At 46.5% G+C, this 116962-nt stretch overlaps 2 protein-coding genes and 1 non-coding gene across 6 annotated transcripts; all 3 read left to right on the top strand.

The window, feature by feature from the left end:
* The first annotated feature begins 3453 nt into the window (after window positions 1-3453).
* Window positions 3454-28110, top strand: AIF1L (allograft inflammatory factor 1 like). Its single transcript, XM_055400582.2, has 6 exons — window positions 3454-3693; window positions 3849-3910; window positions 17298-17364; window positions 19778-19819; window positions 21664-21826; window positions 25332-28110. Exons 1-6 carry the CDS (start codon window positions 3492-3494, stop codon window positions 25417-25419), a joined length of 624 nt encoding a protein of 207 aa, XP_055256557.2. The 5' UTR covers window positions 3454-3491; the 3' UTR covers window positions 25420-28110.
* A 1626-nt stretch (window positions 28111-29736) lies between these two features.
* NUP214 (nucleoporin 214) lies at window positions 29737-115924 on the top strand. 4 transcript variants are annotated; one of them, XM_088841085.1, is made up of 36 exons: window positions 29737-29952; window positions 32302-32497; window positions 33136-33287; window positions 34614-34812; window positions 35712-35782; window positions 36302-36365; window positions 36991-37094; window positions 38309-38415; window positions 39038-39104; window positions 41699-41825; window positions 43653-43814; window positions 48279-48465; window positions 49381-49541; window positions 52056-52150; window positions 55049-55135; window positions 55343-55492; window positions 57201-57359; window positions 58812-58915; window positions 60888-61070; window positions 62008-62093; window positions 62193-62276; window positions 64126-64386; window positions 65129-65290; window positions 67426-67525; window positions 77358-77433; window positions 78778-78856; window positions 81649-81739; window positions 83885-83946; window positions 85983-87809; window positions 89859-89929; window positions 103788-103944; window positions 108246-108398; window positions 112198-112369; window positions 114143-114282; window positions 115148-115172; window positions 115667-115924. In XM_088841085.1, exons 1-36 carry the CDS (start codon window positions 29752-29754, stop codon window positions 115698-115700), a joined length of 6156 nt encoding a protein of 2051 aa, XP_088697211.1. In that variant the 5' UTR covers window positions 29737-29751; the 3' UTR covers window positions 115701-115924. The 4 variants fall into 4 exon arrangements, with proteins under 4 accessions (XP_088697211.1, XP_055255156.2, XP_055255155.2 ...); XM_055399181.2 differs by having other exon boundaries at window positions 48006-48465; window positions 103791-103944; XM_055399180.2 differs by having other exon boundaries at window positions 48006-48465.
* Window positions 93402-93532, top strand: LOC129540138 (small nucleolar RNA SNORA48). Its single transcript, XR_008682596.2, has one exon. It is a non-coding gene; the product is annotated as a small nucleolar RNA SNORA48 (small nucleolar RNA).
* Window positions 115925-116962: the final 1038 nt, after the last annotated feature.

Genomic DNA, 116962 nt, shown 5'->3' with positions numbered 1-116962 from the left:
GCTCAGACAGTAAAAAAATCTACTTGTGATGCGAGAAAACCAGCTTCGATCCCTGGGTCAGGAAGATCCCCTGGAGAAGGGAATGGCTACCCCCTCCAGTATTCTTGCCTGGAGAATTCCACGGACAGGGGAGCCTTTCGGGCTACAGTCCATGGGGTCAGACACCGCTGAGTGACTAACACTTTCACACTTTGACAGGGGCTGGGGGAGTGTGTGGGGTGGGGTGCAGAGAGGTTCTCAGCTGACCCCTGGCTCAGGCTGGAGACACTGAGGCAGGAAAGGAACTCAACACCAGTGTCCAGCGGTGTATGTAGCAAGGCTCAGTGAGGAGAGGAGGGCTTCGGGCCAGGCCCCAAAGGGTGGGGAGACAGCAGGGAACATTCCAGGCAGGAGAGTGGGCAGGAGCCCAGCATTTGCAGGGTGGGGGCCTGGCCTGCACGGGTCACTCTGGGAAGCCAGGTTGAGGGTGGGATTCTGGTGCATGCTCAGTCAGGGCTCTTGACCACAAGGACCACCCGCCTCCTGCTCTGGTTCAAGCAGAAAAGGGGTGTTTGTGGCCAGGGGCCGGAGGCTTATCTCTCCCCCTCCTTTCTTCTCTCCCCTTATTCCCTGCCTCTGCTCTCTGCATTTACTTTTTTTCTCTCCACAAAGCAGCTTTCTTTGCTTTTCCTGTGCTTTGATGGAAGAGAATGTCCTCACTACCCCTACCGCCTCCACCCAGACCCCCTGTGGCCCCTCTGTTGACTGTCATTGGGTCAGATGCTTGGCAGAGACAGGCTAGAAACTGTCCTGATTCCAGCTTTCCATGAGAGACCAACCCAGCTCAACCAGATTCCCCTACTCCTTGTTATCAGAATAACAAGGGTCTCTCTGGGCTTCCCTGGTGGCTCAGATGGTAAAGAATCTGCCTGCAGTGCAGGAGACCCAGGTTCGATCCCTGGGATAGGAAGATCCCCTGGAGAAGGGAATGGCAACCCACTCCAGTATTCTTGCCTGGAGAATCCTGACGGGCTACAGTATCATAGGGTCTCAAGAATCGGACACAACTGAGCGACTAGCACTTTCACACTTCCTTTCTTCCTGGATCCAAGTGTCTCTCCCATCTCTGCCAACCTCTGCGGGACAGCATTCAGAGAAGAGGTGTGCTCCTCCGTGGAGAAACCAAAAACCGAGGCCAGGGCTGGTTGGGGGGGGGTGACATGGTGCACAACAGTGACCCGAGGGGTGACCAGGCAGATCTGGGTGGGGGGGCCAAAACAGGAGGGTCTTACTGTCCCGAGAGTTTGATGATTGATGTCTGTGTAAGTGGTGCCAAGGAGGTGGGGGTTCTTTGAAGACCTCTAGGGCAGGGTCTGATGCCCCCAACCCCTCTTCCTGGCTGACAGAGGCACACAGCTGCTCTGATGCCTGCTCTTGGCATTCCATCTTTATCTGCCCAAGCCACGGGGGGCTCAGCAAAGCCCTGTCCCAGCATCCCCGACGGGTGGAGAACAGGCTTCTTCTCTGTTCCGTGGTGACATACCTCGGGCCTGACATCTCATGACTCATGCAGTCCAGGCATGCTTGGTGTGGAGAGCCGTTCTCTGGCCCCAGAGGTGGGGCTGTGTCTGGGTGGAATGTAGCAGTTGCTGAACATCTGGCTAGGCATGCAGCCCAGCAGCTGAGCAGTGGAAGACAGGGCAGCCTTTGCCCCACGGAACCAACCCAGCCCAACACCCACGGCAACCGGCTGTCTCAGCCTGGATCAGGAAGTGCATGATCAGGGCCCCATTCTAAGTTTGGATGTTAACCGAAAGGTTGCTGGTTCAGGCCCACCCAGGGACGGGCCTATACTTTGGGGCTTCCCTAGTGGCTCAGTGGTAAAGAACCTGCCTGCCATGCCCGAGATGCAGGTTCGATCCCCGGGTCGGGAAGATGCCCTGAAGAAGGAAATGGCACTCCAGTATTCTTGCCTGGGAAATCCCATGGAAAGAGGAGCCTGGTGGGCTACAGTCCATGGCGTCGAAAAAGACTTGAACATGACTTAGCGACTAAAACAACAAACATTCTAAGTCCGCTCTCTTCTCTGGCGTCCAGACGAATCATCTCCTTTTAACCCAGGGTTATAACTCCCACCTGCTTAAACCACCCTCATGGTAATAAAATTTATAACAGCCCCAGCTGGGTGAGAAGCATTGTTTCCTCCATTCTGCAGACCAGGAGACTGAGGCTCAGAGAGGTCAAGTACCTTGCCCAAGGTCACACAGCTGGCCTATATCCAAACCCTAAATTAGGGGTGAATGGGCCTAGGGAGGATAACCGGCTGTGCTGAGGAGGTGGGGCCTGCTGCCCTGGCATCAATCTCCACCTTGGCTTGTCCCATCTCCACCAATCTCCACCTGTGTAGCCCTCTCCTTTGGGACAGCCTGGTCACTTCCCTCCCCAGAGGCAGCGACAGGAAAAAAAGAGAACCAGCTGGTCCCAGGACTTCAATCCTAGGGGTGAAAATGGAGGCGTTCTGCACCCAGTCCCCAGGGACCTGCCCACTCAGCGGACGTGCGGTGGGAAGTGGCAAGCAGGCATGCTGTTTGCCTAGCCCCGTCCCTGTCAGTGCCCGCGACCCATGCAAAATTAATTGTTAGGAGTGCCACTGGGGCTTCCCTGGTGTCTCCACGGTAAAGAATCTGCCTGCAATTCAGGAGACTCAGGTTCAACCCCTGGGTCAGGAAGATCCCCCGGAGAAGGGAATGGCTATTCATTCCAGTATTCTTGCCTGGAGAATTCCATGGACAGAGGAGCCTGGAGGACTACTGTTCCTGGGGTCGCAAAGAGTTGCACACGACTGAGGGACAAACCACTTTTCACTTTCTTCCAGTTCGTGAAACCGGCTGTTTCAGAAATTGGAGGCTCGGTTTATCATCCTGGTGGACCTGTACTCCAGGCTGCAACTTTCTGACTTTTCGATAACGTGGAGCCGTGGAGTTCTATTTCACAAAGTTTTGAGGATTAAATGATGTAACACATATATCCTGCGTTGATCTGGCAAAGCATGCCTGGTGCCCAGTGAGTGATCAACGAAAAGGTTTTATTAACAAAACACCGACTGGTTCTAATTGATTTCAAGTGTCGGTGATACCGGAGAGACACTTTGTCGTTACGCATTTTCTCAGCAAACTACAAGCGTGTGCATCTTTCAAGAGTTAAGAGGAAAGGTTGGGAACGTTGGGCCTGCCTTTCTGAAAGTGCTGCGCAAAAGGCGAAAGCAGAGTTCAACTCCCGGCGACTGGGACCTGCACTGGATGGATCCTCAGAGTCATTCCACGAAGTGAGTCCTAAGGTCGTCGCCGTCTGTTTAACGGGAAACCGCGGCCCGAGCGGGAACGGACTGGAGGAGGTCCCGGGACGAAGCGAGAGGGAGGCGCTGCCGGGCGGCCCCCGCGCGGTGCATTTTCCGCGTCCTCCAGCAGAGGGGCCGGCCGCCGGGCTCGGCGTCCCGCATAATAGCCGCTTTGATGCCGGCGGCGGGGCCGGAGGGGAGGGGAGGCGGGCGGGCCGGCGGGGAGAGCCGGGGGAGGGGAGCGTCCCGCCGCCACACGCCGCGCGAGCTCGGACCAGGCGCCCGCCCTTCCTCGTCCCTCGCTGGCGGCCGCGAAGCCGCGAGCCGGCGGGAGCGGCTGCTCACCATGTCGGCCGCGCTCAGCAACAGGTTCCAAGGTAGGCACCGCGCGCCCGCGCCCGGGGCCCCCGCCTCCACCTGTGCCGCGGGGCGCTCGGTGGGGTCTGCGGCGCGCGGGGAGTGGGCGCGGGCCGAGGGCGCGCGGCCCGAGACAGACCCCCCGGCTTCCCGGCCGCCTCTTTGTCTCCTCCAGGAGGGAAAGCCTTCGGTTTGCTCAAAGCCCGGCAGGAGAGGAGGCTGGCCGAGATCAACCGGGTAAGCGCGCGCCGCTGCCTTCGCTTTTCAAGCTCCACGCTGCCGCCCAGGGCAGCTTGCCAGTCGCCCCCAAATCTCCCAGCGCCCCGCGGGGTGGGTCCCACCTCCGTCTGCGAGGCTGTGCTGGCTGCAAAATCAGCCCCCCCAACCTTCTCCTGGGTTTTCCCCAATTTCCTCCCTCCAGCCCTGTCTCCGAGCCTCCAGGTAGGTCCCCCTCCAGCCCCTCCACCTCCCTCTGGTCTCGGGTTGCAAGTTGTTCCTCTCTGACTAGGGAGGTGGGGCTCTCTCTGGAGCTCTGATGCCAGCCTGGCTCACCAGCCCTGGGCCCCGCCGGAGCTAGCCTGGGATCCGCCGCAGGGACTTGGCACTGGAAGGGCCCCCCATGTCTGAGTTGTCCCCTGTTTTACAGAGGCGGAGAGAAGAGATGCTCAGAGAGGTGAGGTAGCCCCCCAAGGTAGCACAGCAAGTCTGGGTCAGGCTGCTGTTAGGACCCCAGGCTCCAGACTCACAGGCCAGTGCTCTCATCCCCCAGAAAACGTTGGCCTTCTGCCTGGTCCCCCCACTCCCACAACTCCTTCTCACTCCAGTGCTTTTAGGAAAGGTTGCCTTAGAGACTTGATGCTTTTCATCCTGATCCTGGTGGATTTCTATAAAGAAATCCTTCCGGCTCTTGCCAGACACACAATGGGACGTTTTAGACCTTTGCTTAAAGACTACATTTAAACTCTAGAAAAAAGGGAAAACTGTCAGGGCCTGCCTGGATTGGTCAGAACTCAAAGGCGGCCCCACAAGCCCTGGGCTCAGATCTGCTGTCCATCGTGTTCCAGTTCTGTGGTCCCTAGCAAGGACCTCTCCCCACAGAGCCTGGGTCCCCCGAAGGGCTCAGTAAGGGAAGGCATGTCTTGTGATTGGTCCAGAACCTGGCCCGGCAGGAGAGAAGACCTCCATGGGTGATATTTGGATGACTTCTTGAGGAGGATGTCCCAGGTTTCTAACTGGTGGCAGAGTCATGCCCACTGAAACATGGCTGGACATTCCCCCTGCTGGTTCGCTTGGGCTGCGGGGCATCCAGGATCCAAGTGCAGCTCAGAGTCCCCAAGTAGAAAGTGGTGAGGGTCAGTGGGGTCCTGGGGGGAGGCCGTGTGGAGGTGGGTCCAAGGGCTGTGGCACAAATGCAATATTAACTCTCACCCAGGGCTTGCAGTCTGATTTCCGTGGACTGTCTAGAACTAGGCAGCCTGCCTGGTTTCATTCCACTGGCTGTAGGAAACCCACGGAGGGCTCTGGAGACCCCAGGGTCCCGCCAGGTTAAACTGTGGCCCCCTCACCATCATCCTACACCTGGCCTCTGGGTGCCGTCTTGAGAGCAGCTGGATGTCCGGACCTGGACGTCTGTCTGGCTGGGACTCTCAGGGGTCCAGGCTGCTGGGCTCCCTCCCAGGTCCCTCTGCAGCTGGCCCAGCCTTGGTGTTGGCTGCTTTTGCCCTCTGGACGGGAGCCTGGAACCCTGACCTCATACAGCCCCCTGGGCCACTCAGCCGGCCGGGTTCCAAGCCAGTTGAATCCACCCACAGCCAGAGGACCCCGAGCCAGAGACAGCTGGAGATGGGAGAGAGGTGACTCTAGTTGGACTGACCATGGAGCTGAGAGTGTGTGGGACTTTCCATGCCAACCCTGCCCGTGGGGGATGGGGCGACTACGTGGGGTGGGGGTGAGGCTACAGGGCTGTTTTGGGAGGTGTGGTGACTTGGCTCAGAAAGAGGAGGGACTGTGGCTCTCAGGGGCCAGTCTGGACAGCACTGAGATTGGAGATGTTGAACAGGAGAGGTCTGTGTCTAACCACCTTGGGACCCCAACACCCAGAGAGGGCAAGCGGCCAGCCAAGGCTACACAGAAGCCAGTGGCAGAACTTCTGGTCCAGTGTCCTTTCTCTGCCTGGATGCTATTCTGAGATCCACTGTGTGAGCCCAGGCTGGGCTGCTGCGATCTAGGCTCTGGGCTCCCGAGGAAGGAGGCACCAGGGTGAAACCAAAAGCTTGAGCTGTTCCCCACCACAGCAGCAAGGCTGTCCCACCGTCGTTGAGAGTCATGGGTGGAGGGGGGTGTTCACTGGCTCTGTGACCTTGGGCAAGCCTCTGGAGATAATGGTAATGTGTTTGTTGTGATTTTTCAGCTGAGATAATCTATGTAGAGTACACAGGAGAGCTGCCTGCTGTCTTGATTGCTATCATTAGTTTGTTTGGGACATCACAGTGCAGGAGTGGAAACTGGGGGCAAGGTCTGAGATAGGTTGGCTGTTCAGCCTGAACCAGACCCCTTTGTCTGGCAGAATCTTATCTTCCCCTTCCTGAACTGGGAGCAGAGATGCCTGCTCTGTTCCAGGTCCCTACAGCAATCGTCACTAGAGATGATCAGACTGAAGCTCCTTGCAGACTCTCGGGGAGTCACTGTGTTTGAGAGTCTGAGTCAATTTCGCACATGGCCACAGCCACGGTGGAAGTTCCCTAGGGTGGATGGATTGTTATTGTTTGTTCAGTCACTCAGTTGTGTCTCTTTATGACCCCATGGACGGCAGCACGCCAAGCTTCCCTGTCCTTCACTGTCTCCCAGAGTTTTGCTCAAACTCATGTCCCTTGAGTCTATGATGCCATCGAGCAATCTCATCCTCTGTCATCCCCTTCACCTCCTGCCCTCAGTCTTTCCCCCCATCAGGGTCTTTTCCAATGAGTCAGGGACCCATATTGGCAGCCCAGATTGCTTGCCTTTGGTTGCAGCTTCATAGCTCCACCAAAGTGGGGCTTTTGGGGGACTGGGCTGAGCAGCTGCCGGGTGGCCCTTTGAAAGCTGGAAGGCACGAAGGTTGGGGCTTCATGACTCACTGTATGTGTTTGGGCATTGCTGTGCCTGCTGCCTGGGGCAGAGCCCAGCCTGGTGATGAGCTCTGGGGGCTTCTCTGGATGAACAGTTTCTCTGTGGCCTTTCTCCTCCCTGGGATGGGCCCGTTTCCAGAGGGCAGCAGGGTAGCTCAGTCTTGGCTATTGTTATTATAAGGGATTCAGGAGTCAAAAGAGGAGACTTGGGTGGACCCAGAGGTCCTGGTGGAGCTGTATGAAAATGCACTTTTGGGGGTTGCACTCTAGTTTTTGCTGTCATTTTCTGCGCACTTGGTGTGTGCTGGACAGTATGCCAGGCGTGCTTGGGACATTATCTCGTTGGATCCTCACTTCAACCCTGTGAGGGTCTGTTCCTGTATTGCACAAGGCAAGACCCAAAGGTGCTGAATATACTACCTGCGTTTAAACAGCCACACGAGGCTTCCCCGGGGGCTCAGAGGGCAAAGAATCCACCTGCAGTGTGGGAGACTAGGGTTCAGTCCCTCGGTGGGGAAGATCCCCTGGAGGAGGGAATGACAACCCACTCCAATATTCTTGCCTGGACAATCCCATGGACAGAGGAACCTGGTGGGTGACAGTCCATAGGGTCGCACAGAGTTGGACACGACTGAAGCAACTGAGCACACACACGCACACAAGTAGCCACACTTGGCCCCAGCCTTTTCTATCTCTGAGCTTGACTGGGGCTCCCTTGTGGGCACCCCCCACGCTGTGTCTGTGTGTGTATGTGTGTATATGTCTGTGTGTGTGTCTATGTCTATGTGTGTGTCTGTGTGTGTGTGTGTGTGTCTGTGTGTCTCTATGTGTGTGCTCGCGCGTGCGCATTCTCGGCACCACTGAGCTGGCAGGACCTCCTACCCCCCTACATAGCTGACATTCCCCGCACCCTGATGGCATGGCAGGTGACCCCGGGTCAGCCAGATCCAGCCTTATATGGCAACAGGACAGATTCTCTCCAGCTTCTTGCAGGAACCAAGGGAAGCTACAGGACTGGGCGGGTGCCCCTCGAAGCGTCCTTAGCCGTGGGACAGAGCAGGAGGAGCCTGGAGGGTGTTGAGAGCTGCTGCTTGCACCAGTCAGAGGCCGGGAGGCTCATTTACAAAATAACTTGCGTTGGGCTTTTGCTCCAGGCCTGGTGCTTGGCGTGCCTCATCTCACTGACTCCTCTCAGTGGAACGCCGGATTAGGTGGATGCTCAGCAAGAGTCTGTAAACATCCTCGTGAGACAAGGATTATTTGGCCACCCATTTTAGAGATGAGGAAACAGAGGCTCAGCCAAGTGAAGTCACCTGCCCAAAGTCACCCAGCCAGGAAGTGACAGAGCTGGGATTCTGTCTCCCAACGCTGCCCATGGCTCGGCCTGGCCCCGGTCCACCAGGTGGCTGTGGCCTGACTATGACACAGGCCTCTCTTGCTTACATGGATAAGGATCTCTGGCTGCCATCCTACCCTCTCAGCCCTCCGGGGTCGAATGAAGGGCACTCGGCATTCCCTCGAGCATTTTGGTGCCTGATGGTTAGTCAGAGCCCACGTGCCACCTGTGCCAGGAACTGGACACAGCAGGCCGGGTAGCTCTGCCCAGGGGGTGCTTCTTCCTGGTCTCTCCCCCAGCAGCGGGAGACCTCTGAGCCCTGACCTGGCTGCACAGGTGTGTCTCTTGTCCTGTGGACTGGCAGTGCTACCCTGTCCCCTGCCCAGGTGAATGCCCAGCTGGCATCGCCAGGCACCCGTCTCTCTTGCTCTTCCTTAATATATTATAAGGGAGATGGTGATAAGCAACCACGTGAGCCTCTGAGGATTCAGTGTCCCTGCAGGTCCTGCCCCTCTCAACCTTAGAGTGGCCATGTCACAGGAAGCCGGAGATGGAATTTCTGCAGGGTCTGCTGCTTTCGGGCAGTCGGTGGGGTGTTTTTCTCCAGCTGCCCCGTCTATTGGCGAGCACACCATGTCCAGATGAGGCCCCAGAGCCGCTGTGGGGAATGTGAGCCTGTTGTCCTCGTGGGTGCACATTACAGGTGCCTGCTATACGCCAGGCCCCAGGCCGGGCATCCGTGACCTGGCCCTGGCCCTTTAAGAGCCTGTGGGCTGCATCAGAGGCCACAGGGCCAGGCATGGTGCCACCTGTCCTTGGGGTTTTCGCCCAGGGCTTCAGCTGCTGGCCCCTTGGATGGCCTCCAAGATGGTGATATCTGCCCGCCCTAAAATTCTGCTGCAGCTAATACATAAAGACGTGCCTGGAGGGCCGGGAGCGAGCATCCAGGAGCAAGTGCTAGAGGTACCAGCCCAGAAAGGGAGTTACGTGGGGTTGGGCGGTGGTACATGCAGATGGCGAGGATCGGGAGGCCAGGACACAGCATCCTGGGGCTGCCAACCCCTGCTGGTTCAGGAAACAGCCCCTTCTGGGCATGAGCTCTCAGGGGGTGAGGGGAGACTGGTGTGCATCAGAGAGTGTAAATGACCAAGAGAGGCAGCAGTGAGCCCATGCAGCTGCGGGCACCATCCCTGGGGTCTGAGATGGCCCAGTACTACCAGCTCAGCCTGGTATCCAAGGACAAAAGCCAAGTTTGTCCTGGAGGAGGAGCGACCAGGGGTCAAGGCTTGCCAGGAGGGCTTGATGGCACAATGTGAGATAGAGCTGTGGGTGGGCCTCTTCCCTGCCCTTCCGCTATGCACAGTTGTCTCTTGGTGTGGCTTGAGTTCAGGTGATCCAAACACAAAGTGATAACTGCTGCCCCTTAGTAAATTTACTGGGCTTCCCTGGTGGCTCAGACAGTAAAGAATCTGCCTGCCGTGCAGGAGACCCAGGTTCAATCCCTGGGTCAGAAAGAACCCCTGGAGAAGGAAATGGCAACCCACTCCAGTATTCTTAACTGGAGAATCCCATGGACGGAGGAGCCTGGGGGTGGGGGGGCCACAGTCCATGAGGTTCACAAAGAATCAGACATGACTGAGTGACTAAGCACACACACAGTGAGTATACTAGAAGCGAGTATTTTTCTATACAGTTCACTCATTTAATCTTTATACCAACCCAGTGAGGAGGTTCTGTTATTATGGTTCCATTTCACAGATGAGGAAACTGAGGCCAGAGTTGTAAAGCAAGTTGCCCTGGGCCACAGAGCTACTAAGTGCTGGAACTGGGATTTGAGCCCAGGAAATCCAAGTCAAGCTCCCTTCCCCATCCCTCTGCCGAGCACGCCCTGCACTTGCTGGAGGAAAGATGGTTTGGTCAAGACCTTGCCCTCTGAGGCCTCAGTTTCCCAGCTGTTGACAAAGAGGACCAGCTGGATCTCTGAGGAGCCCCTCTGGCTTCTGGGACAGGGTGGATGTCGGAACAGCTCTGCCACCTCTGGGGGTCCGGCCCATGGGCAGTGACCTCCTAGCTCATGGCTTCTTGTTTTCAACCCCGGGCTCTTTCCAGCTTGCATCTCCTGGTTCTTTGTTAGGAACTGACCAGGCCCCCAAGGGCTCTAGACTCTCAGAGCGCAGGGGGCCCCTGAACTCCTCATACCTGGATGCTCTGACCGCAGTTTCTGCAGCCTGAAAAACTGGTCTGTGGGGACAGTGGGTTGGAGTGGGGGTGGGGGATGGGACCAGAATGAAACGTCTGCACACACGCCCCTTCTCACGCACTAGAGGGCTATAGAGTGGTTCCCTGGCCTCTGGAATAACCTCTTTCTGTAGCTACCCAAGAGGGAACACTGCCCAAATCCCAGTGTTGACCTTCTTTGCCTGGAAACCCGTGGCCAGGCCTTGTTAGGGGCAGGGAGGGAGCTGGGATGGTGAAGGCAGATAGACCATGAATTGTGAAAACACTGTGATCTTAAGTAAGCTGAGCAATCCCTCTGGACTTCCGTTGTCTTCTCTGGGAGTTGAGGACACCCGTAGAAGGGAAAGGGCAATCATAACCAGCCTGAATTGGGGGAGGGGATTTCCTTCATAATCTGTTTAATGGTCAATGATGGTCTGGATGATGAGCTGGGGGTTTTAAGTGGATTGAATGTATAGAAATGTTAAATGATGATAGTATAATAAATTGTTGTTCAGTAACTAAATCCTGCAACCCCATGAACTGCAGCATGCCAGGATAATAATAAATCGCTAACATTTATTTAACGTTTACCAAGTGCCAGGCACTGAGTTAAGCAATTTAGGTATATTTACCTACCTACTATAATACTCAGGACGAGCCTATCAGGTAACTATTTTTATCCTTCCCAGGTGGCACAGTGATAAAGAATTCGCCTGCCAAGCAGGAGACTTGGGTTTGATCCCTGGGTCGGTAGGATCCCCCGGAGAAGAGAATTGTGCCCCACTCCAGTATTCTTGTCTGGAGAATCCCGTAGACAGAGGAGCCTGGAAGGCTGCAGTCCTTGGGGTCGCAAAGAGTAAGACATGCCTGAGCGACTGAGCATGCAGAGATGAGGAAACTGAGGCCCAGACAAATGAAGTCATTTTCCCACGGCACCCGGTGCGGTCAAACCTAGACATTCTGACTCCAGCTTGCCCTCTTGTTTCTGTTTTTGGTGGTGGTGGTTTAGTCGCTAAGTCGTGTCTGACTCTTGCGACCCCGTGGACTATAGCCCTCCAGGCTCCTCTGTCCATGGAAATTCTCCAGGCAAGAATCCTGGAGTGGGTTGTCATTTCCTTCTCCAGTTTCTGTTTTTATTTTTCTTCAAACATCTAAGGTGACCTTCTAGTTCCATCTCCTCCGCCTGGGGGCCCAGAGCTAGGACAGGGGCTGCTGGGGTCTGGAGAAGGTACCCGCCCAGTGGGCATGGCTGTGCCCTGAGGCTGGGCAAGGTTGTAGGGGGAGGAAGCTGTGGGCTGTGCATGAACAGGGACCAAGAATCCAAAGCCCCGAGGTGGGGTGGGAGCTGGCAGGCCAGCCAATAGAGCACCTGTTCCTGCCTCCCGCCTTTCCGCCTCCCCGCCCCCATGCCAAAGGCATGGTCCACACAGCTGCCCCAAGCCTGAGGTCAGCATGGGCTGCCCACCCATAAACAGGTCAGCTGCCTCTCCCACCCATAGTTGCCCTGTGGCTCAAGCATTTGTTACTGTTGCCACTGAGGGAAAATGTCATTCCAACCTCAGTCCTCTCCAGCCTCTGTCATATGCATAAACATGCTTTTGCAAAGCTGCCTTTTCCATTTTGGGAGGGAGGGCGGAGAAAGTCTTCTTGGGCTGAACGCAGTCCTCCCTGTCCATTCAGTGCTCACATTTCTCAAACACCTACTATATGCTGGTAATTGCTGGGTGCTAGGCATCCATAGGGCAGAGACATAAACACATCACATCCCCTTAGGACCTGTTACCTGCCTGCTCCTAGCATCCTTCCAACACCCACTGCCACTTCCTTCCTTCTACTCCTCAGCTCTGCTCAGGGAGGGAACCCGAGCCCCTGCTGTGGAGTTTCATCCCATCTCAGCCACTTGCCAGCTGTGCCACCTTGATGTTGTTGCTCAGTTGTAAAGTCATGTCTGACTCTTTGCAACCCCACAGACTGCAGCACTCGAGGCTTCCCTGTCCTCCACCATCTCCCAGGGTTTGCTCAAACTCATGTCCATTGAGTCTGTGCCATACACCCATCTCATACTCTGTTGTCCCCTTCTCCTGCCCTCAATCTTTCCCAGCATCAGGGTCTTTTCCAATGAGTCAGCTTTTCGCATCAGGTGGCCAAAGTATTAGAGCTTCAGCATCAGCATCAGTCCTTCCAATGATTATTCAGGACTGATTTCCTTCAGGATGGACTGGTTTGATCTCCTTGCAGTCCAAGGGACTCTCAAGGGTCTTCTCCAGCACCATAGTTCGAAAGCATCAATTCTTCAGTGCTCAGCCTTCTTTATGGTCCAACTCTCATATCCATACATGACTACTGGAAAAACCACAGCTTTGACTAGACGGCCCTTTGTTGGCAAAGTGATGGCTCTGCTTTTTAATATGCTGTCTAAGTTTCTCATAGCTGTAGAAGGGAATGGCAGACCACTGCAGCATTCTTTCCTTGAGAATCTCATGAACAGGATGAAAAGGTTACCTTGATGAGCAAGTTGTTTATCCTCCCTGAGTCTCAGTTCATTGACCCTTCCTGCAAATATTGGCCAAAAAGTTCGTTTAGGTTTTATTACAGGAAAACCACTTTTTGGCCAACCCAGTATTGACTGAGCACCTACAGGGTAGAACCCAGCAGGGGCAGACAGATAGTGGACAACACCCTTCATAAACAATTACACTGTAAATTATGTTAGGAGAGAACTCACCGTGGAATGCAAGGTGTTGTCTTAAGGTGGATTGGAAGTGGGGGCGGAGTCTCCAGGAGGCATCGAGAGGGTGACAGAAGGAGGTGACATGCAGCTAGGTGCGCTCCAGGCAGGGGACACAGCTGCCATCCCACAGTGGGTGCACACCTGGCATGGGGGAAGCAGAGAAAGGAGGCAGGATAGCTGAGGCACCCACTTTGGGGGTGAGAACTGGGGAGTAGAGGGCAGAAGTGAAATAGCATGTTAGATGGTGATCAGTGCTAAGGAGGAAACTGGTTTTATCAGTGAACAGACAGTAGTCTTGGACACCTAGGGCTGCCTGCCAGGAGCTGGGCCCAGGGTCAGGTCCAGAGAGGGGTGTGGCTATTAAGCACCCCGCAGTTCAGGCTGAGCTCTTGCATTTGTGTCTGATTTGTCTCCAAGACACGGAACGGAGTCCTACCCCTTGAACACCATCTGTCTGGAATCCGTAGAGGTGAAACTTTGAAACTCAGACTGGGTCTTGAACCCCCAGTGTTTTAACTAAGATCACACCCTTGGTCTCAGGACTTAACGAAGCTCAGGTTCTCCACGTCTCATCACAGAAAGAATTCAATGAGAGACGAAGTGATAGGTAAGAAGTGGATTTACTTAGAAACACACTCCACGGACAGAGTGTGGGCCCTCTCAGAGGGCGAGAGCTGTGGCAGGAACGGGGTTGTCAGTTTTATAGAGCTGGGTAACTTCATAGGCTGATGAGTGGGAGGAGTATTTCAGCTATTTTGGGGAAGGGGTGGGGATTTCCAGGAATTGGGTCACCGCCCACTTTTTGACCTTTAAAGTTGAGGCTCAAGGTCTAGTGGAAGTCCACTTGGCCACCATCTTGGACCTCTTTGGTTCTGAAGTTTATGTTGTGTCCTCAGGCTGTGTCATTCTTTTAAAGTCATCCCTTGCCCCCTTCCCTCCTGTCTCAGAGGTGGTCAACATACATGACAGACAGGCTCCAGGTCGGTGCGGGATTTCTGGTCAACCAGAAAGAACGGGGGAGTTTGGAGGGCCCCCAGGTCACTCCCCAAAGGATCTCAGATGTTGGGTTTTGCCTGTGCTCTTGTGCTTCCCCAGGAAGGCTTTCTAGTTCCTAACACGATCAAGTGAAGGGATCGCAGGCACAGTGTGGTGAGTAGCCTAAATGGATTCCACTCAAAAATTCAGAGATTGTGAACTTCCTACTTTTACAAAATATCCTTTTCTGAACTCATGGCAACCGTCAATGGTCATTGTTTAAAGACTCGACTTGGCAAAATAAAATCTTGGACGCCCTATATTCGCACTTCCCCCTATTTTTTTTTAAATGTTTCTGCTTTACCCCAGAGGCTGGGAACCCCTGGCTGGTTTGTACCTCCACCAGACAGATGTGGCATCTGTGACCCTGGGAGGTGCCTGGTTGGCACAGGGTCACGAACAAGACTTAATTGTCCTGCTTTTGGTCAGAGAATGGGGGGCGGGGCAGGCAGCAGGGGAGAAGAGCTAGAGCTCCGAGAGGAAGCCAAGAGGAAGGGATGGACAGACAGAGCCAGCTGACAGGAAGGCAGTCTCCCAGGCTGCAGGGGAAGGTTCCAGCTCAGCGGAGCCAAGTGCGGGCAAGGCTGTGCATGGTGCATGGTAACGAGGCTCCGAGTGAGGCTACGGCTGAGCCAGCTGGACCCCATGGGCCCCGGGGCTGCCCTCCACCTACTCAGCTGCTGGAGTCACAGGCCCTGGGGTCTGATAGATGCGGGTTCCAAACCAACCCTGAGCTTCCGCCGTGCCTGGGGACCTTGGACTGTAATATATGCTGACCTCCTTGGTCCTATTCTGATCTGCAAACTCAAGTAACGGTGGCTGTGAAAACTGAATGGGATTGCATGCTGCTGCTGCTGCTAAGTCACTTGCATAGTGTCTGTCAAAAGCAAAGGAGCAATCAAAGGCCCCCTGACCCAGCGAGCGAAGCCACATTGGCAGGGCAATGGGGGCGGGGGGGGTTGCCTTCTTCTCTGTCAAAGGGTTCTGAGTTAGTGGGGAGGAACTTGAACCCTTGAAGGGATCAGATGCTGCCCCACACATAGTTGTACCTGTTGTTTACTGAGCAGGGACGTTCGAGCCTGGTGCTAACTGCCCACAGAGGGCTGTCTCCACTGAGGGGTAGGTGCCTGAGGAGGTGGGTACCTGTGTGCCCATTTTGCAGCTAGTAAGGAGGAGGCTGAGATCCAAACCCAGAGAGCTTTATCCTAACTTAGTTGCTTGTCATTCTCCCACTCTACATTCCACTTACAAAGACTGACTGGAGAGGTAGTGAGTTCCCTGTCCTAGGAGATGTGTAAGTATAGACTTGGTCATCATTTAGTGGGAAATGATGGCAGGAATTATCAGAAACAGGTTGCATGATTGACCCAGATAATTTTTTTTTTCGTTTAAAGATCACTTATTCAGCTACAAGTATATATTTACATGGGATGTTCCAAAAATTTAAATTAGAATTTTGTAAACAACTCCAAATTAACTTGTAAAATGTGTTTTTCAATAGTAGTTGGCCTAGTCGTAACAGGAAAAACATTCAAGAGAATGATAGAAACCCAAGTTCAGTATCATGATTATCTCTGGGAAGGGAGAGAAATTGGATTAGGGAAGAGCAGAGGGGAGCTTCAAATTGTGTATTAGTTAGACCTAGATAATATTTAACACTTTACTTTGTTTTAATGTTTTTGGCCACACTGCATGGCACATGTTTGAACAGGGATGGAACCCGAGGGCCCTGCAGTGGACGCCTGGAGTCTTAACCACTGGACTGCCAGGGAAGTCCTCTAACATCATGGTAAACAGGGACTTCCTGTAACTTTATGATAAGGACCTTGTCTTACCCTCTTCTTTCTCACCTGCTCCCAGGCTACCTGGAACAGAGCAGTGTACCCTGTGCTCCCTCAAAAACTGTTGAAATAATGAAAGGATGGAGTCACAGCCATGTCCACGTGGCTCAGTGAGAAAAGCAAGGTCCAGGGAAATAGAGGGGAAATTCTGCAAACTCTGGTGCCACGATGGGAGCACATCCTCTGCTTCCTCATCTGAACGCAGGTTCTAGGGCCACTTGAAGATGAGCAACAAGGGAGGTAAGACACACGAGACCTGAGTTCAATCCCCAGGTCAGGAAGACCCCCTGGAGAAGACAATGGCAACCCACTCCAGTATTCTTGTCTGGAGAAGCTCATGGACAGAGGAACCTGGTGGGCTACAGTCCATGGGGTTGTAAAGAGTCAGACATGACTGAACGACTAACATGTTCAGTTTCAAGTAAGACACCTTCCACTGTGCCCAGCGTGCTCATCGTTAGTTTTTGTTTTAAAGTCGGATGAATACCTGCTCAGTGTCCATTTTTAAGTGTTGGCATTAAAGATGCATGCTGTAACTCAGACAGAACTGAGCTGAAGCTCTGGCTCTGTGAGCCTCAGTTTCCACATCTGTAAAATGGGAATAGTGGTTATAGCTGCCTCCTGGGCCCACCAGGAGATCCGGGGTGACCGTGTGGGTAGGTGCTTCACTCTGGAACTGTCGTTTAATTCCACTGCATCTCCCCTCAACCCCATCTGGTTCTGAAAGGGCTCAGTCGAGTTTCTCAAAGCATCTGAGGGGAAGGCGGACCCTGTGAAGACACAGGTGGGAGGGTAAATGACTTCTGGAGAGAGAGTAATAATGTTAATAATATAACAGCTATTGTTTATTGAGCTGCCAAGATTCATATATATACTCTCCTTGGAAACACAGACAAGAGGAAGTTAACGATAGTTGTACCTATTTGGCAGATAAAGCAAGAGAGATTCAAAGAGGGGTCAGTTGGCTCAGGATCACTTACTTAAGAAGTTCATGCTGGAACCGTGTGACTTGACTTTGCGGCTCATGGCTTTGTGGGACTCGAAGCTGGGGTGTCCTGAGGGGAAGCCAGGTCCCTGTGCCCCTACTTCAGAGGCTGACTGAAGGTGCTTTGTCTTCCGGAGCAGAACCACTGGGCCTCACCCCCAGCTGCTAAGCAAACTTCCTACCCACGAGCTGGACCGTGCAGGTCTGCCCCTGAGGGTTGACAGGAGGCCAGGATAAACCCCGAAGCCTCCCGCCCAGTCCGGCCAAGCCCAGCCACCTGGCGGGAAGGGCGGCACTGGGCAGGGGGCCTGTGCGTTGGTGAGCTTTGCCTGCTGACTGCCTGCGCCATGCTGTCCTCTTCCTCCGTAGGAGTTCCTCTGCGACCAAAAGTACAGTGATGAAGAGAACCTGCCGGAAAAGCTCGCTGCCTTTAAAGGTGAGCTGGGGCTGGCTGCTCCCCGCCCCCAGGAGAGCTGGGTGGCCCCCTGCCCTCACGCATACCATTCCTCATCCACAGGGCCAGGCTGCACCCCGGTTTCATCCAGAACAGCCCTCTTCCAGAGGGACTGTGAGACGGGGTGCCCAGCCCCGGGGACACCCCTCGCCCGCAGGCAGGCCCCCGGCCCGCCCTGGCCCTCTCTCCCCTCCGCTGCCCAGCGTGGCCCAGGTTGGCTCCTGCCCGCCTCTGCCCAGGCCCGCCCCGCCCGCTCCCGGGGCCCCAGGACACAATCGGCTCTTTGTCGCCACGCTTGCCTCCCCTCCTCCACGGTGGAGTGTCTCGGGAGCCCCTGCGGAGAATGGACGTTTGTGTCGCCACAGTGGGGCAGGGGGCAGAGTTTCTGCCCATTGAATCCCCAGCAGCACAGGATGAAAAGAAAACAGGGCCCAGGAGCCCGTGCAGGGTGGGGGCGGCAGAAAGGTCCCTCTGTTCTGGGCCCTGGTACTTGGTTCCCAGCCAGCGGCTCTACAGGAGAGGAGCCATGCACAGAAGGAGCCGGACAGACCCACCTTTGGTGCCCGGGAGATGCACTCCGGGTGTGGGAGCCCTGGGCGCACTGGGGGACCACTCGAACTTGGCATTGTGGGCATCCTCGCTGCTCCAGGGCAGAGAGCCGGCCAGCACTCCTCGGACCGCTTACAGCTCAGCTGTCCTTAAGGCAAGACATCAACGGCTGAGCATGTGCTGAGTGCTGACCTTGTGCTCAGGGTTGCAGATCTCCCTGCCTCAGCCCAATCCAAGCCGCGAGGAGATGGTGCAGATGAAGAAACTTGGGCTCAGAGAGGTGGTGTCATTTGCCTGGGGTCACACAGCTCACTACTGGCAGGGTTGGGGCTTGAACACGTGTTGGTCTTACTCCAAAGCCTCTGCTCTTAACCGTTACACAATTGGTGCTTTTTACATCATAAAGAAAAAAGGAAGGAAGAAGAAAAGAAGTAGAAGACAGACACTCCCACCCTGGAAGGTCCTTCTGCCCCTCCCCTCCCAGTGCCAACACAGAGCAGCCGGTCTCTTTCCTTCTCCCTGAATACCAACAGGGTCACTCTTCAGAGGTGGCTCTGAGAGGAGAGATAGAGGTCCCAGGTCCACACTCCTGATCCTCACTGGGATATAAGATGGGGTCCATCCTGGGACCACAGGAAGGTACCTTGGAAGTGAAGGGAATGTGGAAGTTTTAAATCACTCACTCATTTTATCTCTGAATGAGCCCTACTAGGCACCAGGCCTTTTGGGACCTGGGGGGTACCAGGAACACTCACAGGATGGCCTCTGGCCAAAGGAGCCCGTGTCCTTTCGGGGGAGGGGTGGTGAAGAGACAACAAGGGAGTAGAAAGTGTGTCAGATGATCGTAGGTGCTTTGTGGGGGTGGCGGGGCCCAGTTAGAAAGGCTGGGGGCCCCTGAAAGCAAGAGGAATGGCCCTGAGAATTCCTGGAGGGAGGTTCCAGGCAGAGGGTTAGCAAGGCTAAAGCAGGAGCAGGTGGGAGATGGGCCAGGAGCCGCAACATGCTGCTGGGGGGTCCAGAGGGGCATAGGGGCGTCGAGGGGGAGAGGCAGGCCTGGAGTCTGGAGGGCAGACGCTTGTGAAGGTCATAGGACCTTGCAGGTCACTGGGAGGACCTTGGCTTTCTCATGCTGGCTGCTCGGTGCAGAAGAGACCCCGAAGGTTCCGCCCTCCTGTGGCAGGGGCGACCTGCCCAAGGCCACAGGACTTCCCTGCACACACTGCCCTGTCAGGAGATACCAGGCTCACTCCTCCGAGCCCTTGATCCGAAAGGTCGAACTCCAAGTCTGTAGTGAGGTTTGCGGGGAGTGTCCTGGGGCCCCTGGGCACTGTACGTGCCACGTTGTGGTCAAGGGCAGGTACATGGGCATTTGTCCCAAGAGAGCATCAGGTTCTCAGTGAGGCCCAAGCCCCCCAGAAGATCAGAACTGTGGGGACTTCTCAGCTTGGAGATTCTCGCACCCAGCTGCTCATCTGAATCACCTGAGATGCTCTGAAAACCCACCCTGCAGATCCTCCTCCCCGGGGCCGGGAATTTATTTCAGTCTCTTCACAGACGGTTGGGATGCGGCCAGCCCACACTGCTGGGGGCCTGGGGGAAAGCAGCTGCCCATCTTGGCAGAGGGTCAGAGTGGGCCCTGGGCACCTTTCTCCCCCTCGCCTGCTGTCAAAGGGTGTAGCAGGGGTGAGCCCTTTCTCCAGAGACAACAGCTAAAATGACAGGACTTGCATCGAGCCCCCCACGTGGGGTGAGGAGGCTGGTGTGGGCTCCCGAAGACCCAGCCAGTTACCCGCCAGGGGAGTCACTGGGGCCCTGCTAATGCAAGTTTTTGCTCTGTGATTTCCAGAGAAGTACATGGAGTTTGACCTGAACAATGAGGGCGAGATTGGTAAGTGAGACCCCAGGGGTGCCGGGCCGGGCGGCGGGGGGAGGCTGTTTGATGGGTCGGGGGTGGCAGGTCAGAGAGCCCTCCTGCCTCACCAGCCTGTGGTTTCCCAGTGGACCCTCCTTCCAACATTTCTCCTCCTCCTCTGTCTTCTCTTGTTTTTCTCCTTTTTGAATATCTTTATCCTGTTTTCTTTAAAAATGAAATGTGAAAGCGTTCGTCATTCAGTCATGTCCGACTCTTTGCGACCCCATAGACTGTTGCCCACCAGGCTCCTTTGTCCATGGGATTCTCCAGACAAGAATACTGGAGTGTGTTGCCATTCCCTTCTCAAGGGGATCTTCCCCACCCAGAGATTGAACCCGGGTCTCCTGCATTGCAGGCATATTCTTTACCATCTGAACTGCCAGGGAAGCCTCTTTAAAAATAGGGGGTTATTGAATGAATACATCATCACCATAAAACAGTTTGGAAATCACCGCAAATCACAGGGACGAAATACATCACCGCAACCCCACCTCCCAGAAACAGCTTCCTTCCATTCTTTGTGCTAATCACAAGCAGTTTTATACCGCTTTAGCTTTAGAACCTTTTTTAAAAAATAATATATTGTTTGTATTTTGACATATGATTCATTTTTTTGAAATATAATTAATGGCTGCATAATATTCCATTGTGGGAATGGACTGTAATTTATTCAGCTAAAACCTTAGCATCACCTTTTCAGACAATGTCTGGTTTTAAGTCTTACTGATAATCCCGTGAAGGATGTCTTTGTATGTGAATCTCTGTCCACACTGCTGATTATTTCTTTAGAGTAAATCTCAGAAATTAGGCATTCTGGATTAAAGGCTTTTGAAACATCTTGCCAAATTGCCATCCGGAAAGGTCTTGCCAATTTAGTTTGGCCCGCAGCGTGTGGGGAACGGTTCACTCCTTCCTGTAGAGCGTTGTCCAGCTTTCATTGAAATGTCCTGGATATCCTGGCACCTCAGGGTCTGACACCAGTGTGGCCCACCCTGCCTCTCCGGGGAGCTGGTCCACCGCTCCCCAAGCAGTAAAATTGATCCCCGCCCTACCCCCACTCCGCTGTTTGCTGACCCATTGTTCATGGAACAATCTGAAGGAAATTGCCTCAGATCTTGGGAGCCAGGAGGTCAGAGGCAGCAGCTCCTCGGGGTGCCTCCCTTGTTTTTCTTGAATTTGGTTCATTTGTTGGCTTTTTTGCTCTGTGGGCTGTTCTGGGCCCCCGCTGCCTTCCAGCAAGGTGGAGCCTAGGACTGTGGGGTCGGAGAGGCAGGTGGGGGAGAAGCTGGCAGCCAGCAACCGGGAAAGCGATTTCTGATTTGTGGGTCAGGCCAACTCTCTGATCCCACTTCGCTAGACTGTGATTTCCCGGGTGGCTGGAGCAGTGTACTCACAGTCACCCGAACCTCAGGCAGCAGCAGAGAAAAAATAGAATGAAGAGAAGCTGTATGTCAGGGGCGTCCTGTGCATCCTCACTCCACATGATCCCATCGACTGTTTGATCACTGATGGCAGGAGGTTCAGAGAGGTTAAGGAGTTTGGCCCACATCCCACAGCCAAGAATAGCAGAGCTGGATTCCAACCCAAGTCTGCCTGACTTTAGAAGCCCATGTCCCTAACCCCTAGTCCCTACTGCCTCTGAAGAGGGCAGGGAGGGTGTGATGGGCTTATTCTCCCGAGAGGAGAAAAGTCATTGCCTGCAGTCTCCAGGGAGGGGCCATCCTGCTGGGCTGCTTCTGGGCATGGGGTGCCGCCTGGGAGCTTCCCAACTCGGCCCGGCAGCCTGTCCCCACTTAACAGATCTGCTTCTCCTCTGGCAGATCTGATGTCTTTGAAGAGGATGATGGAGAAGCTTGGGGTCCCCAAGACCCACCTGGAAATGAAGAAGATGATCTCGGAGGTGACAGGCGGGGTCAGCGACACCATCTCCTATCGAGACTTCGTGAACATGATGCTGGGGAAACGGTCGGCGGTCCTTAAGCTGTGAGTACCTCCTGCCTCTCCTGGGGTCTCTGGAGGCAGAGTCACTGTGTGTGGAGAGGTTCCTGGCTCGGGCACCTCAGCCAGTCCCCGGCCAGGAGGTAATTCATTTCTCTGACCTACTGGGCAAGGTTCTTAACTTCTCTGAACCTGATGCCTCTCATCTATCAAATGGTCCCGTTAATAAGTACCTTGCCAGCAAAATGAGCCCATTGCAGAACCCAGCGAAATCAGTGCCAACGGTGATGACGACGATGATAAATGCACAGCTGAGACCTTCTGACCCTCAGCTTTCTCATTTGTAAAATGACTCTACTACCCCACAGATTGTTGTGAGCATAATCTAGAGCCAAAAGCCAGCTCAAAAAGTAGGTAGTGTTCAATCTTGATGCTATTTTTTTTTTTCAATTCTGCTTCTTTTTAAAAAAAGGGGTTTTTTTGGCTCTGGTGGGTCTTTGTTGCGGCACAAGAGTCCTTTGTTGCTTCTCTAGTTGTGGCATGAAGGCTTTATCGCCCCACGACCTGTGGCTCTTAGTTCCCCAACCAGGGATTGAACCTACATCCCCTATGCTGGAAGATAGATTCTTAACCACTGGACCACCAGGGAAGTTCCTCCTGATGCTACTTCTTGCTACTGAAATGACTTTGGGAATATTACTTTGGGCCCCTGAGCCTCAGTTCCTTCACCTGTAAGACAGAGATGATCACGTGTATCTTGCGTGAAGTGTCGTCCTGAGGGTTAATGAGACCCATGAGGAGTCAAGTCCAGCTCCTGGCTGATGGCAAGCGCCTAGTGTGTGGTAACCAAAATCCCAGTTTTCACATACTTCCCTACTGGAAAGCAGCAGAGAAATTCAGACTGTAAAGGACACTCACTTGGATTTTATAAGATTAAATTTTTTTTTAAATTGAAGCAGTTGATTTATAATATTGTGTAAGTTTCAGGTTTATAGCAAAGTGATTCAGTTACACATATGCGTGTGTGCATGCATGCATCCTCAGTCACTTCAGTAGTGTCACTTTGGAACCCTGTGGCCTGTAGCCCACCAGGCTCCTCTGACCATGGGATTCTCCAGGCAAGAACACTGGAGTGGGTTGCTGTGCCCTCCTCCAGGGGCTCTTCCCGACCCAAGGACTGAACCCACATCTCTTGTGTCTCCTGCATTGGCAGGCGGGTTCTTTACCACTCGTGCCATCTTGGAAGCCCAGTATGTATATATAGTTTTTCAGATTCTTTTCCATTGGGGGTTATTATGAGATATTGAATATAGTTCTCTATGCTATACAGTAAATCCTTGTTGTTTATCTCTTTTATATACAGTGGTGTGTTTGTGTAAGATTAACTTCAAATGTACCAATGTAAAATATACCTGTCTCATTTTACAAAGAGTGAAGCTGGGTGGCCTGCTCGTGAGCCCACGGGTTCAGGCTGGTCAGAGCGTTTAGTGTGGGGCGGGATGATCAGGAGGTGTGGTGGGAAGACCATACAGGCGAGATCACACCGCGCCTGAGAGGCTAGCTGGTAGCATTAGCAGTGATGATGCTACTGAAATGACACCTAAGATCCAGCGGATATTTACTCTGTATTGGGCCCCACTCTGCATGTTGACTCCTTAGCTTTGTCATTTATGAATTCAGCAAATATTTATTGAGCACCACCTCTGTGCCAGGAATTATGCTTGGTGCTGGGGACCCATGAATTGCTTACATTCTAATGACAGGAGGCAGACAAAAACAAAACAAAAACCCCAAACACCAGGTTGCAATAGTGCAGCACCCAGAAAAATAAAGTGGGCAAGAGGAATAGAAAGAGGTGGGGTAGTGGGCAGGGAGAATCTCATTGAGGTGACATTTGACCAGAGCCCTGAGTGAGAGAGATATGAAGAGAGGAGCCATGTAAAAATCTAGAGGAGAGCATTCCAGGTGGGAGAAGCTGCACATGCAAAGGCCCTGTGGCAGAGCCATGCTTTTATGCTCAAGGAGTAGCACAGAGGCCCGTGTGCCTGGAGGACCCTGGTGAAGGATGAGTCTGCAGAGATGGGCAGGGTCCAGATGATGCGGGGCCTTGTAGTCCATGGTTGATTTAGCATTATTTGTTTATTTATTTTTGGCTGTGCTCGGTCTTCATTGATGCATACAGGCTTTCTCTAGCTGCAGTGAGCGGGGGCTACTCTTCATTGCAGTGTGTGGGCTTCTCATTGCAGTGGCTTCTCTTGTTGCAGAGCACAGGCTGTAGGCACATGGGCTTCAGCAGTTGCAGCTCTTGGGCCCTGGAGCACACAGGCTTCAGTAGTTGTAGAATGCAGGCTCAGGAGTTGCAGCTTATGGGCTCTAGAGCATGGGCTCAGTAGTTGTGGAGCCCAGGCTTAGTAGCCCTGTGGCATGTGGAATCTTCCCAGACCAGGGAATGAACTCGTGTTCCCTGCATTGGCAGGCGGATTCTCATCCATTGCACCACTAGGGAAGTCCCAAGGAGCTGACTTTTAAAAGGCCTCCCCCAACCGCAGTGGAGGAAGAGTGGCAGCAGGCAGGTCGTTAGAAGGCTCGAGCACTTGTGCAAGTAAGAAATAAGGTGCTCAGCCTGGAGGGGCCGAAGTTGGAGGTGGGCAGGGGCTGTTGGGAGTGATCTTGGAGGTAGAGCTGGCAGGGTTGCTTCCAGGTTTAAAGGAAAACAAGGAGTCTGATGGTTGTAAGGTCTGAGTTCTGAGTTGACTGACTGATAAGTGATGGTGCAGTTTGCTTTGAGAGAAGAGCAGGGGGTGGGAGAGAATTGAGCTCAGTTTTGATGTATTAAATTGGAAGTGCCCCTAGACACACAAGGGGAGAGGTTGAGGAGGGAGCTGGCTGTGCAGGTCTGGTGCTCAGACAGAGGCCCTTTGTGGACAATCAAACTTTGGATGGGATTCAAAGCCAGGGGGCTGAAGGAGCCTGCCCAGGGAGTGAGTCCAGAGGGAGGAGAACACTGTCACTTGGAACAGCTTCAGGATGTAAGCGCTTTTGGCATCATCACATTTAGTTGGAAACACTGAGCATCCCTGGCTTGAGTGTCTTGTGGCACCAGTTGGGAAGGAGTAGAGCTGGGATTCCCTCCTGAGGCTATACCTTGAACCCCCACCCTCTGCTCCCCAGACTTTACTGTCAGAGCAGTGGGAGGTTTTTGAAGATCTGAAGGGGTTTTGAGCAGAACCACAATGCAGACTAGCCCTGCCTCCTCCAGGCAGTGTGGTTGGGGGAGGCACATGACCCAGAAGTCTGAGGTCTGAAATCTCATCCTGCCTGTGTGGTTCTGAGTCACATTGCCCCTTGGCACCTCAGTGTTCTCCTCTGTAAAATGGCACCATTTGCCTGCAGAGGCTTCTGGGAAAATCCCCCTGGAGAGAGGATGCAAAGGCACTCTGTGGTGGACCCTGCAGATGTGAGGGCCGGGATGATCTTTCCCTGGACGATGAAAAGAGTCCTAATCCTGTTTTGTATTGTTTTTCTTTTCTTCCTACCGCTTCTAAACCAGAGTCATGATGTTCGAAGGAAAAGCCAACGAAAGCAGCCCCAAGCCAGTCGGGCCCCCTCCAGAGAGAGACATCGCCAGCCTGCCCTGAGGACCCCTGCCTGGACCTGCTCCGCCCTCCCCACCTCTCCTCCTCCCTCCTGATCTCGCCCTTCGTGACTCATTGTGACCTCTTATTCGTTTTGTTTGGTCGTTGTGTGTCTGTTTCTTCATCAGCAGAATCAGTGATCTCTTTGTATGGCACAAATTATCTGCCTTAAAGGGGCCCTGGGCTGGGGAGTCCAGATCTCCTCCCTCTCTTTTTCCCTGCATCTCCCCTCCCTGTGCAGAAGGGCTGACATTAAACCAAAAACCAGGCGGAACAGGGCCAGAACAGGGAGACCAGAGGCTGTGATTCCCGCACTTGAAACTGGCACTCTTTATCCTTCCAGGTCTCTGAGCTAAGTCCTGGCATCCTGGCCTGGCCCTGGTGAAGACCTCAGCCCACTTTCAGAAGACCCTGGAGTTGGGATAAGGCTGTAAGGCCTCGTTAGGGTTTCCTCAGACAGGGCTCTTTGGTGTGCTAGAATGTGGTCACGCAGTGTCCCACCTCCCCGGCTGATCGCCCCCAGTCCATGCCTTGCCTTATTCTCAGTGAGGTGACAGAAGGAGACGAGGAGAGGGGCTTGGCAATGTGAGCCCTTCCAGAAGGTTCCAGAGGAATCCTCTAATCTTGCCCCCTGGCCATACCTTTACAGGCAACTCAGAAAGAGGGTGCAGCACCCCCCGACCCTTGCTGGGGCTTCAGAGGTAGAGGGGATCCTGGGGCCTTGGGGAGGGGTTCAGCTCAGTCTAGTCCCACCTTTCAGGGAGGATGTTGAGGGCAACATGATAGGAAGGCGAGGACTTCAATGCTCATGGCAAAGAGAAGCAGCTCACCACTGTTAGGCCAGGAGCTGAGAATCAGGTTGCCTAATCTGCCTAAAACCTGACTCTGCTTCCCCATTTGCTTCACACCTTCCTTACACCATTCATTCTTCAGTCATTCACTCAGCCACTCGATAGATATTTATTGACAACCTGTTATAAGCTTTAAGCCCCGTCCCCACCCCACTTTGTCCTGGCATGCGCTGTGCCCACTGTCTCTCTGATTCATCACTCTGTTTCCAAATCACTCAAAACCTTGAGCCTGGGAATTGGATCAGGGTCACCTGTGTTTTTTTATTATGGACTAGAGTTTTAGAGCCTGAGCCGCCCTGTGGGTTAGCTAGGCCAGGCCTCTCAGTTCACAGGTGACAAAACTGTGGTGACCCATGGGGATTAAGTGCCTTGTCCAAGGTCAAGGGTTTATCTGGAGATGGGGGTCTGGACTGGGGCCTGGGCGTTCAGATACCCCCTGCCCCTGCCTCATCTCTGCTCTGGGCTGGCCTCAGTCAGTGATGAAAACAAGGGAAGGGACAGGGAGGGGCAGTCTCCTAGGTCAACCCTCGGGGAGGGCCCTGGGCCAGGCTTCACCCTTCCTAGCGCCTCTGAGGCAGGATCATCAGGGCCCCCAGCCTTGACCCCCCCTGCATTCTGTAATCCCTTCCCCTGCCCACTCAGGACTTGGATGCACTCATCCATTGCACGTGTTTATAAGCATCTGTTACGGGGCCAGTAGTGAAAAGGACAGACTCATGGAATTCAGAGTCTAGTGGGGAATTCAGACCCTGGTGATGAATGTTGGGAAAGAGGAAGCTAAGAGGTGACTGCATTGCAATCCTGGGGGCCTAACTGGGCCCAAGACTGGACAACAGTCCTGCAGAAGCCTTTGAAAAACCTTAAGTGGAAAGGTCTGGGGGCTGTTGGAGGCTGGAGCCAGTGTGAGCTCCCCATGGCTCCTTTGACCCATAATCAAGGACCTGACTTGACGACAGTTTTTGAGGAAGTGAAGCAGGTAGGGGGTGGGGAAATGGCCAGGTTGGATTAATCCACTGGTCTTGACCAGTTCAGGAACAAGATTATTCGGTCATGACTAGCTGATCTTCAGTCTAAGGAGGTACTTCAAATGCATAAGCCTAGTTGAAGTTTAAACCCCAGCAAAACATTCCTCCCTGTAAATGTAAAATCTCACCCCCACATCTCCTCCCCTGCTCCCCCACCCCACCCCACCCCCAAGATCCTTAGCTGAGCAAGTGTCTGTCTCCCCCACTTCCCACTGCCTCTCCTTTCTGGGACAGACTGAGACGTTTGAGCAAGGAAATGCCTTCCTTGACCATTCATCATAGTATACATCTGTACTTCACTCAGACAGGAGGGCAGAACCATCTAGGCTTATTGCAGTGGTTACATTCTTTACAAGATTGCAGGAAGCTTCTTTAAGGGAGAGCAAGTGGGTGTGTTCTCAGCTTTTCGAAAGGACAGGGAAGCGTTCTCTCATTGGATAGGGAGTGTCCTGGGAAACCCCACCAGTTCCTTTATCATTCCTTGGAATTCAGCTCCTGAAGGGAGAGGGTCTCAAGAGTGTTTCCTGGAAAGGGAGGTCAGCATGTATTTCAGGCTGTGGTTATTAGCTATAGGACTCTTACTTCTTTGGCTAAGGGCTCAGCTTCTTAGATGTTTAGCTGCCTTCTTTCTGAAAGACCAAATCTAACTAATGTAACCAGCAACTTGGGGACTGCCAAGTATGGCTTTGTCCCTGCCATTCAAAAGGAAGGAGTGTGTCAGGCAAGTTCAGGTGGATGCAGTATGTGTGTGTGTGCATGTGAGTGTGTGTGACACTGGATATCTTCTCTACAGACTGGAAATAAAACAGACAAACTTATCAATGTCTTGACTGGTGTATTCTGGGATGGTTCTGACACTCAGGAAATTCAGAAGAGCTAGCTAATATAGTGACAAAGTGAATGAACATATCTGTGTACAAGGCTGTTAGACATTGAACTTCTTTACTGCATACAGCAACCCCATGAGTAAGGTTCTGCTGTATCAGCCTTGCTTGAAAAATGAGAAGCAGACTTGGAGGAGATAAGCAGTTCGCTGAAAACCAAATAGTAAGTGGCAGAATTTTTGGAGAAGGAAATTCCTGGAGAAGGAAATGGCAAACCACTCCAGTGTTCTTGCCTGGAGAATCCCAGGGACGGGGGAGCCTGGTGGGCTACCGTCTATGGGGTCACACAGAGTTGGACACGACTGAAGTGACTTAGCAGCAGTAGCAGCAAGTGGCAGAATACGCCCCCTGGAGCTGACCCATGTGATCCAAATTAAGAATCTGTGTCCTAGAGCATCTATAATATTCCACTACAAAAATCTCTCCGTTGGACTGTGTAATAGTTGGCAATCAGCATATCCAGATATGCTGAATTCTAATCAGGCCTTCACCACTTTTTGACTGAGGGGAACCGGGGAATCTTCTTGACTTCTCTGTGCTTCTAGTTGCCTCATCAATTAAATGGCAATGATAATCCCTAGGTTACTAGGACGTCTTGAAGATTCAGTTACACATGGCTCAGCTGGTAAAGAGACCGCCTGCAATGCGGAAGACCTAGATTCAATCCCTGGGTTGGGAAGATCACCTGGAGAAGGGAAAGGCTACCCACTGCAGTATTCTGGCCCGGAGAATTCCAAGGACTGTATAGTCCATGGGGTCGCAAAGAGTTGGACATGACTGAGAGGCTTTCACTTTCACTGGCTTTTGCTCCAGAAATGACTACCTTGAAAGGAGTAAACAAAACTGATCGCTGGTGCCCTTTAATCTCCCCTTTCAGCCTTCAGAAACACCAGGGGGGAAACCCCGTCCCATCAACTTTCTGAACATCTTTTCCTTCCACACCCCGTCCAAAGCCTTTCTCAGGAGCTGCCCCTTGGAAATATTTGTCAAGTTCCTAACATCTTTGATGGAGAAGGCAATGGCAACCCACTCCAGTACTCTTGCCTGGAAAATCCCATGGACAGAGGAGCCTGGTAGGTTACAGTCCATGGGATCGCGAAGAGTCCAACACGACTGAGCGACTTCACTTTCACGTTTCACTTTCATGCATTGGAGAAGGAAATGGCAACCCACTCCAGTGTTCTTGCCTGGAGAATCCCAGGGATGGCGGAGCCTGGTGGACAGCCGTCTATGGGGTCGCACAGAGTCGGACACGACTGAAGCGACTTAGCAGCAGCAGCAGCAACATCTTTGAAATCGGGACTATTAATAACCACCTACATCCAAAGATTACTGTGAAGCCTCAACGAAACGAGCGTGGATATCTCGCGCTTGCACTACCGACTAAAGGAAAGCCACACGAGGCGAGTCCACGCCACCTGCAGACACCAGCGGTGGCGCCTGGGAGCAGCCGGGCGCAGGCGCAGTGACTGCCAGGCCACGCCTCCTACTCTTCAGAGCCGGCCAATGGGAGGCGGCGGCCAGGAGGCGGCCGCGCGACTTCAGAAGGTCCCCTCAGCCACGCCGCGGACCGAAATGCGTGTCGTCACCAAGAGCGCGCCGGAAGTGCGAGTTGTGCAGCTCGTCGCAAGCTCTGAGAGGAGGAAGTTGGCCTCGGAAAGACCTGGGCTGCGTGGGCCAGGCCGCGGGCGGCAGCGGTGGTGGCTCCCTTCACCAACTGAGGGCCGCGCGATGGGAGACGAAATGGATGCCGTGATCCCTGAGCGGGAGATGAAGGTCAGGCGTTGGCCAGGGCCTCCCACCCTTCCTTAATCCTGGTATTGCCTTGGCGCCTCCGGGACCCGGGAAGCGCGGGTGTCCGCTGCTTCGCCTCCTGAGTGAACGGTGTGAGGCGGTGCAAGTTCTCGTTACCGCGTCCTGGAGCGCTCTGCCGTGCGGCCGGCGTGAAAGCCCCACGGAACGTACTTTCCGCGTCCCCTGTTGGTCTTGTGCGAGCCTCCTGAGTTATCGTAGTTACTTTAATGTGGTCGTCGGAGTATGGGAATAACTTGTTTAGTGAGCGTTTACTTGCATGCCAGGCGACCCTAGGAAGTACTTGTTAATGTAGAGGAGCGAATAGAGGCTCGGAAAGTAACTTACCCAAAGCCACCTTTGACGGGCGGACTGAAATCTAGGTTGTTGTGAGCAGTTTTAAAGATTCTTTTTCCTGTGTCGCTGAACTAGTTCAAGCCTGTAACCCAGGCTTGCTTAACGCAGAGCAGGGCTCATCCCTTATCCTACAGGCGCTTTTGTTGTGTTTAGTCTTTTCTGACTCCTTGGGACCTCATGAACTGTAGCCCCGCAGATTACTCTGTCCATGGAATTTCTCAGGCAAGAATACTGGAGTCGGTTGCCAAGCCCTCCTCCAGGGGATCTTCCTGACTCAGGAATTGAACCCATGTCTGCTGCCTTGCAGGCAGATACTTTACCATCTGAGCCACCAGGGAAGCCCACAAGTCCTTTAATTAATTAGAATTGGAGGTTTGCTTTTGGTACTGGAAATCCTCCTGAAGTCAGGAAACTTGAGAGGACCAGATGATCCAAATCTCAGCTCAATTCAGTTATTGGGCATGTCCAACTCTTCGACCCCATGGACTACAGCACTGCCAGGCTTCCCTGTCCATCACCAACTCCCAGAGCTTGCTCACACTCATGTCCATAGAAAGGAAATATTAATAAGTCATGGGAGGATTTTAGGCATTTGGATAACAACTCACCGAAATGCATTAGGAAGTAGTAATCCATGCCATGTTAAGAGTAGAAGTCTCTTCTTGAGAATCTCTGCCAAGGGTGACCAACCCAATGAGAGTGTGCCCTGTTCCTCGTGTAGGTTGGGGCAAAGGATAAAAAGGTTTTAGAACCACAGACTCAGAAAATGGTGGTCTCCCATTAGTTTCTGATTACCAAGACCCAGATGTTATCAGGATGAGAATTAACCATACACTGAAAACTTTATGGTGCTGGAGAAGACTCTTGAGAGTCCCTTGGGCAGCAAGGAGATAAAACCAGTCAATCCTAAAGGAAATCAGTCCTGAACATTTATTGGAAGAACTGATGCTGAAGCTGAAGCTCCAATACTTTGGCCACCTGATGCGACTGACTCATTGGAAAAGACCCTGATGCTAGGCAAGACTGAGGGCTGGAGGAAAAGGGGGCGACAGAGGATGAGATGGTTGGATGGCATCACTGACTCAATGGACATGACTTTGAACAAGCTCCGGGAGTTGGTGATGGACAGGGAAGCGTCACATAATGCAGTCCATGGAGTCACAAACAGTCAGACATGACTGAGCAACAGAACTGAACTGAACTATGGTCTCACCTGGAAAGACGTGTGGATTTCTGATCACCATACGCAGTTGGAATTAACATTATTTCAGTTACTCTTTTACCAAATATGTTTAAACATCACATCCAAGGAAATTAGCATGTGGCGATCCTGTAGAAAACACCATGTAATGTAGTGTAGTGAAAGTTGCTCAGTCGTGTCTGACTCTTTGCGACCCTATGGACTATATAGTCCATGGAATTCTCCAGGCCAGAATACTGGAGTGGGTAGCCTGTCCCTTCTCCAGGGGATCTTCCCAACCCAGGGATTGAACCCAGGTCTCCCACATTGCAGGCGGATTCTTTACCACCTGAGCCACAAGGGAAGCCATAGGAAACACCATAAAGGTACACAAATGAAGGCTGAGAAAGGCTGTCTTTGGTTTTTATTTCTTTTTAGATTGTAAGCAGAAGGAGATTTATATTCTTTTCACTAAAACCTTGATTTAAAGATAGGTTTAGAATTGAAGGGAAAAAAATATGTATAGTACAACTTAACGTGTGCATGCTTAGTTGCATCCAACTCTTGCAAGTCCATGGACTGTAGCCCACCAGGCTCCTCTTTCCATAGAATCTTCCAGGTAAGAATATTGGAGTGAGTTGGCATTGCCTCCTCCAGGGGATCTTCCCCACCCAGGGATCAAACCTGCCACACAGTCCTTACTCTCTGGGTAATATGTATTTGCTGTACCAGAATATGACAGGTAATCTAATGTCCTGTTTTCCCTGAATTGATCTTGTTTTGACCCTGCACCATAGGATTTTCAGTTTAGAGCTCTGAAGAAAGTGAGAATCTTTGATTCTCCTGAGGAGTTGCCCAAGGAACGCTCAAGTCTGCTTTCTGTGTCCAACAAATACGGCCTGGTCTTTGCTGGTGGAGCCAGTGGGTTGCACGTTTTTTCTACTAAAAATCTTCTTATTCAGAATAAACCTGGAGATGATCCTAATAAGATAGGTAAGTTACTTGGTTTATGTTGCATGATAGAGAGAGGAACATAGTGAAGTGCTAATGTCATTTGCTTCCCAAGTTTTACATAGTAAAAGTAAAACTACTGTTAATCCTGAGGTTGACCCCCAAGAAGAGGAAGTGCTAGATAGGCTGCTGGAAGCCTTCCTGGGTGTTCTCTCTGGTCCTTTGTATTTCTCTTCTGATGACTTGTTCCTCTGAACTCAGAGGGAAGAATGGCTTAACACTGTGCCACACATTTTTTTTTTGTTCAGTTCAACTTGGGTTCTGGCTCTCTAGGAGAAAAATTTTGCTGTGTGGCCTTTTTGTTGTCACAACAGCATCATACAAACAAATGAGAATGTGTTTGGAACATTGTTGCAGAAATATGGTACAGGACTATTTTCAACCAGGGCTCTGGCCACAGTTGGTTTCCCTAGGCCCTGTGAGGGAGAGTCCCTACAATACTCAGTGCAGCATTAGCCATCTATAAGAAAGCTGCAATTCTTCTGCACAACTTGGTATCCGGGTGTGTGTGCATATGTTTATGTAGATGCAAGAATGGTTTCACATAGGTCTAAATAGAGAGAGTTTGTGGCTTATGCTTCGAGCATTTCATTTTCTGCTCTGTGTTTTTTTGTTTTCAGTCGATAAAGTTCAAAGCTTGCTGGTTCCTATGAAATTCCCAATACATCACCTGGCCCTGAGCTGCGATAACCTCACACTGTCCGTGTGCATGATGTCCAGTGAATATGGTTCCATTATTGCTTTTTTTGATGTTCGCACATTGTCAAATGAGGTAAGCTGCTGGCAAACTCTAGGAACCTAAGAAGAGTGCCTGGTATTGAATCATAACCTAGAAGTTCCTGGTTGACCTTTGAATTCTTTTTCTAGATTTGAATTAGGGTTTTTAAGAGGTCCTTAATTATAGAATCATAAATCAAGATCTTTGTGATAATAGAGACTTCAAGAAATTATCTTGTAACACTGTCTGCCCCAGGGTGCTGTCATTTCTCATTTACACTTGAGACAGCCAGAGTCCAGGGACCCTAAGTGACTTGCCCAAGGCCACAGAGTTAGCAGACAGTGTCAGAAGCTCCTGCATGCTGGGCCTCTGGCCTCCTCCTGCAGTGTTCCTCCATTCCAGGCTGCTTAGTGATGGTGATGGTCAGTGAGATCGAGTGTGTGCTGGTGCTTTGCACACCGTGTTTCCATTCACGCCTGCCCCTCTTGGCTTTACACTGGCCTCATACACTCGGCATGATGGTCTTCATCTCAGAGATGGAGAAACAGGCCCAAAGAGTTCAAGTGACCATCCAAGAGTCCAGCAGTACTTGGGGGGTTTTGTTTGAGGCACTTTTTTTTTTTTTAAGTAGAAAGGAATATTTTTATTCCTCTCCTGGGGAAAGGGGGATGCAGCAGGCTCGTGCCCCTGAAAACCGTGCCTCAGCCCCAGAGGCTTTGGTGAGGAGTTTCGTAGCAATGGTTCAACGGTGGGGTTGCTGATAAGATTAGAGTGTTAAAGGGCCTGCACACCTTTAATCTGGTCTCAGGTGGTCTCTCTTTCTTTTTTTTTAAATTTTTTTAATTAAACATTTAATTTTGTTTTGGGATATAGCTGATTAGCAATGTTGTGATAGTTTCGGGTGAACGGTGAAAGGACTCAACCATACATATTGAAGCACCTTTTATATCATTAATCTTTCATTAGCCTTCTACAGCAAATCTTTCACTGAGACTATTTTGGAATTTTGAGGCCTGCTGGGGCTTCTGCATACCATAAATAAGCACAGTATTTTAAGATGAGCACTGTCTAAAATTCAAGGATCCAGCACTATTGAGAAGCAGAGTCTCAGTTTTTATTTCATATGTGCTCTTCATCCATTATTTTCCTTTTGTGTATTCCCTGTTGAGAACCCCTCTGAGTATGCTATAGTAATTGATGGCCACTTTCAAAGTTGGCTGTAACAAATAGACTGTGTGTAGAGCTACAGTTTTTTTTCATGCTCATGGGGAAAAGTGAACTGTAATTTGGGAAAACTTGCATATGCAATAATTTTCTTGGACCATTGAATGTCTCTGTATTTTTCTATTTATTTTTGCCTCTGGGCATTTGTTTTAAAAGGCTAAGCAGCAGAAACGTCCATTTGCATATCATAAGCTCTTGAAAGATGCGGGAGGCTTGGTGATTGATATGAAGTGGAACCCTACAGTTTCTTCCATGGTGGCAGTTTGTCTGGCCGATGGCAGCATTGCAGTCCTACAAGTCACAGAGACAGTGAAAGTGTGCGCGACCCTTCCTTCCACAGTAGGAGTAACGTCTGGTAAGTAATAAAGTCTTTTACTCTGTAACATACGGTAATAGTCGTCTATTTAAAAATTAATCTCTGAGGAAAAAAGCAAATGGGACTCTTTGTCATGCTTGTTTTTGGTAGAAGTGCAGAAAGTGTATTTTATCTCTGTAGTTACTGTCCTTGAAGCCAAACAGCACACATGATTTACCTTCAGTGTACTTGGGTTTTCTGGTGAAATGTTTGGGTATAGAAATGTTTGGTTTAGAGCTTTGTTGTTGTGTTGAAATAATTATTTGGACCTAAAAGATCAGACTCTGAAACAGTCATTTGTACCTTAGGGGGAAAACGTTAGAAAATATCCAGTAGAAGCAAGAGAAAGATTTCTTGATATTTGAAAACCTTTTTTATCCTCCTCGATTTATCTAAAAACTGGAGTTTTCTGCAGTTTACAGCTTTCTGGGCAATACTCCATTGAAAAAGCCTTTTTAGCAACTGATTCAATGGCCCAGTAACAAATCACGATTTGGTTGTGTCATCAACATGATGTTTCTTTTTTTACTTTGCCAAGTAAGGATGATCCCATAGTCTTCCATGGGCTGCCAGAAAGAGGAACGCAAAGTGGTAATTGTTGTCATTTAGTTGCTAAGTCATGAGGCTCTTTTGCGACCCCATGGACTGCAGCACGCCAGACTTCTCTATCCATGGGATTTCCCAGGCAAGAATACTGGAGTAGGTTGCCGTTTCCTTCTCCAACAGATCTTCCCGACCCAGGGATCAAACCTGCACCTCCTGCGTTGGCAGGTGGATCTTTTACTGCTAAGCCACCAGGGAAGCCTGAAGTGGTGATTACATGGCTGTTTTGGTACATATCTCATGGTTTGCCCCGTTTTCTTCAGTTTTTCATTGGTAGTATTCTCTTCTTTACCCAGTGTGCTGGAGCCCCAAAGGAAAGCAGCTGGCTGTGGGGAAGCAGAATGGAACTGTGGTCCAGTATCTTCCTGTAAGTCTTGCCTTGGGCTTTAGAGCATTTTTATCAAGTAACTGTTTGGGATTGGTTTGGGAGTATCTTTGCTGTTTTTTTCTATTAAAATATAATTTATGTTCATTGCAACAAATCTGTCAGTACACAAGAGAATGCAGGAAAGAGTTGTCACGTGTGCACTCTGTCATCCTTTCCCTGTGGTCTTCCAGAGATAATATTCATGAATACTGTTCGTATAAATTGGCAGAGAGTCTGTGTATGTCTGATCAGACCTGGATGAGAAGGAGAGGCTTGCGGGCAGTGCCGAGGCCGGTGCTGTTGTGTATTCCTCCTGTTCTCTGCAGGGTAGAGTGGTGAATGTGGTGGGATAGGTTTGCGGTTCAGGTTCTGTTTCTTCTTTATCATCACGAAAAGTTGTTACATGAAATATGGTACATGTTCTTTTAGGGCTTTGGCCTGTAAAACAATAATACAGTTGTTGGATTTGTGGTCTGGGGATTGTTTTGTTTGACACTGTTTTTTTCAAATGTCTTTCAGACTTTGCAGGAAAAAAAAGTCATTCCTTGTCCTCCATTTTATGAGGCAGACCATCCCGTCAGAGGTAACACATCTGCTGTTTTTACTGGGCTGACATCTAATGAGGCACTGTCTGTAGTGCAGAAATATTAGACCATGTGAAATGCCTACACACCAGCTCAGGAAAGTGCTGGTGCCTCCTGTGTGAAAACTGTCATTGTTTCAGTTAGCTAATTAGGTCTCAATCCCTGGGATGGGACGATCCCCTGGAGAAGGAAATGGCAACCCACTCCAGTCTTCTTGCCTGGGAAATCCTGTGGACAGAGAAGCCTGGTGGTCTTCAGTCCATGGGTGGCAAAGAGTTGAACACGGCTACATGATTGAGCACAGCATACACACACAACTAAGTCACCGTAACAGTAATTCTCTAGTAGATACCTGTGTCACTTGGTAAATGACATTAAATGGATCCTGACTTTTTTTGTTTAATTAGAATTCTTCATTATTTGCTTTGATCGTCATCTGCTGGGGGCAAAATACCACTCTGGAATGAATTTGGGCTTTTTGAATCTTTGTGAATTATATTTAGTGAAGTCTGGACCTTTTTAAAAGCTATAGTAGTTGGATATTTATCTGTGAGCTGATAATTTTATAATGTACAGGGGTTATTCCAAGCACAAAGGTGGTTTATTAGGATGTGTGTCTTTCAGTTCTGGACGTTCTGTGGATCGGCACATACGAATTCACGATAGTGTATGCCGCGGCGGATGGGACCTTGGAAACAGCTCCAGATGTGGTGATGGCTCTGCTCCCGGTACGTGTGTCTTGATTATTTGAGAATTATAGAGGTCTTCTAATAGAGTCGGAGGCTTTAGGCTTCGCTCTCCTTTCCTTACTGGCAGAGGCACCACTTGAGATGTGAGATTTTAATGCTGCACTAGGGGCCTGAGGACCAGCCTGGTGGTGTCCACTTACAGCACGTTCTGTTGTTGAGTCACATGGTGAAAAAATCCTAAAACTTTTAAGTTGTAAACTGCCAGTTGTGATAGGTGTTAATCTGATTAAGACATTTTAGAAAAGCAAGAAAATAACCTTGATTTTCAAAATTCACTCACTTATTCAGCGACTGAACAGCAAAGTGTGTCAGTATGCAGTGGCACCATTTTTCATCTTTGCCAATCTGATATGAGAAAAAGTGCCTCGTTTTTATTAATTCTTTTGGGTTCCTGACAATATCAAATTTTAAAAATAAGTTTGTTAAGGTGCCTTATTTCAAGATTAAGATTTTCTATTCCCAGGGATAGTATTAACGCTAGCATTTGCTGAGTACCGTGTATGTTGCATGTACTGGATTAGAAACTTTCTACATATCCTTTCATATCTCACTTAAAACAGCCTTTGATGTAGATTTTTTTAGGTCCATCATTTGTTGTTGCTGTTCAGTCGCTGAGTCGTGTCTGACTCTCTGCGACTGCTTAGACTGCAGCACGCCAGGCTTCCCTGTCCTTCACCATCTCCTGGAGCTTGCTCAAACTCATGTCCGTTGAGACAGTGATGCCATCCAACCATCCAACCCTCTGTTGTCCCCTTCTCCTCCTGCCTTCGATCTTTCCCAGCATGAGGGTCTTTTCTAGTGAGTTGGCTCTTTGCATCAGGTGGCCAGAGTATTGGTGCTTCAACTTCAGCATCAGTCCCTCCAATGAATATTCAGGATTGATTTCCTTTGAGTGTAGGTCCATCATACATAGGAGAAAACATTATCAGAGAAGCTGAGTAATCTATGCATGCTGCAGTGACAGACATATTTGAATTCAGTTTGGTCCATGGCCAGTGTTTCTGCTCTTTGTATTGCTCAGTGTTGTCTTTATAGTGTGTCTATGTATTTTGAGTGTATTTTCTTTATTCTTTTTTTTTTAGTATATTTTCTCATAAAACTTAAAGGATTTTATCTTTTGAGATTCTTAACTTTGTAGGATTAGAGAAAACTCACCCATGAGATTTTTTTTTTTCTCATTGTGTTCAATGTAGAAAAAAGAGGAAAAGCACCCTGAGGTGTTTATGAACTTCATGGAGCCCTGCTATGGCAGCTGCACCGAGAGGCAGCATCGTTACTACCTCAGCTACGTTGAAGAGTGGTGAGCCGTGGACGAGGCGGGCACACCTCAGTCATTTGGTCCTGCTTGTTCTGTTCTGTCTCCTCTCTGCAAGAGAAGAGAATAGAGGTTGGAGATGCCCTAAACATATATTCAGCTCAAGCTGGATAATGCCTTTCTGACTACTCCATCTGTTTGCCCAGTCTTGAATTATATAGCTCGAATACACACTAAACATAAAAATCCCATTTTCTCAATAACTCCACTGATGACTTAAGAAAATACAGATATTTAAGGAACATATTAAAAATTTCCCTCTGAGCTGAAGTGTCCCTTTGAAAGATGGATTTCTTGAAACAAAGCTTCTATTCCTTCAGTTAGGTTATTCTCTCCTCTGGGTGGTATATTTACTGGGATCTGAATTGATTCTGTAGTGTTTCCCCTTTATCTTAAGTAAGGAGACAGTTGGCTGAGTCTCCAGGGCTCTGACCTATGGACTAAAAAGTAAAGCTTTATGTCCAAAATCTTACCTTCTATGAGGTAGGAAAGCCCGCCTTTCTCCTTGACATCTAGAGGAAAGCTTTGTAGGTGTCACCACTGACTCGAGTCAAGGTACAGCTGTTGCTGTTTGAATTTAATGGTCTTCTGGTTTTATTCTTTGAAGGGATTTAGTGCTGGCAGCATCCGCAGCTTCCACAGAAGTTAGCATCCTCGCGCGACAAAGCAACCAGGTAAATGTTTCTCTCTTGTCACTTTTATGTGATGTTGTTCTGAGAGAGATTTTGGAGGGGTTTAACTGTGAGGTTAAGATTTAGCTGAAGTCACACTCCTTTTATTGAGTTTCTGGATGAGAGCACAGCTTAAAAAAGCTGTGGACCAAATGGCTTGGGTATTGTGTTGGACAAACTGGGGTGTTGGGTTTAGCAGTTCCTTCAGTGTTATCTGAAGCCCTCTGTTTGTTTCCACCCTCCATGAATACATCATAACCATAGTTGTAATCAAATGTATTCCAATAGGACTGTAGCTGGGTGTGTAGGAGGCTTTTTCTGCTTTGTTCTGTTTAACTGTCTTTCAGTTCAGTTCAGTCGCTCAGTCATGTCCGACTCTCCACGACCCCATGAATCTCTGCCTCTTCTATTCAGTTAACTATAACCCATCCTTGACTATGGAAGAGAGACATGCAAGTCAACCAAACTGTGACCCTTCAGAAATAGTTTCTGTTTGGAAAACCACCAGAAAGCGGAAAGCACCTGTGTAGACAAGCCGCCATCTTCCTTCTTCCGCTTTGTGCTCCTTGCAGGCCAGAGTGGGCTGAGGTTGTCAGGGTACACTGCCCTTATGCGGAGTGACTACACAGGAGACGCAGCTCCTCAGTCGAAAACTTTCCCTTTTTAAAAGTCTACCTGAAGTTTGAAAATGTTCTGTGCATCCTGTGCCTCTTCAACCATTCAGCATTTATCCATCCTTTTCTGGGTGGCAAGGTGGCCCACCATAAGTGCATTGCTCTCAGAGTCCAGCACTCTTGATTTGCTGCTCTTGGATTAACGTCAGTAACAATCTCCTGATAGCACAAGTATTTTGTGTATTCACACATTAAGAAACAGTTTGATTTTTGCTTTTTATCAAAGTAATTTACGTTCATGGTTGAAAAGTCAAGTAATGGGAAAGGGCTTATACATGAAATATCAGCCCTTCTCATCCTGTCCTGGTCTGTCCTGCTCTCTAAAACAGACTATTTTTAACTTGTGGTCTCTCTCTCTTAATGGTTATCTCCTTATCCCAAAGTAATAATCTCCTGCATCACTGGTTATCGATTGTTAACTTTGAATTACTGGCCATGACGGCAGATGAGGATTTAGCTCCCATGTGGCCTTCAGACTCCCCGCCCTTCCTTTCAGTGGGCTTAGCTCACATGTGGCCTTCAGACTCCCCGCCCTTCCTTTCAGTGGGCTTAGAGCACTGTTTTAGTCTCTTCTACTTGTTACCTTTGAACTTCAAGTGATCATTTTTACTCTCGATTCTTACGGTTTTACCATGTATCGTCTCTCATGATCTTCCGAGCTGTGAGAGGACCATCTCAGTATCCGCCCTTGCCTTTAGCATACCTCCTCCACTCCCACTTTAAGCGGTTGTCATCTGCATCTCATATTCCACAAAATCAAAGCTGATATTGGTTGTGTTTTGCCCCGTAGTGATTAGCAACCCTTCTTTGTTTTGTGTCCTGTTGTTATATTGCCGATTGTTTTTCAAAATTGGAACCCGTTTCGTTTACTAATGTTATTGTGAATGTGACTGTTCACTTCATGCCTAAGGCTTGGCTCAAGATTGTTTTCTTTCCTGAACAGTTTTTTGTTTTTCTGTTTCTCATTGAGCATTCAGTTCAGTTCAGTTCAGTTCAGTCGCTCAGTCGTGTCTGACTCTTTGCGACCCCATGAATCACAGCACGTCAGGCCTCCCTGTCCATCACCAACTCCCGGAGTTCACTCAAACTCATGTCCATCGAGTTGGTGATGCCATCCAGCCATCTCATTCTCTGTCGTCCCCGTCTCCTCCCGCCCCCAATCCCTCCCAGCATCAGAGTCTTTTCCAGTGAGTCAACTCGTCGCATGAGGTGGCCAAAGTATTGGGAGTTTCACTGAGCATTATTCCTCCTTTAATTCGTGCTGCCCAGTTTTGGTCAGCATTGAAAGTTAGACAAAATGTCTGTGATTTTTAAAAACCAGGAGTCATTTGTTGTAGGGAACAGATCCCGCTCAAGCAAACATGAGCCAAAGGGGAGTTTGTTGGAAAGATGTGGTGGCTTCTCAGGGGATCCAGTGGCAGGAAAATCGAGCAGTGTGAGGAAGTACACTGAGAACTGGGAAGACAAGAGCCGAGGTCACCTTCTGCCTCTGGTCGAGTGAGCACGGACATCCGGCAGCTTTCCGGGCTGTGTGCGCATGGCCGCAGCCATTGTCACCTGGTGCTCCTGGTCCCTGTCCAGACTCCTCGGTGCAGCTGCTGACTGGCTCCACGCGGCTGTTAGATGGGCCCACTGTGTCGGGAGTCCGCTTGGATGCGGTGGAGGGCACGTCAGAGAATGTTCGTGATAGTGATATTTATTCCCCAGACAGGCGCTTTGTACACCAGGAACAGATAGAAAGACTTGGAATGGAACCCCTTGCTTCCTGCGGGGTTCATAGCTTTTAGACTATGTTTCCAGATTTTAGAGTCCCAGGGAATGCAATACTAAACCAAGTGAGTTCCCTGTTTCTCCCCTCCTATTCGGACAGTGCTGGAGAAAGCTGCAACCAACACGGTATCTTCTACTTGTTCTTTTTTCCAGAATAGTTGGGAATCTTGGCTGCTGGAGGATTCTAGTCGAGCTGAACTGCCTGTGACAGACAAGAGTGATGATTCCTTGCCCATGGGAGTTGCCATAGATTACACTAACCAAGTGGAAATCACCATCAGTAAGTATAGTCTGTCATAGCTAAGCCACGTGCAGAAATAGTCTTCTTCCCGTCATGGTTAATATTCAAACCGAGCTCTACATTTTCATGACAGAACTTTCTCTGCTGTGCGCTTTTAGCTTGCCTTAGCTTGTCTCTGTGTGAAGAGTGAGACAGAGCGCACTGTACCCCACTCATCTGATCTGAGTGGGTATTCATTGACTAAGGCCACATACTCTGTGTGTCTGTACGAATATGGCTAAGATGCAGGATACTGACTTCGTAGCCTTGTTTCTCTGCCCCTCCCGGCTTCCCAGGGCCTCCCAGGCAGGTGGTGTATCCCAATACTTTGTTCGATGGCTTGGATAAGAAAATGGAGGCCTCAAGCACGGACTTCCAAATGGGGCCTGAGCATGTGCTCTGAGTCTGTCTTCTCCCTGCTGAGTCTTGGCAGGGCTGCAGTCCCGTGAAATGTGAGCATGAGAAGCGACATACTCTTTCTCACAGGTCTAGAGAATAAGCTGGTGGCTGTGAGTAGGGAGAGGGAAGGGGAGGGGCATCACAGGTGTGGAGGAGCAGGAGGTGCAAACTGTTGGGTGTGAGAGAGACTACAGGGAGGTAGTGTGCATAGCCAGTGTCTGGTAATAACTAAGTGGAGTGTAACCTTTAAAACTTGTATAAAGAAGAGAATTTTTTTAAAAGAGCCAAGGAGACAGTATAATGAAAAGGCAGCGGAATGGAGTGGAAAAAAATTTACAAAGCATATATCTGATAAGGGGTTAATATACAAAATATATAAGGAACCCATGCAACTGAATAGCAAAGTGAAATAACCTGGCTAGGAAATGGGCAGAGGACCTGAATAGACATTTTTCCGAAGAAAGCATACAGATGGCCAACGTATATGAAAAGGTGCTCGACATTACTAATTAGCAGCATAGGGAACTCTGCTCAATACTCTATAATGACCAAATGGGAGACCAGTCTACAAAAGTGGATATGTGTGTGTGTGTGTGACTGGTTCACTTTGCCATACAGCAGAAACTAATGCAACGTTGTAAATCAGCTATGCTCCAATAAAAAGTTTTAACAGTTTTCACCACACACACAAAATGGTAGCTCCATGAGCTGATCGATGTGTTTATTAGCTTGACTGTGGTAGTCATTTCACAGTATGTGAGTTCTTCAGATCACGTTGTACACCTTAAGTACATAGCAGTTTTTATCTGTCAGTTTTATGTGAATTAAACTGGAAATGTGCATGTGTGTTTTTAAAAAGGCATGTACTGTGTGCCTCATCTTAGAGAGGCGTCTGCGTCAGGCATCGCTGGGTTCCCTGTCCTTTCCCTGACCAGACTGTTTGGTCTGATCACTCAGTTACTTTTGATTCTCACGAAGACTTAATTGACAAAATACATGCTTATCATTCAGCTGTGAAGGACTATAAAGTAACTGGACTCACTTTTCCGTGTCCTTCTGTGTATTTTCCCCAAGAGTCTTCGTCTGTCATTTTTCCTGGAGACTCCTGTGTTGGTCGGGAGAATGCTGAACCTGTCCCCCTGACACCGGGACACACATAAAAATCAGAGCTTTGGGAGAGTCAGAGCCACTACACAACTGCTGGTGTTTCTCTGTGCAGCTGGCAGTACCCTGGCTTTCTGACCACAGCTCTGCTTTAAAGAGCCGATTCATAAGGGCTGTTCGGATCCAAATCAGAGCAAACCAACTGCAGCTTGTATACAGATGAGTCCAGTGAAACCCCTTGCACTTCAGGCTGTCTTCGCCTCCTGCGCCAGGGCCCTTCCATTGACTTGGCTCTTCTATTACCTTGGTTTTCTTTTTTAACAGATGAGGAGAAGACTCTTCCACCTGCTCCAGTGCTTATGTTACTTTCAACAGATGGTGTGCTTTGTCCTTTTTACATGATCAATCAAAATCCTGGCGTAAGGTCCCTCCTCAGGACACCAGAGCGGCTCTCGTTGGAAGGAGAGCGGCAACCCAAGTCATCAGGTGCGTGCCTCCACTGCCCCCACACCCCGGTTGTGGCCAAGAGGGGGTCCTGCAGGCGCGAACAGGAGTGTCTGCTGGGGTGAACACTGTGAGGTCGCAGAGTGTTACCGCTGTCAGCCAGTCTCTTTTCAAGGCAGGGCCAGTCTCCCCCTTGAACACATGCACACACTTGCTGTCTCTCACCCCCAAGCTTCATCCACCAACCTTTACTTTAGAGAAAAAGGAGACTCAACCCAATGGATCCCATTAGGTAATTTACTGACAATACCCTGGTGTAAGACCCCATATTATATGATCTGAAACCCAACATGTTTAATGTGAGAAATTGGTGATTGTACATCCATACAGTGAAATGCCATGTAACAGTTAATCATGTTATTAACAGGGAAAGGGCAGAACATGCCATGAAAGAGCACTGATTCCCTTTTTTTATGAGAAAAATAGATACATTAAAAAACTACTTATAAGATACTGAAACATAGATAGTGGCTACCGCTGCGTGGTGAGAATGTGGAAATTTTCTTTTCTCTTTGCATTTAATTTTCTTTAGTTCCTCCCCCTGCATCCCGCCCCCACCGAAGGTATCGCTTAAGTAATACATGCTTATTGGAGGAAAATTGAAAAATACAAAAACACTGTAGAGCCATTTAGTCATCAAGCAATAGCCAGTCAACATTTTGGTATGCATGCATATAAATGCCAGTCTGCATTTTCAGCATTTTCTCAATGACAGTCACCTGTGAGAACAAAATAAACTTTTTAGAAGGGCATTGTTTCATATTTTGGAATTTCACTAGTATTTCTCTTTTTGAATTCTGAGTATATAACTAGTAAGCTTTTTCTCTTCTAATATAGTTTTTAAAGCTCATAGTGTAACCAATTCCATATCTGGTAAGAAATATGTGGACCAGTGGGTTTGGATATGGTTGAGAACACTTAAGAGTGTCTTATCACACTGCTTCCCAGTGCAGAGTGAATTGTACATCATAAGTAGAGCCGCTTGGATACTTGGGCTCCTATCAACTGTCAGTGTGATCCCAAGTAATATACTTGGTGCCTTGCATAGGCTGTGTCAGTGCTGATGTGTTGGAAAATCTCCTCACCACAGTGTGTACTCTTGAGTTGTTTTCTTCCCTTTAAGTGGTTCTGAGTCCCGTGAACTCCCTACACCCAGTTTCCGGGTCCGTATATAATAAGCAGTGTGCCCTGTGAAGTCAGGAGCCTGGGGAATGATGTTTGTTTCTTTTTCTTCCTTTTTTTTTTTTTAAATACTTATTTGACTGCATCAGCTCTTTATTGTGGCATGTGAAATCTTCCATTGCAGTCCACGGTTTCTCTAGTTGAGGCACATGGGCTTAGTTACTCTATAGTATGTGAGATCTTAGTTCCCCAGTCAGGGATTGAACCTGCACCCCCTGTATTGCAAGGCGGATTCTTTACCACTGAACCACCAGGGAAGGCCCAGGAAGTATTAATAGATTTACTTGTATTTATACTTTCAAAGAAGTGAACATTTACTTGGGGTTCTCTATTTTCAGAAAGTGGCATTTTTATGTGCTAAATCACTTCAGTCATGTCCAACTCTTTGAGACCCTATGGACTGTAGCCCACCAGGCTTCTCTGTCCTTGGGGATTCTCCAGGCAAGAATACTGGAGTGGGTTGCTCTGCCCTCCTGCAGGGGATCTTTCCCGACCCAGAAATCGAACCTGCACCTCTTATGTCTCCTGCATTGGCAGTGGGTTCTTTATCACTAGTGCCACCTGGGAAACCCAGCATTTTCATGGTTGTATCCTAAGTATTTCATTCTTTTAGATACAGTGAGGATAAACTATCATCTCTGACAGTTTGAAAGAACCAAGACCTATAAATGTTTTGATTGAAAAATATTGCTTTCTTAGTTATTTGGAGAATAATTTTGGAGAATTTAGAGAATTAGCTTGTTTATAGAAAGTTTGGAAAATAGAAAAAATTTTAAACTTGCTTTTTATGGTATTCTCGTCCAGTGTTTTTTCATAAACATCTTTCTTCACAGTTGTGATCATATTATATACACAATTGGTATTCAGTTCTTTTATTTAAATTTTAAATGTTTTCCAGGTTCTTATGTAATTCTTATGATTTGTTTAAGAATGTTTAATATTCTATTGAATATATTTTACCATTGGGTTGTATTAAATATCTTTTTCATTTTTTAAGTTATTTCATAGGCATTATTCTTAGAATTAAGATTACAAGGTCCATTTTTTATGATTTTTTTGAGACTTAATGCTAAAATGTTTTCTCAAAGATTGCTAAATTAGGTTCAGTTCAGTTCATTTCAGTCGCTCAGTCGTGTCCGACTCTCCGTGACCCCATGAATCACAGCACGCCAGGTCTCCCTGTCCATCACCAACTCCCGGAGTTCACTCAAACTCATGTCCATAGAGTCGGTGATGCCATCCAGCCATCTCATTCTCTGTCGTCCCCTTCTCCTCCCACCCCAAACCTTTCCCAGCATCAGAGTCTTTTCCAGCATCAGAGTCTTTTCCAGTGAGTCAACTCGTCGCATGACGTGGCCAAAGTATTGCAGTTTCAGCTTTAGCATCAGTCCTTCCAATGAACGGCCAGGATTGATCTCCTTTAGAATGGACTGATTGGATCTCCTTGCAGTCCAAGGGACTCTCAAGAGTCTTCTCCAGCTAAATTAGGTACCTGGTAACAAAAAGTTTCAGGTTTATTTTACCCTTTCTAGGGGATTATCTGTATTTATATTTTGATAATTTAGAAAACCAAAGTATGCCTCATTTAATTTGTGTTTCTTTGACTAGAGAGAATGTATATATTTTCTTCCTGTGAATTAGATTCCCAACGTTTATCTGTTAAAGTCTCAGGACTTCCGTGGTGTTCCAGTGGTTAGAATTCTATGCTTCCAATACAGGAGGTGTGGGTTCGATCCCTGGGGAGGGAACTAAGATCTCACATGCTTCGAGGCATGAGCAAAAATTTTAAGAAATAAATAAATGAAAAATTTAAAGTCCCCCAATTTTTGTTGTTGCTTTTATATTTTGGTTTTTTTTATTTGGTTAATTTTTGACTGCACCAGGTCTTCATTGCTGCGTGGAGTTTCTCCAGTTGTGGTGAGCGGGGACTGCCCTTTCGTCACAGTGCACGGGCTTCTCATTGCGGTGACTTCTTTTGTTGTGGAGCCCAGACTGGAGGGCACCAGGGCTTCAGTGGTTGCGGCGCGTGGGGTTAGTTGCCCCAAGGCATGTGGAATCTTCCCGGACTAGGGACCAAACCCGCTTGCCCTGCACCAGCAGGTAGACTCAACCCCTGGACCGTCAGAGAACTCCTCAAGAGTTTTTTAAATCTCAATTTTTATTTAAAAAAAATAAAACATATTGCTTGTCATCTGCTGCAGATTTTTTTTCAGTATACCTTTTGGTTGTATGCCTGTTTTTGTACCTAGTCAAATCTTTATCTTTTGTGATTTTGGGGGTCACTTGGGCTTCCCTGGTGGCTCAGATGGTAAAGCGTCTGCCTACAATGCGGGAGACCTGGGTTCGATCCCTGGGTTGGGAAGATCCCCTGGAGAAGGCAGTGGCACCCCACTGCAGTACTCTTGCCTGGAAAATCCCATGGACCGAGGAGCATGGGGTCGCACAGAGTTGGACACGACTGAGTGACTTCACTTTCACTTTAGGTTTATCAGGTTGTTAGACACTTGCACTTAATTCACTTTTTGCTGCCTTTGAGATATAGTTATATATATCCTTTTATATATCTCAAAACAAAGGAAATATATCTTTGATTAAACTGGAGTTGTTTTAGTGACTATTAAGAGGCATAGATCTGAGTTAAAGTTTTTTCCTGATAATAAAATATTGCAGAATGACTTACTTTTCACTGTGACATCAAGAAGTATGTTTTTTCTATATTACTCAAGCTGGTGTTTATGAAGTCCTGTTAGTCTAATGTCTTTCTGCATTTTCATTTTCCTTCAGAGCTTTAGATATCTTGCCATATGGGAATGTTGCTATGGAAAGTTCAACATCAGCTCTCATTTCTTCTCCCCACTCCTTTTGGAACGAGGACCAATTATTTCTGGCTTCATTCTTCCACCAACCCTTTTCCACTTGCTTTCTGTGGTGTGGACCTCCACTGTCACGGCGTTAACTTGTCTCCCTTTTCCTCCTTGTGTTTCATTGCAGGAAGTATTCCTACTACCCCCACCTCCCCTCAGGCCCCGCAGAAGCTTGATGTGCCAGCCGCCGCAGCTCCTGCCTCTGTTCTGCCTTCATCACAGGCCGCCCCCACCTCCACCTTCTCTTTGCCTCCTGTTGTTTTCTCCTTTGGTTCTTCACCCTTGAAGTCCTCTGCTTCTGTCCCTGGGGAGGCTCCTCTGAGTTCCAGTGGCTCTGACGGTGCCAAAGCAGCCCTGGCCTCTGGCGCATCGCCCTTCTCTTTTGCTCCTCCTTCTCAAGCCTCCCTCGCACCCACGCCTGTGACCTCTCCCATGACGCCCTCAGCTGCTTCGTTCTCCTTTGGATCATCGGGTTTTAAGCCTACCCTGGAAAGCACACCAATGCCAAATGTGTCAGCTCCAAACATGGGATTGAAGCCCCCCTTCCCACCATCAGCTCCTGCAGTCAAGGTCAGCCTTAGCGAAAAGTAAGTAACACTTCCAGTTTGACAGGTAGAAATATCGCTTGTTTTTCACTTACATGTGGGATCTTAGTTCCCTGACCAGGGATCTAAGTTCCCCGCATTGGAAGGCAGATTCTTAACCACTGGACCACCAGGGAAGTCCTACGTGTATCTTATTTTTTCACTGCTGTACCTGCTTGTTTTGTTGTCACCACCAGAATATAAGCCTCTTGAGAGAAGTATCCCTTATACCTTGTACCCTTTCGCATAATTGCCATTGAGTGTAAATACTACCAGCTTCCCCCTCCGCTCTTCTGCATTTTCCCTTGTTACTGTGGAGGGGATGCTGGCCGCTATCATCGTTGATATTAAATTGTCATGCAGCCGCTCCATTCTGAAGGTTGCCTAGTATTCCATTGTGTAACACTGTGATTTATTTCACTGTCATCTGATGCTGTATACTTATATTGTTTACAGACATTTGCTGTTTTAGGTGAAACTCACTTCCCTTTCCTAGTAGACTGTCAGCATCCCAGAGATGGTAACCTGCTCTCATCTTCCATTCTCCTTCCCCAGAGATCATCATCCCATGAGTCCTCAGTAATTTCCTTGACAAAGGGAGAGTACTAAAATCTCCAAAGTCCAGTTGAGTCCCACCTTCTTTTTTCACTCAGCCTGATAAGATAGACAGTAAATGTTTTATATCATGATAAACTTAGTTTTGTCATCATGTTAGGTATGTATTTGATATTTTCATTCCAAATAAGCAGATGATTAAAGTTTCCATGCAGCCTTCACCTTTTGTAAGAAATAGCTAAACATTTGCACTTCCTGAAGGCAGAAGAGTCTAGGAAGTTACCTTTTGGTGATTGCTCCTGACTGTTGCAAACAGTCCCACAGCAGCAGGTTATTCTGACCCATGCGGGCTGCTGTTTTCAGGTTCACGGCTGCAGCCACCTCGGCTCCAGTTCACAGCTCACAGAGCACACCCTCAACGCTGCCCTTCTCCTCGGCCTCCAAGCCGGCCTCCTCTGGACCTCTCAGCCACCCCGCGCCCCTCTTGGCATCATCCAAGTCCTCAGTCACTCCATCGGCATCAGGTATGATTTTAAGCAAACAGCTTCACAGCTCAGTCCCGAATTCCCAGATTAGCATTTCTCCAAGTTATTTAAAAATCCTAGCCAACATAGCTGGACTGGATTCCTTTTTCTTTCTTCCTGTCACTCACACTGAAGTCCAGTGGCTTTTGTACTCCTGGTTTGGAAAGATTCTTAATGGCTTCAGTGCTTGTCTCTGTCTTGTGGGGCATTTATCTTCACACAGAGCTTGCTTTCCATGGAGGTCAGTCACCACGCAAGTCTTGAAGACACACAGATGATAAGGAACCTGCAGTGGTTTTCTGCTTATTTCCTCTGGTGACTGTCCTGGATTTTCACACTCAGCCCCACCATAAGCAGATTTTTTAAATAAAGGTCATGATAATCGTTATATCCAAGTTGGAGTGCATTATACAGCTCCATGAGCAAATGTACCCAGCCTGTCGTTTTTTTCTTTCAAACCTTGGAAAGGCTGCATATTATAATCTGAATCCCATTCCTTTCCCTGAGAGTCAGCAGCATGCACTACTTCCTTTATGTCTTTCTTTCTTTTTTAAATATGAATTTATAGTTTGGTGAGCTTGGATTTCTTTTTCTTTTTTTTAAAGCAAATTGTTTACTTTCTGGCTGCCCTGGGTGTTTGTGCTTTGTGCACGCTTTCTCTAGCTGTGGCGTGCAAGCATCTCATCGTGGAGGCTTCTCGTTGCAGAGCACAGGCTCTCGGGCATGTGGGCTTCAGTAGTTGCAGCATATGGGCTCAGCAGTTGTAGCACACGGACTTAGTTGCTCCACGGCATTTGGAATCTTCCCGGACCAGAAACTGAACTCTTGTCCCCTGCATTAGCAGGCGGATTCTTAACCACTGCGCCACCAAGGAAGTCCTGCATCTTTCTTTTTCAATGTAAATTGTTTCTAAAACATTTGAAAGTTAATCACAGGAAACACTTCACCCCTAAGAACTTCAGTGGCTCTCTTCTAAAAACAAGGGCCTCAATACATTATCACACTAAAGAAATTTAACAGTAATTCAGCCTGTAGCCCTATTCACATTTCCAGTGTTGTTACTGTAATGTTCTTATAGCTTTGTTGTCCCCCTTTGTTTTTCTAGAAGCCACTCAAGGACTACGTGTTATATTCCAATTTTGTCTCGTTAGTCTCTTTAGTCTCAAGCAGTCTTTTACCATTTTTGTCTTCCTCAGCATTAACATTGATGAAGAGATCAGGCCAGTAGTTTTGTGAACTATCCTTCAATTAGGATTTGAGAGTTTCCACACAGTGAGATTCACTTGAAACATTTGAGCAGTAATACCACGTAGTTGATATGTTTCGTATCACGTGGTTTCCTTTGTCCTGAGATAAGTGATATCACTTTGCTCACAGTTGGGGTGGCGTCTGTCAGATATGTCTGTTTTTAAGTTTGTTGTTTGCTCATGCCAGTGATAATACCCAGCCAGACATACTTGCGTAGCCATTTGGTATTTGAGTGTCAGGAATAATTTTATCTTGGTAGATACTGAGCAGCATTGAGCTGTGTAAATTCCTGAAATCTTCTCTCTTAGCTGCTGATCAAGGACTGCCTTGTGGCATTTGTCAAAGTCTCCTCATTCTGGGACTTTTCACCAGATTCTGGAAAGTACCTGTCTCTGACCTAAAGAATTAACCAGCCTTTCGTCTTTTTGCATCCCTTTACAGTTTAGGGTAGAAGAAATGTACCACACCACACGTACACTTTCTCTCTGTCTGCTGCTCACACCCACATCTCCCTACCGCCATTGCTGCTATTTAATTCCTAACAGTTTGGTGGCTCCTGGATCATTGGATTGTACTCTGGACCCACTGGGGGAGTCCCCTCTCTCATTGTTTAATCTGGTTCTCTTGAGATGAGGCTTGGATACAAGTTTTTGGTATATTTGTTTTTTAAAAGCTCCTAGGTGATTCTTATGTGCAACAGACATGTCCTAGAGGATTCCAGGAGGGTCCCGAAGGCCCTGTGAGTTCTTCCTAGGTGATGGGAATTGTTGTTCTCATGGTCTTTAAACTTTGTCCCCAGTTCCTAGAGGTCATCAGGCGCCTCTGTGAGGATTAGGGATGGACTGAGTGGATTGCCTCCTGGGCCTGCACACCAGTGTGCATACCTGTTATCAGAGACACTCCAGTTTACCTGCTTTACAAAGGAGCTCCCTGTTTTAAAATGTTAATATGTGTTTGTTGCTGCTGCTGCTGCTCAGTGGCTTCAGTCATGTCCGACTCTGTGCGACCCCATAGACAGCAGCCCACCAGGCTCCCCCGTCCCTGGGATTCTCCAGGCAAGAGTACTGGAGTGGGTTGCCATTGCCTTCTCCGATGTGTTTGTTAGGTATTTGGAAACCGTGGACATCTCTTTCAGTAACCAAGATCATAAATGGAGGCCAGGGACAGTGAAAAACTTACTTTATTAGATTTGAGGAAAGGATATTCATGGTAGAAGAAATAATGGGAATGAATACTGTTTGTTTTGATTGACCTCTTTTCTTACAGGGCGAGCTGCTCAGGGCAGTCCGAGTCCGGTGCCCTCAATGGTCCAGAAATCACCTAGGATAACCCCTCCAGGGACTAAGTCAGGCTCTCCTCAGGTATGTTTAAACTCAGCCTGCAATACTGTGTTTATTAATTTATTGCCCCAAACATACATGTTTATAAAGTGGGGTTTTTTTGGTTTTAGAATTCACACCTTTGCAAAAGTATTTCGGACTATGTGATAGGAAGTACCGAAGTGGGAGCTGTGAATGTTTGTAATGTCTGCTCATAAAAGCCATTTAACGCAACCCTAGAATCTTAGGGTTGTTTTCTCTGCTGATTCCTGAGTTTGTCCATGCCATGTTCCATTTGTGGAATCCTATTCATGTCTGAAGACTGTCGTATAGTACCTGATTTTTTTCTGTCATTCCCAAAGTAATCAAGAAATCTCCCACTGCCCTCTTTTTTCCTGCCTTTCCTTTACGACTTGGTTTATTTTATTTGATTTTTTACTAACATAGAGGACACATAGGGGAAGGAGGATGCAGGTGGCACATCCACCTGGGTGAATTGTCACCAGCTGAGTGCGCCTTGGCACCCAACACCCGGAACAAGAAACAGACCGTGGTGGGGGTCCCAGGGTCCCCCTCCTGTGAGCCCTTCTAGACACCACCCTTGCCAAAGGGGTCTCACTGCCGTGATTTCTGATAGCATAGCTTAGTTTAGCCTGTGAGTACCTTCTGTAAAATGGAATAACACAGTATACATTCTTGATTCTGGCTGTTTGGCTCAGTGTTATGTCTGTGAGGTTTTTTCATATCGTCATTGCTGTCTGGAATTCACTGGGCGACTATTACTACAAGTTTCATCCCACCCTTGACGGACATTTGAGTGGTTTCCAGGTTGAAGTTATTGTGAATCGTGTTGTTGTGACCACGCCAGTTGACGTCGTTGGGTGAATGTGTGTATGCACTTCTAGGAGTGGAATTGTTAGGTCACAGAATATGCATATACTCGTCCTTAGTGCCTCCCCACCAGGCGCGTTTGACCTCAGCCTCACATCCTCGCTGGTCTTGTAGTTTACATTTTTATTGTTGTTGTATTTTGTGGTTTTAATTAGTATCTCCCTGATGACTAGTAAAACTGAGCTTTTTTTTCATCTGACTACCTTCTTTTCTAGGGTGTCTGTTCAAGTCTTTTACCTATTTTTCCATTGGGTTGTTTTTTTCTTATTGACTTGTAAGAGTTCATTCCTTATTGGCTATGTATATGCATGTGTAAACACATGCATATAATGCAAATACTTTCTCACTCTCTGAATTGCCTTTACCTTCCCTTGAGGTGTCCTTTGATGACAAGTACTTAATTTTAATGTAATTTAATTATTTTTTTAAGATGAGTACTTTTTGTGTTCTGCTTTGAAAAAAATTTCCTGTTCCAAGGTCAAAAAGATAATTTTCCTAAAAGTTTTATTATTTTACTTTTCATATTAGATCTACAGTCTATCATCTCAGTTTACTTTTATAGTTTAAAGAGAATTTTCTGTCCATTTCCTGCTTGATTATTTGAGTGCCCTCAGAACAGGAGTCGTGTCTTTTCCTTCTGTCTCTCTCCTAGTCTGCTTCCTTCCCTGCCCCCAGCATACACCTGTACAGGCTTCACAGTAAATGCCCAGTTTACAGCTGTAGCTTTTGGCATAATTCGTGACACATGGCATTTATTAAATAAAGCTGTTCTACTGAATGCTTGTGCAGTCTAAAAGCTCTTCTCTATGTTCATTTGTGTAGGTAACAAATCACCTGAAGGCCCTCTCAAGTTATAACATCTCTAAAGCAGAATTCTTTTTTTTTCTTTCCATTATTTATTTATTTGGTTATGTTGGGTCTTAGTTGCAGCATGTGAACTCTTAAGTTGGGGCTTGTGAGATGTAACTCCCTGACCAGGGATCAAACCCAGGCCCCCTGCATTGGGAGCACAGAGTCTTGGGATATTAGATTGGGAGCACTGGAACACCGAGGAGGTCCCAAAGCAGAATTCTTGATCTCTGTCTTCCAGGAACCTGTCCTTGGTCTGGTAGTCCCATCTCGAAAAGCACTAACCTGGCAGTTTGCTCCAGCCCCTGATCCGGAAGTCATCTGGATTCCTCTCTGTAATAGCACCTACCCTGGTCCATACTAGCAGAGGTCTTGCCAGCTTTGCTCTGTGATGTTATTTGTCATAAATTCACATCTCTGTCCCTGCTAATATCGAATTTCAGACTACCCTCAGTAGCCTCCTGACCACTCTGTTTCTTCTCCTACCTGTCACTGTCATCCATGCTCTGTTGAATAGCAGGAGGAATCTTCTAATATCATAAATCAAAGAATAGTTTCAATTCTCCTAATCCTCCACTAGTAGTTTTCCAACACAGAATAAAGTCCAGACTCCTTGGTATAGTCTTACATGACCGCCCTCTGCCTGCCCGCAGTTCCCTCCTTGACTTCGTGTGCCCACATTCACTTTTGCCCCGAACTTGCCAGTCTTTTCTGCACTTGCTTTTCTCGCTGCCTGGAGGTGCTTCCCTAAACTTGCCATAGCTTTCTCCCTCACTTCATGTCTCAGTGCAGAGACAGTGCTCAGTGAAGGCTTTTGGGCCATCTCATCCGAAGCAGTATTTTCACGTTGATTCTCTCTGTATGTTCCTGTTCATTTTTTTCACGTCACTTATCACTTGCTGCAATTACTTAAGACTTGTTTACTTCTTATTATGTCTTGTCCCAGTGGAAGGTGAGTTTGGTGAGAGTAGGGACCTTATCCGCCTTGTTTACCTCCATCTCCACTGTTTAGAACATGCCTTATACCAAGAAGGTACCCAGCAAATACGGGTTCAAAAGACTGACTGGTGGAATGGCAACAGTATTGTGAGAGTGCTACGCCTGTGACGGACACTGACCCACCTACTCCAGGAAGCCATTGCTTGTAACATCTTGCTTGGGGTATGGGATGCGCTTTTAAACCTTTGCCTTTCATTTCAGCCCAAATCACTTCAGCCTCCTGTTACAGAAAAGCAGGGACATCAGTGGAAAGAGTCAGATCCTGTGATGGCCGGAATTGGGGAGGAGGTAAATTTGTTCCTGCAGATTTTTTCCAGAAATAGCTCTGATAGTGAGACTTGAATGGCTCTGGGTGCTGACTCCTATGTGACTATTTTACTCTGGCATTGAGCCTTGGCGTGTCCTGGGAGTCTGTGCTATTAGCAGGCCCAGAAACCATGACAGGACTGCCACACCATTCAGACTGAGTTGTCTCCTCATTTGTGGCCTCGACAGATTGCTCACTTTCAGAAGGAGCTGGAAGAGCTGAAAGCCCGAACGTCCAAAGCCTGTTTCCAGGTGGGCACATCTGAGGAGATGAAGATGCTGCGAACAGAATCAGACGACCTACACGCCTTTCTCTTGGAGATTAAAGAGACCACAGAGGTTCGTGTTTTTGATACTCTTCCAAAATTAAACACTGTCATCCTGATACTCCGTGGGCGTATATATTTTTTCTCTTAAAGGACCACTGGTAGTGTTTTTTATGTAGATAAGTGGTTTACCCAGGAATGCCTGACTTCAAACCCTACCTTTTGCTTTAGTCGCTAAGTCATGTCCGACTCTTTGTGACCCTGTGGACCATAGCCCGCCAGGCTCTTGGTCCATGCGATTTCCCATGGACACTGGACAGTAAACTATGTGATATTGCTCAAGTTATTCTAACAGCTCTATGTTTTAGTTTTTTCATGTGAAAAATGGAATAATAAGTACTCTGTATCCCACTGACACAAGGCATTCCATTAAAGTTTATTCTAGTTGTTAGTTTAGGTATATTTGAAAATTTACAAGCTTTTTTTCTTGGTATAAAAGCAAACTTTAATGAAGATATTGCGGGTCATTTACAGGAGAAAACTTACTGTCTTTTATAGTCAATTGTTAGGTTATAAAGTGTTAAGTTTAAGAAAAAAGCGGGATACTCAAGAGCATACACAATATAAAAATAACAAATGTTTGCTGTTCACTGTATGATTTACTGTGTTACTTTTTTTTTGGCTGCACAGGGTCTTAGCTGTGGCATGTGGGATCTAGTTCCCCAACCAGGGATCAAACCCAGGCCCCAGCATTGAGAGCTCTTAGCCACTAGATCACCAGGGGAGACCCCTGTGTTTCTATTATTAGTCCTTACTTTGTGCCAGGCGTCTCAATATTACCTCAATGAATCTTCACAGCTTTTCTGTGTGGTAGGCACTATTATTATTTCTGTTTTGCAAGAACAGAATAATAATAGCTAGCTCTAAACCTAGGCTTAGAGCGATGAAGTGTTTTCCCAAAGCCACCCAGTTATTGAGTGATAGTGCCAGGATCCCAATTCAGACTGCCTGACTCCAGAGTTCTGGTCTTAAATATCGCACTTGGAAATAGGAAAGTTCTCAAGGGTGGGGGAGGGATAAATTGGGAATTTGGAATTAAGAGATACACACTCTATATATCAAATAGATAGACCACAAGGACCTACCATATAGCACAGGGACCTGTATTCAATATCTTGTATTAATAATAACCCATAATGGAAAAGAATCTGAAAAAGAATTATATGTGTGTGTGTGTGTGTGTATATATATATATATATATATGTAAAACTGAATCACTTTGCTGTACATTTGAAACATTTTAAATCAGCTATACGTCAATAAAAATTTTAAAAGTTAAAAAAGGAGAATTCTCCAAGGTTTTTGCAGTGATCATCTTTATTTATTTATTCTTTATTTTTCGACTGCACCCTGCAGCATGCAGGATCTTAGTTCCCTGACCAGGGATTGAACCCATACCCTCGGCAGTGAAAACACCAAGCCCTTCCTTACCACTGAACTGCCAGAGAAATCCCAGTGATCATCTTTAGACAGAAGGATTACCAGTATTTTTATTTTTATTTCCTGAGTTTCTGATCATTAAAGTTGTATTTTTTTTTAATGAGAAAGGGGAAAAAAAAAGAATGTTAGTATCTTTCTTTCCAGTCAGTGAAATTCACTTTTGGCTCTGTTCAGATGTTCATCTTGTTAAATATTTGAGAAGCACCACCTTGATCTAGCAAGAAAGGTTTATTTCTGAGAAATACCACTGTTGTATCAGCCCATCCTTGTACCCTTTCTAGTCTCTTCATGGAGATATAAGTACCCTGAAGACAACTTTACTGGAGGGCTTTGCTGGTGTCGAAGAAGCCAGAGAACAGAATGAGAGGAACCGTGACTCCGCGTATCTGCACTTGCTGTACAAGAGGCCGCTGGACCCCAGGAGTGAAGCTCAACTCCAGGTAGGAGAACCTCACTAGAGCTGCCGAAAACAGACCCCTAGACAGGCACACTCCTCTGGAAGGTCCAGGTTTGCATGACTGCCCGGACAAAGTTGTTCATTTCCTCTGCGTGCTAACCCACTTCATATATACCTCCTTGACTGCAACAAAGAAAACGGTACTTTCCCCTTGAGGTTTTTTGGATTAACAAAAACATAATTTTTAATTAAATCTTAAGCTTGGTAGAAAGTAGCTATTGAAAAACATATATTTAGAAATCAAATCAGGAATAATAATAATTGTTAACGTAACAGCTATTTATTGGCCTTAAAAGAAAAGGTGTTGTTTTCCTGGTAAACAAAGTTGGGAGGGCATTCAGAAGAAACAGCATGAGTTCATGCAGAGATATGGTCACATTTGAAGTGTCTGCAGTAAAGGGCCTCCCTGTAGTCACAGAGTACTGAGTTGTAATTAGTATTTGATGCTAAGGTTACTGCTGCTTTCTAGAATCAGCCTGACTCTCTTTTAAGTGACATTGTCATCTTCAGTTAGGGCACATACCCTTGTCCAAGAATAATTTTGAAAATACAGTTAAACACAATAAGATCTTGGTGCAGATGTAAAAGTATTTCCCGATGTATAGCACTTCATTTTCATTTGTATATACATTTAATGGAGTGCTCTATTTTAATTTTTGAGAGTTAAGTTATGGCACTGTAAAGGTTAACACTAGATCAGAATTTAAAGAAAATTATTGCAGGCCTAAAATGAATCAATAGGTAAGACTTTTAATAATGGAAAATTCCATTTCTAGTACTGATACTATTCTTTGTTTTTGAGAAATGACTTTTTCCCCACTGGTGAGATGACTTATGTGTTCTATTCTATGAATAGATAGGTGCAGAATTATTTTCAGTGCTGTTTTGTAGGATAATTTTGTCGGTATTACAGTTAATTTCATGGGTGGGAGAGCAAAATCTAAATGGGTGTACTGTTGGAGTAGCAGAGTACAGTGGAAAATTCCTAGGCCACGTGGAGATACTTTACAAGAGCTGAAAAATGAGAACTAAGCCAGAACATTGGTTCCCTAGAGGCCCTGGGCTGACACACCCTTTCTGTTTCCCTTTTCTTAACACTGTCCCTCTGTCACACACTTTAAAAGGTTGGGTTTCTCTAACATTCTAATGATTATTTGTTGTTATTTAGTCGCTAAGTTGTGTCTGACTCTTTTGTGACCCCATGGACTGTAGCCCACCAGACTCCTCTGTCCATGGGATTTTCCAGGCAAGAATGATGGAGTGGGTTGCCATTTCCTTCTCCATCTAATGATTATATTAAAACTTGTTATGTTTTCCTTATTCCTTGTGGTTCTCAGTGTAAAAAGACTTCAAAGTCATTGTAACTGTTTTGAGACACATTCCTGCAAACTACTAGAAAACTGAGTCATTTTGCCATTTCATTTTTTTCTTGTAGGAAATTCGGCGCCTTCATCAGTATGTGAAATTTGCTGTCCAAGATGTGAATGATGTTCTAGACTTGGAGTGGGATCGGCATCTGGAACAAAAGAAAAAACAAAAGTGAGCGAGATCTCTCACCGCCATTTTGATAGTTGTGCTGTGGCCTTTTAAAAAGGTCATCTCAGAGGGTTTCTGAAAACCCTACACAGGTTCCTTCTCTTTGACACAGTCATTATACATCAAGAAATTCTACGGAATAATAGCATTGTTCACAATAATACATAAAAGAATTTACAGCACGGTTTATGAGTGAAAAATTGGATTCAGCCTAGTTATACAAAAGTTCAGTTCAGTTCAGTTCAGTCGCTCAGTCGTGTCCGATACAAAAGTTAAGAGTAGCTAAATCTGACCACATTTTTCTCTTAAAATACTGGGTAACCGTTGAATCTCATATTCTCAAAAAAATCATGTTAAATATCTTTTCTGTTTTACATGAAACAAAATATATAATTGTGTAACTGTGGTTATAGGTACAGCATATAAAAAATAAAAAAGTTAAGACATGAAGTCATACTAGATGACCTCAGTGTAGAAGTCTAATGTAAAAAAAGGCTGGTAGTAAATCTATCAGAATAGTCACTTATAGCTGCAAGATGGGATTCAGAGGGGTTTTCCTTTTATACTTTCCTGTATACTCCGGATTTTCTTTTTAAGAAAACATTGCAAATTAGTTTGGATAACTAAAAGGATGAGAGGAATGATAACAGATAGAGGAAAACCTTCTATTATGATCTTCTGTCCATGGATACTTGATTTGATGCCTTGTGTTTTCCAGAAGGAATAGAATGCAGTGCATTGTGAAAGCAATAAGGTGATGTGAAAAACAGGTCAGCCCTCCAAATGCTAGATTTCTGAAACATGTATACTTGATCAGTGTAATTAGCCTTGTAAGGAAATAAACTAGGAAATGATCTGTTTATTTGTTTACAAAACTGTGGGGTCACAGACTTAAGTAGGGCAGCCTGAGTGTTGTGTCAGGGGCAGGGCTAGAATGTGTTTAAAATTCAGTAAACAGAATTTAATACATGACATTGTACAGCATGGAGAAAGGCTTTGTGTCCAACTTGAGGAACCTCCGAGCATAGATGTGGTAAGACAGAGGTGAAAATTGATCTTCCCGACACTGGCAGGGGCAGATTCTGTAGCCTGGAGCCCTTGTCCCTGGGGGCAGTGGGGCCCCTTTAGAAGAGGTTTCAGAGTGCACTCCCCTGTTGCTAAATTCATGTTCCTCCCCAGATGAGAGAATGGCTTGACCTGACAGCGTGAACATTCTGCTCAGCTTGACAGTTGGACTACTCTTGTCTAATTAATACGTTGACTTTTTAAAAAGTGCATGAGGCTAACAAGAAATGCCAGGCTTTCTTCTCCTTTAAACAACCCCGTGGATTTTCTGTTAATACTTGATGTGCCTTTTTTAAGTTTCCTTTCTGCAGAGTTCTGCATTTAGACCCTTCTCTAAATATTATCCGGAACCCCACTGAAATGCCTTTTAAAAATTTATGTTGAACTAATGACCTTGTCACCAGAAAGAAAAGGGCCATTGTCCTTTTCTCCTTTTAATTCTTTCGGGTGGGGGACCCCCTGCTGCCAGGCCATGTGCTGTCCTCTGTTTCTTGACAGCACTCTGAAGACATGCTTTTTTTTTTTAATTAGTTTGTTTTTTGGCTGTGCTTGGTCTTCATTGCTGCATGCAGGCTGTCTCTAGTTGTGGACAGTGGGAGCTACTTTCTAGTTGTGCTCAGACTTCTCACTGAGGTGGCTCCTCTTGTTGCAGAGCATAGATTAGTTGCTCCATGGCATGTGGAATCTTCCCAGACCAGGAATCGAACCCTTGTCTCCTGCATTGGCTGGTGGACTCTAAATGACTGGACCACCAAAAAAGTCCCTCTTAGTAACTTCCTGATGTGTCTTTCCCACTCATGGTTCTTCATTTTATTATTTTCACTGTTACAGTCCTTTTTTTTTCTTTCCAGTGGAAATTTTCTTTATTTGAACCATTCTCATACAGTTCTTTCCTCCTTGCTCTAAACAGGCGCCTGCTTGTGCCAGAACGAGAGACACTGTTTAATACTCTTGCCAACAACCGCGAAATCATCAACCAACAGAGGAAGAGGCTGAATCACCTGGTGGATAGTCTCCAGCAGCTCCGACTTTACAACCAGACCTCCCAGTGGAGGCTTCCGTTGGATGCTCCCTCCCAGAGCACCACACACAGGTGTGCAGGAGAACACGTTTGTTAATGCCGCGTGCGGTCAGTGACTGAGGTGGAAGGAGTGAATCCATACACAGAGCAAGGTGGACTGTCGTAGAGTAGTTTCGATGTGGGTTTGAAGGTGACTCTGCTGTCTTTGATCTGTGTGATCGTGGTCAGATTCCTCACCCTCTCTGATCCTTTTTCCCTCTGCCAAAAAGTGGGGCTAACAATAGCCTTCTCAGGTAGCTCAATGGTAAAGAATCCCCCTGCCAATGCAGGAGACACAGGTTCGATCCCTGGGTTGGGAAGAGCCCCTGAAAAAGGAAATGGCAACCCACTCCAGTATTCTTACCTGGACAGTCCCATGGGCAGAGGAGCCTGGCAGGCTGCAGTCTGTGGGGTCGCAAAAGAGCTGGACACGACTGAGCACGCGTGCACGCAGGGAACTGACAACATGCACCTCATGGGATTACTGGAGGGTTTAAGTCTTTAAATTGCCCAGCAGTGTGCCTGATGAGACGGGTCCTCAATAGATAATAGCTGGCACTGTAGTCATCGCATTATTGTTTAACTGAAAATTAGGATTAGATTGATCAACTTGTCTGGAAACTCAGATTTGTCATTTTGCAAGTGTGGAGATTTCAGACCCTGCCTTAGACAGTTTACCCCTGAAGTTATCAAAGTGGTAACTGCCTTTAGTCTCAATGTATAGATTTTAATTGCCCTTCTTTCTAGAGCCCTGTTGGGGTTGTGTTTGCTCTGGGGTGGGATGTAATACTGAGACTGTGATCATTTTCCCTTTGGGTTAATTCATTGTTTGGTCAGATTTTCCATTTCCTTTTCAGGATTCTCTCATCTCTTGTCTTTATATTTAGGAGGATAATGTACCATCACCATTACCCTAAGTCCCAATTTCTCAGGTCATAGTTGGTTCATACATAACATTGTCCTCTTTTAGTTTTGACAGTGACCTCGAAAGCCTACGCAATGCTTTGTTGAAAACGACTCTAGAGTCTCACACCAAACCGTTGCCTAAAGTACCAGGTAAATGCATTCTCCCCAGTCTTTAAACTCTGTTCTCTTTCATCTGCTGACCTTAAAAACCAAGTTTTAAGCATTTATGGGTTCACGAATTTCTTGCAGCTAAACTGTCCCCTGTGAAACAGGCACAACTGAGAAATTTCTTGGCCAAGAGGAAGACCCCACCAGTGAGATCCACTGCTCCAGGTAGAGGAACCCGGTCCCGAATGTTTAGGGTAAACTGCATAGTATGTTGTGTGGGAGTAGGATGGGGTTTGTGTGTGTGTGTCTCTGTGTGTGTGAGTTTCTGTGTGTGTGTGTCTCTGTGTGTGTGTCTGTGTCTGTGTGTGTCTCTGTGTATGTGTCTGTTTTCCTTTGGTTCTTTATGGGAGATAGAGAAAGTGTCTCCAGACTCTGTCATCCATCTGAATGTGGGATTAAGAAGAAGCTTATGCATAGTCAACTTGAGGTGGTTGTTTTGGCTTTTGCGCTGTGTTTTCATAATCCTCAGGTTCTGTGGCAGTGATTGCCAAGGATTTGGGGAGAAGCTGAACTGGTTCCAGGGGTCCTAGCCTTCGCTTTAGCTGGAAGGGCTTTACTTTTCTGATTTGTGTCGGATTTTGAGTAAGGCTGCATTTGAAAGAAGACATGCTCAGTAGGCACACATGACTAGTGGCTATTCTAACGAGAAATGCAGACGTAGAGCGTGCTGGTGCCCGTAGTTATGAGCGGACTTGCTCAGGGACTGTGCTGCACATTGACTTACCTCAGAACACTTTGGTACAGTGCTGTCCAGTAGAACTTCCTGCAGTGGTTGTGATGTGGGATTTGCACTGCCCAATGCAGCAGCTAACCGGTGGCCATTGAGTGCTTTAAGGGGGGTGGTACAACTTAGAGATCAAACTTCTCATTTGTTTTTCATCTAAATAATCACACATGGCTGGCGGCTACCAAACTGACATTGCAGCCTAGCAGTAGCCCTAATACAACGTTGGTTTTCTTTCTTCTTTTTTAATTTAAAAAATTCTTTTGGCTGTGGCTGGCCAGGGAAGTCCCCATGCGTAGTTTTCACTTGCAATTGTTTATATTACATTTGAAAAAAGTGAAAGCGTTAGTTGCTCAGTTGTGTTTGACTCTTTGCGCACCCATGAACAATACAGCCAACCAGGCTCCTCTGACCATGGAATTCTCCAGGCAAGAATACTGGAGTGGGTAGCCATTTCCTTCTCTAGGGGATCTTCCCGACCCAGGGATCGAACCTGGGTCTCCTGCATTGCAGGCAGATTCTTTACTGTGTGAGTCACCAGGGAAGCCCATGTTACACTCATATTATGATACATAAAATCTTGTAGAGTGATATGCCAGTAGGGCAAATAAGTCAGTAAGCATTAGCAATACTTTTAAATAACTTGAGGAGAAAGGGCTGTTTTTTGCTTGGTTTTGGTGTTTCCAATACACAGACAGTAAGTAACATGACTTCTGAAATTCATGGTAGAAAGTAACATGGTGTAAAGCCCTACCTTATAGTTTATGGAAGGAGCAAAACAGGGAAAGTGAGAATCGATTTTAGTGATTTTTTTTTTTTAACTAATTGTCTCATTCAAAGAAGCACTGGATTTACCTGGCATTGTTTGAGTCCCTCAGGACTGAGGATGTGATGTCTTCTCCAGTTTGTATTAGGCCTGTTCTTAGAAGTTTGTTGTTGGGAAGCAGGGACAGCACTGTGACTGCCTGTTCAGTCTGCTGGGGGTGTTTGTTGCTCTTCTGAGGCAGCGTTACTGCCCGTGAACCTCCTGCTTTTACCCCAGCGTGCAGCCTGTCTCTCACCTCACATTTTTTGCCTAACAGTCAAGATGTTCTTGTCCTGTACAGCTCAGTTTTGCAAAACCCATTTGAGCAAAGACTATCTTTGTTCACGTTCAGCTGCAGCTGCTTCCACGTAAAATAAGTAATAATTAAGTCGCTTTACAAATTGGATATTTCTCTAGTGACAGTGAAAATTACATAGCTTTTGGACTCGGATTGTCTCAGTTGTCTTTTGTTTTGGGCTCTGTAGCCAGCCTGTCTCGCTCAGCCTTCCTGTCTCAGAGGTATTATGAAGACTTGGATGAAGCCAGCTCAACGTCATCCATTTCCCAGTCTCTGGAGAGTGAAGACACACGGACGTCCTGTAAGGATGACGACGCAGTGGTCCAGGTCCCCCGGCACGCTCCCGTGGTTCGAACACCTTCCATCCAGCCCAGTCTCTTGCCCCAGGCAACTCCTTTTGCTAAATCTCACCTGATTCATGGTTCGCAGGGTATGATGGGAACTTCAAGTAAGTAAACAGTGGGACCAGAAACAATCTTTTCCCTAAGAGGTTCCTAACTCATGAAGGAACTGTGGCTGGGTTTTATTACTAGCACACGCAGAAGTTGTGGATTCTAGCCCATTTCTGCTAATCTTTTAGAAATTATGGACAGAGTCAAGAGATGTGTTCCCCTTGAAAGTGGTTGGTAGGATGCTGTAAGGAAGAGGAGACGCTGCAAGGCTCCCACTGTTGCCCTTTACCGTGGAGTACAGTGTGTGCCTTTCTGATCTCGGCTCGTTTCAGCTTGTAGCCATGTCCTGTCTCAGAGCTCACCAGCCATGGGGCTCATTATCTGTGGTGGCTCGCTGACAGGACCTGTGTTGGGCTGTCAGATCTTCAGCTCAATGTCAGGACTTTGTACTGACGTGGCTCCTCAGTAGCCCAGCCTAGGCGTGAGGTACTAGAATGGGGGGATTTGTGAGCGGAGGGCTCCAGTCATTGCTTGTGTGGCATAGAGGTTACGTCTCACTCAGTGTCAGGGGAAATGACCATGTAACGTCTTCTCGGGTAGAAGTGGGCAGACAGGTAGCATACAGCATCTCTGAAAGACAGAAGTGCCAACCTGTCAGTTCACCAGTATTTGCTGTTAATGCTTAAGGATTTTAAATCTTCGCAGTTTTCCCTGCAACCTAACATGGAGAATTTACCATTTTAATTTTTGTGTGTTCTTCTGTTCTGACCCACTCTCTCGCTTTACCTTTTCCCTCAGTGTCTACGCCTGCTAGCAAAATTATTCCCCACGGAGCCGATAGCACCATGCTTGCAACAAAAACTGTGAAGCATGGTGCACCTGGCCCTTCCCACCCCATCTCTGCCCCGCAGGCGGCCGCCGCAGCAGCACTGAGACGGCAGATGGCCAGTCAGGCGCCAGGTAAAAGCACCGGTACAGGGGCTGATGCTGAGCTGTCTGAGCCACAGGCCAGGACACAGCGGCCAAGAAACGGCGGGCCCTTCGCTACCTTTCAGAAAAGAGGACTGATGTGACAGCTCTCGCCTTTGGGGGGAGAGTTCTGAGAGGGCAGAGACTCAGTTGGAAACTTGCCCTTAAAGGGCTGTATAAGATCTACCACGTTCAATTAAGTTCATTTGCATCATTTCTTTTAAAATTCAACATAATGAGGATTCATCCCTATTTTTGAATAATGTCTGCTTTAAGCCTCAGAATTAATCTTCGCTGTTAGATCACCGAATAATGTTAGAGTTGTCTCCTAGTATTTTAAGGATCCGAACCACCCTTTGCAATGAGTGTACATGTGCCCGTTTTGATTTTGAGTAATGCTCAGTTTGGAGAGCCGAAGGTCACCAACCAATATGTAACAAAGCCCAGACTCCAACCCTGTGTTTTTTGTATTGAAGTACAGCTTTTTCTAAGATTGCAGTTTTAACCTGGAAACGTGAAGCTCTAAGGAGCTAATCAGCTCTTGCATTTTGTCAGTGGTCTGTGGCTCTCCATAATCTTCTACATTAAGATTTCTAGGTAATTTGCCTCAGAACTTCAGTTGATCAGTTTTTACAAGCCAGTGCTTCTCAACCAGAGGCTTTTTTAAACCCTGCCTGATTCCCCTCCAACAGTTGGCAGTGTTGCTGGCCTGTAGTGGGTAGAGGCCAGTAATGCTGCAAAAAAACTCCCAAAAGCACAAGGGAACCCTATAACAAAGGATTATCCATCCCCAAAATGTCAGTAGTGCCAAGAGTAAGAAACTTGGCTATAAATCATTTTTGTTTTAGCTGAATGAATTTTTTTAGTTTTATAACTGCTTAGAACATATACCCAATTTACACTAAAATTTTAAAAGATGGAAAAGACATGTGGTTTGATTTAGCCAAAAATAATTGTCATTAGATAATAACAGATTTCTAGGAAAAATTCAGATATTAAAACCCTTACTAAGATATCTAAAGTAGATATGAAAGAGCAAAAACAAGATAACTTTTTAATATACTTTTGAGCCTTCTGAAAAAAATAAGAAACCCTTGATGTTTTAAATATTAGTTGGACCAAGTAGAATCTTAGCATTGTACTGAACAGATCTGAAATCAAGCTGATTGATTATTTATCAACTTCAAGTCCACCAGGATTTAGGATTAGTCCATTCTCAGCAGGAGGTGGTGTCATCTCTATTATCATTTCAGAAGACGTTATTCAAAAACAGGTTTCGAAGGTGTGGGCACCTGTGAGTGTTAAGGATGAAGTATGTGCAGTCATAAGCAGGGCATCCCTGGCGACTCCCTGAAGGAGGGGGTGAAGTGAGCTGCCATAGGCCCACCATCCTACCTGGGCTACAAGTTCAGCTGTGCCCCAAAATAGTTGGAGAAGATCCAAGAGCTTTGCTTAGGCCTTGTTAATAGTTATTTATAACATTTCATAAAGTCCTGGGCTACAGTTTTAAATTATAAGATACGTACAAAAAAGGTATGAAAGCTGATAAGCCTAGGATAGCTAAGTAGGTGTCAAATCAGTCCCTGTTACCATTCCTTAATTCAGGCCTTCTTGGCCTCCACCTCCATTCTGGTTCAAACTACATTTTTCATATTTTATTCACTGTGTCTGTCTCACTAAAGCATGAACTTCTTTGAAGAAGAAATTAGACATTTTTTTGTATTCCCAGCACTTAACAGGGTCTGACAGTAATAAGCTCATGTGAAAGAGTGGTTGAACAAATGAATGCACGGTGGAGGCAGAAACACTGGTAATCCTCTAGCTCTTTCTGCCCTTTTCCAGGACAAGCCAACAATAAGGCAGGTATCTCAGCTCTGCTCTATAAAAGCTGGCTGGTGAATTCCTTTTTTCTGAACTAGTACATTTGATTAAATTCCACAGCTTCATTGAATAATCTTTATGAAAGGAGTAGGCCAGGTGTTCCGTTGAACACAGTGCCACAGAACTACCTAAAATTCCTTTATATAAGTTTGCGTTCTGCTTGTGTCCTAGTTATTCATTAGACCTGGCTAGAATTTTGATCCTGTATTGCAATTAACGTGCCTTTCTCTTCTCTATTTAAATAGCTGTCAGTACGTTGACTGAATCAACTTTGAAGAATGTCCCGCAAGTGGTAAATGTGCAGGAACTGAAGAACAATGCTACAGCCCCCTCTGCAACGGTGGGGTATGTTACCGCTTCCTTGGTGTGTTTAAGCCAATGAATTATTCTGCAGCAGTGTGGAACTGCCTGCAGGCGGCAGCAGTGCTATTGTCCCAGTGTGACTTTTTTCTGCAGAACTTCAGGTTATAAGAGGAGCGGAATGGACAGCTAAATCTCAGGCACACAATTGGGTTTTCAGGCAATTGTCCTCTCTAACTGGCAGTAACGGTTGCCTCATAAACGTTCAGAGTCTTGGCATTACATTCTCAGTGCTCTGTCTGCCGTATGTAAGTCTGCATGTGGCACACATTACAGTTATTAAGTCAGGTAAGGTGGAGGGTTTGATTTATTTTTTTAAATACTCTTGGGGCTCCTGAGTTGACACTTCAACTCTAACGCAGACTATTGATTCTAAAAACCCAATGATGGTCTCTACTCCCTTCCTTCCCCTCTCCAGGCATTCCTGTTTTTTCACGTTTCTCATATTGTTTGTATGAAAAATCACTGGTTTAAAAGACAGAAACTCTGTTTGGAGACTTCCAGCTTCTCCCCATGCCACATCTAAGAGCTGGATCGTTGCTGCCAGAACTGACTTTTAAGTGTGAATCTGTGTTTAGAATTCAAGCCATTGACTCCCTCCCACTGTTGTGGGCGGCACGGCTCATAGAACATGCCCGTGTCCTGTTGCTCCCAAGTATTTTGTAGCCAGGAGCTCTGCAGTGTGGCTCAGGGCAGAGCTGAGGGCTGTATCCTCAGTTTGAATGTAGAGACCGTGAGAACCAGGGTCATTCAGGGAGTTAGTGTCTGGTGCCTGTGACTAGTCCAACTGCAAGAACAGCCACTAACCCTGTGTTTTTTCCAGTTCACATTAGCGCTCTCCTCCCCCACCCCAGGTCTGCTCCCTGTGCTGTTTTGGCTTTATCAAGTGGCCCTGGACTTCACTAGTCCACTGGCCTTCTCTTTTTTCCACATTGGTCCCTTTATCAACACTGCCAGGAGTTCCATAGTTATCTCAGGCCACACTAACAGCCAAAAACAAGCCGAGCTTTCCTATCTTATAATGACCCTGAAGCTTTGGTATGCTGTTTAGACCAAGATGGCATTTTTGGTTGTTGTGAACTTCTCAAGGGAAAGAACTATGCATTCGAGTTTGGGAATTATAGCCAGATTCCTAGTGTAGGGTAGGCAAGGAAAAGCCACCGCAAGGCAGAATCTTACATAAGACAGGAAAAGCCAGCTTAATGGTGAAAGAAACATGGTCTGGTATTTCTGGAATATTTTAGCTGTTCTCACAATATGTTAGAAGCACCTCTTGATGATTTCCTTTATCTTATCTCAGGCTGTGTTTTCTTCCAGTGATTCATCTGAGCTGATCATTGATATGAGCTTTGTTAAAGGAGCAATTCTCAGTGTGCCCTTTTTTCTGACTTAAGAAAAATAGACATAGAAGTTTAAAAAGAGTTGAAGAAACTCTTCTTTTCTCCACAGAATCGGGCTCTAGTTATTATTTAACTTGTATGCCCAGCATGGCACCTGGAATGTTGTTTCTTTTTAATAACTACTTGTTGAATAATAGGTGAATCTAAACACAGTTGGTAAGTGGAAATTGGTATTTAGCACCTTCCCCAAAAAGAAAGCTTGAGAGGAAATTATACTCATTATAAAATTACTTACTTTCAGATTCTGTTAAGCAGTAGTTTCCTGAGTGTTTTTTGTTTTTGTTTGTTTTGTTTTTGTTTTTGGTGGCACCTCGAGCCTTTGTGGGATCTTAGTTCCCTGACCAGGGTGGAACCCATGCTTCCTGCAGTGGAAGTGTAGAGAGTCTTAACCACTGGACTGCCAGGGAAGTCCCTTCTAAGTGTATTTTAAGTATTTAATTTTGCATTTAACTTTTCCTGAGTAACATCTTAAAGAGATTTATTATAGGATGAGGTTACATGTTTCTGCCATTGGTATAGCTTATGTTCACTGGCCTCACCCCGCTCACCCCTTATATTCATTGACCAGCCATCCTGTTTTCAGGAAGAGGGCTTATCTGGGCACACTCATGCTATTTAGACTCCTCTCCAGCGCTCAGGCACTTGTCAGCGGATTCCTAAGGGAGTCTGCCATGAACATGATAACGGCCTGGGTATTTGGGGTCCAGTAGTCAGTAAGACGTACCAAGTCCCCACTGTCACGACATTTAGATTTTAGCAAGAAGGAAGCCACTTCCACTTCCATTTCACATCAGTTATTTAACTGTAGTATAATGAGTTTGATGACGGAGAGGTACAGTGTGCTAAGAAGGCTCACAGTGAGGCAGTCTGGTTGAGTCTGGGGCTGATGAGGTTGGGAAGGGAAGATGTTTCAGCTGGAAGTTGAGCGGTGACCAGAAGTTGCCAGGCAGAGTGGAAGGAGAGTGTTGTAAACAGGGGGTGCAGGCTCTGTGAAAGCCCAGGCCTAGGAAAGGGCAGAGGAAGTCTGAGTGCAGGCGAAAGGCCAGTGTGTCTAGAGACCTGGCAGGAGATGGAAGGTGAAGGAAACAGCGCCGATTGAGGTGAGGAATATGGTGGAATTGTTTATTAGTTTGTTGTTTTCCAAAACACACCCAGACCGTCATTCCTTTCAGGAATTTTGGCATTCATTTCTTGGTCCTTTCTACAAATACTTAAGCAGCATTTTGTATATGCCACACACTGTTCTAGACGCTGAGAAGAACACAGTTAACAAAACAGACCTCGCCCCCCAAAATCCCCAAACCCTGCCCTAGTCACAGAGAGACAGCTGACACGTAAGATTCATCTCAGTACAGTATTTTAGAAGGGGATAGGTGTGACGGAGAAAATTAAAGCAGAAAAGGGGTTTAGGGACTTTTGTCCGGACATAGTTGCAGTTTTAAATAGAAGCAAAGAAGGTGCTTCTCCTACATGACTAATGACTAACATGTCTCAGAAATACCAGACCATATTTTTTTCACCACAAAACTGGGGATTCTCCTGTCTTATATGTTGATAATACTCTGCCTTGCAGTGGCTTTTGACATTTTACATTTGAATGAAGACCAGAGAGCAGGCTCATGAATAACCTGAGGAAGAAAGCCCCAAGCACCAGACCTGTAGTGAGAGCTTGTCTGGCAGGTTCAGGATGAAGCCAGGCAGCCCCTGGTGGCTGGAGGGAGAGAGAAGGAGAGTGGGGTAGGGCCAGGGTGAAGTGAAGTGAAGTGAAAGTCACTCAGTAGTGTCTGACTCTTTGTGACCCCAGGGACTATACAGTCAGTGGAATTCTCCAGGCTAGGATACTGGAGTGGGTAGCCTTTCCCTTCTCCAGGGGATCTTCCCAGCCCAGGAATCGAACCCAGGTCTCCTGCATTGTGGGCAGCTTTTTTACCAGCTGAGCCACAAGGGAAGCCCTTACAAATCCGGTAACATCTGGTAAGCCTGGTTGAGGACCTGGCTGACCACTGGATGCTGAGTAACCTGATCTAGTTTACATTTGCTTTTTTAAAGCAATTTTAGTAATTTTTAAAAATACTGGGGCATAATTAACACACAGTAAAATTCACCTTTTTGTAGTCTAAAATCCCACAAGCTATGATAAATGCAGATCATTTTGTTGACCTGTGGGTTTAGCAGGAAGTTTCTGGTTCTTATATTTAGAATAGATGAGAAGGGCTGGAGTGAAGAAGAATAAAAAAGGGAGAACTGTTAAGAAGCTTTTTCTTTTTTTATTGTGGGTAAATATATGTATAACAAAATTTGTTATTTTAACCATTTTTAAGTGTACAATTCAGAGACATTAAGTATGTTTACAGTGTTGTATAACTGTCACCCCATCTGTTCCAGAACTTTTTCATTATCTCATACAGCAGTTGTATCCATTAAATAGTAACTCTTTATTCCACCTTCCTTCTAGTCCCTGGTAAACTCTAATCTACTTTCCGTCGCTAAGAATTTGCCCTATATGTAGTATTTGTCCTTTTATGTCTGGCTTATTTCACTCAAATTTTTAAGATTTATCCATGTTGTGAAGTGTTAGTCACTCAGTTGTGTCTGACTCTTTGTGACCCCATGGACTGTTTGTTATCCACCAGGCTTCTCTGTCCATGGAATTCTTCAGGTGAGAATACTGGAGTGGGTAACCATTCCCTTCTCCAGAGGATCTTCCAAACCCAGAGATCGAACCCAGGTCTCAGGCACTGGAGGCAGATAACAACCAGGGAAGCCCATGTTGTAGCATATATCAGAATTTCATTCCTTTTATGGCTGAATAGCATTCCACTGTATGTATATATCCTGTTTTACTTATCCATTCATCTGTAAGTAGACTCTTGGGTTGGGTGTTTCTCCCTCTTGACTATTGTGAATAATGCTGCAGTGAGCATTGTTGTACAGCCCTCTCTTTGAGTCCCTGCTTTTCAGTTATTCTGGGTAATGTTTTAGGAGTAGAATTGCTAGAGCATATGGCAATCTACTTTCTGAGCTGAATGTAGTTCAAACTGTTTTCCAAAGTGCTGTACCATTTTACATTCCCAATAGCAATGTATGAGGTTCCAGTTTCTCCACATCCTCACTAATATGTGTTATTGTCCATCTTTTTTATTATAGTTATCCTAATGGATGGACATGGTATCTTCTCGTGGTTTTGATATGTGTTTCCCTGTGACTAATGATATTGGATGTCTGTTTGTGTGCATATTAGCCATTTGTGTCTTCTTTAGAGAAATATCTCTTTAAATCCTTTGCCTGTTTTTTAATTGGGTTCTTTATCTTAATTGTTGAGGTGTCATTTTCTTTTTTTTTTAAATATTTATTTATTTGGCTGCACCAGGTCTTAGTTGAGGCACACAGGATCTTTGATCTTCGTTGAGGAAGATTTCTTTTTAGTTGCAGCATGCAAACTCTTGGTTGCAGGATATGGGATCTAGTTCTCTGACCAGGGATTGAACCTGGGACCCCTGCGTTGGGAGCAAGGAGTCAGCCACTGGACCCCCCAGGGAAGTCCCAGGGCGTCATATTATTTATGTAATCTAGATTCAAGTCTCTTATCAGATATATGATTTACAAATACGTTCTCCCATTCTTTGTGTGGTTTTCACTTTCTTAACGGTGTCCTTTGAAACAACAGTTTTTAATTTTGATGAAATTCAATTTATATTTTTATTTTATTGCTTGCACTGTTGGTGTCTGATGTATGTTTAAGAAACCATTGCTTAATGCAGGATCATAGAGATTTACTCCTGTGTTTTCTTCTAAGTTTTACACTTCGAACTCTTACATGTAGGTCTTTGATCTGTTTTGAGTTAATTTTTGTAAAAACTGTGATTTGTGGTCTAGTTTCTTTCTTTTGCATGTGGATACCCAGTTGTCCCAGGGCCTGTCTGGTGGCTCAGTGGTAAAGAATCCGCCTGCCAATGCAGGAGACGTGGTACATTCCCTGGGTTGGGAAGATCCCCTGGAGAAGGAAATGGCAACCCACTCCAGTATTCTTGCCTGGGAAATCCCATGGACAGAGGAGTCTGGGGAACTACAGTCCATGGGGTTGCAAAAGAGTCAGACATGACTTAGTGACTGAACAACAACCATTTGTGCTGCAAATGGTTGTGCAGCACCATTTTTGGAAAAAACCTTTTTTCCCCTTGAATTGTCTTGGTTCCCTTGCCACACTGATTGGTTTTCTAATGTTAAATCAATCGTCAGTAATAATGTATTGAACTTTTTAATATATGGTTGGACTCAATTTGCTAATATTTTGTTAATAGTTTTGCATCTGTCTTAATGAGGGATATTGGTCTGTAGATTTTCTTTTCTTGTAATGTCTTTGTTCCGTTTTAGCTTCAGAGTAATACTAGCCTTATAGAATGAGTCAGAAAGTGTTCCTTCCTCTTCAATTTCCACTAAGAGTTTCTGTAGATTGGTTACTATTTCATCCTTAAGATTTTTGTAGAATTCACCAGTGAAGTTATTTTGACTTGGAAATTTCAGTTTCTTTAGTACATATACGACTGTTCAGCTTATCTACTTCTTTGGTTGTATGTTTCAAGAAATTCATCTCACTTGAGTTGTTGAATTTATTAGCACGTTTTTCATTAATAGTCGCTTTAAATGTGTATAGATTTTATTTTCCTCTTAATAGTAATTTGGGTCTTTTTTTTAACCTCATCAGTCTCGCTAGAGTTTTATCAATTTTATTGATCTCAAAGAAGCTAGCTTTTGGCTTCATTGATTTTTTTTCCCCTGCTTGATCTTTATTATTTAATTTTCCTGCTTACTTTGGATTTTATTTACTCTTCTAGTTTCTTAAGGGGAAAGCTAAGGTCATTGATTTGATGCTGCTCTCTTCCAGCACAGGCATTTGGTGCTATAAATTTCCATCCAAGAACTGCTTTGGCTACCTCCCACAGATTTTGAATGTTATTTTTTCATTTTCATTTAGTTCAAAACATTTTGGGTTTTATTTTTTGTATACCTATGGGATATTTAAAAGTGTGTTAGTTTCTAAATAATTGGGCATTTTCTAGATATCTTTTTGTTATTGATTTTTAATTTAATTCCATCATGGTTAGACATGTTTTGTGTGACTTGAATATGGAGACTTCTGTGATCCAGAACTGGCGTCAGCAAGGTTTTTCTTTTTTAAGGGCCATACAGTAAATAATTTAAGCTTATGGGAGGTACAGTCTCTGCCTCAACTACTCAACTCTGCCGTTGTAGCCTGAGTGCAGCCATAAACAAAATGTAAATGAATGGGCATGGCTTTGTTACAGTTCAACTTTATTGACAAAAGCAGGCAGCTGATCTTTTGTTTCTAGTTTGCCAATCTTTGATCTAGAATGTCAGTCATCTTGGTAAATGTTCTGTGCCACTGCTCTTATTGGGTGGCATGTTCTATAATTGTCAGTTAAGGTGGTTCAGTTCAGTTCAATCGCTCAGTATTGTCTGATTCTTTGTGACCGCATGGACCGCAGCACACCAGGCCTCCCCGTTCATCACCAACTCCCGGAGTTTATCCATTGAGTCAGTGATGCCATCCAACCATCTCATCCTCTTTTGTCCCCTTCTCCTTCCACCTTCAATCTTTCCCAGCATCAGAGTCTTTTCAAATGAGTCAGCTCTTCAAATCAAGTGGCCAAAGTATTGAAGTTTCAGCTTCAACATCAGTCCTTCCAATGAAAACTCAGGACTGATCTCCTTTAGGATGGACTGGTTGGATCTCCTTGCAGTTCAAGGGACCCTCGAGAGTCTTCTCCAACACCATAGTTCAGAAGCATCCATTCTTTGGCGCTCAGCTTTCTTTATAGTCCAACTCTCACATCCATACATGACTACTGGAAAAGCATAGCCTTAACTAGATGGACCTCTGTTGGCAAAGTAATGTTTCTGCTTTTTACTATGCTGTCTAGGTTGGTCCATAACTTTCCTTCCAAGGAGTAAGCGTATTTTAATTTCATGGCTGCAGTCACCATCTGCAGTGATTAAGGTGGTTGATGATGATAATTTTCTGTCTGCTTATTCCATTAGTTAATGAGAATAGTGTTGGTATTTTCAAGTGTAGCTATGGATTTGCTTATTTTTCTTTCAGTTCTAGCTTTTTTTTTTTTGCCTCATTTGTAGTTCTGTTGTTAGTTGCATAAATATTTAGGATTGTCACATACTTTTGATGAAATGGAGGTAGGTATATGTTACAGTGCCATTTTCTGCCTGTGATCCTTTGATTTCTGTTTTCACTCATGGAACAGAACATTTCAGATGAAATTTCTGATGATCTCTTCTCAGGTGCATACTGCTAGTAGAATACAGTCATCCAGAATATGATAATTCCAGGTTTGGTATTTCCATCTCCTCTTGAACATTTCTAGCTGTTGATTTCCATTGTTTTGGTTCATGATCATGTACAAGTCTTTGAACACATTTATTTAGCAGTATACTGTCCTTTTCTGCTTGTTCTTTTAGATCACGGTGGATCTGATTTAATCAGTTTGTTTACTAACTGAGTTCATGAACAGCATTTATTTCTCTGCTGGGTAGTCCAGTGTGTAAATACTGTGGATCCTAATTTTGCATGTTTGGGGATTTAGGACACCCAAGAGATTTATGGCTTTATCACAAATAAACAGAAGAATAATTGCACTTAGTCTGCTTCATGCATGATTTAATTTACCATCATATCATAACTAAGTTTGAGGTATACATGTTCTAAAGTTGGATGAATTACTGCTTTTATTTTTATTCGTAGTTTTTTTTTTTTTTTAGCTCATCTTTGAGAAGGCATGAAAGATTTTCACTTCCCTTGTGACTCTCATGAGCTGCAGCCATTTTTCCACTGAAGGCTGCTGTGTCTGCCCAGGGATTTCTCAGTCCCAGCCTCTCACTCACACATTCCTTTTCTTGTTGGAGTGTAAGCAGATGGGGGAGCGTCCCTGTGCATCTGCTTGGTTGAGTATCTCCGGGGACAGGTGTACATTTCTTCAGGGAGGCACACATTTGTAGTTGCTTCTCTCTTCAGTAGAAAAATAGAGGGTTTCATTGAAAATAATTGCTTTTTTTTTTTTCCTTCTCCCTGAATCTAATAAAGTTTGGGAAGATTCTTGTGTTATTCCAAGAGCATATCCTGAGGTGACTGTAAGATTGTTAAGATGTTTGATAATTTTTTTCCCACGAGGCCTGGGTTTATTTTTGTCTCTTCTCTCGCAAGTTAACTTTTTAATGGAAAATTGTTAATCCTCCTTAAGCGGAAGTTCTGAGAAATAAAACCAGATGCTACAGTTGTTACTGCTATACCTACCAGTCAGAGTAGTTCTGGACGGACGACAGATACATCAATGAAAAGAATTGCTCCCAGGAGCCAAGAATAGAGCTTTGTGTTAAACAGGGGATTTTTTTTCCCTCACATATTTACACTCAGTGGGCTTCCCTGATGGTTCAGTGGTAAAGAATCTGCCTGCAAATGCAGGAGATGCAGGTTCAATCCCTGTGTCAGGAAGATCCACTGGAAAAGGAAATGGCAACCCTCTCCAGTATTCTTGCCTGGGAAATCCCATGGACAGAGGAACCTGGCAGTCCATGGGGTCGCTAAGAGTTGGACACGACTGTGCGACTTCACTTTCGCTTTTCACTTTCACACATTGGAGAAGGAAATGGCAACCCACTCCAGTGTTCTTGCCTGGAGAATCCCAGGGATGGGGAAGCCTGGTGGGCTTCGGTCTATGGGGTCACACAGAGTCGGACACGACTGAAGTGACTTAGCAGCAGCAGCTATTAAAATAACAGTTCCACGCCTGCTGTGTGAGGGATAACAAAAGATGGCGAGAACCTTTCGACACAGACAGGATGCGCTTTTCATATTGACACTGCAGTGAAAGTGCGGGTCGGGCGCGGAGCTGTGGTGTGTTTGAACTCTCCTGGGTGCTGGCGTGAGCTCTCAGGGCTGGTTGCTATGAGAAGCTGAGAGCCCTGCTTTGAGAAGATAGTACACACCCCATCGATCCTGAGGAACATCTTCTGAGACTTGGAAAAGAGAATCAGGAATTCCCCACATGGTCTGGAATGGTGGTGTGTGATGGGGAGGATGTGGAGAAAGCCTTCTCTTCCAATAGGAAAAAGATCTACTTCTGAATATCCATAACTTTTTTTCCTTAAAATTTTGAGAAGATACATTTTAAGGTCATTGCTTTGCCTTTTATGCTAAAGACCAAATTTCATGTAGAGAATTTATTCTTCAATCAGAAACATGTCAAATGACTTTGATTAGGGTCTGAGACGTCTGTATTCTACCCCAAAATTGGTATTATTTTTTTGCACAGAAGGTTGGCTCAGGGTTGAGTATGAGTTTCCCCTGGTCATGCCTTTCTCCTGAGCGTGTGCTTTGTGTTTTTCAGTTCTTCAGTGCCGTACTCTGCCGCCAAAACGCCTCACCCAGTGTTGACCCCAGCGGCTGCTAACCAAGCTAAGCAGGTAAATTGCTGCTTTTTGCTTTGCTAATGTGACATGCAGTGACTGTCCTTGTAACTGAAGACAATATGGTACTAAGTCCCCACACTGTTTATTTTTTATTTTATTTTTAAAATTTTTTCCCACATCTTTTCAATGAACTCTGAAAAAGACCTGTGATCCTTTCCCCACAACTTATGACGGTCTTGACCTAGTAGGTCAGTCAGGACCCAATGAAGTCTTTGTCGACCATGTGACATTCTGCATCTGGTAATCTTGGGTCGTAATTCTCTGTATGGAGGGTATCTATATGGAGTTGAAGTTTACTTTCATTTAACCTTGTCTTAGTTAACCCATACAACAACCATATAGACCAGACGGATGTTCATTAGTGAAAACGTTTCACTAATGAAGAAACCAGGGCTCAAGTGACTGACGCAGGCTTCCACCGGTAGTGAATGATGGAACCAGGGCTGGAATCCAGCTTCCAGCTTCTCCCTGCCCACTGCTTTGTTCATTGCCTCCAGGGAATAGAGTCTTCTGCTTTCTCCTATCATCCCTGTTTTTCATACTTTGCATCTTCAGTGATGTTTATTATGTCTACTTTCAGGCTTTTGCCTGATAAACATGGTCTCTTATGAAAATAGGTTATATTGTAGACAGTTAAACAATCCAGAAGAAGATAATAGGAGATGGCAGAAAGGCAGAGCAAGCCCTCTCTGAAACTTTCCCTAAGAAAACCTGGTTTCTCTGCTACTCAACTCTGTCTCTAGAAAGGTCATTTTAGATCGTGTTTGAGATTGACCCTCAGAACTTGCCTAATGTGAGTTCTCAGACATGGCTGTCTCCTCCATAGTTTGCCATGACTTAACATGGCACTTCAGCAGTTAGCATTTGGTCTTTCTTCTGGAGCTTTCCATCTTCACCTTGGAGGACACGTGGTGAGGCCCGAATTATAACAAACGAGAGAAAAAGAACATTGACTAGAGATGGAGAAGTTGAACAGCTTCGCTTCTTAACCTTGCTATAAGTCTTATTGAGAACCAGGATGCACTTCATCCATCTACTTCTTCCTTCGTTTGTGTTCCACATATCCTGATGCCTTTATGTGCTGAGCACTGCGTTAGGCACTGGGGAAGGAACCGCGGGCTAGGCAGGCAGGACCCTGTTCTCTTGTGCTTGTGGACGCTCCCACCTCTGAGGCGATGTTACGTTTACACTTACTGACCTAAATTGAAACTGAAAAACAAAATTTAACTAAACAGAAGTGTTTGTGCTTGCTTATTGTAAATTATGTTACCATTTTACATGTTCCTTTATTCCAAAGACTGTTTTGTGGGTCACATAAATGTTTTCCTCCTGTTACAGGGATCAGTGATAAATGCCCTAAAGCCATCTGGCCCCCCACCAGCATCCAGTCAGTTGTCATCTGGTGATAAAGCTTCAGGTCAGTTTGCACTTTTGTTTTAGTGAAAATAAAAGGTGAAAGATATTTTCCACAGAAGAATTTAATTGTTCTAGATCACAAAGGCAGTTGATGTGAAATCAAGTAAAGACATATTTGAAAAGCCTCAGGGGATGTAGAATCTCCAGGAAGTTCATGTGCCCTTTGGCAGCTCTGTAGACTTCTGAAATAGGAGAGCAGTAGGAGAAAGCCTTCCTTTAAACGTTTTTCCTAAAAAGGAGCACCTGCCTTGTTGGATATTGAAGTTTAGAGAGAAGTAGATTCAAACATTGAACTCTTATTTCTTCTTCTAAAGGGAAAGAAAAACTCTCTGGTTTTTAAGGACAATTCAAAAGCCAGTAAAACATAGAAAGTAAAATGGGTCTGTTACAATATAAGACAATATGATAAATGGAGAGCCTCCCTGGTGGTTCAGATGGTAAAGAATCCACCTGCAATACGGAGACCTGGATTCGATCCCTGAGTTGGGAAGATCCCCTGGAGGAGGGCATGGCAACCCACTCCAGTATTCTTGCCTGGAGAATCCCCACAGACAGAGGAGTCTGGTGCGCTACAGTCCATGGGGTCGCAAAGTCGGACAGGACTGAGCGACAAAGCACAGCACACGATAAGTGGATATAACTCAGAATTGAAAGACTGTAGCTTCACATGCTTCCAACACTCAGGCCTCTTAACTGAAATTAGTTTTTACAGTCACCATAAAGTGCTCTGACCAGGCATCCTTGCTGGCCTGAGCCCACTTGATGTTTAATGGAGGCCTCTTCTGCTGGCTCCCTGTCAGAGCCCACTTCACTTGGCATGTGTCACTGTTTGCTGCAGGGCTCTTGTGCCACCCACAGCCCAGCATTCTCCCTGTGCTCTGAACTCCAGCTTTTATTTTGATTCATGCTCTCAAGTGGGTCTTTAGGCTAATAAATTCTGTCAGAGATGCTGAACTTCACACATGAGTAGCCTGCCTACCATTATCTCTACATAGTCATGCTATCATCCCAACTTCCTCTGTAGTCAGACGCTTTCTCACTGGATATTGGGTTTATCCTCAGTAAATATTCCTTACACTCAGAAGAAAACCATTGTGTAGCCAGTGCTGTATTCTAGAATTCAGACTAATGCACAGTTTTTATCATATAAGCCTTCCATGAGAAAGCAGTATGTAGCACTTCTCGACTAGGAGCTAAAACTTTAACTTAGAAGGGAAATTTTAGTGCAGTTGTCAAAGGCTTTTGAGTCATTTAGGATTCAAATGAAGAAGTTTGTTTCCATTTCTGGCTAATATTTTAGAAGAAAGTTTGAAAGATTATATATCCTAACCCCTTTCAAGGATTTTATTTGAGAGTTTTTTGTCACTCTTGAAATTAAGAATCAAGAATATCTCAGGGGCAGTTAGCATGACTTGGAAAGAAATTTCTAAGAATCATCATTCAATGATGATTGTGAAATATTCACTCTCATTGCTAGATGTCCGTCTGTTTCTACTTGCTAGAAACAGACTTTTTTTGAGCAGGAAAATTTCCCTGAAAAACACTATTTAAGAGTTTGCAAAAGCTTCTAACAACAACAAAAAGTCATCTCTGAAACCTCTATAGAATAATTCCCTTATTAATTAATAATGGAAATACCTTCATTGTTTTCCTGATTTTAAAACTGGACCACAAAAAGTCTGGTGTGGAACTGTATAATGCAGAAAATGTGTAAGTTCCCTATTCCAGAGATAACAGCCCTCAAAGAATTGATGTGTATCTCTTGGGGTTTGATGTTTATCTATTGGTTTCTTTAAACAAAGATAGCCATATCCTGTATATACTGATCTATGATCTGTCCCCTCTCCTCCCTCCCCCCTGGAGAATATCGCGTTCATCTTTTCAGATCCAGTACAAGTCTGCCTCTCTCATTTTAATCCCTTCGCTGTACAGTTGTACCCTGTTAAGTTTTTACCAGTACTCTGCTGATAGTTCAGATTGTTCTTAACTTCTCAAAATTATAAGTAGGGCTACATTAGATATCCTTGTACACATCACATTGTATTATAGTAGTGTTTTAGGTAAGTTTGCAGATCTTTACTCCATACTTATGTAGAGAAGATGCTTTTTCTTACTGTTTGGATTGGTTTGATTTGGGCTTCTCAAATGTAATTCCCCCATTCCTCTTCTCCTTTTAAAAGGAGAGGGAAAGGTAGGAGAGAGAGTGTAGGTAATACCGCAGCCTGGTAGTAAGCAGTCACAGTATACTGGTCGTGGGGAAGATGACGGATTACACTTTAACTCTCCACACCTCTCTGTGTGACAGCAGTCGTGTTAACCTCTGTAATAAAAAACCAGGAAGTTACTAACTAATATTAATACAAGAACTCTCTGGAAAATACAGAAACGCGGCAAGAAAGCCAATAGCCATGAAGTCACTACTCAGAGATACTTAACATAACCTATTTCCTCTTGGAGTTTTTTTTCCTTTGATATATATCACATTTCATTAATTGCAATATCTACTTTCAAAGCCTTAAATTTGAACTGCACTCCAGTTACTTTGATGTCCTTCCTAGAAAGGGTAAAGTGGCATGCCTTGGTTTGAAACTGACAGTGACAGGGCCAGAGAGCCCACTCAGAGACCGTGAGCACGACTGCGTCCTCACTGTCCCCTTGACTGCTGACCTCCCGGAAGCACGTGACCTGGGGCTGCGCTTTGCATGGCACTACGCATTCAGTGCCGCAGAGAATTAAACTAAAATGGTGTTTGGTTTTTTTTGTAATGTTCTTCTTTTTTTCCCATAATTCCAGGACCGGTGGCAACCAAGATAGAAACAGCTGTGACTTCTACCCCGTCTACTGTTGGGCAGTTCAGCAAGCCTTTCTCGTTTTCTTCATCAGGGTCAGTTGTGAACTTGAGTTTTGTGGCAGATCATCAGCATCCTTACAGATTGCGTCCCCCAGTCTTATAGTCAGTGGGTATACTTACATGAAGCCAGAGCTCTCATCTCCACAATGACACATTTCATGATAGTGGGAGTGGCTTAGTGTCCTGATGTAAAGCTGTTTCCCCTTTTCGATTCAAGTTTGTGTGTGTGTTCTTCTGACTTGTTTGTTTTGTTGTTTAGGATAAGCCTTATTTGGGTAGTGGGTCTGTGGTTGCTCTAGTTTATCACACTGAGATCTTTTCATTCTGACACCATCTGGCGGCTAGGTAAGACCTTGGATGGGCTTCTCTGCCCCAAGGGGTCACGTTATACTAGACTGCTGAGCAATCAAGACAGTGGCCATTTGAGAATTTGGGTTTTATATAGATGTGGGGGAGTCCATTTCTGTTTCATTTTTTTAAAAGTGATGATGTCCGTACTTGTCAAATTGAGTCATTTTTAAAAACAAAAGGGTCTTCTAACCCTCAGTCCAAAGGAAGTTCTTATTAACGTTGGAGGGGTCGTACCTTTTCACTATGCTGCAAACACTCATCGTGAAACCTGTGAGAGCTGGCAGAGCATCTCTCTGCTTTGGGGTGGAGTTAGTCTCTGTGTGGCTGAGCTAAATACTCATCCAAAGATTGTTTTCACTGTGAAGGTTGCGCATTCAGTTCCGTTAGAAAAGCCTCCTCACCTCTTCCAGTTTATGCTTTTGTAACTGGAATCACACTGACCACAGTCTCTTTTCCCTGCTGTGAGTTTGTTTCTTGAGCACCCTTCAGCCTAACACATTACGAGAAAGAAGCGTGTTAGAATAGAATTTCAAGGGGGAAATTATATATATTTTCCTGTGAATCATTGTTTTCTACTCCCCAAAGGTAGTTTGGAGCACAATTTTAGAGAATAGGTCAGTTCCAGGAGCTACTGCATCTTTTAATTAATCTTACTTCTGTGAACCTGATAATCTTCCCATCTTTAAAATAACCTGCAGAGTTTTGGGTCATGGGTCAGTTGCTTACCTCTGTTACATCAAATTTCTTCACCAGGGTTGAGACAAAGAAAGAGCTTTGTTTTCTTTTTTTTTTTTTTTTAAGGTGATAAAATAGTTAACACATCTTAGGTGGTCGTGGACCATTTGATGAAACCAGTGACGAGTTTGAAAAAAAACCTAACTCTGCTCTTTACTGTTACTTACTCTATTTGATATGCTTGGCCCCTTATATTTTAAAGCTTTTTATCAGGTTGGCCAAAAAGTTCATTTGGGGTTTTCCATAACATCTTACAGAAACGCCCAAATGAACTTCTTGACCAATCCAGTAGTTTCTGCTTCGCTGTTTGAAGGTTTCTCAGAGTGAGTAGTCCGTTCTGGCTCAGCTGGTGCTGGGTTTTCTTCTTTGGCTGTAGCGTCTTCCCTCCCAGTGTGAAGACGACGCACGGAAGGAGAGGAGAGGATGAGGAGCTGGAGAAGCTTTTGAGGGACGCTTCCTGGTGGCCTGGTGGTTAGGGTACAGCTGCAGCGCTTCCCTTTCTGTGGCCTGGGTGCAGTGCCTGGTCAGGGAAGTGAGATCCCACAAGCCACTTGGTACAACCAAAAATTTTTTTTAAGTTTTTGAACCAAATTTCCCAGCCCAGGACTAAGTGTTTTATCCGAACAGCAGAGACAGTAGCTTCCATTTCATGCCATCCCTTGTCTCCCAGTGGCGTGCGCTGTCCTGACGTGCTCTCTGGCTGGGTCATAGGCTCCTCCTTACCTGGCCCATCCCGTCTCCCTCACTAGGCGAGCCACCCGCTCCGGCCACCATCCCAAGGCACAGTGCTAGTGCTCCTTCACGTTCCCTGAAATAGGTCCCCACCCCGCCACCATGGAAAGCCTGGCTGTTCCTCCAAGGCCTCCTCACTTGCTGCTCCCCCTCACCTCACCTACACATCGCGTCCCCCCCGCTTTGAGAGCTCTGCTCTGCTGCTTCAGAGACAATGTGCTTGTACTTTGTTGATGTTTATCTATAGATTTCAAGTCCCTGGAGAGTAGATTATGTGAATGAATTATAAAATGTACTATTGAAAGGGCAATGTTGTGTCTTAAGTCTGTTCATTTTTAACTTCTTTTCTTCCACCCCTAGGCCTGGCTTTAATTTGGGGATGGTCACATCAACACCGTCTTCTAACTTCACTGCCACACAAGGTACAGTCTCTGCATTGAGTTGCCTCACTTTTGTGTTTCCCTCTAAACAAGTGCAGATTTGAGAGGGGCAGGTTGGTTGACATTTTACTTGCTGCTGCATCTTGCTTAAAGTATCTGCAGTGAACTTGCTGTTGATATTATGCATTAGAAATAGGCTGGGTTTAAGAAACCGTGGGGAAGGACTTCTGTCTTCATAGTTAAAAACTCAGGGTGTGCTTCTAGAAAGGCAAGGCTGTGCTTTAAATGTGAACGTTTACACGCAAATTAAAATTTCTTTCTCCATCTTTGTCGTGGTATTTAAAATTGTATCAATTTTTAATAATCGTAATATGTAGTGAAATTATATGTAACTTTGTTCTGTATTTTCCCAGTCTCCCATAAAGTGTTATCATACTTTCATAATTTAAAAAAAATTTTTAAATGAAGTCAAAATTGTATGTATCAATGTGTAGGTTGAGATAGGCAGTGGTAAAGAATCCACCTGCCAAGGCAGGAGACACAAGAGATGCTGGTTCGATACTTGGGTTGGGAAGATCCCCTGGAGGAGGAAATGGCGACCCACTCCAGTATTCTTGCCTGGGAAATTGCATTGACAGAGGAGCCTGGTGGGCTCGGACAGTCCATGGAGTCCGACAGGACTGAGTGACTGAACACACACGTGTACTATAGAAATGAAATTCTAAACTCATCTTTTTTTCCTTGATTACCTATCAGGAAACACACTTGTCCCGTGCATGTTGTTGCAGATCTGCCATCTGTTGTTGTTTAGTCACTGAGTCTTGTCTGACTCTTTTGCAGCCCCATGGACTGTAGCCTGCCAGATTCCTTCTGTCCATGGGATTTTCCGGGAATTGGTTGCCATTTCCTTTTCCTGGGGGTCTTCCCGACCCAGGGATCGAACCTGAGTCTCTTGCATTGCAGGCAGATTCTTTACCACTGAGACAGCTGGGAAGCTCAGACCAACATCTACCAGGATGTTTTTAATGTTTAAAAGACTTTGAGGACCTATTAGAAACCAGGTGTCTTTTTTAAGTGCCTTCAATGAAATACGTTAGGAATAAAACACAACAGAGATTCCATAACCATTTTCATTAATACCAGAACAGACAGCAGTCCAAAATCACAGGCAGCTCGATACAACACCAGTGATACAAAGAGGGGTTTCTGGAAGTTACCTGCGGACGGCAGGGCCTTCGCAGTGTTCCCAGGCGTTTGTGATAGCCAGACTTCTTGAACCACATGGCACTGAACAGCTCAGCAGGCACTTGCAACAGACCAATTTCCACTTATAAATATCGAATTTTAGTCTTCTTTGTTGACCAGGCCTTGTGAGTACTTTACCTACATTTTATTTCATCTTTGCAACAACTCTATGAGATATATGCTATTATTATCTGTCTTCCAAATGGAGACACTGAAGCCCAGAGAAGTCAGTTTAACTTTTCCAAAGTGGCACAACCAGCAAGTAGCAGAGCCCGCAGCCTCAGCCCCTCGTGTCCTTGCCCAGCAGACCACACTGCCACTGTGAGAGCACTCTGTGAGGAGAGCACTAGGAAGTAGCCCTTAATTGTAAGTAAGAAAGATGACCTGTGGATTGACACTTTGTCCATAAAAGCAAAGGAAAAACTACCATTCAGAATCAATTCCTTGTCTTGTCAGGAAGAGGTCCATAGGCTGGCATGTGCTGAGAATGTTATTCCTGAGACACACACACGGGAGGAAATGTGCGTGAGGTCTTTTTGTTTCCCTTGTGGACAACTGGATTAACTTCATGTACTCTGGATACAGGTGTATTTGTTGTGACTTAATGGTGATAAAAAGAACGTGCGTTTGTCTCACCTCAGTGAGACAACTCAGAGCTCACGTTCCCATGGAGAAGCACACATTCTGTCCCCTGCAAAGACAGTGCTGTCGGAACAGGCTGTCTTGATGAGGTCAAGGGAGGAGAGAGGCTCTGGCTTAGAGAAGTCAGTGAGGCTGTGATCGGTCATATTTTGTGACAGCCAACCCATCTCCTAATTTCTTTTTCTTGCCAGGGTCAGCACCTCCCACCAAAGAGTCAAGCCAGCTCGATGCATTCTCCTTTGGCGGGGGAGGCAAGCCTTTCTATGAGACCGTTCCTGAAAGCTTACCTTCGTCAGGGACGATGATATCAGCTAGCATGGGAGCAGCTGGTGCCGCACCAGGAGAGTCCGCCCCGTCCAGCAGCAGACCCGCAGCCCCTTCTGGAGTCTCTCTCTCCACCCCCGCTGGCAAGCTGGAGGCGCCACCGTCCAAGCTGGGTGAGCTGCTGTTCCCAAGCTCACTGGCGGGAGAGACTCTGGGAAGTTTCTCAGGACTGCGGGTTGGCCAAGCAGATGAGTCCACCAAGCCAGCCAGCAAGGCGCCGTCCCCAGGCGTGACCAGTGCCGGTGCGCAGCCCACCAAGACCTCCGCCACCCCCTCTGGGTTCAGTTTTCCCAGCCCTGCGGCACTGGGGAAGCCCGCGGAGCCCCCCGAGACCACCTCCGCGGCCACCTCGGTGGCAGCACCAACAGCAGCAACCAGTCCCAGCCCCAGCAGCTCCTCGACGGGCGTCTTTGGCAACCTGCCACTCACCAGTGCGGGCTCCTCTGGAGCGATCAGTTTTGGGGGCCTGTTTTTCAGTGGCAGCAAGACCAGCTTTTCATTCGGAGGCCAACCGACGAGCAGCACAGCACCCTCCTCCACCCCGCCGTCCACCGCCACGCCCCTGCCCGCGTCACCCCCACCCTTGTCGTTTGGCAGCCCCCTGAGCTCAGGGTCTGCCCCGACCCTGCCCACGTGCTCTGGCAAAAGCTCAGAAGCAGCCGCATCATCGGCTCTGCCCGAGAAGCCAGGCAGTGATGAGGCTTCGGCATCAACTGCCTCCCTCCTGGGGCAGCAGCCACCAACCCCGCTTCCCCAGGCTCCGCTTCAGACTCCTGACTCTGGGAAGAAAGAGTCTGCTCTCAGCCAGCCTGCCATCAGCAGCCCTAGTGCCGAAGCGGCTAGTACCAGTGTCCTGGTGCCTGCGGCTGAGGCCACTCCAGCAGCCCCCGGGGTCCCAGACGTCAAGACAGAACCGCCATCCCCGGGCCCCACCGTCTCTGTGCCTGGGCCAGCTACCATCTCAGCACCTGGAGCCTCAAGCACCATCACTGTGGCCCCAGAAACATCCAGACCTCCCACCACCTCCAGTGCTGTTTCCAGTGTTGCTCCAGGTCCAGCCACGGAGACCCCAGTGTTTGGGATAGTCACTTCTGACTCCTCTGTCTTCACTCAGCCTCCCGCTGCCAGTTCTAGCTCGGCTTTCAGCCAACTCACCAGCCACACAGCCACCACCCCCTCGGTGACCCCCATGTTTGGGCAGGTGGCCGCCAGCACCGCCCCCAGCCTGTTTGGGCAGCAGACGGGCAGCATTGCCAGCACAGCAGCCGCCGCGCCACAGGTCAGCAGCTCAGGGTTTGGCAGCCCTGCATTTGGCAGCTCCACCCCAGGGGTCTTCGGACAGCCGGGCTTTGGGCAGGCCCCGGCCTTTGGGCAGTCGACCAGCAGCCCCGCGAGCAGCTTTTCCTTCAGTCAGCCTGGGTTCAGCTCTGTGCCTGCTTTTGGTCAGTCCGTGTCTTCCACCCCTACATCCACCAGCGGAAATGTCTTCGGTGCCTCTTCGAGCACCAGTAGCTCCAGCTCCTTCTCGTTTGGACAGTCGTCTACCAACAGTGGAGGTGGGCTCTTTGGCCAGAACAACCCTCCTGCTTTTGGTCAGAGTCCTGGCTTTGGGCAGGGAGGCTCCGTGTTTGGTGGCGCCTCGGCCGCCACCACAACAGCGTCATCCTCTGGCTTTAGCTTCTGTCAAGCTTCAGGTAAGAACTTACAGGAGATTTTTCCTTGGTTGTCCTCCATATTTGAAACATTTGCAACAAGTCTACATTGCTTCAGGAATGAAAAGGGAGGGAGGGAAAACAGAAGAGGTTCTGGAAAGTCTGTAAGAGGGCATGGACACTAGTGGCCCCAGGCGTTTCTTTGGTCTAATCACTGTGGCTCCAGCCTTGCTCCTCCGCAAGTTCTCCACCAGAGTGCTGATTTCATGGGGGAGAAAAGCAAGTTTAAAGGCATGGCAAGTAATGAATGACTCGTGAGTGTGAAGTGTTAAACTTGGAAGGTGTTTTAGAGGTCATTGTGTCCAAAACTGTCAAGCCTGGAGGTGACTGATCTGATGTCTCTCGGCGCCAGTGGTGGAGCCAGACCTAGACTCCAGAGCTCCCGCCCGCGCCCATTGTTTCCTTGTCTTCTGACAGCGTCTTGCATCCTAGAAGAGCAGGTAGTGACATCTGAAAAGTTGGGGTTCCTTTGTTTCTATTTTCAGTATGATTTTTTAAAAATCTTTTAAGTTTTACAGTTTTTTAAAGTAAAACGTAATCCTCACTGTTTGCATGTCACATCTTAGCAGCTGCTTTTACTCCAAAAACCAATAGACGGGACACTCCCAAAATCTTTTCTAATCTTCCTGTCTCCGTGGTTATCTTATGAAAGGCATTTCTTTAGCAGTCAGGCTAAGGAGGTGAGGGGAATCAAAGCTCATTGATTTCTTGGTGGGCAGGATTACAAATAACTGCTAGTTCATTCCTTGGATGATAATTTATTTGAAGCTGGCTCATAATTTATTCGGAGAAGGCAACGGCAACCCACTCCAGTACTTTTCCTGGAAAATCCCATGGGCGGAGGAGCCTGGTGGGCTGCAGTCCATGGGGTCGCAAAGAGTCGGACACGACTGAGCGACTTCACTTTCACTTTTCACTTTCATGCATTGGAGAAGGAAATGGCAACCCACTCCAGTGTTCTTGCCTGGAGAATCCCAGGGACGGGGGAGCCTGGTAGGCTGCCGTCTATGGGGTCGCACAGAGTCAGACACGACTAAAGCGACTTAGCAGCAGCAGCAGTAGCAACATAATTTATTAGAAAGGAAGTCTATTCCTTCCTGTCTTCAACAACTATTTGCCGAACTCCCAGTTCCACTACAATAATGGATACAAGACACAGTGATGCGAGAGAGTTTTGAGATCCCCCTGATGCCTTGTGCAGAGGCTGGTCAGCCTGTTTGAGTGATGGGAAGTGTGACAGGTTGGTCCAAACCACAGGCAGAGAGAAGGCCTTGTGGGTCTTAAAAGAGAATAGGATATTTAACCCCATCTCTAGCGCATCTGTAGTTCTGCAGTCAAAACTTGAGAATCCTTGTCTACAATCAAAACTATTTCAATACCACCGAGAACCTCTAAAAACTCTTCCTTCCTGTGGTAACTGTGAGGAAAGGTACTTGCTCGGCCCTCTGCAGCTGTGGCTGAGGCACTGAGACCTGCCTAAGCCCCCTGCCTAGACGGGCAGCAGAGGTGGAGGATGGAGCTCTTGCACTCTAGCTCCTTGTCTGGGGCTCTCCTGTTAGAATATATGCTTCTGCCTGGTTTCCCTGGCCCCGTTCAACCCAGCACCTAGAGGGAAGATAAACAGCTCTGAAAGAATCTGGCGTTGAGATTAGAGGAAACCAGGGAGTAGTCATACTCATGATATTAAGTCAGTCATTGGAAACACTTCTTAGCAGCTATGAGTCTAGGGAAAAGCTACTCAGAACCCTCGCCCCCACCCCCGGGGGTTTGGTAGAGAGAAGGATTCAGTCCCTGAGGCTTTGAGACTTTTTGTTTTAACTGTTATAAAATTTCAACAGTGAAAAAAAAGGTCTTAAAACTATTTGCCCGTAATTTTCTCCATTTCCTTGGTAGGGAAACAGATTTTACTCTTGAGATGATTTATTCTGAGGTACTTTCACATACCTGAATGGCATTTAAAAACCAAAAAACAAAACTTTGATGTATAGAAGTTTAATTCAAATTTAACTTCGGTTTTCTTTTATTTTATAGGTTTTGGGTCTAGTAATACTGGTTCTTTGTTTGGTCAAGCAGCCAGTACCAGTGGAACAGTCTTTGGCCAGGTAATGTGGATATTTGCCTCTGTTTGGGCCAACACGATCAGTCCCATTTGTGTTGCTCCTATATATTGGATGTAATGTGTTGTGTGTTCAGCAAACAACGCTGAGGTTCTCAAGCTCTGCCTTCCGTGGCTTTCTTGGAGGCACAAAAGTCTCCGCTTCTGATTTGAGAGAATCACCCCAGTGTTGATCATTCTTTGAAAGTCCTCTCTGAAAGCACTTTAAAGCACATTGCCTGGTTTCTCTCAGTCTTCTGCCTATTGTTAGGCCAGGGATTGGCATCTGTGGCCCGTAAGCAAAATCTGCTCCTTGGCCCTTTTTTTTTTTAAGTGGTTGTTTAAACAATAATAAGAATATGCAACAGAAATTGTATATGGCCCCTGTGCTAAGCAACATGAAGTCCAGGAGCTCCTTTTGGTGACCTGAGCTGTTTCCGTTCGTCTAGCTAGTGGTTATCTGTGTGTTGGGCCTGGTTTTTAGTGATGTACACACATAGACTTAAAATCATTAGTGCTTGAATAAGGTAGGTGCTGTCATCCCCATTTGACAGATGAGAACACTGAGAACCCAAAGGGGTTAAATTTACTGTTACAAAAGCCAGCTGCTTTTACTTTAGTTTGTTTGTAAATATTTATTTATGTTTTTGGTTGCTTCGGGTCTTAGTTGTGGCATGCAGGATCTTTAGTTGCAGCATGTGGGACCTAGTTTCCTGACCAGGGATCGAACCTGGGCTCCCTGCGTTGGAAGTGCAGAGTCTTAGCCGCTGGACCACCAGGGAAGTCTGCAATCCAACTGCTTTTATTTATTTATTTGTAATTAATTATTTTGGTTTTGGTTGCACTGGGTCTGTGTTGCTGCTCTTGGGCTACGCTCTAGTTCCAGTATGCAGGCTCCTCATTGCAATAGCTTCTCTTGTTGCAGAGCACAGGTTCTAGACACACAGGCTCAGTAGTTGTGGCGCATGAGTTTAGTTGCCCCCTTGGCATGTGGAATCTTCCCAGACCAGGGATAGAACCTGCATCCCCTGCATTGGCAGGCAGGTGCTGCTTTTAGATCATAGTACCTTCACAAGGAGTCCTTCTGAAGAAAGATGCTCTGACATATTGGAAATGACTGACTTTCTAAAGGTAGAATTGACATTTGTCCAGAAGCTGGAGAAAGTGGTGGCCATGTTATATGCTTCTTCCAAGTCTTCAGTAGGAGATTTTCTTTTTCACCTTTCTCCTAAGAAGATGGGCTCTGCCCTAGTCAGTGATCCTTGACAGAAAGAAACAGAACTTCTGATTGTTTTTAAGTTCCCTAGTGAAAACAGCTAAAAATGGCTGGATAAACCATATACACCATAGATTCAAAAGCACTTATAAGCTAACAAGGTATTTTACCACACCTTATTAGAAGCAAAATGGGAACCTGTAGAAGTGAGTGGAGCACAGAAGCCAGTTCTGCCCTGAGAGCGTCACTAATCTGAGAGCACTCGGACTTCCTGTGTTAACAACCCCAAAGGGCAGAGGGGCAGGCTTCACTCACCCGGCATGTGCAAAGTGGGAGGGCTGAAAGAGCCCCTCCCCATGGTCAGCTGTGACTCCACCTCTCCAGTCTCGTCCTGAACACGTGGCCTGACCTGCTCCAGGGATGTCAGGGTCTCCAAGATGTCTGGCGGGACAGCAGAGGCCACACTGAAGAAGAGTAACTCTAGGCCTCCGGTAATTTTTAAGGACATTGATTCCCACACGTAAATTCGTCACAGCAGGAAATAAGGAGCTATGATCAAGAGCCAGAATAAACATGAGACACACATTTGCAAAGACTCCCTAGAATATAAAACAGCTGTGTTTTACATGTTGCAAAGAAATAAAGGACAAACTTGAAAATACCAGTCAAGAATCAGAAATTACAAGAAGTGTCCTAGCAGCTTTGAAAAAGAAACAAATAGAACTTCGAGAAAACTGTTACAATTAAAGTTTTAACTCAGCAGATCAGACCCAGCTGAAGAGAATAGTAATATACTAGATCACAGATCAGAGAACTTTCTCTTTGAAGGACCAGATCATAAATATTTTAGACTTTGGGAGCTACATACTGCTTCTGTCGCAGCTACTCAACTCCACTGCTGTGGCACAAAAGCAGCCAGAGGCTGCGCATGAGAGACTGAGCACGGTTATCTTCCCGTGAAGCCTCATTCGTAAAAACAGACGGCAGGCTGGACTTGGCACACGGGCTAGAGGTCGCTGACCCTTGAACTAGAAGGTCGGGTTAAGTTATCTGGAATTCATCATGGAGAGCATAAAAGATGGAAAATACAAAAGAGAACGCGAAAACGCTAAAAGAGAAAATCTAACACACATTTAATCAGAAGGAGAAGAAAAGGAATGTATGATATTAGAAGAGAAAAGGATAGATTTCCAAAACCAACAGCAAACAGTAACCCAAAGATTCTGAAGTCCAACATATACCAAGCAGAATGTATAAAAGGAAATTGAAACTAAGACCTGCCATAGTGAAACTGTGGAACTACCAATATAAAATATTAAAAGCACTCAGAAAAAGGACGGGTTCCCTTCAAGGCAGCAATAGTTGGACTAACGGCGGAGTTCTCGGTGATGGCAGTGAAAGCCAGACATAGCCTATCTACCCAGAATTTTTGAACCCAGCAAAAAAACATCTGTACGTAATGAGGTGAAATCAAGACACTTTTCGGGCAAATCCTGAGAGGATATATGCCTAACAGACCTGAAGGAAATTCTAAAGGATATTCTTCAGGCAGAAGGAAAATGTGACCTCACTAAAATTACAGCTTTCTTAATTTTAGGGTAAAACAAGACATGAAATAGGAAAATTGTAGCCTATATAACCAACAGAGTAATCATATTCAGATATAAACAATTCAAGTCAAAAGGAAAAAAGACAACTGCACCCCCACCAGAATGGCTAAAATTGAAGGGCTGGTGGTACCCCAGTACCTGGAAGGAAGCAGAGCAGCTATAATAGAAACACTCACAGCAGGAGTGAAAGTTCATAGAATCGCTTTGGTATCAAAACTAGATACACAGAACACCTGTGTATCTACTCCAGATGAACAGAGTATAGCTACTCTAGATATGCTAATGCTAAGTCACTTCAGTCGTGTCCGACTCTGTGTGACCCCATAGACGGAAGCCCATCAGGCTCCCCCTTCCCTGGGATTCTCCAGGCAAGAACACTGGAGTGGGTTGCCATTTGTAACCCACAAAATCAGAATGGTGGTTAGTCTTAGGACATAAAAAGTGAGGTCTGGGGAAGCCACCCAAAGTACTAACAGTGTTTGATGTCTTAAATGTTGAACATCATAAACAGTTATATGCCAAAATTCATTGAGCTCGTTACACATAAGATTTGTGAACTCAATAGAAAATGGACAAGAGACTTCTTAAAAAAGGATAGTGTTGGTTACACAACTTTGTGGAATGTACTTAATGCCTGAATTATACATGTAAAATGCTTGAAATGGTGCACCCTACCTGGTTGGTGGTGCCTGTCTCATACCAGCCAAGGACAGAGCAACTCCTTGTTTTTCTGAGCTTGGCTTTTGGCTTGTGCCCATGCGTGGTGCATGCCCTGTACACACAGGGGAGGGGAAGCTTAAAATGGTAAGTTTTATATACATTTTACCACAATTTAGAAAAAGAAATAAAATATTTTTTGAAAAAGGATAGCCAGAAGACCCTAAATATATTCAACTGAATTAGTAACACAAACTGAAACCTCAAAGAGAGACCCTCCTGGAAGACAGCACCCATTTTAAAGCCCAGCAACACTAAATGCCAGCGAGCATGCAAAGCAGCAGAACTTACACACACTCTTAGTCGAGTGTATGTTGGCACAGCCACTATGGAAAATAGTCTGGCATGATCGGGTAAAGCCCTGCAGTTCCACTCCTTGTTTGATCTGTAGGGAGACTCATCTGTGCGCTGGGATACAGTGTTATAAAAACCGGAGACTGGAAGCAACTCAAATGGTTATGGATATACCATTGAGCAGATGAACTTAGATCATCCTGTAATAGAATGTTACTACATTGTGAAATAGGTTGTGAAAATGAACACATTAGAGCTGCATGGGTGACTTTCACAGGCCTAAGTTTTTTCTGTCTCTCACAGGCATAATTTGAGCCAAGAGATTTAAAGCCCATACTGTGATAAACTCCATATTGCTTACTCCCCCCACCCCACCACCACTTCATGTTCTTCTTTCACAGAAATTAGGTTGCCATTGGAAAGGCTGGAAATTCAAATCAGTTTTTTTTTCCTATCATGGCGGGGGCCTTTTCTGTTATAGTCATTACTATATCCCCAGTGCTTCAGACTATGGGTAGCCCAAGATGAGTGTTGTAAAAATGAGTGAATTTTCAGGTCGTAAGGGTATTCTCAGAAGAATTTAAGGATACAAGGTAGATTCTGGCCAGGATCTAGAACTTCATTTTCATCATAATACCAAGAAAAATCCAGTTAGTATGACTATCACACTGGTTTTATCAGTATTAGAATTATCTAGTGCTGTTTAACAAATTACCCCCAAATGTCGCATTCTCTGGAAGTTGGCTGGGTGGTTATTTGCCACCTTAACTGGAACTCATGGCTATAGCATCTACATATGGCTTCTCTATGTGGCCTGGGCTTCCTTACAACATGGTGGCTGGATTCCAAGGAAGACTATTCCAAGAAAAAGGGAGCCATACAGAAGCTATCCTCATAAGTTGCAAGCATCGTTTATACTGCATCTTTTTTTTTTTTTTTTGTAACATGTGTTTTATTGACCATAGAGGAATCTTTTGGAATTTATCGAATCTTTGGAGAATTAATGACACCTATAGTAAAAAGGGTTAATAAAAAAAATAAAGAAGAAAACCTCGAAGTCCTTGGATATTTCAATGACTTTTAAAATACACTACCAAAATTAAAATCCGTGAAATATTTGACAACCTGATTTCATTAAAATTAAGAACTTCAGCTCTGTGAAAGATAGTGTCAAGAGATTTTGAATATAAGCCACATCCTGGAAGAAAATACTTGGAAAAGAAGTATCTAATAAAGGACTGTTATCCAAAATATACAAAGAACTCTGAAAACTGAACAATACAAAAAATTTTAAAAATTTGATTAAAGAATGAGCAAAAGAGTTGAACAAGAAATATACACAGGTGACAAACAAGCATATGAATACATCATCAATTTGTATCACATGAGTAATGTAACCTAAAACTACAATGCAATAACACTCATAATACTGATAAGATGACCAGAATCTGAAACACTGAAAACACCAAATGCTGACAAAGATGTGATGCACCAAATCAGTTTGAAATTTATATCTACACAGAAACCTGAATTCTGATAATATTTATAAGCTTTATTTATAATGGCCAAAAAGTCGTTAGCAATAAAGTTTTTCTTCAGTAAGTAAATGGATAAATAAACTGAGATACACCCAGACAATGGAATATTTTTTAGTTCTAGAAATAATGAGCTATGCTGCTGCTGCTGCTGCTAAGTCACTTCAGTCATGTCTGATTCTGTGCGACCCCACTGACGGCAGCCCACCAGGCTCCCCCATCCCTGGGATTCTCCAGGCAAGAACACTGGAGTGGGTTGCCCTTTCCTTCTCCATATACTGCATCTTCTTATTCAAGGCTGTTACAGAGTCCCAAGCTCAAGGGGAGGGGACTAAACTTCACCTCTTGCTCTAGAAGAGCATTTTGGTCTGGAAATATTACTGTGACCATCTTTGGAAATATAACCTGTCACATGGCCTGTCAAGGCATGGCAGAGAGCCTGTTGAACTGATTTCTAGAGAGGGGAGTTAGTTGTAGGTGAGCTTGATGGTACAGCAGCCTTTGGGAGTAAATGTCAGGACTGGGTTTGGAAAAGTGGAAGAAAGGCCTTGCTGAAGGAAGTATACTGGCTGGAGAAGAAGCCAGAGGAAGATCTTGGCAACAGTGAGGGCAAACAAATGACCAATAAACACACAAAAAGGTAATCAATAATATTAAAAGCATTAGGAAAATGAAAATCAAAACCATAATGAGATACCATTCCACATCCACTAGGAAGGCTATGATTTAAAAACAAATCAAAGAATAACCTGCATTGACAAAGATATGAAGAGACTGGAACTCTCATGTATTTCTGGTTGAAACAGAAAATGGTGCAGCAGTTATGGAAAACAGGTTCCTCAAAAAGCTAAACACAGAACTGTCATCAGTTCAGTCGCTCAGTCGTGTCCGACTCTGCAACCCCATGAATCACAGCACGCCAGGCCTCCCCATCCATCACCAACTCCCGGAGCTCACTCAAACTCATGTCCATTCAGTCAGTGATGCCATCCAGCCATCTCCTTCTCTGTCGTCCCCTTCTCCTCCCGCCTTCAACTTTTCCCAGCATCAGGGTCTTTTCAAATGAGTCAGTTCTTCGCATCAGGTGGTCAAAGGATTGGAGTTTCAGCTTCAACTTCAGTCCTTCCAATGAATACCCAAGACTGGTCTCCTTTAGGATGGACTGGTTGGATCTCCTTGCAGTCCAAGGGACTCTCAAGAGTCTGCTCCAACACCACAGTTCAAAAGCATCAATTCTTCAGCACTCAGCTTTCTTTATAGTCCAACTGTGTCATATATGAGCCAGAAATGGTGCTCAGACACTTGTTCCCCAATGCTCATTGCAGCATTATTCACAATGGCCAAAATATGGAAACAGCTCAGTGTTCATCAATAGATGATTGAATAACCAAAATGTGGTATATTCGTACAGTGGAATATTATTCGGTCTTCAAAATGATTGAAGTTGTTCTTCACATCACATCACAGATAGATAAATTGTGAATACATTATGTTAAGTAAAATAAACCATAGATAAAAGGACAAATATTATATGGTTCTGCTTATATGAAATGTTTAGAATAGGTAAATCCATAGAGCTGGAAAGGAGATCAGAGTCTACCAGGGGCTGGGGGAAGGAGGGACCAGGGAGTGAGTTAGTGGTTATAGAATTTCGGTTATGTGATGAAAGAATTTTGGAAATAGTATTAATTGTTGCATGACATTGTGAACATAATTAATGCCATTCAGCTGTATACGAGAAAATGATTAAAATGGTTTTATGTCATATGTATTTTACCACAGTGTTTAAAACTTAGATGTAATATACCATAACCATTGAATTTTATACCTTAAATCAGTGAGTTGTGTGGTATGTGCATTATATCCCAATAAAGTTACTTTAAAAAAGACTGGAGTCTGAAAGACTTGCAGGTTCAATGTAAAACTGCTCTGTTCACCCCTCCCACCCTTTGCTGAGAGTGAGGAAGTAAAGCAGAAAGAACTTGCAGTCTTGCATCCTCCTGCTCCCTAGAACAGTTGAATCCAAGGATGACACTGCAACTCGGCTGCCTCCTGGCTCCAGGCTCCACCACATACACAACAAATAACCCAAATCCTAAGCAAAGACAGTGCTGGGCCTACCAGGGGTGAATTCATTCTAAATCTGTGAACCATTAGCTCCTCACTTTAGGACAGAGATGAAAGAGTGGTCTCTCACTCTCTGGGGAAATTATTAGCAGTCTTCAGTCACCACAACACTGTTCTTCTATGTTAAGTCCACTGTACCTAACAAACAAAAAAATTCTGTAACATATGAAGAGGTAAAACAAAAAGGGGGACCTGCAATCATATTTTAGAAATCAGCAAAAAATAATAATAATAACCTACAGATGATCCACCTATTGGAACAAGCAGGTGTAATAACTATTGTGCTCAGGTATTTACTGGACAAGAAAAGAATGGTTAAATAAGGAATCTCAGCAGAGAAATGGGAATTATGAAAACAGTCAATCTGTATCTGAAGTTTCAATACAGTATCCAAAATAGAAAATGATTCATTTAACAGCAGAGGGAATACTACAGGAGAACAATGAACTTGAAAACATGTCAGTAGAAATTACCTAAAATGAACCTTAGGGAGACGGAAAAAAAGATTGGACAGAACATTCGTAACCTGTGCAACAGTGTAAGGCAATTCAGCAAGGTGTCATCAAGAGTCCCGGAAGGAGAGGAGACAGAATGGGAGAGAAGAAAATTTTTTGAAGAGACAATGGCCAAGCTTTTTCTTATTTGTTGAAAAACTGGAACCCGCAAATGGAATAAACTCTGTGACCCTGAAACAGAGTGAATATCAGAAAACCACCCTTGAACACATTTAGTTACACTTCTGAAAACCAAATACAAAAAGAAAACTTTTAAAGCAGCTAAAGAAAAATAGGCTGATGACATAAAGAGAAATAATATATTGTGCAGTTAATAACAAGGTATTAAGTATATGACAACCATAGCAAAAAAGGAAAAAGAGTTTGCTACCTTGGAGTAAATCAGTGCTTCTCAACTGGTGTCTGTTTCCACCCCCAAAGGAATTTCACAGTCACAGTGTCTGGAGACTTGTTTGAGCCTCATGAGTGGGGATGCTACTGTAGGCATGTAGCCAGGGGTACTGCTGGACGTTCTGTAGCCCTCCAAAGAATTATGTGGCCCAAAACGTCAATAATGTCATTGTGAAGAAACCATTAGGAAGACAGAAATTTCTTAGAACACAAAACATGAACCATAAAAAGAAGGAATTGAAAAGATTGTTGATGTTTAGTCACTCAGATGTGTCCGACTCTTTGCGACCCCATGGACTGCAGCACGGCAGGCTTCCCTGTCCTTCACTGTCTCCTGGAATTTGCTCAAACTCATGTCCATTGAGTCAGAGATGCTATCCAGCCACCTCGTCTTCTACGCCCCCTTCTCCTTTTTCCCTTACCCTTTCCCAGTATCGGGGTCTTTTCCAGTGAATCGACTCTTAGCATCAGGTGGCCGAAGTACTGAAGCTTCAGCAGCAGCATCATTCCTTCCAGTGAATATTCAGGGTTGAATTCCTTTAGGATTGACTGGTTTAATCTCCTTGTTGTCCAAGGGACTCTCAAGAGTCTTCTCCAGCACCACAATTCAAAAGCACCAATTCTTTGGTGCTCGGCCTTCTTTATGGTCCAGCTGTCACATCCATACATGACTCCTGGAAAAACCATAGCTTTGACTAATTGGACCTTTGTCAGCAAGGTGACGTCTCTGCTCTTTAATAGTCTCCCTAGGTTTATCATAGCTTTCCTTCCAAGGAGCAGTCTTTGAATTTCATGGCTGCAGCCTATGTCATACCTGTAGAATTACAACTTAAGAACCAACCGGGAGAGATATCAGTAACCTCAGATATGCAGATGACATCACCCTTATGGCAGAAAGTGAAGAACTAAAGAGCCTCTTGATGAAAGTGAAAGAGGAGAGTGAAAAAGTTGGCTTAAAACTCAACATTCAGAAAACTAAGATCATGGCGTCCGGTCCCATCACTTCATGGCAAATAGATGGGGAAACAGTGGCTGACTTTATTTTGGGGGGCTCTAAAATCACTGCAGATGGTGATTGCAGCCATAAAATTAAAAGACGATTACTCCTTGGAAAGAAAGTTATGACCAGCCTAGACAGCATATTAAAATGCAGACGTTACTTTACCAACAAAGGTCCGTCTAGTCAAGGTTATGGTTTTTCCAGTGGTCATGTATGGATGTGAGAGTTGGACTATAAAGAAAGCTGAGCACTGAAGAATTGATGCTTTTGAACTGTGCTGCTGGAGAAGACTCTTGAGAGTCCCTTGGACTGCAAGGAGATCCAACCAGTCCATCCTAAAGGAGATCAGTCCTGGGTGTTCATTGGAAGGACTGATACTGAAGCTGAAACTCCAGTACTTTGGCCACCTGATGCAAAGAGCTGACTCATTTGAAAAGACCCTGATGCTGGGAAAGGTTGAGGGCAGGAGGAGAAGGGGACGACAGAGGATGAGATGGCTGGATGGCATCACCGACTCAATGGACATGGTTTTGGGTAGACTCAGGGAGCTGGCGATGGACAGGGAGGCCTGGCGTGCTGCGGTTCATGGGGTCGCAAAGAGTCAGACACGACTGAGCGACTGAACTGAGCTGAGCGAAGAACCAGCAAGACCAAGCGTGGACAAGATGTAGAGCAACACGGCCTCTTAATGCACTGCTGGTGGGTGTGAAGGGCGAGACCACTTTGGAAAACCATTTGACAGTTTCTCGGTGAGGTAAATATGCACTGATTTTTATGGTTAGCAATTCTAGGTGTTTACACAAAGGAAATGAAAATACATGTTCACAGGCAGACTGATATCAGAATGTTCCTAGCAGCTTTATGATATCCCAGATATTCATCATTAGGAGAATAGTAGACCCTGTCATCCTCACACAGTGGAATACTACTCAGCAATAAAAAGGGAAGGACAATGCCTGCAACCACATGGATGGACCTCAGAAACATATGTTGATTCCAGCCAGGTCAGTTAGGCAAGAAAATGAAAGAAAGGTATCCAAAGTGGAAAGGAAGAAGTAAAACTGTATATGTTCAAATAGTATCATATAGAAATCCCAAAGGAATCCACTAAAGGACTACTAGAACTAATAAATGAGTCCAGCAAGTTTGTAGGATGCAAGGTCAATGTATAAAATTTTAATTGTATTTATATATATTTGCAACACACCATCCAAAAATGAAGTTGAAATTAAGAAAGCAGTTCTATTTCCAGTGTCATAAAAAGGAGTAAAATTCTCAGAAATAAAAGCACAAAACATACTCTGAATACAAGAAGACATTGTTTCAAGAAATAAAAAATAATTGAAATAAATGGAAGGACAGCCTATATTTATGGATTGAAAGATTTAGTGTTGTTAAAATGTCAGTAAACAACCAGGGCTGGGAAAATTAACATTCATGCAAAATTCAGTAATGAGTAAGAAAGACAAAAGTGGCTATGTCCATAGAGCTTACCTTTGCTGGGAAGTGGGGAGGATCAGTCTTCAAGACAGTTTAATTGCAGATAATTTTAAGTACTACGAGGACAGGAACTTTCTGGTAGTCCAGTGAAGACTCAGCTTCCTATGCAGAGGGTGCAGATTCAGTCCCTGGTCAGGGAACTAATATTCCACATGTCATGTGGCATGGCCAAAAAATGAAAAAAAAAAAACAAAGCAAAAAGAGTACTCTGAAGAGAACAAGCAGGATGGTGTGGTAGTGTTCAGGGAAGCTTATTTAGGCCCAATAGTCTAGAAATGCCTTTCTGAGAAAGTCTCATAAATTTCTCTTTTTACATTTGTTTCTTTGCTTTAGGGTCAAGTCAGGTTCACTCACTGAGACTGGTTGATAGGTCTCTTCAGGGTCTTTGATTGCGCTTCCATGTCAGTCCTTCTTTTCTTTTTCCTCTTGATACAGCTGTTGAACAGAGCAGGTTGTTGGTCCTGTTAAGATCGCCACACTCCTGTTCTGATTACATCCCTGTGGTATAGCTTCTGAGTAACTTGTTCCTCTGTCGCTTCCTGTAAAATGGTGCTTGGGTCTGGAGGCCGGATGAGATTCTCAGGGTTTTTGGCAATTTTTAAATTCTGGATCTTGAACACTGACTCCCTCTTTAATGATGTAAATGTACTGTTAGTTTTTTGGATGTGATAAGTTTGTTACGGCTTCTGTTTTGGAGCTTTACACAGTGGGTGGAATGATAAGATGTCTGCTTCATACTGATCAAGGATCGGGGCAGAACATGGGGCTGTAGGTGATGCTCAGCTGGCTGTGAGTCATGGGTGAAGCTAGGTGGTGAGTACGTGGGTTCATTGTGCCCCTCCATATGTACTTTTGAGATCTTCCATAATTTACAGTTTTTAAAACTATTATTATTTACTGTAATTAAAATGAATGGGCTATTCTAACCCACTTCTGAGGATGTAGTTTAACTGGCATTTCACATTCACTTCAGTGGAGTGTTACCCACTTCTACTCGTTTCTACAGATAGCCATTATTTTTTAAATCATGTTTTTTAAAATAGACTGAACCGTCTGAAGTTGCTGGGGTTTGTGGGGCTTTTTGTTGTGTTGTGTTTGTTGTTTTTTTTTCCTGTAGGGCAAAGAAAGGTCTATCTATTGGCAATCATCCAGTTTCAGCTGGATCTGTGGAAGTCAGCTGAGAAACCCGGTAGTTTCTATTTTCCGCACACATGCATTTTTGTCATGTCTTCGTTCCTTTGGAAGTCAGTTCACTAGTTATCAAAGCCTGTGCTCTTGTGATTGGATTTCATTCCAAGTTTTAAAAATCAGTCATCATTAAATGGGTGTAGTAAACAGTTTCTGTTGTTTTTAAAGAAGTTTGAAGGGGCGTGGGGAGAGACAAGTACATTAAGTAGGTTGCCCTCAGGTAAAAATGAGCCTGTCCTATTCAAGACACAAAAGAAGGCAGGAAATAAAGGATGATGCTGAGAGATGGGCGGGACCAAAGCATGTAGTTTCTTTTCAGAATTTGTAGTCGGGCTTCCCTGGTGGGTCAGAGGTTAAAGCATCTGCCTCCAATGAGGGAGACCCGGGTTTGATCCCTGGGTCGGGAAGATCCCCTGGAGAAGGAAATGGTAACCCACTCCAGTATTCTTGCCTGGAGAATCCCATGGACGGAGAAGCCTGGTACAGTCCACGGGGTCACAAAGAGTCGGACACGACTGAGCGACTGAATGGAACGGAACGGAAGCAGGCGTGAAGTGATTTGACTGCTGTTTTCAAGTATTACTCTAGCTCCTGTGTAAACACGGATCACAGGGGGCAGCGTGTCGGTGAAACTGTCCTGTGGTCCAGTCTCAGTTGGTCAGTTCAGACTGAGGGCAGTGACTAGCCCCCCAGAGCAGGGGCACGCTGGGAGGCCGTCTCAGGGACCGCCCGCTAGAGGTTTGACTTCTTTGGGGGATTAAATAATTACTTGTAAAGACCTTAAAAAAGTGCCTAGCACAGAGAAAGTGCTCAGTCGTTGGTTGGTTGGTGTTAAAATACCCACAACCATTTCTGAGCGTGTCAGCTACATTTGAAGCACTTTTCTAAAGGGCAGTACATTTCTAGCATATTTACGTCACTCAGTGTTTGGAGGTGAGTAGTTTATTTTCCCCATCTTACAGAAGAGGGACTTCGGCACCTCTCCACCTACCCACCCCCACAGAAGGGGGCTCCAGTTAGGTCCCTGTGCACAGCAACCCATCTCTAATGGCCCATTGTATTCTGCATTATCAACCAACGAGGTAACGTATCTGACTAATATAGTGACCCCTCAGATCTAGCACACATCTTCCTTAAAGAGCCAGCTCCTCAGCAGAAGTGCATGTGGCGCTGGATCCAGCTTTGCGTCAGCATGTGCCCTACGCTAGCAGCACCCTCAGAGTGGGAGATTTGCAGATTTGGACAGACTTCAGCTGTGGTCATCATTTCAACAATGGAGCTAATTGAAGCTTATTTCTGCAGCCCTGAGAAAGTCATTATGAAATAAAAGTGCGCAAATTGGGAGAAAAGACGGTGTAAATCACTGATAGTCAGTTGCTGATAAGTTCAGCCAAACACAGGATGAATGAAAATAAGTGATGCCCAGTATAACCTAGAAATGTGTTTAAACCTTCACATTTGGGGGACCTCCCAAGGGTTGGGTTTCCCTGCCCCAGGAAGCAGGGCAAGTGAACTGTTCAGGCTCCCACCTACCACGAGTGATGTTTTCAGAGAACTGGCAATGTAGAATAACTTGAGAACGTGCGATTGTAGGGAGCGTTCCCATCGAGTTCGGCTTCCTCTCTGGTTGTTAGAACATCTGCACCAGCACTAATCAGCGTTCCCTTGCTCGTTCCATTGGCACAGCTGTGAGCGCCTGCTCTCTGTGGACGGGGCCTGTCATTTTACGATGTCTCTCATCCTCCCTGACTTCCTGTCCCTTTTGTCTTCTAGCAGTCATCTTCTTCCAGTGGCAGTGTGTTTGGGTCTGGAAATGCTGGAAGAGGGGGAGGCTTCTTCAGCGGCCTCGGAGGAAAACCCAGCCAGGACGCAGCCAACAAAAACCCATTCAGCTCGGCCAGCGGGGGCTTTGGGTCCACAGCTACTCCAAGTAAGTTCAGAAACTTTCCTGGTCTCTGGGTCCCCTGGTGTCATTATCATCCTCCTGGCAGTATCAGAGCTTCAGTGACAAGTGTAGCAAGGGAGGGAAGGTCTAGAAGGCACATTTAAAATCTCTCCCCCAGAGCAGTACGGTCTGTTTTGATTTTGTTTTTTATTTTGGGGTTTTTAATGAGATGTCCTATATAACCATGAAAAGACATCAGAGCTGCAGGGAGAGAGGATGTGTGCACTGAGCTACTCCCATCATCTCTCCCAAGGCCCAGATTGCTCTGTTTCTTAGGATTGAGATGACCTGAAATGAATACAAGCAGACAAGCATTAACGAGAGCAGCCACACAGGCTGGGTGTGCTCGGGGGAGCATCTGGGTTTTCCTTTGTGTCAGACTCGCTTTGAGTTTGCTTTGAAATGCAGCTACTGTAGAGAAATGTCACACAGAAGTTGAAGCCATCATTATTTCTCAGCTCTTACACTTTCGTCTTATTTTCAAATGAAGCTGCATCTTTGCACTGGCGCTTTTCTTCTTCAGCTAATTCCTTGTTGATCTGTCTATTCATGGTTGGAAATGAAAGAAATTTGTTTGTTTAAATCTTCTAAAAAAAAATATTGTGCTGCTGATGGAGACTGAGTTGGGAAGTCAGGCACCTGTCAATCTTCATCTTAGCTGCTCTCATAAAATATGCGCCACCAGAAGCTTCTCTCATCTGTGTGATGATTACATGATCACTCATTGGAAAAGACCCGAATGCTGGGAAAGATTGAGGGCAAGAGGAGAAGGGGACGACAGAGGATGAGATGGTTAGATAGCATCACCGACTCAATGGACATGAGTTTGAGCAAACTCAGGGAGATAGTGAAGGACAGGGGAGCCTGGCGTGCTGCAGTCCACAGGGTTGCAAAGAGTCGGACAGGACTGAGTGACTGAACAGCAACACCAAGGCATCGAGCGCTGACGTTCTCCAGATGGGACTGGGTTTCCTTGATAATAAGGCTCACGTTGTTACAAGTAGAACTCTCTTTCCTGAGACTCATATATTCACAGATCAGTTATTTTGCTGTCACTGTTTATCTAGTAATATGTAAGGAAAGATTGTAGTGAAGATACACACACATCTTTAAAGTTGCAAAATTATATAATCAGAAATTTTTGTTCTGCTAGTAGGAATTTAGAACCTAAAACAAAGGGATCTTAGAACTTGAGCTTAGTTACAGTTTTTGAAAGCTGTAGGGTTGATTTCCTTTAGGATTGACTAGTTTGATCTCCTTGCTGTGCAAGGAACTCTCATGAGTCTTCTTCAGCGCCACAGTTCGAAAGTATCAATTCTTCAGCACTCAGCCTTCTTTATGGTCCAACTCTCACATCTGTACAGGACCTACTGGAAAAACCTATATGGAAAAAACTATATGGACCTTTGTCAGTAAAGTGAAATCTCTGCTTTTTAATATGCTGTCTAGGTTTGTCATAGCTTTTCTTCCAAGGAGCAAGCGTCTTTTATTATTAAAGTGTCTTTAATTTTATGTGTGCAGTCACCGTCCACAGTGATTTTGGAGCCCAAGAAAATAAAGTCTGTCACTGTTCCCATTTATTCCTCATCTTTTTGTCATGAAGTGATGGAATCAGATGCCATGATCTTAGTTTTTTGAATTTTGAGTTTTAAGCCAGCTTTTTCACTCTCCTCTTTCACTTTCATCAAGAGGCTCTTTAGTTCTTGTTTGCTTTCTGCCATTAGGATGGTGTCATCAGTTTTAGATGTGGCCGTCCCCATTTTACCAATAAAGATATAGGTTCAGAGAGAGGGTGTGGGCTTCCAGAGGTAACAGCCATTAGGTAGTGTAAGGAGGGTTTCATCCAGGCATGTTTGTAGAGCTCTGATCCACCTTGTTGCCTCCTGAGATCTTGCAGCCCCACCATGGAATGGAACTCCTCCCCGCGCACCTTGTCTGATGGCCCTCATGCTTGCTTTGCATGGCATTCAGCATCAAGCTCCCCTGCAGATAGATACCAGAGCACAGACTGGGCAGCCAGCAGCTCCCTTGGTGACATTTAGACCCCGGACTGCCTAGTCCTGGAGCTGCCCTCCTTAACCCTGAAAAATAATTGGAACCAACTATGCAGTGATCTCAAAAAACAAGCTAGGGATATGACTGGTGCTTGGTGCTAGAGCGTTCTGTATCCGGAAGCTCACACTGCAAAGGTTTCTTCTCTCTTTCTTGCTGGGAGACACTACCAAAGACACAGGTAACCCCTGGGGCCATGTGAATTATGTGTGAGGAAACCATGACTCAGGAAGGCCTAGTTCTTTCCCATCAGTTATTAGGTTTTCTAAGCCAAGGCTGACTGTACCACTCATTTATCCCACTGTAATATCTTTGAACATCCTAAAGACCGAGGAGTCCTAAAGGGATAAAGAAGCCCAAAGGCTTGTAAATGTTCTCTGACCTCCCCAGAATTCAGGTCTTCCAACACAGTCCCAGTAAAATCATTTCACCTCTGTATTTCTGGTTTCTCCAAGAGGAGATGGAGCGCCTCTAATCTTGCATTTGAATTCGTTTGCTATTTGGAATTTTTGCCTTGTTTGCACTAACAAAGTCAGAAAATTGCAGCCCTCTCTTCTTGAAATACCAAATGAAAGGAATGGCTGGGAAGCCTGGTTTTTGTTTCCAGTGTCAGACGCACCGCCATTGAAGGGATCTAATGTAATCTTCTGCCACCTCGGATCAGGAAAGGATCAGACTGCTCAAGAGGGCATTTTGCAGGCTCCACTAGGGGGATACCTAGTCCCCTGGGGCCATATACGATGGTGATGAAAAGGAATTTGCTGCCCATGCATGCCGTCAGTGCCTGACATGCTCACAGCCAGGCTCTTAGACTGTCAGCAGTAGTTTTACAGAGCAGGTGACCGTGCGTGGTCTGGGGCTCTGTGTTACTGGCACATGGAAATTAGAGATGGTTGGGTCCCTGAGATGAGGCTCTGCACTTGCTGGACTGTGGATCAAGAGCATTGAAACCAGAAGTGTTAACAGAGTTACATCTCACACTGGGGTTGTATTGGCAACAGAGCGAGAAGAGAGCCCCTGAGCTTGACAGGTTAGTGGTGGACCTCTTCAGACAGCTTGTCTTGAAGAGTTACCGTCCATGCTCCTCCCATCCGTTCCCTCCCTGTGAGCACCTGTCTGGCCCGAGCAGGTGTCTGTACGGCTCTCTTGGTGGCGCAGTCAGCTCTCCACACCCACCAGAGCATGTCATTGCAGCCTTCTGCCCCTGCCTGTCTGAGCAGTGATCCTCTTTAAGAGAGCAGTTTGCGGCCTTACTGTGGGCGTAAACTCATTGTAATAATAAAACACCCATCACAGCAAGGTGGGGAAATGTGAGTCATCCCTCCCCGCTCCTCCCAGTAAAGGGTTAAAGAAAAATTCCTGTTACATAGCATGCTGTTTGTACTCCCCAGAAGCTTCCATGTTTATGACTTTTGGCAGTTTATATGTTGCCTGTCAGATTTGCAGTACCTAAAACAAAAAACTTGACCCCCGTCTTGATTTTTAGGAGCTCGATTCCTTTTTTCCTTTGGTTCTTGGAGCCGAGTCAGTGTGTAGCTGAGGGAACAACCCACCAGATAAGCATCTAAAGGTCAAGGGCTTACTCTGAACCTCTTAGAAAGAGGAAGTCAGACTGTAAGTCCTGCTGGCCTCTTAGGTTCTTCAGAACATCCCGAGCTTCCATCCAACCAGGAGGAGCAGCGGGATCTTTCTTATTCTGCCTGCATTCTCTGTGCAGAGCCGGCAGTGACAGGCATGTAAAAGTAGAACTGGAAGTCAGCGTGCTCAGTTTGAATTCACTCTAACTTCATTTTCTCTAGTTTTGACAAAATTTGAAGTTGGTCTTCCTGTGAGGAGATCCATGAACACCAGCCCCGTCCTTCAGAAGCCGAGTCTCGCATGGGCGCGGGGTGGGCCCTCTGTTGGACGCACCTGCTGCTTGGGGGCTCACAGGTGCATTTCTGCAGAAGAGACCTTCCTTGGAACCTGTTGCCTTCCTTTGCTTTGTGCCTGTAACATCATCTCAGGAAATCCTGAGCCTGGGCCCTGGAGTGATTACAAACTTGTCATGAAGACACACACACAGCAAAGCAGGTTTCTGTCTCACTGCCCCCAGCATCCTGGGATCCTAGACTTCTTTGTCACTCCCTTCTCCCCAGACGCCTAGTCAGATTTCTTCCTTCTCTGTTTTGAGGAGTACGTAAGGACATCTTTCTCCCTCTGACCTCCCTCACACATATTCTTCATCTCTTCAGATACCTCTAACCTGTTCGGAAACAGTGGAGCCAAGACATTTGGCGGATTTGCCAGCTCATCATTTGGAGACCAGAAGCCTGCTGGCACTTTCAGCTCTGGAGGAGGAAGCGTGGCCTCCCAAGGCTTTGGGTTTTCCACTCCGAATAAAACAGGTACAGCTCTGCCTATTTGCTGTGCTGATTGTTACACGTGTATTTAATGTGCATAGACTTCTGGAAGCAGAGCTCCAGGTTGGTTCTAGAGGGAGGTGACTGGAGTGTGGATGAAGACACTTTTCCGCCAAATTCACTGTCTTCACTGAGCATCTGCTGCATTCCCAACACTGCGCTCTGTCTCCTGAGACACACTAAGCATAGAGTGTGTGTCGTGCAGCCCTTCACAGAGTTTAGTGTCTTCGCAGGGAAGAAAACATTGTAGATATTTACAGTTGCATCTAACAACCAAAGAAGAGAGCTATAAGACTGTAACTTGAAACATAAACAAGAAAGCATCCTGAGTCACGTTTGCTTGGGTGCCCATTACCTGTGATGGGTAAGACAGTGGTCCGTGTAATTTCTTACGTCTATAGCATTTTGTCCTTCCCAAGTCACTTTTTTTTTAACTTTTTATCAAGTATCACATAACTGTATCACATGTTCTTATCTGTATACAGTTTTCATAGCATAATGATGGAGCACAGTTAATTTTCCCTTTTGGAATATACCTACCTAGGAATAAAGAACATTACAGTACTACTTTTTATCCCAGCATGGCTTTTTTTAATAATCGTGTATTATTATACTTGTAATTAAAGATTTTAAAGAACAGTATATATTTACCTGCAAAAAAAATCCTTCACCTCTGTCAGCTGCCCCATCTATCCTATTTCTGTGTCTGAGATCTACAGGGGGCTGCATACCTGCCCTTGTCGTGTGGAAAATTGTGTGAAAAGATTTTTGGGGGCAGGGAGCCTTAACCTGTTGAGAAAGCAATTTGTTAAAGCAAATGCCTCATAGGTGAGCAGGCAGGATGCTTCCACCGGGTGTGTGTTGGGGACTTCGTGTGGGGATCACAGAGGAAGGACCCTCCCGAAGGAGTAGCCGCCTGGATACCTCTGACAAGGGAGCATGGCTGCCCCGAATTAGTACCTGGAATCCCACCTTTCAGAACCAAAGTTGCTGTGGTTTCCTAATGCACTGGGCACTTTTACTCAGACCTGTGCCTGGCGTGGGTTGGTTTTTGCTAGCTTTTGATGCTGTCTCCTAAAATCTGAAGTGGAGTAGGAATGAGCATCACCGCTGCATTTTGCAGCTTTGAGTGATTTAAAAACACTTCCTGCAGTGAGTGATTTAAAAACAAAAGGGCTGCAAAGCTTTTGGTCCCAGTTAACAGGGCAAATAGCACTTGAATAAGATAGTTTAGTTTATTAATCGTCAAGACCTTTTAATTTATCTTTTGAGGAACCTGATCATGTTTTCTTCAACCCTTGTGTCTTCTCTGTTGTTCCCCTGGGGTCACGTCCCAATTGAGTTGAGAACTTGACCCTTTTATTTCTTCAGTCTGAGAGAAAATACACCAACCCACTTTTCAGACTGGTTTTTCCTATTTGATGACTTGCCCCGTGAAACCACCTCGATTGAGGACTCCAAGAATTTCAGATTGTGGGTTTGGGTGGGTCTCTGAAAAATTCCAGAAGCAGCCCTTGTCCCTTGAGTACAGTTGCAGTAAAAAATAACACCACTGGCGATGATTTGAACAGAGGACAGGAAGTGGGACAGACTGACAGTGACCTCCTGCTGCCCCAGTCCACTGGGTTCACTCCATGTTTTGCCACCGGAGTTCCTGGCTTTGGTGGCCGTGGAGGGGGCAGCGTGGTGGTGAGGTGCGGGGTGGTCGTGTGCGCACCCTGACTTTGTTCCCATCCAGGTTCTGCCGCTCACCAGTGGCTCAGTCTAGACGGGGCATCTTCTCTGAGCCTCGGTGTCCTCGCCTGTGAAGTCAGGGTCCCAGGTTTACAGGGAGGATTGAAACTGGTGAACAGTACCTGGCACATGGAGGGCCCTCAGTAAATCGGATATCTTATTGAGTACTAAACTTCTGTCTCTTCTGGAGAAGAAAATTGTGAAAATGTAAGCATCTAATAAAATTGGAACCCTCAGCATCAGGAGCGAGTTGTCCGTCTCCAGCAGTGAAGCCCGGGTCACCGTTCGTTCTCTTCCGTCATTCTAGCTGTGACGTGGATCCATTGTTTGGGGGCACTGTGTGTACCTGTGTAATCTCTCTCCGTCCAGCGTACTTTCTGTATCATTGACTGCTCATTTTTCACTCACCTTCCACCAAGAACTCGGAACAATATTGAGTACAGAGTACTCGGTGAAGGTCTGTGTGTCCAGGAAGAAAGTGTAACCAGATCCGTGATCAGTCTTAAATAATTCAACTGCAAGGGTTTTTTAGCACTTTTTTTTTCCAGTCTGTTATATTTGTAACAGTCTCCATTATCATGGCTTGGAATTTCACTCGAGGTTTTAAAATGCAGATGTAGACCCAAACGTGAGCCCGCACAGAAGTCCCCTTCTCAGTTGTGCTCCTGCTGATCCTGGGGAGTGAGCACGCGACTGAAGCGCAGAGCAGCAGCCGACTAAGGCGCCCGCTGCCAGCCTTCCATAGCCAGCATCCGCTCTTGCCTGCTGCAGGCAGCAGAAGCTTGTGGGCAGTTATCCTCATAATAAGAAGGCCTGGGTAATCCCTCTAACACCGGGATTCACTTTCCGACGGGGCGAGAATGAAGGCCCCGTCTCCCTGGTCCAGTCGCCTCCTGGATTGGCCTGGGCCACCATTCCTCCATTCAGCATGGAGCTCCCAGGCCGACAGTCACTGGGAGAAACACTCCCCTTCAGAGCACACCTCTTGTACCGTTTTGCTGTATTCTGTTCTGTAGACGCTCAGTGAGTGACTCTGCTCATGTCCTAGAATGATGTCAGCAGAGTCTTGGGGTTTGGGAATCCTCCTGACAGGCATTACCAGTCGGGGGAGGTGGCCCCGGGCACACCTGGCCCTCCGTGTGCAGCCACGTGCGTGGGCGCCGCCCCCGCGGGCCTGTGTCCACGTGAGCAGCAGCGCTGGGAGCCTGCCCACGGGCTGGTAGACTCAGGGCTCGCCTCGCCCGCTGATGGAGGGTCTTGTCTCATTCATACAGAAGCCGTCCTCCAGACAAGAAACACAGTGTGTCTTTTTTTATTGAGGAGTAGTTCCTGACTGCAGAGAGAGAGCTTTTTGTTAATTCTTCTGTGCAGGGAGACTCCTGAGAGAGACGGAGAGGCATCAGGCTGTAAATAAGTAATGAGCGCCTGGCCGAGTGCCGGCGCCCCGCGGCACTGCATCTCCTCGGAACCCAGCTCTCAGGTCCTCCCTGAGAGGAGACCTTGAGCTCCTAATTCGTGTTTCTGTGAAGCTAGAGACCTTGCCTATGTGATGATAAGTAATAAACTCTGACCATTTTGACAACTGGGTAGGGACTGAATCTCTTGAGTGTGACTTTTCAATGAAGAGTCTCAAAACATGGCAGGGGGACCAGGCGGGGGTCTGACCTGGCCGAGCTGGTTCTTCGTGGCAGTCGGATCTCACAAAACGTGGAGCTGACGAGTCCAGCTCGCCTCTGGGAAGGTCCGGGGAGCTCACAGACAAACATGAGGTCTCTGGGTTCTTAGAACTCCAAGGTGTGCTCCCGCGTGGACCGCAGACCCTTCTGCTGGCAATGGAGCGGGTGGCGGTTTGGTTGGGTTTGGGTTTGTTATTTTGCCGATAGAAGGGGTGTTGCCCTTTGCTGTACGTTTTTGAATTTGAAGTTCTAACGCATTTTCCCCTTTCTCCTTCTTCCTCTTTTGATTTGGTTTCTCACTGCTCATTGTCTTCTCTTCCTGTCTCCTTCTTTCTTTCTCCCTGTTTCTGTTTGTTTGCCTCTGTTTTGCTCAGGTGGCTTCGGTGCTGCTCCAGTGTTTGGCAGCCCTCCTACTTTTGGGGGATCCCCTGGGTTTGGAGGGGTGCCAGCATTCGGTTCAGCCCCAGCCTTTACAAGCCCTCTGGGCTCGACGGGAGGCAAAGTGTTCGGAGAGGGTACTGCTGCCGCCAGCGCGGGAGGATTCGGGTAAGCCCCCCGGGAGAGGCCAGAAGAAGCCCCCAGGCTCGGGTCAACAGAAGCACTGGGGCCCAGTACTTCTGTTTTGAAAAGAAAGTTCTGTTTCCATTTTCTTGACTAAGCTGAAATTCCCTCCCTCAAAATCCGCAAACCAGTCACTCCAGGATTCCTGTTCCCTGCAGGGATAAGGCCAAACTCTGTCCAATACTTGCTGGACATGAGCCGTGTTCCTGTCCCCTGATAGGTGGCTGGCAGATCCCTGCTCTCGTAGCAGAGCTAAAGGATTGGTTAAAGGAAGAAAAACAGTCTCCCCTTACTGCAAGATTGCCCCTAGTGTGGTGACTTGTGTTAGGAAATCCTGAATGAACAGTTTTTACCAAATTCTTTTCTCTTGTGATTGTTGTCTCTGAGCAGATAGCTCCTTAAGTCCCCTGCTCCACTGCAGACCCCCAGCATAGGACTTCAGTCCACAGTCCCCTAGGCCGGCTTCCACAGGCACTGTCTAGGCCCTGGACACAGTGCAGAGTCTCCATGGCCACTCTGCCTTCAAGGCTGCTCTCACTGCTTGGTATATATCCTCACTTGAAACTGCCGTAGTAGAGATTTGCTTCAGAGGGCCCCAGAAATTCAGTCTGGTTACCAAAACCCCAAAGAGAAAATAGCCTCCACCACATCACAAAATCCCAGTAAAATATATGTGGTGATGACTACAAAGTGTCTCATTTGAAGAAAGTACGGATGTCTGAAGTTACTGTCTGCTGGGCCCTTCACAGCCCTCAGCCCTGGCTCGGGACTCATAACACTACAGAGCTGGGGGGCGGGGCTGGGGGCCACGTAGGAGAGCTGTCAGGGCAGGTGGGATGAGTGCCGATGAGGCGGGAGCATCTTTGTCCTGAAAGTAAACTCAAATGGAGCCCTTCCTCACACCCTCCTCACCTCTCCATGAAAGGTTGGTGCCGACACGCTGGCAAGTTTCGAGAAAAGTGAGTGAGCTGATCCATCGCTTCTTGGATTTCATGTAGAGACTGGTGGGTCTTTTAAGTTGCTCCCAGGAAGTCAGGAAACCCGAAGTTAAGGAAAGCTTTGAGGAGAGTTGGGGTCGACTTAAACCAGTTTTCTGGCAGGTTCTGACAGATACTGTTTTCTGCAGTAACCACCCAGCACATGATATGGCAAAGTTGCCGGAAGGTTTGTGGTTGACTGGGAATCTTGAGGTTTTTATTTATTTATTTGAAACCAGCTATTTTCTTCGCTAGCAAAAAAAAAAAAAAAAGGATCAGGTTCTGCCCTGGCCAAGGGCTCTCCCACATAAATCCTGACTGGCTGGTTAGTTCCGAGTTGTCCAGCAAAACCAATCACCAGTTTTGGTGTGACATCTCCGAAAGAGCCCATCACCATTCTTCAGGTCCCCGCCGTGAGTCTGTCTCTGACCCCGGCTGACACCTGAGGGCTTCCCACAGCCGTGTATGAGAGGCCTGAGGCATGGGTGAGATTAGCCCAGGACCAGTGACCTGAAAGTTCCAGACAGCGGAGGAAAACCCAAACACTGGACAAGTGGCGTTTCATACTGCAGCCCATTATTTTTCTTCACGAAGCTGAGGCAAAGGTTTGCTCTGGGCTCTAGCCTACTTTTTCTGAGAGGCTGCCAGTTTAAACCATGCTCGTCACCTCGAATCATGTATGTCGCGCATCCTGAGACTCAGGAGAGGGGCCAAGGCTGTCGGGCAGCAGAGTGACCGCGTGGCCGCGCTAACTACAGTCTCCGTTCTCACCGGGACCCAGGTTCGGGAGCAGCAGCAACACCACGTCGTTTGGCACCCTCGCCAGTCAGAACGCACCAACTTTCGGATCGCTGTCCCAGCAGTCTGCTGGGTTTGGGAGCCAGAGCGGGGGATTCTCTGGCTTCGGATCAGGCGGAGGAGGTGGGCAGCCCGACCACCCCCTTCACTGTGGTCTCTCCTTTCATTCCCTCAGTAAATGTCTGACAACCCTCACCCCTACCCTGACCCTCCAAAAGAATGAGTGGTTTTACCTGGCTATTCAGTCTGGTACTTGAAAAGCTGAAAGTACTGGAAAGACGCAGTGTTCTTTTTAGGTTTTAATTAGACTTGTAACACCGTGCTGTTTCTTACCAAATAAAGAAATGGCTGACCTGACTTTTCTCTCAAGATTTGAGGACCCCAAAAAATAGCCATTCTAACTAGACCTTGACTTAAAAGTCTAAACCAGAAGACTCAAAGGATATAGAAGAAAGTAAAAATAAGACATAGAGACTTTAACAAAATGTCTTTCATTTGTTTGACACCCTACTTCTTCAGATAGTAGAATATCTTTCCAGCACACTTATGAGATGCAAAAGTTAGGTATTGCTCTTATTTTACAAATGACACGGACACCGCAAGGGGCCAGTTTGCTCCAAGGCTAGACAGTGAACAGCAGGGCTGGCCCTCGAACCGAGTGCCTTGCTGCCCTGGCCTCTAGGAGAAGAGACCGCAAGTGGATGGGGAAAGTAGAAAAAGCACGTTTTCTTGATGAAATGAGTTTGTGGGGCATCAGCAACAGTGAGAGGAGGCCTGCCACGACCCTCTGCTGGCCAGGGTGGGGGTGGGACAGACCCTGAAACAGCCACAGATCACACCCCTTCCTGCCCCCACCCCTCCCAGGCCTGCGTCTTGCGGGAGGAGGGCTTCCTGTGGAGACACAGGGAGGGGACCGAGGCGCCCTAGAGACCACCTTTGTCTTTCAGGTGTCTGTGTGTTCTAACTGCACCCTTTTCCTCTTTTTCAGGATTCACCTTTGGATCTTCTAACTCGTAAGTACCTCTCTTCAGTTTTGAGTCATTAAGTAAGGGTGGGGGCCTGTGCAGAATGTGAAAATGGTAGTTTTGGTCTCTTTGTACAGTTTGGTATCTATTTTTCCTGTTTAAAATCTTGTCCTGGAAACGGCATCTCAGCAGCAGGTTTTGGTCTGTGTGGACTTGCTGCTGTCAGTAGGCATGTGGCCGGAGGTTCCAGGCCTGGCTTTCTCCCGGGCCGTGTGTGAGAGAGAGGACGGTGCCTTCTGCTGACAGAGCCTGGAAGGCAGAACCCGAGAGCTGCTTTGCCTCATCCCCGCTCATTCTCAGAAGCTCCCTGGGCTCCGAGCCCACCCCCGAGTCCCGCGTTTCTGTCCTCGCTCTCTGCGTCTGTGCAGAGCTGCCCGGCCCTGGAAACTCCGAGTCCTGCTCTTTGAACACAGGCAGTTGCATGAGCTCCGGAGCCCTGCCTAGAGCTGAGCTGACCTGCCTCTCCCGGCACTTCCTTGCAGGTCTGTCCAGGGCTTTGGTGGCTGGAGAAGCTGAGTGGGTGTTGGCATTCCTTTCCGTTCCTGCGACGTGGTGCGTTCTCAGCTCCCCTTCTCTGAGAAACCCTGCAGCAGTCCTCTGAACTGGATGCTCTCATTGAAATACACCCCCCACCCAAAAGAAACAGCAGAAACCGAACTCCAGAGATACCTGACTACTCGTTCTGTCTTGTGTTTTGTGTTGGTTGTCCCCCCTGCTATTAAACTTTCGGTCTGTATCCACGCGGAATGTGTATGGGCCTCTTCCAGTCACAGCCAGGGAGAGAGGTCCCCCGTTTCTGGGCTCAGGCTGTGGCCAGGCCGCCGCTTCTCCCAGACGGCCCCCCAGGGGGAAGAGGTCGCGTGCCGGCCAGCGCCTTTCTGAGTCCGTGACTTTCTGTCTCTCCTTCACTCCTTTCTGCTGCTGGGCATCAGGCCCCTCGAGGTGCCAGCATGGCGACTAGGTGGAGGGAAGGAAGCTCACCGGCGCGGGCGTTAGCCGAGTCTCAGGAGTGGCACAAGCCCCTCAGAGCGCAGGCAGCTGTGAGCAGCGTGGAGGCGGCAGGGCCTGCGATGGCCGCGCTGCCCTGGGAAGCCTTCAGCCCCTCTTCCCGGCTTGGCTGTGGGCGCTGAGCATCCCACAGTGGTTCTCACGCTCTGGCGAGGAGGTGGGCAGTCGATTGAGAAACTGCTTTCACCTCCAGCAGACGCTGGTGACGTGGGTGACCGCCCCTGGCTCCTGTCTGTGAACCGCAGTGCTCACAGACCTGGGTGGACCCAGGAGCCGAGACGACATCGCTGCCGCCCTCAGCCACCACACGTGTGTGCTCCTTGGCCTGGAGGGCGAGTGCAGTCTCGCTGAAGTGCTTGTGAGGCAGAGTTATTCAGATCTGGGCGTATTTAGTTCTGAGGCCTGTGACACCCTAGGCAGTTGCTGACAGACAAGGACTGCCTCGCACCAAGCGCAGGCAGAAGCGTATGTTACCTTCAGGCTCGGAGTGTGACGGCTTGGCCATTAGCAGGGGAGGGGTGGAAAGGGACAATTATTTCGATTTTCGTATATTGGAAAGTTGTATTTTGAAACATTCTAATAAAAGTTTTCCACATGATTTAGTGTGTCACATTGCAGCTAGCATGGCCTCGCTGCTAATGTGGGCTTGTGGGGAGGGTAGACCTCGGCGAGGAGCTGGGGCCACAGCCTGCCCTGCCAGCCCCCACTCTGCCAGGGGCTCTGGGTGACGCAGACCCACAGGCCCCAGGCGGGCAGCTTCTGGTTCAGCC

Source organism: Moschus berezovskii, chromosome 11, assembly GCF_049115385.1.
Source record: "Moschus berezovskii isolate FMDL1 chromosome 11, NW_MosBer_1.0, whole genome shotgun sequence".
NCBI classification, from domain to species: Eukaryota; Metazoa; Chordata; class Mammalia; order Artiodactyla; family Moschidae; genus Moschus; species Moschus berezovskii.
This window is presented reverse-complemented; position numbering and strand designations above follow the sequence as displayed.

What these genes read in the sequence shown, in the direction of transcription:
- AIF1L (XM_055400582.2), top strand. Translation starts at nt 3,492, where the DNA reads ATGCCGGCGGCGGGGCCGGAGGGGAGGGGAGGCGGGCGGGCCGGCGGG. An exon ending in GCTCAGCAACAGGTTCCAAG is followed by an intron (nt 3,694 to 3,848) that starts GTAGGCACCGCG and finishes TGTCTCCTCCAG; the next exon opens with GAGGGAAAGCCTTCGGTTTG. An exon ending in GGCTGGCCGAGATCAACCGG is followed by an intron (nt 3,911 to 17,297) that starts GTAAGCGCGCGC and finishes CTTCCTCCGTAG; the next exon opens with GAGTTCCTCTGCGACCAAAA.
- NUP214 (XM_088841086.1), top strand. Translation starts at nt 29,752, where the DNA reads ATGCGTGTCGTCACCAAGAGCGCGCCGGAAGTGCGAGTTGTGCAGCTC. An exon ending in AGTGAGATCCACTGCTCCAG is followed by an intron (nt 62,277 to 64,125) that starts GTAGAGGAACCC and finishes TGGGCTCTGTAG; the next exon opens with CCAGCCTGTCTCGCTCAGCC. An exon ending in GATGGCCAGTCAGGCGCCAG is followed by an intron (nt 65,291 to 67,425) that starts GTAAAAGCACCG and finishes CTATTTAAATAG; the next exon opens with CTGTCAGTACGTTGACTGAA.